The sequence below is a fragment of the Myxocyprinus asiaticus genome, chromosome 29 (assembly GCF_019703515.2).
Source record: "Myxocyprinus asiaticus isolate MX2 ecotype Aquarium Trade chromosome 29, UBuf_Myxa_2, whole genome shotgun sequence".
In the NCBI taxonomy this organism is placed as follows: domain Eukaryota; kingdom Metazoa; phylum Chordata; class Actinopteri; order Cypriniformes; family Catostomidae; genus Myxocyprinus; species Myxocyprinus asiaticus.
This window is the reverse complement of record NC_059372.1, coordinates 37,697,058-37,802,930: the sequence shown is the minus strand read 5'-3', so window position 1 is coordinate 37,802,930 and position 105,873 is coordinate 37,697,058. Positions and strand designations below refer to the sequence as shown.

General features: G+C 37.8%; 2 protein-coding genes across 2 annotated transcripts; one reads left to right on the top strand and one right to left on the bottom strand.

Moving 5' to 3' along the window:
• Positions 1-1,110: 1,110 nt before the first annotated feature.
• Positions 1,111-7,271, top strand: LOC127420044 (mitochondrial glutamate carrier 1-like). The gene is made up of 9 exons (XM_051661988.1): positions 1,111-1,187; positions 1,443-1,568; positions 2,162-2,217; positions 2,640-2,730; positions 2,835-2,953; positions 3,193-3,385; positions 5,285-5,439; positions 5,545-5,620; positions 5,712-7,271. The coding sequence occupies exons 1-9, from the start codon at positions 1,168-1,170 to the stop codon at positions 5,869-5,871; spliced, it is 996 nt and encodes a 331-aa protein (XP_051517948.1). The 5' UTR covers positions 1,111-1,167; the 3' UTR covers positions 5,872-7,271.
• Positions 7,272-11,012: 3,741 nt separating this feature from the next.
• LOC127420047 (tetraspanin-2-like) lies at positions 11,013-56,999 on the bottom strand. Its single transcript, XM_051661992.1, has 8 exons — positions 56,820-56,999; positions 33,368-33,467; positions 22,795-22,892; positions 21,738-21,812; positions 21,463-21,546; positions 21,082-21,144; positions 20,832-20,915; positions 11,013-15,732 (listed from the first exon to the last, which is right to left on the bottom strand). Exons 1-8 carry the CDS (start codon positions 56,886-56,888, stop codon positions 15,667-15,669), a joined length of 639 nt encoding a protein of 212 aa, XP_051517952.1. The 5' UTR covers positions 56,889-56,999; the 3' UTR covers positions 11,013-15,666.
• Positions 57,000-105,873: the final 48,874 nt, after the last annotated feature.

The window sequence follows — 105,873 nt, the reverse complement described above, 5'->3', positions numbered from 1 at the left end:
TTTTGCCAATTTATTATTATTAGCATTTTTAGTATTAGTATTAGTCTGAAACAATAATAATAATAATAATAATAGTCACAATCACGGTCATCTGAACTAAACTGTCAAGTCTGCAACAAAAAGATAGCAATAAAAAGAACAAGGGAAAACCATGAAAGAAATCAATTTAAATATATTAACATTTCAACATTGCAGCCAAATAAAAGCAGAATTTATTATTATTATTATTATTATTATTTAAAATTAGCCTGATAAACGAACAAATGCATAAATCTATTGCAGCATCTGGAAAGGTTTTGCTATTTGTGTTGTGCCATTTCTAAGACTGCGCAAACATTACACCTTGGATTGACCCCAGAAACTGCATGTAAACCCATACACAACATATACAATACTGCACTTCTCAAAGTTATAGAATGGTACAGGTACTTTCAAAGGTCTATAAAATGCATTACTAATAGAAAGGGACCCGTTATTGTATTCAAGTACATGAACCCTTTTTTCCTTAGTGTGAAAGAAATCGTTTGAAAATTACAATTAGAAAATATCCTCCAAATGCCAAATAATTTTAAATCTAAGTGTGACAAAAAAATTTAAGATAATACTTTGGAGGAAACCCAGCATGCCTAAAGAACTTTAATTGAAATTTTATTTCAGATCTTTACTCTGGATGTTTTGCATATATTCCAATACTTGACTTGCCCTAAACTTTTAGATATGTGTGTGTATGTGCAAGAATGTATGTGTCTCTTTGCATGTTTGCTGTACACTGAACAAATGTTAACTTAAAAAATGTGCTTCATGTGGTAACATCTAAATTAACTGGATTGATTCAAGTAGAAAATGTTATTTAACATCACTGAATAAACCTGAATAAATTAGGTTACACCAACAAAACTAATTTTAAGGGTTAAATCATGTAGAAATAAATAGCCCCTTAAGAAAACAATTGCATGTTACCACTTGTTACAGTGTAAGAGGATCCTCCTCTTCTGATTGGCCGTTCAGTCAGTCACTACGAAGACATACAGTGAGGGAGTGACAGCAACTGTGTTGCCTGGGGCTCCAGGGAGGGGTAAGTGTATATAAGCCCTCTCCACTCATTTGCTCAGTGACTGCTCCTCTGTTTTCCCTTAGTCCTTCAGATCAAACTACCAACTTCTTACCATGACTCAACAACCAATCAGGTATGGAACCAGCACTCTATTTTGGAATGCATTCACTACAAACCCTTTCAATGCTGCCAATGCCAATGACAAGATCCTAATTACATCACTAGTGCAATGATGTTTACTTCTTTTGACGTTTCCTTCTTTACCTTCTATAAAACAAAGAAATATTTTTAAAGCAGTGCCTTGAATTTGTGAAGTCATGATTTTAAAATGAAAGAATGGATTAGGACTCACTGAATGGGTTAGGACTTTTTTTCTGTTTCTTTCTAGCCTCCCTGCCAAGCTCATCAATGGTGGAGTTGCTGGATTAGTGGGTGTAACATGTGTGTTCCCCATAGATCTAGCCAAGACAAGGCTACAGAACCAAAGAGGCAACCAACGAGTCTACAAAAATATGTATGTTTGGATTCCACATTTGTACTTACTATTTTATTTTCATTCTGACTTTTAAATTATCTGTATTTCTCAGTATTTCTGTATTGTTTTCCAGTAAAAATATCTGAATAAGAGAATTTGTTTTTTTTAGTTTTGTAAATAATAATAATAATTTCCAGAGAATATATCTTGAATTAAGTTTATTTTTATGCAGTTTTGCTTTTCAGGTTATTGTATAATTCTTTAAGGATATGTAGATATTTTTACTAGACATCTAGACCAATATTCCGATTAGGAAAATTATTTCATTCAAAAATTCACAAAAATGTATTAAGCAAACACAAAACAGTCTCTAAACCACACAGAATCCTTTACCGCCAGGAAACAAAAAAGGAAAAAAATAGTAAGTAAGATGAGTGAGATCTGTCATAAAAAAAATAAAAAATAAAAATAGTTTGTCATTCTTTGAATACTATGAATGAGTGAACGGAAAGGGGCCTATTCAGTCTCTTTATTTTATCTTAGTGCCATTTTTGGTGTGTGTGTATGTGTGTGTCAACCGCATTCATTTAGCACAGTAGAGAACAATAATACATTCTTGTAACTTTCATTAGGATGGACTGTCTGATAAAAACTGTTCGTTCTGAGGGCTACTTTGGGATGTACAGAGGTAAGCTGTTTAAGTTAATATGATAAAAAAATAAAAATAATAATAATCACAATTAACTTAATCTCCTGATGAATCATTCACATTTAATTTAACTTAAAATTTAAAAACCCAGAGGACATCTCACTTCATAAAGTGACATAACTTGCATGTCAGCACTTTATACCAGTTGCAGTTCATAAACTTGTGAGAGGCATTTATTCAAAGCAAAGTGACTGATATGGGTGTTTCCTTGACTATATGCCTTGACTTGTTACTTTTTTGTTATTTGATACAGTTGGCAAAGATTGACTCGTCGTATTGATTCACTGTCAGAAGTAATAAGGGGGTCCAAAGTAGAAATCTAAGACTTAATACAAAACATATTTGTAGTGGTGAATACAATCTTTTATTGATTAACAACTCAGTTCTTTTGCTTCCTATAGGTGCAGCAGTCAACCTGACACTAGTGACCCCTGAGAAGGCCATCAAACTGGCTGCCAACGACTTCTTCCGTCAACGGCTCAGCAGAGGAGAGTAAGTTCCATCAGCTACTATTAAGACATTTACTGTACACTACTCACACTTTAATGAAAAAACAACCTGTTGATTGAAAGTAAATAATACACACCTTGTTGCAGACTCAAGCTGAGCGTGTTTCAGGAGATGCTGGCTGGCTGTGGGGCAGGGATGTGTCAGGTTATTATCACAACCCCTATGGAAATGCTCAAGATCCAGCTTCAGGATGCGGGTCGACTTGGTGAGGAACACATGACTCAACTGATGTCCTTTAAGTGAGATGAATCCAGAATTTTCAATACCCTTACATAATGTTTGGGCTATGTTTTATTCAGTTATCAAATTAGCAGATACGCTCCTTTATGTCATGTACCAAAAACTTGTTGAAAGCTTCCAACAAGCTTTCTTAGATTTGGTAAAATTTTAAGACTTTTGTTGTAAAACAAGTTTTTTCAAAGGCTGTGCCTTCTTTTTGCTTAGTGGCCCAGCAGAGGAAGCTAGCCATGCTCCACACTGTTAAACTTGGAGGGGCCAGCCCAGTCCTGAATTGCTCGTACAGTGTGGGTCCTGTGTCTTCAAACAGGAAAGTGTCGGCCATTCAGATTACCCAGGAACTACTTCGCACAAAGGGCATCCAAGGACTTTATAAAGGACTAGGTGCAACTCTCATGAGGTATGACTCCATCCTGTAACACTAAAGGCCTTTTCACACCAAATGCGCTAAAGCATAGAAATGTATTTTAACCACCGTCATTAAACACCAAAGAAGAAAGTATCCAGAACCTATATTGAAGATGGAAACACAAAATATAAATATACATACCACAACACTGAGGACTTAAATGTCACCGAATTGTAGGTGTGACCCACATATAAGCCTATAAAAGATGTAAACAAACACACCGTAAACACACGGCCAAACACTGTTCAGGGTCAATGGGTTTGCGGTAGTTCATTCGTGAATGGATCAACAAGGGTGCCACCAGCTGAAGCAAAGTCTCAAATTTATCAACCTTTTCTTCTCCTTTTCCTCATTGAGCAAAATAACAATAAACTCATCATCACTGCTGCTTGAAGAGAAATCCATCTTTTTTCAGCTTGCTAGAGAACTCGCTTACTTGCTAGACCCTCATACTGTGATTCCATGGTTGTTTTGCAAACTTTTAAGTAGTTCTTTCTCTCCTCCGTCATAGGCAGGGGGCGGACCAGCTCAAAGGTGTGATGAGCCACCTACTATACCAGGGTAAAATTACTTGTCAATTAGCATCACCTATTGTAAAGCGGTGAATGTGCTAACAGTCAATATTCACATAGCTTTCTATGTAAAAGGACCATTCATCTGGGAATCACTTTGCATATTGCGTCGCCTCTGGTGTGAAAAGGCCTTAATATAAATACTGTGGCTCTAATGCAAAGGTATTCCATTCCAACCCAATCCAGTTCCCACATTCCAAACTGCAGTCTTGGCTTGGGGCAATTTAAACTCTAAATACAACATATAGTATAAAATAGCCCAAATACCAGATTAATTAAAATTAGCATAAAGAAATGGATCTTGAATATAACAATGCTAGACATGACATACTGTATTGTCTTAACTTGAGTTACCCAAGTAAGACGTGCTCCTGGGGACATCAGTGACTTTGTTGGTCCTGGAAACAACACTGCAATTAAACAATCAGAATTTAGGAATATGTTTTGGATTAGGTTGAAGCTGGTGTTTGAGCTTGAACAACATTCTAATTAAACAATAATTCTCTAAAATTATAGGGGTAGGTTAGGGTTAGGTTTTGCGATATGGTTAGGGTTTGGGCATTAATTGCTTGATTGGAGCACTGTTGACCCATCATTTCTCTCTTATTTTAATAGTTGGACCTGTTGTGTACCTTTAAAGGTACATTTATATGTTTTGTCCCTCTGGGAACAAAAATGTAACTGCACAGTATTACTTTTTTTTCTTCTTAAGGGTACAAATATGTACCCCAAAACTCTAACTAGGGGTGCATAAAAGAACCCCTTGAGAGGCACCACCCCAGTGACGGCCCTCATACCTTATAAGTACATTTTTATAGAGAGTGTAGGGTTATGGATAGGGTTAGGCTATAATTGTTTGATTGGAACATTGTTGGCCTTTTACAGAACCTCTCTCTGATTCTTCATTGTAAAAATTCAACAATACCTGTAGCACCATTTGGGGATCTTCACATATCACACCGGCGGAGCCCTTTAGACACAGTTTAAAGGAGTCTCAAATATCCTATTTAGTCAAGGAAGGTCAATATATATTTCATGTGCCTCGAAGCCTTTCCCTTATGATGGGGTTACTGTAGGGACCAATTACAGTCCTTAAAGTTCTTTAGAGTTCTTGCAGGAACTAAGAGTAGGTTTCTCAGAGATTTAGACGATCACCAGAGGATTCCTCTGTTTTTGCAGTTTAGGAACCCCAAATGGTGCCCACTGTATCTTTTATTTTTTACAGTTGTAAGGTTAGGTTATGGTTATAGTATAAATTACTTTGGTAAATTTTGTGCAACATAGTTGGTAGTAACCCAGTCCTTGGGTCTTCTTACAGGGACATCCCTTTCTCTGTGGTTTACTTTCCACTCTTTGCCCACCTCAACCAACTGGGAAAGTCATCTGAGGATGAGAATGTGCCATTTTATTGGTCCTTTATTTCAGGCTGTGTAGCTGGATGTACAGCGGCTGTGGCAGTCAGCCCTTGTGACGGTGAGTGTGGGTTTCAGGTTTTTCTAAACATACACGTGTTTGAGCAGAAAGTGTTTGTGGATGTGCAAAGACTTAGACTAAATGGTTGATTCCATCTCTATCCAGTGGTGAAAACCAGGCTGCAGTTGCTCAATAAAAGTGCAAACGAAGACACCTACAATGGTGTGACAGACTGTATCAGGTATAGTAACCATCAGGTATTAATAACAATCATTAATCCACTGTTGGTTCCTCTTATGAAATATAAATTATGTTGCTTTTTCTTCATTTAGAAAGATCATGCGGAAAGAAGGGCCAACTGCTTTCCTGAAGGGTGCCAGCTGCAGGGCGCTGGTCATTGCTCCACTTTTTGGAATTGCTCAAGTGGTTTACTTTGTTGGTGTTGGAGAGTTCCTCTTGGGACAAACCCCATTCAACCTTTACTCTGTCTAAACACCTTCACAGTATGAAACCATCTGAATTAAACTTAAAAGTCCAAGGCAGCCATGATGTGACTAAGTATCTGAGAACAAGCGTGTTTTGGAGAAGACTGTGAATAGCTTTGAGTTTAAGTGGGAAAACATTACAATAAGGCTATATTTGTTAACAGTAGTTAATTATATTAGTTAACAATGAACAATACTTTTCAGCACTTGGTAAATGTTAATTTCAACATATACTAAATACATTTTTTTTATTAAAATTGTATACTGTATGTTATCAGTAGTAAATACATGATAAACTACATGAATTACAACCAAACAATTGTTTTCTTATAAATTAACATTAACCAAGATTAATAAATGCTGTAAAATAATATTGTTCATTGTAAGTTCATGATACTATTGCATTTACTAATGTTAACTAATGGAACCTTATTGTAAAGTATTACTGTTGAAGTTTAATGTTTTTACATGCAAATTTTAGCATGTTCTACTGGCTTATTCAGGAAGCTATAACAACATTGCACATGGTTACGTTTCTTTTTCTGTTGAAAATGTATGTCCAGAGAAGATCAGGTTTATCCTCAGTGAGGGTTGATTTGTAAACATACAGTCATGATTCATGTGCTCAGAGAGCCAGAAAATCTTCAATATTTTTGACATTTTCACACTCATGTCCTTCATTAACTGTTCTGTGCAATCATTCTTGTGACATTTTGTAAATGTATGAGCCACATTATGAGGAAAGCCCTGCTAAAAATCAGCTTTAAGTCAGCATATAATGGTTTGCTGGTCTTAGCTGATTTAGGCTGTTCAAGCTGGTTTCCTTGCTTGGCCAAGCTGGTGGTCAGCTGGTTTATCTTGGTGGCCAGAAGATCTCCCAGCCAGACTGAAAAGTGGCAAAACCCCCTCTAAAACCATCCAACAGACCATCCTGGCCAGGCATAGAGACCGGCTAAGATTGTTATACAATATCAAGACTCTTAAAAAGACACAAATAGAGACACTATGTTTGACGTCCTGTTGAAGTGGATGAACGATTGACTAGTTGGTCAATGTGAGTGTGAATTTATTACGTTCAGAATTAAAACAAAAACTCTGTCTCACGTAAACGTGCTGAATTGTCATACTCAGATCTTGAAACAGGTGTGTACACATTTTATACCATTCCAAGCAGCCAAGAAGTAGTTTTGGTTTAAGTGTTGTTCACACTTCATGCAAAGTAATAAATAAATAAAAAAAATATATGTGAACAATGGTTTTGATGTTTGCCACAAGGACCATTACAACCTAAAATCAATGTATCAATTTAAAGTCAATTTGTGTTTTGTTCTTATTAAAGGTGAAGTATGTAATTTCTGCTCATAGTAGCAGCAAATGGAATTACAAATATAAAACAACCTGTGCCAACACCCCTTAGATTCGTCACATCCTTTTGCACTCTCTGATTCCCTATGAACAAATAGGACATACTAAATAAAAGGTGATAAATGTTTAACTGTCACTATAACATTTATTCACCGGACAGAAAGTGTGGCAGAGGAATCGGGTTGTCCGATAACATCACCGGATTGAATGGCAGCTGGGTGTAAGGGGTTATCCAGCACATGAGGTAGGATGTGTAAAGATACATATTCCAAAAATCTTACGAATTTATCTGGAGCACGACATTAATGAGCTAACATGCCTGGCAATACCTTGAGTGTAGCTTACCTTACCTTCTCTTACCTGAGAAGAAATTTGGCAAGTTCGGCGTCTCCATCGAACCCCAAAAATTCCAGCAAAGGCCTCCACCTCATAAATGTGACGCCAATGTTCACTCTGGTTTTACTCCATTCTCTGTCTCTGTGTCTTTAAGTAAGTCTTTGAATTTTGCCGAAGCTAAATTTATTTTCCTGTGTATACGTCTGCCATGGATGTTCATATTCCCCCAGCTAAACAAGTAGCCATGCCCCAAACTCACGCTATAGGTTGAGCTAGAAATAGGGTGGCCAGACAGTCCCATATTTAAGCACTTTTTCTAGTGTCCTGACTTATTCTGAAAAAAATCATGTTTTGTCCCATATTTCCAAATTTCTCAGGTGACGTGAGTATTCTAATCAAAGGTAGCCAAGGATACAGCTTGTAAAACCAATAAAATCACCGTGTTATTTGAAGTACATGATTGGATTAAACTATCTAATCACAATCCCCTATCAATAGATGTCCAGTTAGTGAACTGACTGAAGAGTCAGTTTGAAAGAGCACACAGATGAAATTGCAGCTGGAAAATGTCAAGGAAGTGTGCATGTACATTTAATGAGGATCTTCAAAAAGAGTTTACATTTCTAAAGAAGGAGTCACAGACAGAGCCTAGTAAAGTGAGTGTTCGCCAGTCGCCAATGGAGGCTGTACCAACATCGCACAGCATGTTCATACAAAAAAGCATGTAGATGCTGCTAAATTTAAGTGTGCCACACCAAGTGTTAGTGATTTTTTTTTTGGTGAAGCAAAGTTCAGAATTTGACATGGTGCACGCAAGTGAAGGACTTTTTGCTTATCATTCTGCTGTGCACAGCCATAGCTTTGCACATTCATAACCTGAGAAAAGTCTTGCAGGCAAGGCTGGAGGAATCATTCATACCCTCTGACATTAAAAAGCAGCTGGATGCCCTGGTTGAAGCTGGTGACATGCGAGCAGATGATTTCTTTTGTGCAGTGAGACTCTTTTATTCAGCATCGGTGGATTAACTCCAAAATTGGAGCTGCGCATTGGAGAACACAGAAAAACTTGAGTGGGCCCTACTGAGAGACATCACAGAGTGGAAAGACATTCAGAGCAGCCTTGAACACTTCTACTCTAGAATCCCCGCTCTCAGTTTGATTGACGAAACCACACTCTTTGATGAGTGGGCTTGTGCAAAAAACATTGTCACTCGTCGCATCACTGAGTGAAACATGAAGACGGCCATGTCTGAGAGATGGACAGATGTTTTTCGTGAGCTGGAGAGCAAGACCATCAACTTCGGAGTCTTAGCCAAGGTCGTGGAGTTTGTTTTATGCCTGCCTGGGACATCTGCATCTGTGGAGCGCGTGTTCTCATTAATGAACGCATAAATGATAAATCTTGACTCAGTGTAACAGTCATGAAGGCAATGCTTTTCGTATGTCTTAATTTTGGACTGGACTACTCTGCATTTTACGATAAACTCTTGAAAGACAAGTGCACACTGAGAAAATTGCTGCTAGCGAAAAGTACAAGGTGACAACAGTTACAGATGTGGATGCACCCTCTACTTTGCATTGATCTACGCCTAGGTAAGGATATGGCAATTTAGTTTTTGCTAGGAGGGGCTGTCCCGTTTTCCACAAGCAGGAATCTGGTCACCCTAGTTTTACTGCAGTTCATTTTTGTAAGGGTCTGCTTATTTAAATCCAAATGGTGACCTTATTTTATTTATTTATTTTTTGGCCAGGCATTGTATGGTTGAATTATTTAAATTACACAGTGACACAGTACGTTAAGAAAACCCACAAATATACAGACACTTCAAGTGTTTGGAGAGTATTAACTAAGAAGGCATCTGTGTCTGTGAAAAGTGCATACTATGCAATGTAGCTGAAACATTAGCCTGTGTGGTTCTGCCCGGGTGCTTCCTGCGTAGCATCAACTTGCAGCTGACACACACATTTCATGCAAGAGTAAAGTCCTGCTGTAAAGTGAAAACCATGTGCCCAACATGACTGTTATGTTCAATGAAAATACTTAAAAGTGATGTATATTTAAATGATAAAAAATAAAATAAATAAAAATGATGTTTATTCTTTAACCTATATTTAAAGACATCATGCTTATTAAGAAAATACTAATGATATCATGGCATTTTTCTGGAGCTCATGTGGTAAGAAATAGAAATATTAACAAAATAACTTTTTCAGTAAATACATACGTTTCACATACAAACTCCTAAATTAGCCTAGGTTTAGGATAGTAAAATGCATTTAAGATCTACATTTTCACAGTATATGTGTTCTCTGGGAATGGAACCCATAACCTTGGAGTTGCTCCAACATTAAGCTATAGGAACTTAAAACAAAAACTCTGATTACTTTCTAAAAGTGAGGTTTTCGAATGTGAATTAATTTTTTTCTATTTATTTTAAATTTAAAGCTTACACTCAAGTTAAAATCATTCCATTTCTATACTCCACATTCCATTTTTTTTATAGTAAATGGCTTCGCAAACTGTTGGTCTAAATAATGTTACAAAACTAATAAATTATCATTATTTATAATAACTGGGGTAGTGGAAGCACTGCTTTGCCCCTTAAAGGGATAGTTTACCCTAAAATGAAAATTCCCTCATCATTTACTCACCCTCATGCCATCCCAAATGTGTCTGACTTTCTTCTGCTGAACACAAACGAAGATTTTTTCAAGAACATTTCAGCTCTGTAGGTCCATACAATGCAAGTGAATGGCTGCCAAAGATTTGACGCTCCAAAAAGCACATAAAGGCAGCATAAAAGTAATTCATTCAACTCCAGTGGTTAAATCCATGTCTACAGATCAATATTTAAGTCCATTTTTGCTAGAAATTATTCTTCCTTCCCAGTAGGGGGCGTATGCATGAAGAATGTGAATTACCAAAAACACAAAAAGAAGAGTGTGAAAGTTAAAATGGAGATTATCTAAGCAGGGAGGAGAATTTATAGTAAAAATGGACTTAAATATTGATCTGTTTCTCACCCACACATATCATATCACATCACTTCTGAAGATGTCATCATCTGGAGTCATATGGATTACTTTTATGCTGCCTTTACGTGCTTTTTGCAGTGTCAAAACTTTGAGAAAAAGCATCATTTCTGCATTAGAAATCATTCAGAACAGAATGAAACCGTTATTAATCAGGTAAATGCATCAACTGTTTTAAATGTTAAGGTATTGAACATTTAATCAATCTCTTTGATTGTAAATACAATAAAATCAACCGATTAATTCCATGAATTCAACATACAGTATGGATTCCAAAAAAAAAAAAAAAACTAAAATATTATTTACTTTTTTATGCTATCAATACGTATATGCAAATGTAAATACAAAAAACGTGTGCAAAAAACATATTTTACAGTTTTATAAAAATGAACATCTGAAAAACACAACAATCAGCAACTTCAAACAAGTTTATTTGTTCTCATGCAGCAATATTCCTGAGAAACTTGAATGTTGTTTTAACTTGACTTGTTCTCCAAAAAATAAATTAAACACACAATTTATAAACACCAACATCAAAAAAAGCTGCAGTGTTATTTATGTTTGCAGTACAAAAACATCTCTACATTGTTTACACAAACTGTAGGAATTAAATAAAAAAAATGTTTACAACAGAGCCACACTACACATTCCATACTAATTATTTTACAGTCTGAACAACCACAATTTAATTGGGTTGCTTTTAGGTAAAAGGATAATACAGATTTACATCAACATTGAATGTGAACTGAACACTTTGAAGAAGGTTGTAACTGTTTCATGTGTTACGCTACTTTAGCAGTGACTACGGTTCAAGAACAGTACTAGGATGAGATCTTTGGGGGGTCATTTTACCTGTAGGGTGGGTAACAGGTTCTCTTGTTTCTCTGTCTGACCAGGAAAAGGGTGGAATTGGTATTGGTCGCTATCCAACCAGGGCATCAAAATCCACCCCCCCCCTTAGACTTGCTCATGCTACATTTTACTCTAATCACTACTCTATTGCCACTTCAACTTCAGCAGTAATGCACCAGCAGAAATATAACACACCAACCAACCAACGCCAGCCAAAAAAATACAGATTTTGTCCCTCATCAAAATCTTTTGTAATAGATCATTCAGTAAAATATTAAAAAGTATAGTTCATCCAAAAAATTTTAATCCTGTCATTTACTCACCATCATATCATTTCAAACCCATATGACTTTCTTTCTTATGTGGAACACAAAGGGAGATATTACAGTAAGCAGGATGTTCAGTCAGTCACCATTCACTGTCATTGCATCTTTTTTTTTTTTTTTTTTTTTTATATACATAAAAATAAAATTGAAACTTCACAATAAAAGTCAAATGTGACTCAGGCTGTCATTCTGCCTAACATCTCCATTTGTGTTCCACAGAAGAAAGTCATACAGTATGTGTTTGGAACAACATTATGGGGAGTAAATGACAGAATTTTCATTTTTTGGGTGAATTATCCATCTACGCTGTCTTTTCGAATAAACAAAAATAAAAAATGCACCCTGCAAAATATTATAAAACAACATTTACACTGACCACAAGCTGGACAATACAGATCTTCATGATCACTATACTTATAATGAGAATCAAAAACTCAAATAGATATGTACAGAGTGTGTTCTGTGAAAACACTGACCTTTTATGTCTGTTTAAAGAAGTACGTCATGACTGAGCCAAGATCAAATCATTTCAGTAAAGTTACGTGGTAATATTGATTCATTCAAAATCTGAAGTTAAAGGGTAATTGACATAAAGTGTCCATAAAAATGAATTCAACATCTGAACTTTAGGCAGTAGGCGCTGTGATTGGTTACTATGTCTTTTAGATTTTTCACCATTTTTAATCACCCTTTTTTTATTTATTTTTTTATTTTGCAGTTCCCTATAAAGTCCTGCCATGTGAAAAATGACTTTTTTTTAAAGCACAAATAATCCATGCAGTTTCTCAGTCAGGAGGTCATAAAAACTGCATGTACAGTATATTACACAATATTTATCAAAAAATGCAAGACACTACTGAAACAGCTTGAAATGTGAACCAGGAGTGTAAAGTAATTGAGTAATTGTACTTAATGTATTATTTTGGGGAATTTCATAGAAAATGAATACTTGTAATCTTACACAATGATATTTCTAAGGTAAAAACCATACTTTTTATTCCTTACAATTTCATTAGGCATTTGAGGTACAAAGAATAGGGGAGACCGGGGCTAGTTGTCAAAGGAATATGTTATTTTTCAATAACATATATTTCAGTTTTGTCTAGCAGAGGTTTTTATGTTGGTTTCAAACACACTGCTCAAAACCCTCTTCAATTATAATAATTTTAGTGAATTCTACTCCAATGTAAATTTCACCTATCATCATATTTTTGTTATAGCTCTTGAGTAAATAAGTGAACATAATTGCACCACACTGGAATACATTCAGGAAAGGTTAAAAATATAATGAAGACAGGTTTTTACTGAAAGGTTTTAAGACAAAGGTATTTTTCATGAAAGTCAAGTCAGGGCATGTTGTCACTTTTCTATTGGAGCAGGTTGTCACATGCACTGAAAAAATGAGTAGTAAGATTTGCTTAATTTTTTTTTTTCCGCAAGATTTTGCACACAGTTTTTCTAAGTAAATCGTAATGGTATAATACTAAGTAAAATCTACTTAACTTCATGACATAATATTGATTAAAGTGAGTGAGTAAACTTAACTTTTATTAACATTTCACTTAACATTTTATTATGTTTTATGTTTAATATTTGATATGTCTCGTTTTGAACATATGGAAGCCTCACACAGGGAAACTTAATGCATGCTACATTGTCTATGAGACGACATCACCCTGCATTACTGGCGACAGGAACAAGATATAGAGTTGCACACACATACCTCAATACTTGGTGCACAAAACTCCATGATGTAAAAAATAAAAAATAAATCAACGGATTATTTTGTTTTGGATCATAAACGGGTAATTCTGAGTAGAAAATGAACAAAAAAACTGCACAAAACAAGAAGTTACCAAATGTAACAAGAAAATTAACAATAAAAACGGTGTAAATTAACTTGCAGATATTATTCAAGCCCAGCGCATGCTGCAAACACCAACTTCGAAAAGTTAAGTAAAATTTACTTATTTTATTTACCAGTGAAATTTGACCAAATTACCAAATAAATATGACAATGTTTTCTACTTTAGGATTAATACATGATGACACATTGTAAAAATAACAAACAATCATAAATAATATTTACTTATAAGCTAGAGTATGTTTGAATGTTGAATTTACTTAATATTTTCAAGTTCATGCTTAAACTAACATATTCAATTTAGAAAGTACTTCGTGAATGTATAAACATTTTTTCAAGTACAATATTTGTTGGTTAAAACGCTAAGATGTTACCTTTTCCATTTTTTTTGTTTCATGAATCGTTTCGTGCCTTATAATTGTTTTACTTTTTACATTTTGCTGAAAAGACTATAATAGGCTGTTTAATGCAGGTGCACATTTAAAGAGAGGTACAGATTTTATTTTGGTGGTTGTGATGGGATGTGACCCACATGTGACAATTAGCCCCGGTCTCCCTTATATATGTATATCTATTTTTTTCCCCAACAGTTGGGAGACGAGACTGTGTTTGGAAATCATGTTTAAACATTCATTATTTTTGTTTGGTTGCCAGTTGTGAAGAAATTACACTCTCCAGCTTTAAGTAAAATTCAATGTGGAAACGTGGGCATATTTTTGGCTAGATACTTTGAGTAAAATTTGGACAAACTACACATCATTTAACTTCAGTATAATTTCTCTGTACTTTTTACACCTCTGATGTCAACTATCCTAGATCAGTTGTTGAATGAATCAAGGACTGAATGCTTTAAAACATGTAAATGCATGCATAATCCATTGCATTTACTGTCAGCTTTATTTTGACAGTGTAGATGGTTGGATGCAGAGAGGGGGTTGCGTCAGGAAGGGCATCCAGTGTAAAACCTGTGCCAAGACAAATATGCGGATCATAGATGGTCTGCTGTGGCGGAGCAGCCGAAAGAAGATGATGGTTGGATGCAAACACAGAGAGACGGTAGAAGGCAAAAGGCACTGAAATAACCTTGCAACTCTACACCCAAAGATCCACCATGTGAATGAGAAGATTTGGCTCCATCAAGCTCTAGGATAACTTGGTGCACCACTATCAGTGGGGGCTGCAGATGAGCTCAGCTGTTGCATAACAGAAACCTGATCATCTTGCCGGTGAGGTTTAAGCATTCCAATGCAAAACAAAGCCAAGCTGGGAATGTGTGTAAAAGTGATCGGTGTCCTTCAATTCGTCTGGATTATGAATAAATTCAGAGGTGAAACAATACTTAGAGATTCACCCTTACTTTTAGATCTTACTGGACATAAGGTCTTCAGATAAAAATGATACAAAGATTCTTCTAAAGACCTCCAATGTTTGAGTTTAGAGTTTTGCGAGCATGTTTTTTTGAACCTTCGTAAACTAATTTATTTGCATGCTGAAAGTGACTTAGTAAACTATTTAATGTAAACTAATTTGTGTACAAAAGCACATTGAAAGGTGTCTCCGAGTCAGAGCTGTCTTTTTATCACCGATCTCACTGGCCATGGGTATGCCACAGAAACCCTGGCTTCACATTACATAATATTTTTATCTAGCAAGTGAAGCCACACAGCAACAGCTAAGAATAGCACTGCAAAGTTCTTGGTTTGGAGACCGAGATGATCAGTGTGTATGAAATATAAATCAAAACCTAAATTATATTAATGATTTCAGGAATAACACAAAGGTGCCTTATTTATGTTGCATTTGAAAGATTCAGCTATGCACCTAACAAGCAGGCAAATAAATAAAGACAATCCAGCAATGCGATTAAGTAAAAGAAATGAGGGCTGGACTATCTATTGGGAGTTATTGAGAATTCTGAAAGTGGAGTAAGTTTTCTGAGTTTACACCTTGTACTTGGTCGGAATGTTATTGTTGTATATGAAAGTCTAGCAGAGGTTAAGTGTCAAAGGAGAGGATGAGGAGTGTGTTATATGATCTCCCTGCTGTTTCGGATTGCACAGCACAGAACCATACTGGAGATCATGCCAATAATCTGTCAAAAGAGAAGATGTGCATTTTTAAAGAGGACAAAAAAACAAAATTGATCCCATTTGCTTAATACATATTGCTGGTCTTATGCTGCAGACACACTAGTCTTTAAAGGGCTAGTTCACCCAAAAATGAAAATTCTCTCATCATTTACTCACTATCATGTCATGGCAAACAAATTCAGTCCTTTCATGCACTTTCATGAGAGAAGCTCGTTCACACGCACTTGACGCAAGCGCGTTTGCATGTTCTTGCTAGAACATCTTGTTATATTGCGTACGCGTCGAGCACGAGGAATTGTGAATGAGCTTCTCTTGTGAAACTGCATAGGAGAGCTGGGCGGCAGTGAAGATTTCTGGTGATAAGGACTGAATTTCTGCTTTGTTTCTCACTCAAAGCTATCATCTTGCTTCAGAAGACATGAAATAAACCACCAGAGTCGCATGGATTAGGGCTGTCAACAGGGCTGAAAAACTAAATTTGAATTTTTCATTTAAATATTACCAAAATTCTATTTTTATTCTAATTTTCAAGACCCTTATTCCAGTAAAAGGGATAGTTCACCCAAAAATGAATATTCTCTCATCATTTATTCACCCTCATGCCATCCCAGATGTGTATGACATCAAACGAAGGTTTTTAGAAGAATATTTCAGCTCTGTTGGTCCTCACAATGCAAGTGAATGGTGACCAGAACTTTGAAGGTCCATAAATCACATAAAGGCAGCATAAAAATGAGCATAAATCTCAACTTTCACTTTCACATTCTTACACATTTTGAAAGTGAAAGTGAAGTTGAGATTTATAGTACAAAAGGATTGAAATATTGATCTGTTTCTCACCCACACCTATCATATCACTTAAGGTATGGATTTAACAACTGGAGTCATATGGATTACTTTTATGTGATTTTTGGAGCTTCAAATGTCTGGTCACCATTCGCTTGCATTGTAAGGACCAACAGAACTGAAATATTCTTCTAAAATCTTAATTTGTGTTCAGCAGAAGAAAGAAAGTTATACACATCTGGGATGCCATTAAGCATGTGAAATAACTTCGCACCCTGTCTCTTTTAAGTTTGTTTTCTTTCTAATTCAGCCAAACGGTTAAAGGATTAGTTTACCCAAAAATAAAAATTCAGTCATTGTTTACTCACCCCTGTGTTGTTATTATCCCATATGACTTTCTTTCTTTTTCTTAACACAAATAGAGAAATTGTAAAAAAAAAAATTGGTGCTCAGTGATGTCACACTATGGCAGTTTATGGTGATCACCTCTTCAAACTTCAAAAGAACACAAAAGTATAATTCAGAAGTCTTATAAATTATGATTGTTATGAAAGCATATGATAAGGTTTGGTGTGAAACAAACTGAAATTAAATGTATTATTTGGTAAAAATGTTCACTGACAGTTCTCACATTCATGAGTCTGCACGCAAGCTTTCTTTGCACGAGAGCAACAGTAGTTATGCAGCACACGCCAGATGGGGTGTTCAATCGAAAACTTGTTTTGTTTCGCTTCAACAGGACCACCAGCAATATTAGCAACAGAATACAAAACATAGCTGCACACAAACCAGAGAACAGAACTTACAAACATGTCTGAAGAGTTTGTAGTGGAAGAATAGATGCATTTCAATGTCCAGCCATATTTGTTTGAACAGGAGTCCTCCATCAAACAGAGAGATGGAGTTGAAGGTAGCTGCCAGTAACGCCGCTCCGTACTCGCATATTTCACAGTCTGCGATGAGCTCCAACACCCTAGGGGGGGCACCATCTTACCCGAGGGGGGCACCAGAAACTCCACCAGCTGTCGCACATTATATGTTATTCAACGACCCAAAAGCAGTCGCTGAACACAGACGATCGCCTCGCGTTCGCAGCCTCGCACAACACATCGCATTTTTGACCTGTGCCGATTCATAGCGGACGGAGTTACCGGGACCGACGCCAAATATAGAAAACAAGGGATCGACAGAATGTCCCATCACTCGTTGCAGCTGCTTAGGACAAAAAACTTGTTTGGCGTCTGAGTAGGACATGGTGTGACTGTAGCTACCTTCAGCCCCTTCTCTCTGTTTAAAGGAGGACTCAAACAAATAAGGCTGGGCATAGAAATGCATCTATTTTTTGACTAGAGACATGTTTGTAAGTTCTGTTCTCTGGTTTGTATGCAGCTATGTTGTATTTTCTGTTGTTATTATCGCTGGTGGTCTGTTGAAGTGAAACAAAACATGTTTGAATGCCCCATCTCGTGTGTGCTGTGTAACTACTGTTGCTCTCGTGCAAAGAGTTCTAAAGCTCGTGTGCAGACTCATGAATGTGCACAGGATATCAACTGTCAGTGAACATTTTCACTAAATAATACATTCGATTTCGGTTTGTTTCGCACCAAACCTTATCGTATGCTATCATAACAATCATGAGTCTCATGGAATAATTTATTAGACTTCTGAATTATACTGAACTAATCCTTAAAATGTGACTTTCTATTGGCCAAACTTGATCTTAGGAAGACAAAATTTCTTTGCATGAGCTTGCGTTTCCGGTTTCTAGTGGTCTGACGCAAATGAATGGAAGTTAATAGAGTGCAACCTCTAGTGTGATTGCGACTTTATTGTTGACGATTCATAAGTGCACAATAAATTCATTGCAAATACCGTTTCATGCTGTCTTTAAAGTGATAGACTGTATGAACTAATTGTATGGTTTCTTGTATGGAAAGGAGCTAACTGGTCTTTCTGCTAAGTGCTTAATAATTTTGTTTGTGCTTCACAAATAAATACCCTTATAAAAAATCTAGAGTTCTGACAAACTAAAACACTTGGCAAACTCAGTTAAACTCATTAAACTAAGAAAATAAGAAAAGAGCATTAGTACCATTATCATCAATAAAGTTACTAATGCAATGTAATGAAATCAAAGCTGCAGTGTTTCATTTCTTCACCATTTGCTGCACCAAACAGAACTGAAAAAAAGAAATGACAGTTTTCAAATAAAATGTAAACACTCCCCCGTATACCATTGTTCAAACCAAGGAGTTCTAATATATCAGTGGTGAATTCTCAGGACCAGCAAAGCATTCTCTGCTGGCCTAACATGCCAAATCAATAAATATTTTTCATCCATTCATTCTCAATCACCTTTTTGCCTATGCATTTTTTATCGCTTTCCACTCTTAATTAATCTACAAACAAATAGAGAAAAATGAAAAGTTTATCCAGTCAGAAATTATTCCTTGATGCTTACAAGCAAAGAGTGACAACTGTTTCACAAAATCGCATGCCCGAAGCAGCATGTGAGTTTGAGCTCCACCCCCTCAAGCCTTCAGAATTTCTACAGAAGCCCTCAACAGTGCAAATGAATGAGCAACTAAAGTCAGATTGTCAGATTCATCAGCCAATCTGATTGATTTATTGATTTGTTCTTGGTGGGTGTGATCTTTAGGATATGTCCTGGTCGAGGACTTCTAGCTGGCCTTGAGTGACACAATCACGCTTTAAGTGACACAATTTGAAAGCGAAGAGCGTGAGATCTTGCTGACGAGTCGGCTGTCACTTCCACATCACCACTGAGAAAGAGATCCTTATGGATTTAAAAACACGAGCTGTTCTGCATGACCGTGTGATTGCTTAATTTATTAAACAGGAAAGGAAGACTGATTTTCACTTCAAGCAAATTGATAAGTGCTGTTTGCATTGTTATAGCAACACCAGGAGTTTTCTGAGTGTACAGTAGGCTTATTGAGCATTCAGTGTCGGATCAAGTTTTCAAAAGTAATGCTGCGTTCCATTCAACTCGGAAAGTCAGATATTACAACTTCCTACTAGGAAAAGTGCAATGCAATGCATCTTGAAGTCAGAATTACAACTTGTAGGCTCGTGCAGAAATTCTCAACTTTTTTTTGCCGAGATGCAGGGGCATGATGTCACACAAACATGTCGACACTCAGGGAGATATACAAAGTAGGTGATAAACATTCACTGTATTAAGTAATATCAATAAATGAGTTCGTTTCCACATAACATGATATTAAAGCATGTTTAACAAACGCCTGCAGAAACAGGTGTATAAAATGTTATAATCTCTTTTGATAATCGTACACTCGAAGCACAAATGCTAGCGCTGCAGCAATGTTTATCAGTTGGGTTGCTAGGTGACATCTCTAATGAGAGTCAAACCACTGCTAAGCTAACGGGAGCATTGCAGTTTTGTTTCTTAAACGTCATCTTCAGAATATCGGTGAATGGAATGCATTTTTGGTCGGAGATATCAAGTAGGAATATCCCTCATCCAACTTGAATGGAACGCAGCATAACCGTGTACCCTGACGAAACTAAATTTATTGCAAGCAACATTTAAATCACAAATATTATTAGATAGATTTTTCCAGGTATTATAGACCTCCTTGGTAGATTCATATGAAAAATTATGATTTCTGAATGTCTGTTTGGGAGACGTTCATTTCACAAAACAGTCATGCTGCAGTTAAAATTAGGCTTGCTTGAGCATTAAGTGTTGTTTCAAGTTCTGGTTTCATGCGTGGACGTGTTTTTAAAATGTAAATTGGTATTACTAGTTAGCTGTGACATAATGTATGATGCCCAAAGGCATAGGGTGTCTTATTCATTGTGAAACTGTGTTTTCTTAATGGCATGAATCACACTGAAGTGCACGGCCCACCACTGTAATATATACTGTAGAACTAATATATAGAGAGCATTTCCATACATTTCAATGGCAGTTGATTTGCTGCTGCATACAGCCCAGGAAGTACGCGACCAGTATGCTGCCATCTTTGCTCATGGGCACTTAGTTCCAGTAAAACATTTTTTTAGCCAATTGCCTAAGCTGTAAATGTCATGTCTGCATGAATGTGTATTCACGGCATCTACCAGGGTCTAACTGCTGAAGCTTCACAGCCAAATATTGAGCCCTTGGTTCACTCAAGCAGGAAGTCCTGCCTCAAACTCACACCAACGGTGAAGCCAGTGTTGCTATGTCAGGCCGCTCAAACAGATAATAATTCTGTTTTGTGCCCCTGGTGGTGAAGAAATTACACACTGCAGCTTTAACGAATTTAGAGATTTTAATGAAATGTACCATGACTCCTGCTATTCCAATTCCCACGTATCCCACGATGAAGAGCTTACTGTTGAAAAACTCCTCAATAGCCACATCACATGTCTGCAGACAATGAAAAACAGGGATTATATGCATGTCAATACCACAAAGGCTTTGTACCAAAGTCTGTACCAATGCATGACTAATGGTCACTACACTATTTAAAATGCAACTAATGTCATAAATAAGGCTCATTATCTGTGCTTCATTTTGGACAGGAGAATCTTACCTGGTTTGATGCAACGTTTTGGCACAAAGTGGGGTTTACTGAAGGTGAGCCACAGCAGTTCAGCTACAGACAAGGTGGATTTGAACAAATTCTAATTAAATAATTTATCAGGTTAGTCAAATATAGAACCAAAATGCACAGTCCAGTCAAAATGGACTGAATCATCTGGTTTATTATCTTCTCATCTCTCTGGATGTGAATGTAATTGTGTCCAATTGTTTTCTCTCATGCATAGAGATCAAATCCTTTTCAGCAAGAATAGCTTTAACTCAGCTGTCACAGCACTGACGTCGCAACACAATTTTCTTGGCATTTCACACTTTGTCTTTACTCTTTCGAATTTAATCTGATATGAATAAAATGGATAAAACTAAAACTCACAATGGTGTGGTAGGATTGGACTGTTGTATTGTTGCTGTTGTTTCTTGCTTCCTCATTATAGAACGTTTTTATTTCTTCAATGATCTAAAATGACAAATCAACTTGTATCACATTATTATTTTAAAACACTATTGTATTACTGATTTCCAATAACTGGAAAACTGTCTCTACAATTAGGTTATATTTTAAGTTTAGCAGGTAGGCAAGGATTAACACATTTATGTAGGCTGACATCATTCCACATTTAATGTGAATCAGAATAGCAAACTCAATACCTTGTCTTTGTTGAGGAAACCAAACACTCCTGCTGCAACTTCTGATCCAAAGATGATCAGAAGAGAGGTGAAAAACTGTCAAGAAATAGATGAAACTTCACATCACATTGCTTGTTGTTTTATACAAATTTGCCTCTATACACCAGTTTAATATGCCTACACAATTATTTCCTCACTATTTACCACAGTACATTTCCTAAAGTCCAGATATGTACAACAAAGTTGTAATTTGCAATTTAGCTCAACATTTAGTGGAGGGTGATTATACTGTAGCTTTATACTATAGTTTATAGCTTTAGGGGGATTAGCCCCTTACTTCATCATGAGATATTGTGGCTCATATGAGTATTTCTGAATGAAGTGACAAAAGTTGTGTTCAAATCTTGCTGACAACTTTTATTTTTTTAAATAAGCCAATCGAATCTGCATCTGTTCATTGGCAGATGTATAACAGTAACGGTGGCATATTTGGTTCCACTTTATTTTGTGTTTTCACGGAAGACCCACTAAAGAGGGTCTAAACACTGCCTAAGGAGAGGTTTAGAATTTAACTTTATATTTAGACAGTGTTCAAATCGTGTCAGAGCTCTTGGGGGGTCCCCTAAACCCTTTCGAATTTTTGGCCGAGAATTATAGTTTTCTGTTTCTAGTATTCTAGTTTTGATGAAACACCAGGGGCCCCTCCAAGTCCAGTTTATTTGGCCTGATGGGGGGTCCTTAAAGCCAACCTAACCTAGATTTAAGGTTTAGATTTTTTTTTTATTTTTTTTTATGCTCATCTGTAACATATTAACCAAAATGTATAAAAATAAGACATTTGAAAACTGTATTATTATTTAAATGCCTATTTAGGTAAATCTCCTAAAACTGGGCAGTGTTTGTTGCTAAATCTGACATAATTTGGAGCGCTTTATTTTACATTCAGCACCCCATACTGTATATGTAAAGCAATGATCAGACACTTCTATATTTAACAATGTTCTACAATGAGACGTTAAGTCTTTTATTGTCTTGTATTGCCTCATGTAACTTATTTTGAAGGCGCTTTCTAACTCACCAATCCAAGAAGACACTGGGACTCTCTCATGGCACCACAGCAGCCAAAGAAGCCCACCAGCATCACCAGACCACCGGCCACGATGAGGATATAGACACCTGTTAAGCACACACACACTCAAGATTCAACAATCAGTCAACTTACAGTATCACATCACAGTTGAGAATAATGTAATTACCAGGTCCACATTTTCTGATAGTGGTGGAAAATCTGTGAAATTTAGCAAAATTGATTTAAAAATGGTAAAATACGCTATACGGAGCAGAGAGTATGAGAGTAATGCAATTGAAAGTATTGAAATTATTCAGATATTTAATAAACAAACAACAGGGGCAACACAGATGATGTATATCTGCCTCACATTTTTAATTATTTAATGAACAATTATATCACTATACTTTGTGTTATATTACCTATTACCCTGATATTAAGGCTGAAGTGTGTAACTCTTGTAATGTTGAAATACTTTCTCCTATCCCAACTTACAATGTAGCGACAACTATAAGTAAGCCATTTGTTGGTTTATTTCTTTGAAAACCATAAACAATATGTTTCTATGGCACTATAAAAATTGCTCTGTTTGTTTGAGCATCCCGTACAGCACAGAAACATTGGCTCGACCAATGGCGTGAGTTTGGGGCAGGACTCTCTGTTTGTTTGATCAAATGGCAGACAAAAAGCACTTTATTTTTGCAGTTTCTGTTTTGAGAATTGGGTCGATGTCAGAGCACTGGAACATTTGTTAGCAACATGTCGAGTTCCCGTGTTATTATGTTATCAACTAAATAGTGGATTTTGTTTTTCTTTTACTGTTGGAGCAAATAATATTTGCAGTTCTCACCCATTTACGGCTATAAAAGTTTACTCTGCTATAGATTACTTCTGTGCTCTAAGCCTGGAAATGTGAAAAAGTTCCATGTTTACAACTTTAATTGAAAATTATCTCATCATTTACTCACCCTCATGCCATCCCAGATGTGTATGACTTTCTTTCTACTGCTGGACACAAACGAAGATTTTTAGAAGAATATTTCAGCTCTGTATGTCCATACAATGCAAGTGAATGGGTGCCAAAACTTTTGAAAGTCCAAAAAGCACTCCAGTGGTTAAATGCCTTTTCTTCAGAAGTGATATGATAGATGTGGGTGAGAAACAGATAAATATTTAAGTTCTTTTTAAAAATAAATTCTCCTCCCTGCCCAGTAGGTGGCAATATGCTCAAAGAATGTGAATTGTCAAAAACCAAAAAAGAAGAATGTAAAAGTGAAAATGGAGATTTATAGTAAAAAAGGACTTAAATATCGATCTGTTTCTCACCCACACCTATCATATTGCTTCTGAAGACATGGATTTAGTCGTGTGGATTACTTTTATGCTGCCTTTACGTGCTTTTTGGACCTTCAAAGTTCTGGCCACTATTTACTTGCATTGTGAGGACCTACAGAGCTGAGATATTTTTCTAAAAATCTTTGTTTGTGTTCAGTAGAAAGGTGAGTAAATGATGAGAGAATTTTCATTTTTGGGTGAACTATCCCTTTAAGAATGTCAGTGGAATTCCAGCAGTGCACATTCAGTGCAGGCCTGTTCTACCTTCTTGAAAAACTAGTGAAGTAGATGTTTAATACTTCTGTAATCCAGGTGACACAAGTCAGGTCTGCCATGAAAGTTAACATAGTTTCAGAAAGATGCAATTTGTCATAATCACCAGCAGAGTGCAGCACAAGCGTAATGTGAGTCTCTCAGGGTGACGTGTTTGTGAACAGCCAGACTGCACAGGACACTTAAAGATGATGTAATTATCTTTAACTTCAGCCATTCTCTCACCTCATTATCCTCCTCAGAGCAAGTGAGAGAGAAAGAGTGAATTAACTCTTTTCTGTCACAGCAACTGAGCAAGGCCACTGGTCTAATTCCCTGCAGAATCTAGAGTGTAGATACATAATTGCATGGGGAGTTAGTTTCCTGTTATAGTAGGGAAGCTACACACTGAACTAGGATCAGCATCCTCAAATGAAAATCTAGCCTCGATCTACAATACAGATGGTAACACTGTGCTCAGGTCAGAGAGAGAGAGCGAAATTAGCTTTTTAGTTTGGCATGGGGAGGTTTCTTAAGCAGGTATAATGATGCCACAGGAAACCTGCAACAGGTGGGACATCTGGAATTGAGATCTAAAGTCTCCTGAGAGCAAGAGAGACAGAGAAAGACAAAGGGAGATATACTGTGTTGCATCCCTTTATCTTTCTACATCTTTATGTAGGGTGAAAAACAGGATATTGAGTAATTAAACTTGCAATCTCATTCTACCCGCTCCGTACGGGACTCGAACTGGCGTCTCCAGCATGCGAGGCGGGTGCACTAACAAGGAGGCTAAAGGCTACAGCCTCTAGTGTCAGTCGCTAGTGCACCTCTTGAGGTCAGGAGAGTGAGGTTTATACACACTGCACAGCTATTTATCAGCTGGCTCCCATTACACTCAACCCCCTAAATCTCACTCCCATCCGGGTCACGGCACCATTGCGAAGCTCCTGATCTACCCGCTCCATACGGGACTTGAACCGGCATCTCCGGCATGGGAGGCGGGCGCGCTAACAAGGAGGCTAAAGGCTACAGCTGCTAACGTCAGTCGCTAGTGCACCTCTTGAGGTCAGGAGAGTGAGGTTTATACACATTGCACAGCTATCTATCAGCTGGCTCCCATTACACAAGCTTTCTGTATTTACCTATTTTTTGACTGTTTGGTGTTTCAGTTATAAGACCATTGTTGTCCCATTTGTATTTACGTTATAAATCAGGACCCTGATTTTAGATTGGACAATGAACACAGGACAAATATTTTAGCGTACAAAAGTAGACAACGAGTATGTTTGCATGCACGATATTACACTGATTACGTTTAATAAGCCGACAACGTGTGTGGTAATGTAAACGGGTTAAATGGTTTTCCTTTATTGAAGTGAGACCGTAAACAGTTTAAGCAAAAACCGATCGAGACCATAGATTTTTGCCCATTACCCCAATTTCCCTCTGCATGTAAACACCTTAAAGGGATAGTTCACACAAAAATGAAAATTCTCTCATCATTTACTCACCCTCATGCCATCCCAGATGTGTATGACTTCCTTCTACTAAATGCAAACAAACACTTTTAGAAGAATATTTAGAGCTTTGTAGGTCCATACAATGCAAGTGAATAGTGGCCAGAACCTTTAAGTTCCAAAAAACACATAAAGGCAGCATTAAAGTAATCCACATAACTTCAGTGGTCAAATCCATGTCTTCAGTAGCAATATGATAGGTGTGGGTGAGAAACAGTTCAATATTTAAGTCCTTTTTACTATAAATTCTCCTCCCTGCCCAGTAGGTGGCGATATGCACAAAGAATGTGAATCACCAAAAACAAAAGAAGAATTTGAAAGTGAAAGTGGAGATTGATAGTAAAAAAGGACTTAAATATTGATCTGTTTCTCACCCACACCTATCATATCACTTCTGAAGACATGGATTTAACCACTGGAGTTGTATGGATTACTTTTATGTTGCCTTTATGTGATTTATGGACCTTCAAAGTTCTGGCCATCATTCACTTGCATTGTATGAGATATTCTTCTAAAAATCTTTGTTTGTGTTCAGCAGAAGAAAGAAAATCATACACATCTGGGATGACAGTAAATGATGAGAGAATTTTCATTTTTGGGTGAACTATTCCTTTAACCGGCATTCTTACCAGCTTATCCAATGTGTGCATGCCTGTTTACTGTATGTTTTGACGTCAGAAGCAGAGAATAATACAATGATTTCAAATCTCATGTAAACGCTGTTTTCTTGCGTTGTGTGATTTTTGGTAATCACCAATGTATTGTTGTGCATGTAAATGTATGCAATGTCTTTAAAATCAGACAATGAAATGTATTAATATTACCATGAACTGCATAGGCCCAACAATATGCAAAATTATTAACACAACATATGCCTAATAAATTTCAATGGTTTTAATGCTCTGAGCAGCCAATTACCATTTAAAACACATTGTGGTTAGCACAAGTTCATCTTCATTGCAAGTGAACCTGTAATTAATTTAGTCTAGGTAATACATTGCCTGGGATTAAGGTCAAGACTCTGTGGTGACCAATTCATGGCTGAAAATGATTCCTCATGCTCCCTGAACCACTCTTTCACAATTTGAGCCCGATGAATCTTGGCATTGTCGTCCTGGAATATGCCGTGATGTCAGGGAAGAAAAAATCCATTGATGGGATAACCTTTGACTTTATTTTATTTCTGCATAACATTGCTGAGCCTAGACCTGACCAATTGAAGCAACCTCAGATCATAACACTGCCTCCAGAGACTTGTACAGTGGGCACTATGCATGATGGTGCATCACTTCATGTGCTTCCCTTCTTACCCTGATGCCCCCATTGCTTTGGAATAGGCCTGCATCAAGCAAAGAAAACAACTAAGGAGATTGCTGAAATCACTGGAATTGGGTTAAGAACTGTCCAACGAATTATTAAAACCTGGAAGGATAGTGGTGAACCGTCAGCTTCGTGGAAGAAATGTGGTCAGAAAAAAAACCTGAATGATTGTGATCGGAGATCACTAAAACGCTCGAAGTCACATCGTAAAACATCGACAGTAGAACTCACGGCTATGTTTAACAGTGAAAGTAAGATTAAGAGACGAGAACTTACAGGATTGGGACTAAACAGCTGTGTGGCCACAAGAAAGCCATTTGTTAGTGAGGCTAATCAGAAAAAAACGACTTCAATTTGCTAGGAAACATAAAGATTGGACTGTGGAGCAATGGAAAAAGGTCATGTGGTCTGATGAGTCCAGATTTACCCAATAATTTGCCCTTTCTGAAACACAGTAACATCTTTTCCCCAACCACAGGATACGTCTTCCAACATGGTTGTTTAAGAAATGAGAAGCAACACACTGCATCAGTTAAATTTTTGCCAGCTGAAACATCTTAAATCACTGCAGTAATGATCCAATCATAGACTCTTAAGTATCTGCTTATTTAAATCCAAATGGCGACTTTTTTTTTTTTGGCCAGGCAGTGTATTTTCTATTGCCTTGCATAGTTTCGATCGTAAATTTCAAGGATGAGAGCATGTCATACAACTTGTCTATGTTGGCATTAACCTAGTTTTTGGTAAATTTGCACCAAAAAAACATAAGAGTTCAATTGGAATCAAGGCAGACGTCAACAACGTAAAAAATACAGTATAAGAAGCATCTTGTCCTTGCTTTTAAAAGTTGATAAGCCTATTTATTTTGCTATACAAATATGCTATATTAATATGCATGAATATATGGTTTGGTTTTTTATTGTTGGTTGTGTTTTTTTGTTTTGTTTTAAAGGCTCTTCTAGGGACTTGAGGTGCAAATTAGCAAGTGCTATAATCTATATGCGCAATGCATCTTTTTTAGTCTTTTAACTAAAATTATGTCTTTTTGTACAGTCCCTATACAAATAAACTCATACATACATACATACATGGTTAGTTGCATTTTATTACTTGCATAGTTTTTTGTATTGTTCTATCAATCCTATCAGAATAGACCTGCGTCCCACTAATTCTGAACCACTGAAATAGATCGGGGACTTCCAATTCCAAGCTACACAAATGCCTGTTATGTACAAGAGAACCTGAAGACCTTGATTAACTGGTTCAGGTGTGTTTGATTAGCTTTAAAACAGAACTGCAGGATAGATTGCGCGCCAATGTTATATAAATTGCAAGAGTATTGGTCTCACAAGATTTTTACATTTTCTGAATAAGGGGTGTTTGCATATGAAGAGTGGTGATTGCCCATGCAAAAGTCACCTCCAAAATGCTAGGCTGTTGCCTGGCAGCTGCAAGGTGTTCGGAATTTATTTTTTTGTGATTTACTATGTGATTGCTAGGGGGTTCTGGGTGGTTGCTCACACGCAAGTCTCTATGATATTGCAACAGTAGATACAGCTCGGTACCATCCTTTAATATTAGTCTGTGGATTTATTTTGCCCCTTTTATCATCCGCAAAAATAAGACAGGCAAAAATCATAGGTCTGATAACTTAGACAAGTGATAACACACCTCTCCTTAACAAGCTACATTTCATATATCATTCATACCCGTAGCACAAGAGGTACAGGTTTGTTTACATGCCAAAGTTTAATGCATAAGCTTAGGGCTTTGTCCAAATCCCCAAAAGTATGGGCAATAGTAATAGTGATGCTTGCCTTAGCAAACACCACTAAATATAGAAGCATACAAAAACAAAACAAAAAAACCCTTTAGTCCTCCAAGAACTGCTAGGCTATATATCTTCTTGACTGAGAGTGTTACTTTCTTCATGCTAAAAAAAGTCCTTTCACCAAATATTTACAAAAACAGTTTAACTAGAGGTTAAACTAAAACAGAGTGTCACAGAGACACTCTTTCCCCAGACCAGAACTCTTGCAACACGCTGATAATATTTACACTGTTGCCACAGTAGCTACAGAGAAGGCCACCCTTTGTCATTGCATATTCTGTCATTCTGAAATTCATCTTTGAAAAAATTTGAGTATGCAGGAAATAAGTTCTGATTGTAGTAAGGGGACGTACGATAACTAAAGACATCTGTGTTGGTCATTGTCATCAAATCTCCACTTATTTAATAAAAGGATAAACAACCATATCCCTCTGCGATGTGGTGGCTTTCTGATTTACACAATATTGAACAGTAATTAGAGGAATGTTCTGGGTTCAAAACAAGCTAAGCAATAAAAGAGCATTGATTTGTACCTCTGTCAAACAAAAATAACATTTACAGTAAAGCACTTACAATGAAAGTCTATGGGGCAAGGCATTCCAAAGTTCATATTAATTGCTAAAGAGTTCAGATTTATTCTTCAATATAAAAATGTGTTTTATTTGAGTTGTCTAGCTGTAGGACTACTGTTCTAGGTGGATGGAATTATACGTTACCTGCGTAATTCCTTTGTAAGTTTGCTCCATTACATCATGTTCCTTTCTGGTATCCTTGCACATATAATTTATTCCCGTGCAATATTTTGTCCCTTAGACTTACATTGTGTAATGTCTTGTCTCATAGACTTCCATTCTTAGGTCATTACAGTAAAGACGTTTGTTGCTTTTTACAAATTGAGGGATGCTTTTAAAGATCAAGGGACTGACACCCTCAGTCACCATTTACTTTCCTTGCATCTTTTTTTCCATACATTGAAAGTAAATGGTGAATAAGGCTGACAATCCCGTACATTCTGCCTAGCATCTCCTTTTTTGTTCAAGTCATACAGGTTTGGAACAACATGAGGGTGAGTAAATGATGACAAAATTTTCATTTTTAGCTGAACTTACACTTGCATCGAACCCCGAAAATATGCCTTTTAAGGTACAGTTCAATCTTTTACAATAATCAATTAACACTGTTAGTGTTTCATGAAAGAAAGTAGTTCAGAATCAGAATGAGCTTTATTGCCAAGTACGCTTACACACACAAGGAAATTGTCAAGGTGACAGAAGCTTCCAGTGCAAAGAGAAAGCAGCCATATATACATCCATACAAACATATATATTTAAACATATACATATAGTGACAAAAAAATAAATAAAAATAAAATAAAATAAGATATAACAGAAAAGAGAAATATACAATAGAGCAATAATGTTGTTCTAATATTTTATATACAGATAAACAGTTTGTGCAGGTGATGTAATGTATTGAAGAAGAGGTAGGGTATGTTAAAATATATAAATTAAATATAGATAAAATCAGGAATGGATGGCTGAATATTGCACTTGGTTGTATTGACAAAAAGGAAATTATTTGGGGGCAGTTTTAACTGTTCATAAGGTGGATGGCCTGAGGGGAAAAAACTGTTCTTGTGCCTGGCTGTTCTGCTGCTCAGTGCTCTGTAGCGCCGGCCAGAAGGCAACAGTTCGAAAAGGAAGTGTGCTGGGTGAATGGGGTCAAGAGTGATTTTACCAGCCCTTTTCCTCACTCTGGATGTATACAGTTCTAGCAGGGTGGGCAGAGGAGCACCAATAATCCTCTCAGCAGTCCAAACTAAACTATATTATAAGTCTTCTGGTTTCTGACTTGGTAGCTGAACCAAACCAGACAGTTATAGAAGTGCAGAGGACAGACTCAATGACTGCTGAGTAGAACTGTATCAGCAGCCCTTGTGGCAGGTTGAACTTCCTCAGCTGGCAAAGGAAGTATAACCTCTGCTGGGCCTTTTTCAAAATTTTGTCTATGTGGGTCTCCCACTTCAGGTCAAGTGAGATGATAGTGCCCAGGAACATGAATGACTCCACTTCAGCCACAGTGCTGTTCAGAATGGTGAGCGGGGTTAATGCTGTGGTATTTCTCCTAAAGCCCACTATCATCTCCACTGTTTTAAGCATGTTCAGCTCCAGGTTGTTTTGACTGCATTTTAGACAAGTGGGTGAAACACCATCTGGGCCCTGTGCTTTTCTTGTCTTCTGTTTTCGGAAGACCCGGCACACATCCTTTTCACAGATCCTAAGTGCAGGCTGAGTAGCAGGAGAGGGGAGGAGGGGAGTTGCAGGAGGCATAAATGTTTGTGTGATGTGAAGGTTGGAGCGGGTATGGGGTGTGAGACTGGGCTTTTCAAATCTACAGTAAAACACATTCAGATCGTCAGCCAGCTGTTGATTCCCTACAGAGTTGGGGGGGTCTTGTAGTTGGTAATGTCCTTCAGGCCTCTCCACACTGATGCAGGGTCGTTAGCTGAGGACTTGTTTTTCAGCTTTTCAGAATAGCTTCTTTTAGCCACTCTAATCTCCTTTGTCAGTCTGTTTTTGGCCTGATTGTAAAAGATTTTATCCCCACTTCTGTAAGCATCCTCTTTGGCCTGGCGAAGTCACCTGAATTTTGCTGTCAACCATGGTGTGGCACACAGGTAGAAGTTATTCACCACTTATCTTCCCGGCCTCATTCTGCCCAGACGACGCTCGGCCCGCCCTGCTTGCCACACATGGTTTGTCATTGTTGTATGTTAAATAAGTCCTTTTATAAATGCACATATCCTCACATATCTTCACTCAGCCAGGTTTCTGTGAAGCACAATGCAGTAGAATTTGCAAAGTCCTTAGTTTTGCGGGTGAGGAAAAGTAACTAATCCGTTTTGTTAGGAAGAGAGCGGTGATTCGCTAGATGGATGCTTGGCAGCTAGATGGAGCTTGACCAGCACGCCGGCTTGCTTCCCACGTTTGCGTCTTTTGCGCGCTTGTACAGCACCGCAGCTCCTCCGACTAAAATGTCCAACAGAATATCCGAATAATCAAAAACTGGTAAAAGATTGTCTGCCATGTGCTGCCAAATATTCAGCAGCTCGTCTGAATTGGATTGGAAATTCAGATTGGAAATAAATGACTAAACACAGGACAAACAAACAAAAACAGCAAAAGAACTGGAGAACTCCATACCAAGCCGGCCATCTGCGATGGCATCTTTAAAAGTTGGATTTTCAAACACCACGACGGTGAGTAAATGATGGCAGAATTTTCATTTTTGGGTAAACTATTCCTTTAAGCAATAAAAACCCACAGATGAGGGTCACCAACTTAACCAAGCTTGAGAGGGTTATTTGAGGTTAAGAATATTTTCAGATGTCAAAGAAGGTTTTGCCCTCATCTGCATCCAGTTTTGGAGAGTAACTAATTAAAAATAGTTATGCTATTAACATAGCTCTCCTAAAATATCACTCTCTCTCAATGGAGCATTGGGAATGGGAAGTCTGGTTAATTTTAGAAAATTGGTTCATTGGGATGGTTAATTTAAATAAAAAAACAAAAACTATTTATTTATATATATATATATATATATATATATATATATATATATATACATACACACACACACACACACAGTATACACTGATGAGCCAAAACTCACAGGTGAAGTGTATGAATAGATGTGCTGGACCAACAAGTCCAATCCACGGCGGCTCCACCTCACAACTTACAGGACTTGAAGGATCACCTGCTAATGTCTTGGAGCCAGATACCGCAGGACACCTTCAGGGGTCTTGTAGAGTCCATGCCGCAGCAGATCAGCACTGTATTGGTGGCACGTGGAGGACCAACAGCATATTAGGCAGGTGGTCATAATGTTTTGGCTCATCATTATGTATGTACATACACACACACACACTGCAGGCTTGTGGTTCACTCTACTATGCATGCTTTGAAATGTTACTTCCTGTTTTCAGAAACACCCAACCACTTAAATGAACATGAACTTACAGCTTCTGTCTCACCAATGCTGGGCAGTAGGACGTGGAAACTTTGCCACCCTAACAACTCAGACTTTTCCATCCTGCACCAATAAACACTGTTTGTCTGTCTTACCTTTATGTCTGCTTTTAGGAACTATATTTGAATAAGCCAAGCAGTTGGACTAAATCAACATTTTGAAGGTGGATATTGACTGCTAAATGTTTAGAGAAAGACACTGCCCTGGGTTCTTTCATTGCAAGAAGGAGCTGTGCATACAGATTATTTGCATGCAGAACTAGTCAATTAAGTAATGTCCACTGACCACTTACCAATAAAGAAGGTTTCAGGACCGTCTTCCCCCAGCAGTGAAACAGTATTTGGATCTAGTCTCAGCCAGAGACCCACAGCCAGAACCAGTGACCCCATAAGCTGCCAGAAAGATAAATTTAAAAAGACAGAAAGATCTTTAGAACAATTCCATCAACAATAAATTTAAAATGTGAAGTGTGTAAATTCTGTACCACTAGTGGCACCAGGCAGTACTATCAGCTCCTTTTGAATGGCCGTCAATGGAGAAAGATGCTTTCTGCTCGCATAATGGTGTAGTTGCGTCATCATACCAGTGGTGGCTAACTGGAATCTAACCAGCCAAAACCTTAACCATTTACTCAAATAATCAGAGCAATGTTTTGCAAGCACCGCAGAATTTACACTGTTCAGGAAGTCAGTCTTCGACTCGCTTACAGTTGTCATTGTCCATTAAACTGGGATAGGAGAAAGTAATTTAACATAAAAAATGAAAACACACTTTACCTTTAACATCAAAATTTTGAACCGAGTGCTATGGAATCATACAGGAGTCAAGATACAAACAACATAATGATTAAGCAATTGTAATGTGCAATATAGCACAATGCCACACTGCATCTTTACTGGTTCTAAAAAATGTTCTAGTACATTTACATCTAATATTGATTTATCTGTCAAAGCTCATTTTAAAGCCCTTTCGTTTGAGTTAAACATTTACATCTAATATTGATTTATAATACCTAGATAAAATGTGAAAAATTACCCTGTAGGAAAGAAAAATCACAAAAGTATTTTAATGTGTCAATTGTTTGTTTCTCCTAAAAGCAACAACATGATAATCGACAAGTTGCTTCTGAAAGTTTATGTACCCTGAAATCAACCCCATTCAACAGAATTACTGACAAGAGCCATCCCCTATCAGACATTTTATATCAATTCAAGCATGAACACATTTTCCTTCTGGATCACGTTCACATAAATACGGAGGTTGCATTTTCACTCTAAAATTACCTTTTTACTCCACTGACAGTTAGGTTTAGGTTTGGGTTAGGGGGTTGAGTAAATAAAATATGAATTCCTGTTGACTGTTTTACATCATTTACAACTAACAATACAACTAGCATTTGGCGCCAATCTGTGGACATTCACAGTGAGATCAGTCTGAAAGCAATGACATTAAATAGAGAGAGCACATGCAGACTTTTGCTGAAATGTCCTGCTTATGATGTGATTCTGTGTATTTAATTTTCAAAGTAATGTTATCCATATTAAATGTGTAGCTCTACACTCTTACTGTACGTCAACAATTGTCTTAAAGCCCCATTCACACCACTAGTGGGAGTTCCTACTGTCTGTCAATGTAAAGTTATTGGAGGACAGCAAGTCTGGCCATAGCTTTTGAAAATGTTATCATGGATGAGACCTAATACCGGTAAAATTAAAATATCATAACAATTTGACAAGGAATAAGTTCTCTTGTCTCTAAAAATTTACATTCTGCAGTGTAGAGTGTTTTATATAACATGCAGCAGTGCTCAGTGCATTAAATCATTAACAAGATTATCATTATATCAATATAAATCATTAACAAGACAAATCAATCTATCATGAATGAATGAATCAACCTCACTTGGAATGCAGACCGTTACTGACATTTCCACGTATCATTGTTTTATTATAACCATGCATGTGGTTACAAACAAATGATATAGAACAGTAAAAATCACTCACGATGCTGAAACTTCTCCTGCATCTTGCCTGCACTCATCTACAGTCTGCAAGAGACATATGATGTGAGCTACGCTGTCTTCACTCTCATTGGTGATTGCTCGCGAATGTTGCGCATCATTTGTATAAAGTTGAAATTTTCTCAACTTGTCTTGTCGCTCTCCACGGTGAGCTCTGTCGCCAATGGCCGTGGCAGCTTGTGTCACTGGAAGTTGCTGTGCTCTCATTGAAAATGAACGGGATCATGTTACTGTCTTGCGTGATGTCACTGGCGGTGTGAAAGGGGCTTAATTGTGTCCATTTTCTTTCTCCTAAGGAGTTATGAAAGAACAATCCCAGAGGAATAATAACAATACCATGTTACTGTGGGACTGCACAAAATAATCTACTTTCTTTCATACTATATTTTATTTTATTTCACAGAAAAACTGACTCGACAAACTTCAGTCTGGCTTCAAAAAAGTCCACTCGACGGAAACTGCCGTCTTGTCAGTAGCTGAAACCCTGTGACTGGTGAGAGCTAACTCCAAATCATCTGTCCTCATCCTCCTTGACTTGTCTGCTGCTTTTGACACTGTGAACCACCAGATTCTCCTGTCTACTCTCTCTGACCTGTGCATCACAAGAACTGCGCTTGGATCGCTTGAGTCATACCTCAAAGGCTGATCCTTCAAGGTCTCTTGGAGAGGAGAGTGTCCAAAACACATCAGCTAATCACTGGTGTTCCTCATGGATCAGTGCTTGGACCCCTCCTCTTCTCGATTTACACTACATCACTCAGAACGTTAATTAAGGCACATAGCTTTTCCTACCACTACTATGCAGATGAGACGCAGCTCTACCTGTCACTCGTATCTTTGCCTGCCTCTCTGAGATCTCGGCCTGGATGAAGAAACGTCACCTTCAGCTAAACCTGGCCAAGACAGAACTCCTCGCGATCCCAGCCAACTTGTCTGTTGACCACAACCTCATTATTCATCTTGGTTCAACTACACTAACAGCAACAAGGACAGCTTGGAACCTGGGAGTGGTGGTGGGTGAACAGCTTAACTTCACTGCCCACATCACATCAACTGCCCGGTCTTGCTGGTTTGCGCTTTACAACATCAGAAAAATCAGACCTTTCCTGTCTGAATATGCTGCACAGCTCCTGGTCCAAGCACTGGTCATCTCAACACTGTACTACTGTGATGCTTTTTGGCCAGCCACCCAGCTAGCAAGATTAAGCCACTGCAGATGGTCTAGAATGCAGCAGTGCGTCTCGTCATCAATCAGCCAAAGAGAGCTCAAATCACCCCACTCTTGATTTCCACTGGTTACCTGTAGTTGCCTACATCAAATTCAAGGTTCTGACTCTGGCCTTCAGGACAGCCAATGGAACAGCAACCTCTTACTTCAATTCAATCCTCCAGGTATTTGTCCCAACTTGTTCTCTGCGGTCAATGAACGAGCGACCCCTAGTGGTCCCGTTGCATAGAGGCACAAAGTCTATTTTACCATTGTGGTGAACAGGGCAGGTCTTAGCGGTGTCTGGGCAGAGCGAGGTCGGGAGTGGCGAATGACTTTCACCTGCATGCCACACCAGTCTCGCTCTGCCCAGAAGCCGCTCAGACCCGCCCTGCTCACCACAACAATCATTCATTCTCTGTTCCTCTGTGGGGGAATAAGCTTCCAACCTCCACACAATCTGCTGAAACCATCTCAACATTCAAGAAACAGCTGAAAACACATCTGTTCAGAGAGCACTTAACTAATCCACACTAAATGCACTAATATCTTGTGTCTTTCTTTTACACTAGCTTCTATACTACTCCAGCCACTTTGAGAACTTGGCAGTGCAATACTGCAGATATTGCTATCTTTTGTACGACAAATGGCTTGCTATGTTCCTCATTTATAAGTCGCTTTGGATAAAACTTCTGCTAAAAGAATAAATGTAAATGTACAATATGATGATATGTGCTAAATGACAATCACCTATTGCCAAATAAAGTTAACTTCCTAAAGACAAACTGATTTGACTAAAACTAAGACTTGTGTCTGACGCCTGACTCTCTCTTTCTCCTCTGTTTTCTCTGTTATGAAGTTATGAAGAGGTGGCACAGATATTTTTCCACTCTGGCAGGATCTTTCAGGTATTAAATCTAAAGCTTCGCTTGTCAAGAGTTAGAAATAATGGCATAAAGCCAGACCATGAAGGGAAAAGCAGGCTGTAGAATTCAGGTTTAATATTTCAGAACCTGCCTCCATCGCTTTTAAATCAGCTCTAATTACTGTTGACAAAGTAAGCAGACCTTCATCTGTCAAAGCTCATTTAAAAGACCTTTCCTTTGAGTTAAACAGAGCTGCAGAGTTTAGCGGTACAAAGAGGGACTCCTGCATGGCCTTAGATTTGGCTCAATAATCAGGCTCAGATGTAATCTGCAGACACATTCTGCATTTTCTGTGCTAATTTTGGGGAGAAAACTGCAGGATTTTTAACCAAACCTACACACGTGGACTTCTTCCACCATTTGAGGTAATAATTTAATTTACTAGAGGTCATTCCAGTAAGACAGAGATAACCCCTCCCCCCTCCCCCTCTTTGTATTAAATTAGAAAATCAAATCAAATCACTTTGTCACACAGCCATATACACAAGTGCAATGGTGTGTGAAATTCTTGATAGTGAAAATGCTAAATAGAAGCACTTTCACTTGTTGTCACACACTTTTGGACCCAATTGTATTGGTTTAAAATAAATCCAGGAGCGTGATGCAAGAAAAGCGACAGTTTCCTCACCCTCTCCAGTCTCCTACAGCTGTCACATGACGCAACCCCCCATGGGAGACGTAACCCCTCAAACACTCAGTAACCCCACTGCACAGTAACATCATCTGGCCTGACATCAGTGCACTGCCCCACCCTGCGTCCCATCCCCTCCCCCCTCAGCGATCTCCTCTGGGCATCAGGGCTTATCTCCCCGCTGGAACAAAAGACCAACTGTCTGCATGTGACACACTCCACTGTACAAGACAATGAGCAAGTGTTCTATTTCAATAATATCCCCTAAAATGTATTAACTTATGTATTTATAGTAATAATAATATTTTTTGTTATGTATGAATTGATAATGTTGCATTATAAAAACTATTATTTTATACATTGTCAATACAGTTTGCAAAATATAGCATGTGAAAATTAAATAACAAAATAAGATTATTTACAGTATAATGTTATATGTAGAATGATGTGTGCATATTATTAAGGTATAAAGGTGTCTTTAACTACTTTAACTTTAACTATATCCATAGAACAAGAAGCATTTTAATGACATAATTTTCTTAATTATTTGTTTTATTTTACAGTGAATATATCTAATTATCAGTAGAACAATAAGCATTTTAATTACATGTTTTCAGAGAAATCTTATGAAGTGTATTTTATCTTGTTGCATTAGCAGATTTTTCCCCCACCTGTTTTAGGTCTAATTCTAATCAAAAGTATGATTTTATTTATTTTTGAACAACAATTTTTGCAGTATTTATTAGTTATATAATTAAAAACATTAACATACAAAATAACAAATAATTATAAATACTTTTTTTTTTTTTTTTTTTTAAATACAGATGAGTTTTTTTTTTTAAGGATATCATTGAAAATGCAAGAATAGTAAAGAAAATTTAAACAACTGGGACAGACAGTTTAACATTAACTGTATGTTATTACAGAGAAGTAAAGATAGAGTTGAGTCCAGTTTCCACTCTTAAAATTGTCTATTGTGTCATTGTTGGGTTGTTTTACATGTATGGAAAGATTTGGCTTTTTCAAGTTTATTGGGAGTTTTATGGTGTCCTTAAAAAAAGACATTTTTCTGTGTAATTCCACTTCAGCAACAAATACAGTTTTCATTTGCATAATAAAGAAATAGGCAATGGTTAAATTGCCAGACACTCATTGGATGTTTTCAGGTTCCAAGTGGCCAGTTGAAATCATTATAAACTTGTCTATTGAGATGTATCATGTGTCATATTCTTTAATGAAGAACTTTCAGTAAACACACACAAAAAATCAATTACATGTTGAGAAAATATTTTAAAAGGTGGAACATTTTAAACAGAGACATTATGAAACAAACAGGAAAAAAAGGAAGAAAGAAACTCAACTGAAACTCAGGAAAAGCTGATTAGATCTCTTATGGAAAACAGAAACGAGTCAGCTCAGGAAAGTTTTCCATGTCAAAAGTGTTCATGTGGTGCACTACTGCAGCATGAAGCATTTACATGTTTCCATTGATCATGGTATAAATATTGAGGGGGTTGTACTTGCTTGTTTTGATTATTGGGGAGGTTACCTCCTCCCATCCCCCCAGAATCTACGCCCCTGCATCTAAAAGTACTGGTTTTTATTCAAGTTTTAATGAAAAATATGATTTGATATGACAGAATAACTTGCCTGACATCAACAAAAGTCATTTCAACCTAATAGAAATATCTACAAGGAACTGCACATTTCCACTTTTACAGTGTACCAAGGTTTTACCATCTGATAATTGATAATCTGACACGTTTGTGTGTGCGTTTGTGTACTTGGCTAAAGTTTGTCTCTAAATCTAAAAGTGAGCTAAATTTGAAAAGGCTTTCCTTTAGGAACATTTGGGGACATCATCATTTGTAAAATCAATTTATAAAACAAGTAAATACTGTTTTTCTAATTCTGACAACACAAAACGACTTCTTTTAGGGTTAAGGTGTGGGTTAGATAAGTGTTAGGTAAAAACTGTAGAAACAACACAAAGAGTTAGAAACACACTAAGTGCACAAATCACACACAGCTGCAAACATCCCTGCAGACATGAACTCATTCAAACCTCTTATGCAGTTTACTGCAAAACCACTCCTGTTAGCATCAATTACAGGAGCATTATCATACATCATGTGTCCACTTCCTTCTCTAATGTGCCATTCTTGTTCAAATGAAGAATTAACAGTCGACATATCTAGCTGGTGGACCAGCAAAGCTGTTCACCAGTCAAAAATATTGGTCAACCAGCATATTCTTTGTGGTGATTCTGGTTGATCAAGGACGTTGTGCTGTTGAAGCTAGTTAAAAAGACTTGTGTGACACTAGCAAACCAGCTATAGGGACCAGCATCCAAAATACATCATCAACACTGACTTCAACAGGTTTATTGGGCACTTTAACTCTGACCTCACACACTTATGTCTTCCTGTTAATTGCCCCCCTGACAGTACCACTGTACAATCTAACAGCAGTATTAATAATTTATGCAGCTCTTAGGTTCAACACACATCATGGGAGTATGGCTCACTCTAAACAGTCAAAGATATTTTCTAACAAACAATATTCTGTTTGATTTAATGGTATAGTAAAGCTCATAATATGCATGAGAGGTTTTTAGCCAAGATGGCACACACTGTATCTTTAACTAGAAACATTTAACATGTCCTTGGCTTTGTTTCAATTTTACTAACAGTATTTCTTTTAGAAATTGGATTTCACAGCAAAACAAAGCAAAAAAAAAAAAAAAAAAAAAGAAAATTAAATAGCAAAATTTTTTTTTTTGTTAATTTATTCTATTTATTAGTGTTTTTTTATTGTAAAATGCAATATACTACGACAGCGTTTTAGTGCCACGTAAAACAAAATAAAAATTCAAAAATAAATTAAATAAAAGGTTTCAAGAATAAAGTCGTAGCATTACGAGATTAAAATCGTAATATTTTGAGAATAAAGTCAAAATTACGAGAATAAAAAAATATTTTAAGAGTAAATCGTGAGGAAAGTAACATCAAACGAGGCGCAAACACGCCTCCTTTCTGCGTAAATTAGGCTGATTGTAGATTGCGCTTCATTCACAAAAATTGCCTGGTGCAATTTAGATCATGCTATTACTATAAATAAAAGCAGTACAAAGTAGTAAATGTGAATTTTATTTAAAAGAGATGTTTGTAAACATTTTCAACACATCATATCAGCAGTAATTTGTCAAATACTGATCAAATGATGGAGAAGAGCGTTATAACCTGGCATATATCCAGATTCACAGTGTAGTCAAGTACACTTTTTTGCGGTTATGTAGGATATTGAATTTATTCAGGGGAAGGCTATAAGTGCACAGTGCCTAGAACTGTAACCAGATGATCTATTCATATTAACATGCACTGTAAAAAAAATATATATATATATATATATATATATTTACAGTTTGACAATAAATTTAACATTTTTCCATATTATTTTTAAATTAACTGTTTATCGAAATGTGTCATGTGATTTAACAAAAAAAATTCTTCATAAATGGAATACATTAAATATCTGTTTTTTAACAGCTTTTAAATGACAATTTTAACAAAATCAACCGTAAAAATAAAGTATTCTTTACAGAAAAAGCAGCATAATTTTCTCTAGTTTTGACAAAAATTGCTTTTGTTATGGTGATATATCACTGTCAAATACATAAAAATACTGCTAATAATACATTTAAAAATGTATAATTGCAATAAAATATATGACTAAAGAAAGAAATATTTTGTCATTTTGCATAACTTAACCACTACTTTACATACATAAACTGAAAAAAAAACAAAACAAAAAAACACACAGGTATTGACTATTCTATGAGACAACTAAAAACTACATTTTATCAGATTTTGACTCACTTTATCACTACATTTGTATTAATTTAAAGATTTTACTGTTAAATAAGTGCATTTCATGTTATAAAAACCTGTGTAAAACCATAGAGTTAATAACTGTGTTTTAGGCTTCCTTACATTTATACAACATGTAAATCAAGCATAAATTACCCATCACTACATTCCCCTATCACTATCATTCCAAAATACAACGTATAACGCCAGTTAAAAAGGATTTGGCCTGAATGAACAAAATGAAATGACTGTATATTGAAAGAATAAATTAACATTTTTATGTGATGTGCAAAGCAAAGCAAGTATATTAAAAATGTTAAAATATTGAGCTGGAACAGACACCTTTATTGTCGTGCATATTAATTTGGACTTAATCAGGGGTGTAGATTCCAGGGGGGTATAATTGTTTTGATTATTGGGGGGGAAGGTATATATACCATGATCAATGGAAACATGTAGATGCTTCATGCTGCAACCCCCCCAATGTTCAAGCCAAATCTACGCCCTTGGACATAATATCTACATATTTACTGAACCATATGTGAAAAAATCGGTTTGCATGTATTTAAGATTTACATGCATGTAGCTTTTAATTACAGGAGTTTTCTTTTGGAGAAGGAATATACTTCTGTTCAAACACATGCCGTCTCTGAGCGTACATTTTTCCTCCATCAAGATGTTCGCTGCTGTCCGAGTGGATTCAAAAGTAATCTCAAGTTCAATCATAACTTCTATTATTATTTTTGTAATACAGGAACTACACATATATTACATTTAGATGTACTTACATAAATATCCCAAACAGTTGTTAATGTTGGAAGGAGACATACAGCAAGTTGCTGGTTTAGGTAACTGAAGTAACCTCTTAATTTAACTTCAGTTTAATGATGATATTTCAGGATGTGTAGAATACAAAACAAACAGCAACAGTTATCTAAAGAGCGTTTTGTCCGTGTACAGGATATTATTTAAAATGATGCAGCACATGCTTATCTAAGCAGCTCCTCAGTGGATTGACAGAGGTACAACTTCTACATTTTACAAGCATTTTAACATTGAGGACATTTTGTTTTATTGGAGTTAGCCTGTGATTCTTTAGATTAAATGACATTTTTTTTTATGGTTACTGTTGTGTAATTTAACTGATAGACTTGTATGCTATTCATTTTTTCTCCCCATTCTAAATAGCTTAAATGACTTGTTTGGACTAGTTTCCCACCCTAGTTTGAACAAGGTGGATGTATTCCAACAAGTTTCCGAGGAAAAAAGTGTGTGTGTTTACTGTAAAATAGCCATATTGCTTTATTTGATCTAAATGGGCTACATAAACTATTGTGTACATGCACAAGTTTGATCATTTGTAGGGATGTCTTTCAGTTTTTTAATTACAATACACATTAGTATTTGCATATTTTGATTGGACCAAAATCATTTATTTTAATTTATATTTTCTGAGAAAAACAAGTTATGCATACTTGAGACTTAAGTTTTGAAACTTGTAAAAGTAAAGGCAATAAGTTGCCTCAAATGTTTTAAGTTAGTAGAACTTATACGGATTTACAGTGCTTTTATACCCTCCAATAATTGGCCCTGTTTACTTCCATTGTAAGTGCCTCACTTAAAGAAAATGAAGGACAAGTCAAAATAGTTTTGTGGTAATCAACACTGACACAATTGCTTTCGAGTGAGCTTAACTTGTATTGAACCTGTATCCCCTTAAGCTTTGAATGTGGTATGTACAACAAACTTCAGAACTTTTTTCCAATAAATGGATTAGTTTCACACCATGTGCTGCCTCTGTAGTCTCGTTTGACAATCACTGAAGAATGAGAAAATAGAATTGACATTTATAACTGGCATTACCTAGTTCTAGTAACTTGACATAATCGACTTCATCTAATGTGATATAAACATAAAGGCTAAACAAGAAAAGAAGGCTTAAATGTAGGAGAAAATAACTGATTCAAGTTAAATGAAAACGATTCATTCATGTTAAACGAACACCATTCATTCAAGTTAAACAAACACCATTCATTCAAGTTAGACAAACACTATTCATTCATGTTAAACAAACACCATGCATTCATGTTAAACAAACACCATGCATTCATGTTAAACAAACACCATGCATTCAAGTTAAACAAACACCATGCATTCAAGTTAAACAAACACCATGCACTCAAGTTAAACAAACACCATGCATTCAAGTTAAACAAACACCATGCATTCAAGTTAGTTTTACATGGTCCGTTTTATGAATTTAAATTGATTCCATTTTGTTAAGATAACTTGTTTCAATCACGTGGAACCACTGTCCATGACTGAATCATGTTCAGCCAAAGTGCTATTTTTTTTATTTATTTATTTTTTCTTTTTTTTTAATTTGTAAAGTTTAAATGTTCAAATGTTCCATTGCAGGTTCATTCTGCTTTTATTATTATTTTAAATATATGTGTGTGTGTGTGTGTGTGTGTGTGTGTGTTTGATATCATGCTTTAATTTATATTATGTTAAGGCAGAAAAGCCATAGTATTTTTTTCAGGGGCAGAAAACAAAAGCTGTTGTTCCCAGAGCAAAAACATTTTTGGTTTGTCAGCTTTAAAAAATGGTGAACCAGTGAAAAAAAAAAAAAAATAAAAAAAATAAAAAACATTTTGTGTGAAAAATTGAAGCCGTTGCTAATGAGTTCTTGTAATATGCTGAACAAATTAATTTGTATGTTGTTTTGTATGATGTTTTTATGAATAATAATAATTGAAAAAAAAGAATAAAAAAAGAATCAATGAGTGATGGTGTATTTTTTAATTAGTATTTTTAACTATTTTCCAAAATGTTGCTACAGGCATAAAGTTTTAATTCTATAGCATAACTTTTACGTACATTTATTTATTTATTTTTTTGGGGCAACTGCTGCAAAAATGCCACTATTTCAGTGATTTTAAAGTATTACGCAGATCTTATCCTGCTTCAATAAGATAATTATTTTTTTGCAGTTTATATTTTTTAAATGAAGAATGACACAATGCAAAAATACAGTTAACCTTTATTTAGAGAAAGAAAATGCATTTATTTTGACAGTTTATTAATGTATTTGAATAATAATAAAACAAATTGACAGATCTTTTTTTTTTTTTTTTGCAACACTTCTGACAGTTAATTTAAACCTGGGCTTTTGCAAAGTAAAATTACATGTATTTTTGTGTGTGTTTTATATATAAATGGTCTTAGATTTACAGCATTTTATTTGTAATAACAATAGTAATTATCTGTACTTAAGCTTTTCTTTATCATTCTTTTAAAGATAATTATTCTGTGTTTTAGAGGTGTATGACTCTATTCTAACAATATATGTTAAAAGTAAAAGATTTCATGGAATTATAGGGAGATTTCTTGTAGAATTACAGTAATACATTTTAATTATGGTAAAGCTAATTACAGTGTTTTTTGTTTTTTTGTTTACTGTTTATCTATGTTTTTAATCTGACAGTACTTTTCTGTTTTCAACAGACATTTTCCAGCACCCCTGCTGTTTTTTTTTTTTGTTTGTTTTTTACAGTGTATGTCTATAGTTAATCCTGTTCTTTGTGCATCTGTTGAAGTCCCAGCCAAAGAAACAAAACTTTAGGCTGCGTGAGGCCCTTTATTATGATGCACATCGCATGCATTCATGTTACATGCATTTCATGCGTCACTTTCATAATCCTCTTTGAAGTTGAGAACCAATACATTTGAAACCCTGTCTTACTAAAGCCATCATTATTTCTGTAATGAAATTCTGTAATAGCTCATACATTTGAGATGGTTACAACTTCCATGTTTATCAGTATTTCCACATTATTTTCATTTTGAGAAGACAAACTCCTGGACAAATTTGACAAAGTTTCAGCACCTTTGGACCGGACAGCTCCTGTAACACTCAAGTTCTACTTTAACGAGCGATCTGCATGCTGGTTTGGGAAACAGCTGTTACTCCATCTTAACCCTTGTGCAGTGTTTGTTTATGAGTCACACTCATGGTGTTTACAGGTCAAAAATGACCCAAACATATATGTGTAATATTTTACTTTTTTTAGTAAAAATATTTTACATTTATTACACCATTCCTTTTCATATAAAATAAGCACATGCATTGAGGGTCTCTGGTGACATCTGCTGGAATATAAAACGTTGGTTACTGGCGTAACCTTGATTCTATGAATAGTGGAAGACCGCTAGAGATGGTTAAAACACAGTGGAGGGAGTCATGCGCTCGTGCATCATATCGAGAACCTCGCATTGATTTTGTCACATGTGACCCTGACTGATGACATATAGGAAGCCATATCTGTTTCCGTCCACATCATGGTCGGTCTCTGTAGTCATTTTCGTAGTCTGAGTGACCAGAGACTCTGGCAGTCTTCCACTATTAATAGAAACAAGGTTACGCCAGTAACCAACATTCTATTTCATAGTTCCAGACTGCCAAAGATGGTTAAAACATGCCGGAAGATGAAAACAGCCAAGTCACAAGGACAATATATATAACCTAGACACAGCCTGGAAGTACAGCAGAGCTGACTGAAGGAACAGAGGCCACATTTAGTTTGTGAAATCTTGTGAATGTACAAGGTGACACCCATGTGGCTACCACACATATCTCAGAGAGGTGCACGCCATGCAGTGCTGCCCATGAAGTAGCCACAACACGAGTTGAATGGCACTTAACAGATGTTGGAACTGTATGGCCTACCGAATGTTATGCACTGGAAATGGTGTCCACCACCCAATGAGCTAGATGTTGCTTGGACAAAGGTGCAACTTTCTGACAGGCACCTAAATCGAATAAACATCTGATCAGTGGTACACCATGAAGCTGTCCTCGACACATATTGTCACAATGTTCGTACTGAACACGGGGCTACACGGGAGGCATTGTCATCATGTCGAAACACAGCAAGATGAATAGGGTGGTTCGCAAACTGAGCTGACAATACCTTGGGTTGAAAAGCTGGGTTCGGACAGAGTGTAACCTGGTTATCCTCGGGCCCCCACCTGAGACATTGTGGACTTACTAAAAGGGCATGTAGCTCGCTGACCCTTCTAGTCGATGTTATATCCAAGAGAAAAGCAGTCTTCATAGAAAGACTCGTAATATCAGCCTGTTCAAGAGACTCAAAAGGTACTGAACACAGGCTATCAAGTACCACCTGCAGGTCCCACTGAGTGTGTGCTATGTGCACCGGTGGATTAAGGCGCATAGCTCCTTTAAGAAATGTCACCACCAGTTTATTTGCACCTACAGGGTTTCGATGAGCTGATATAGCTGTAACAAATACCCTTAGCATGGCTGGGGAATGCCCAGTGTCCAATAAGTGCTGCAGAAATTCCAACACTGAGCTTATAGGACAGTCAACTGGATTAAGAGCCCGATCTGTATACCATGAAACAAAGATTTTCCACTTAGCATCCATGAGATGTATTGATAGAGCTCTGGCATTCATGACAGTGTTCCTCACTCCTGCAGAACATTGTGAGAGCATTTGCTCAACCCCAGGGGCCAGATGCACAGCTTCAACCTGTATGGGGACAATAGACAATGACAATAGGTCCCTCCGAACCGGCAATGGTTGTGGTGGACGAGTCGTGAGAGCTAACAGAAGGCTGAGCCAAGGCATTGTTGGCAAACAGGGGGCTACCAGGATGAGCTTGTGGTGCCTTTCCTGCACACATCTCAGCATTGTCCAGAGAAGCGGTAGGGGAGGAAAGCATATAGAAGGAGATCTGGCCAGTCGTGAGCCAGGGCATCCTGACCTATTGAATAGTGCTCCTCCTGTGCTGCAAACCATAAAGGACAATATGTCGTCGCCCTGCTGGCAAAGAGGTCTACTGACACTGTCCCGTAAATTTCCCAAATTGACTGGACAACCGCTCTGTGTAGACACCACTCCCCCGGCTTCGGACCTAAATGGGAGAGTGAACCTGTCACTCTGTCTGATCGACAGGAAGTGCCTGTTTTCCCACAGCAGCAGTACTCGTGTCAGCCGAAGGCAAGGTGGAGACCTTGCTCCAACCTGGTGATTGATTAGGAACACAACTGTAGTGTTGTCTGTCCGTACCAGTATGTGTCTCCCTGACAGCTCCTGTTTTGAGTGTCTCAGGGTGAGAAATACTGCCCACAGCTCTAAAAGGTTGATGTGAGAGGTCCTTAGCTGTGGAGTCCACCTACCCTGTATGCCCCGATGTTGCCATAGTCCTCCCAATCCCATGAGGGAAGCATCTGTGGTTACCACCTCCGTGCATGCTGGGGGCAGTCTCATCTGTACATCCCTTCGAAGAAACTGCCCTGCCTACAAAGCATCAGGAAAGCAGAACAGCTGGTTGTGACTCGAACCAGGGTAAGCGATTGTGAACTGCTGACAAGCGCCTGGCTATTAGCCAATGCTGGAACAGGTGAAGGTGTAAAAGCCCTAGATGGATAATTGACGAGGCCACTGTGAGAAGGCCAGCCAGCCGTAAGAAGTTGATGTAATGTAGTCTGCGTCAAACCTGGAACTTTGCTATGGCTCTCTGCACAGTCTGCCTCCAGTGCACTGTGAGAGCAGCCTTCATTGATCTGGAGTCCAGATGCATGCCCAGGAAGCACATAGACTGGCAGGGAATAAGGCAACTTTTCTGTAGGTTCACCTTCAGCCCTAAGGCAGTGACATGTTCTAGTAGGCGCCGTGTATTGTTGGCAGCCTGTTGAGGTGATCTGGTGCACAGCAGCCAGTCGTCCAAGTATGTGAGAATCAACATGCCTTCCCACTGCAGGGGGTGCAGTGCTGCCTGATTGGACTGCGTGAATACCCGGGGAGAAAGAGACAGCCCAAATGGGAGAATGTGATACTGGTATGTCTTGCCCTGAAATGTAAAGTGAAGAAACCTTCTGTGATGAGGTGCAATGGGGATGTGAAAGTATGCATCCTTCAAATCCACAGAGGTGAAACACATGCCAGGCTCGACAGCATGTAGAACATCTTTCACATGCAGCATGTGAAAGGGAAGATGTTTGAGGCTCTTGTTTAGGCATCTGAGGTCGAGGATGGGTCTGAACCCTCCATCCTTCTTGCGGATGAGAAAGTATTTTGAATGAAATCCCCCAGGGTGAATCTGGGGTTTTCTGGTTCTATCACACCCTTCTTCAACAGCTTCTGGACCTCCGGAGATAGGGCAAGGACTGACGGGGGTCCTGAACCACTGTGGGTCGAGTACGGGTGCATAGTGGGGGTCTGTGATGGAACTGAAGACAGTAGCCCTGCTTGAGTGTGTCGAGAAGCCACCTGTTGTATGTAATGCCTCTCCAATGCTGTAGTTGAGAGGTTGAGAAATGGCACATCACAGACCCCCCTGAGCTGTCAACGACGGCAGAGAGTATTTTCATTATCTCTGGGAGGGGGGGCAATGGTAAGTAGCTGGAGGATGAGCAGGTGGCCGAAAACGAGAACGGTTCCCCTTATCTCTTGATGAGGGAGCGCCAAGTCGGGCAGTCTGCTGTGAAGGCCTGTAAGACTGCTCCTGTCTGCGCTGTAGTGGGACCGCATGGTGGAGAGGCATCCGTTGTGTTGACTGACCAGGGTAACTCACACCATGCTCAATATGTTGGGAGCGAGACTCGGCTGCACGCGCTCTGCGTTCAAGAGCTTCCTTGATGGCTGGTCCAAAAACCTGTCCAGGCACTAGCGGTAGCTGGCAAAGGCTGTTACGGCATGCTTCCAACAGTTTAGCAACTCTGAGGTAGTGCTGTCAGGTGGGGCAGCAGTCATGGTGGAATGAAGTGCAAGCAACAGGTGGGCCATGGAATTCCCTACCCGACTCAAGCCTGAGACTTTGTTATAAGTCCTGACCAGCAGGTTATCAGTGCGTCTGCATGCTGTGTTGGGGCAGTGGAGATTTTGTCTAAGGGCCTCATCTGGAGACACCAAGGAAGATATACATGGCTCTACTGGAGGCATATTACCAAGGCCCCTTTCCTGGGCTTCAGCCATTGCTGCTAGTGTATGCACCACACGAACAGGCCTCAATGAGGGAGCTGATCAAAAGGCTGAAAAAACTACCTCAGTGAAATCAGGACAGATTGACATTAGGAAATCCTCGTGGTGATGCGGTTACTCACCTCAATCCGGGTGGCGGAGGACAAGTCTCAGTTGCCTCCACTTCTGAGACAGTCAATCCACGCATCTTATCACATGACTCATTGTTCAAGACACTGGAGACTCCCAACACATGGAGGCACATGCTACTCTACGCGATCCACGCACAACTTACAACACGCACCATTGAGAGCGAGAACAACTAATCGTGACCACAAGGAGGTTAAACCATATGACTCTACCCTCCCCAGCAACCAGGCCAATTTGATTGCTTAGGAGACCTGGCTGGAGTCACTCAGCACACCCTGGATTCGAACTTGCGACTCCAGGGGTGGTAGTCAGCATCAATACTCGCTAAGCTACCCAGGCCCTGGCTAGTGCCCTCTTAAGCATATCTTGCAGTGAGAACACTACTGAAGACTCAGTACTGTGTAGGTCTGAGCCGTCATCACTATGGAAATGTTGATACTGGGAATTTGAAGATGGCGTGTCATCCGAAAGGGGATAATGGTCCTGCTCAGCTGTAATCAATGAGTCAGAGGCTGCTATGGACATTGTGTCCAGCTCCTCCCTGGAAAACTAGATGCCGGCTCGCACTGGGGCAAGGGAGAGGCAGATCTACACACCCTTGTCTCCTCAGCCAATAAGTCTTGAATGCCTTGAACGGTGTTTGCAAGCTCAGCCACTTGGTGAGCTAATATAGCAGAGGAGGTCCGTCTTTTATTTGAAGGCCCTTCAGCCTTACTAGCTAGTAGCTTACTGCTAATTTGTTGAGTTGAGGACCTGGTTGGTGGGGGAATATTCTGAAAATAAGGGTCCAATTTAGCAAGTCAATGTTGGCTTACCTCCAAAGGCATTAAACTACACTCAGGGAAGGGATCTATTAAGGGCTCTCTGAGGTGTTCAATGCCTAGACAGGTAGGACATTGAATTTGGGCATCCATAAGATCCACTGGGCCTGAACAGAGGGAGCATGAGGCAGCCATTGCTCACCTATACCAATAAATGGAGAACCTTGGTCAACCAATGGGTTAACAATGAAATGGCAAAATATATAATCCAAAAACCAACAAAGCAGCGCTGTTAGTGATTAAGTGCGTTACCGCAGTTGTCACGGTAACCGCACATTACACTGAATGAAGCTCTGGTCCGCCAGTGAGTGTCCATCAGGCAATATACTGTAACCGTAAAAAAACAACAGCTAACGCTACAGAGCGGTATCAATAAGAACCCTGGTTAACAATGCCAGTCAACGCAACAAATTCGCCTGTCAAAGTTCACCAAACTTGAACTCCATGCGAAATACTCAAGGGGAAATCCTTCGCCGAAAATCGATCTCTCAAAATTCATGATTTCACAAATTTACACGGATTCCAATTGAGATGACTGTATTTTGCCTACGGAATTTAATTTAATTAGTTAATTCCTTCAGTGTTTTCTGTACAGAAAGTCAAGGAGCCACACTGTTGTGCAATTATTTGAATGAGTTTTTTACAAGCCGTTTTTAAAATTCTGCAATGTCAGGTCACTGAAGCAAATTTATTTATATTGATCTTGCGATCAGCACTTTATAAGCACTAAATATACTTCCCCTCTGACACGTGCATTTGCGTGTGGTAAATAAAGTGTAGTTTCACGCAAACCACTGCAGCGCACACCAGCATGTTGCAAAGATAGGACAGCACGGAGCGGATCACTTGCAGGATTTAATCAGGCTTCCCTCGATATTGCGGTGCAGATCACAAAATTTATGCGACCCATTTGATTTCTACACAAATTACATTACCATGCTTTGGAGGATGTCTAACATTTCAAACTGCTAGACAGCCTCGAAATAATAAACAGCACTGATGAGGAAAAGGGGAGACAACACTGTGCCATGCACCAACATCAATTACAAGACATTTCAAATTACACATCATCACACCTAATGTATTACTTTTTTTTCCTGTTTTAACACTAACTGGTATTATGATACTGTGGAAATGTTTTAGATTCACATTATATTTACTGGTATTAGGACAAATTTATTAGACTTAATTTTATTACAACTGTGAAAGTTGTAGTTTAAGTTTTTTTTTTCATAATTAATACAATAGTTTATTTTTTAGAAAGACTATCTACATTGATCTAACCACGGTAATGAGGTGCCATCCATGGTCTTACCTGTGGTTATGGCCTTATTATTACAAATGCCACTTTTAAAAAATGTAAGAAAAATGGTACACTTTCATAAACGGCAAGTACAATATAGACTGGTGGGGTTTAAAGTCTCATATCATTCTAATAAATGTTCAAACAAATCATGCAGTTACAATCTCCAGTTACCTTTATCGCTTTTTGTGGAACAGGGGATTTTGGCTAGTGAAAATGCTGAGTGGCTCATGACTTTGCAACACCAATAGCCACAGTGACCGGTGAGCCAAAATGTTAATGCCAATCCCTGATTTATAAATCAACTATAAAAAATAAAATAATATAAAAAAACTGTTCCTAAACGCAAAAAAATAAAAAAATAAAAATAAAAAAAAGGGTTTGGTCACATTAACTGTCCATCAAACAATCTCTTCTTGTCTAGTGGACATGACTTTATGCTGATAGCCAAAAGTCTGGCTACAAAAGACTATAAAGAGGAAAAACATGCTAGTGTAAACAAACGAATGCGGAGTTCTGCAAATGAATGCTGAATAATGTCAGTCAGATAGAACGAATGATTAAATCTGAGAGATTAGCGGGTTTATAGGCAGGTCAGAGAGCTTTATCCTGTACATTGCCTTCTCCATTTATTTCCTATTCTGTCTAGTCATAACTGCACCCATTTTCCATGGCTAAACGGCTGTATTGTGAGTGAGATGCTTTATGCTGAGAAAAAAAAAGGCTGTTGAAAGACTATTTAAATGTTTTGTGTAAATTCCGATTCTTCTGGTTATATATACCCTAATATATATTTTCCTCTGATTCATCATGTCTTGGCAAGAACATCTCAGCCACATTGAGGAGATGCTGTGCAGATAATCCAGTGTTGATAATCTAAAATCTCAGGACAGAATTACTGGGATTACAGCCGGCCATGATCATTTTCTGCATTTTTACTCTCAAAATAGATGTTGATCAAACAAAAACAACTACTGCAACACTAAAAAAGAAGTTGCATGTGTGTGTATCAACTAACAACGCTCGTGTTCACTGGCTAAATAGGTCATGATCACACCAAATGTCTCTCTTTAGCTCACACACACACACAAGCATCAATCTCTAACTCTTTCTCTATCCGATTGCCCTGTCTGCCCCTAAAAGGGATAGTTCACCCAAAAATGACAATTCTGTCATCATCATTTACTCACCCTGATGTCAACACGAATGACTTTCTTTCTTCTGTACCACCAATAATGTTAGGTAGGATGTTCACACTATTCTTTAAGGAATTTTGAACCTGACAGCTCCTTGTCACCATTCACTTTCATTGTATGGAAAAGAGCAGCATCAGTGAGGAAATGATGACAGAATTTTCATTTTTGAGTGAAATACTTCTTTAATCAGGCTTGATACTGTCCTAGTTTCACTTTTGTATTGTATTAGATCTCATTACCCATAATTAAATGTAGATCCATAAATCCTTAGGCCCAGTCTTTCCACTTGCATTCCTATTTACACTAGCCTCACAGTGGTCTATGTTGATCATATTACATTCAGGAAGTAATATGAATGGAGATTACATTTAAAGCCCAGCAGTGTTCATCTGGATGGCTTAGAAAAGAATTACAGTGCCACCAAAGCCTCAGAGAGGTGGAAGTTATAGTGTGGCAATTTCTTTCACAAGGCCTCTTTCAAAACACTCAACACTGATGCACAATGCAGGTGCTGGAGTGGAAAGAATGAAACTGGGCAAAGGAGGAGCTTTCTTTGAGAAGGTATGACACATTTTGGATAAACTTGGACTCAGGTAAAACAAAACTTCCTATGTTTTGTGCAATGGAGGAAAGAGAGGGAGGGAGGGAGAGAGAGAGAGAGAGAGAGAGAGAGAGCAAGAAAAGAAGAGAAATGTTGTTTACAAGGCTTTCAAGCTCACCCTGGCTATGTTCAGAATGGAATACTAGCATACTACATATGCTTTGCATACTGTTTTAAAAAACAGTACGTAAAACAATATGTGTTATGCAACAATGCATGACCTCATCATTTTGCATGTGTAATTCAGCGAGTTTTATCCAGTTATTATCTTGAAAAATGCATTTTTTTGTCTTTTGGCTGTCAGATCAAGTAATGATATCAAATATGTTCAGTTGTGTTGTTAAAAAATGTAAAAAATAATATAATTAATAATGTTAAAAATCAAGGTCGATATCACTTCCAATCATTTTTTTACTTTGTAAATTGAGCACGTTTTATTGGGGGATACAGTTCCCAACTGACTGTGCCATGTTATGTACATGTTTTGTTTTTTTTGGGTTGCCAGCTTTTAACCACTCGATTATGGGACACTGGTGCACTTTGAGCGCTTACAAAAAAAAGCTTTTTGCCGTTCGTCAGGAGTCAGGACACCCCGGCTAATATGGAACATCACTTGCTTGAAAATGTGCTTGGCATATCCTGATGCAAAAATGGAAGAACATTTTGTGAGAAAAAAAAAAATGTGCTAAAGGGATCAGGTAATGTAATAAAAAAAATATAATAAAGTTTAATGAGAGTTTTGTTATCGTGGAAATAAAAAGCATTCCTTGATTTAATGAGAGACTGAACAGTACTTGGATGCTTAAACACTGCTATATTCACATGAACTGATGTTATATGTGTAACAAGCTAAAAAGAATGACACTTAAAAATATGACCGTCAATTTAGTGTGATTTTAAAGACAGGGTTGCCGCACCATTTGACCAATGAATTTTCATGACATTAAGTCGTATGCAAGGACGCAGTCCAACATTCAAGATTGGGGTTGTAAAATGTACAAGTTTAAAAAATTAAAACAATATTTGGAACGACCTCTAATCTGAACATGGGGGTGGGGTTCTATGGCAGTTATGGCCTTGGTTGTCTGAGATAACAGAATAAGGATTTAAAAAATATATAATTTTATGGAGATTGCATGCACAATCTGCAATCTGATTCCTAAGTTAACAGTAACTGTTATCCATTTAAACTTTAGTCAAAAAGTAGAATAACATACATAACTCAGATTAAAGACTTTCAAAGGTAATTACTTAAAGGTGCTATATGTAATATTTTTACTGTACTAAATCATAAAATGACCATAATATGTCATTAGAAAATTAGGAAACATGCTAAGTTGAGACACTGGCTTCTCCGATAACAATGCTACAGCCAGTATATTCTACTTTGAAGTTTCCATTCCGGGCCAAATTTCTGTTTATGTTTTGGCCTGTGTGAACCCGCCCACTGCCCACTCACCAATAGTATTTCAATACCACCGGGTTGCCAGATTTGAACAAGTTTGCAGGCAAACAACACTGCGTGCTGCAGCCATAAAAGCCAGCAAATGAACTGGATCAGAGATAACAGATTCCACCCTATCTAAAAAGCCTCGCCATCATCTAAAAACCACCATGACCAGAGGCGTAGTAAAACAAGGATAAACATTGGAGACATTTTCAGTTTCGCTCGTTCCTGTTGCGTGTCCTCATTCTGGCAACCCGCATGAGCTTCAAGTGTGGGGCGGGGCAGACAACTCTCCAATATTTTGAATTTGGACTGCAGTACCCATTTCAAACATTTGTTGTCAATCTTACATATAGCATCTTTAAGTTACACATATTTCTAAAATAATATTAATCATTTAAAATTCACTTAAGATATGAATTCATATGTTCACATGTACGTCTGTTTGCGTTTCTGTGACAGCTGAAGGTGTGCGACAATGAAGGAGGAGGAAATGCAGACATTATTTTCAATTTCTTGAGCGTAAAAATAAAAATAAATAAAAAATATGTGAAAAGTGTTTTAGAAAGTAACTTAAAAGGTAATTAGTAATGTGATTATGTTTTAGATGAAGTAATCAGTAAAGTAATACAAGTACAATTTTAAAGAAGTAAATAGTAATTTAGTGGAGCTTTAGGAAATCATTATCTAGCTGAGGAAATATTTCAAAGCTGAGTTTAAGATAATAATAATAATAATAATAATAATAATAATAAAAACATATGCATACTGTATCTATTCATTTATATTCAACAGAGTTTTCCATGACTTTTTAAGAATTTATTCATTTTCATGATCTTTCAAGGCCAGGAAATCACAATTTTAAAATTCCCTGATATTTCAAGGTTTTCAGGACCTTGTGAACCCTGCAAAGATTAACTAGTGTACTAAAGCCCACTGGTTAAAGATCCAGTCTGGTAACCTAAAGGTTGTTGGTTCAAAAACTCCAGAATGAGCTGATCCATGCACTTGGCACTTCGGGGGAAAGTTTATTTTAAATCCGCTTGGATAAAAGCGTCAGCTTAATGAAAAACAGCAACTAAGAAATGGAAAGTGAGTGTTATTGGGGAAAGCCCGTCCGTCATTAAACGGTAGTTCCCGCTGCGTAATTAAATATCCATAAGCTCCAGTGCACCAGACAGAGTCCGGCTGCTCCTCTCCAAACAAACACACGCCATGTGAAGGAAAAAGGGGCGGAATTTCCACAGTGGAAAATCTGATTTAAGTCGTACGAGCAGCAGTGACTCTCATCCTCCCCCAGAGTCTTTCCAAATCCACCATAAAGTGAGTAAACGCGATTTATATTGAATAACGAAAATATGATTTGCTCAGCTTGATGATGCGCGAGTGTAACAGTGACGTATTGTGGATTAACAAAGAAACAACTGCGCTGTTAAAATTAAGTATGCTTTTTAGGCACTTGCAAAGTGCACGTGAATTTATTTTAGCTGTGCATTTAAGATAAGATGATATCAGATTGCACAATATAGTAAAATACCACATATGATGTTGTATAAATAAATTATTAGACTACTTCAATCCTTACCCAGAATATAAAGTTGAATATGAAGAGGAGGTATTTCACGCACTTCATTCCGCCTTCAATTTTCCCCATGATGAATGTAAAATGCGAAGGGGGAATCTTTCAAAAACAGTCCAGGTTGTGGTGTGAATCGCAGAAATGCCGTGTTTCACTAGAAGAGCTCTGTCAACATCTGTACTACTACAAGCACCGGATGAATTCTACAGCTTCTCTGTCCCGCCCATCTGAATAAAGTGTCAGGGGAAACTCAAGGGGGGTTCATGATTGGCAACGGTCCTTCCGCGCAACAGAGGCTTCCATCCCAGCCAAAGCAGGCAAAACTTTTAAAGGCTTTTTTTTGTTTGATGGAGAACCATTGAGCACAAGCAAATAAACAAACAGTTTTCATGCAGTTACCTCTTTAAACAATGTTAAAATTAAACAGATAACAAAATCAATAAACGAAAACATGTAGTAAATATTTGTACATATAATAAATAATTAAATTAAATTAAAAAGTACATTTAATCTTAGAATAAATAAATAAGTACATAAATAAATGACTGTATCACTCAAATGGAATATTAGGACATTACAGACCTTAGTTATATTTAACCTAAAAGTCCATTTTAAATAACTTAAAACAAGAAATACAAATTATAATAAAAAGTAAGACTATTATGGTTTTTAAACATGTCTAATTTTGTTTTAAAGGTCTCATACAATAGATTTACATGCATCCAAGGTCAAAAAACACTTTAATTTGCACATAATTTAAATTGCAGCATTACCTTTTTTTCCCAGTGTCAAAAACGACTGTTCAATGATCCATTCTAAAGGATTCATTCTAAACTCCTCCTTTCAGAGAGCCTACTCTGCTCTGATTGGTCAGATGTCCCAGTCTGTTGTGATTGGTCTACCTATTAGTGTAGTGTTTGAGGGCAGGTCATTTTTGTTACCAAATTACGTAGGTTAGTACAGGAAGTAAGTCTGGAATTACTAACGACTCATTTCAGGTGTTCAGAATCGGTTCTTTCTTTTGGATATCAATAACTCCATTTGACGTGCACTCTGATTTTTTTACATTCACAAATAGCTATATAACACACTACATGAAAGGTAATATTTGAAAAACTATAATAGGTGCTCTTTAAAAATGTTAAACTGAGTTTGGGTGCCGCTTCAGTAGAAACACAGGTGCCCCAGGAGTCCGAAGGTCCATCACCCTGTGATATTGAAACAGCCACTTCTGTGACCAGGGGCGCCTGTAGGATTTAATCTGAGGGTACGCACAGAAATCTGCCTAATAAACCATATATCTAGGGGGGTCTGGGGGCATGCTCCCCTGGGAGATTTTTTTTTTGTGTGTGTGTGTGGCCATTTTGTGTTAGGCCATCTGTATTTTTCTTCTTTGGCCTAGAATGTGAGGGAAATTATGTTTTCTGGTATAACGTCTCCAGTTACAGATTGATGATGGAGACTTCAGAGGTAATTTGATTATATCTGTCATTAGATTACAGTGTGTGTGTGTGTGTGTGTGTGTGTGTGTGTGTGTGTGTGTGTGTGTGTGTGTGTGTGTGTGTGACCCCTCCAAGGCACATGTACTACATGTTATTTTAAATCAAAGCAGCCAGAGGCCTGCACATTGTTTTGGTTAATTTTATTTCATTACAAAAAGAGCCAATAGAAGAGCTACTGTAATTTGTCTTTAAAAGCACAGTTGTCTCAGTCAATCATTCTGTTTACTATTGCAGAATGGCAAATCTCGACTAATATATATATATATATATATATATATATATATATATATATATATATATATATATATATATATATTAGTTTTATACACTGTTGGGTGTAATCTAATTACAAAGTAATTAGTTACTGTAATATAATTACTTTTAGTAAAAAAGTAGATTTCAGTTACTGAATTAATTTTAAATACATTATAAGGTTATGTTATTTTGAATATATTATGTAGAATACATGAATTATGGTCCATAACGAGACATTGTGAAGGAGAAATGTGAGGTGCTGAGTGTATGACTTGTGTGTAACAATGAACAAGAATATAGACATTAATTTGAATTTGTTGAGCGAAAAAGTGTTTTAGAAAGTAATTATTAAAGTGATTACTTTTTTAATGAAGTAATTAATAAAGTAATTTTATTACAATTTTATAGAAATAATGAGTAATTTGTAGTGGATTACTATTTTTAAGTGACTTTTATATGACCAACACTGCTTTTATATTACAGTAAATTATCTTAACAAATTTATGGATGATGTTCTTATTAAAAATGCCAAGGTAGGGTGTTTTACACAGTCAGTTTTGGAGCATTGCGTTTATAGACCGGTGTGTAATACAGGCCACTTTTAAAATCCTCATCCAACCATCTTATTACAGACATAAAGTACGCAAACATTCAGTACATTTTAGGCACATGAGTAGTCTTCTAAATATCGACTATATTGACCAATTGTGGTGGGGTGGTGAACCCTCCTCAGTTAAACCACCACAGTGACACTTGTTGTCTTTCTTGGAATCTTTCTTGTAGTTGGTCCGTAAGTCCCACTGAAGTCTACTTGCATTAACTCTTCAGCTCTTCCTCTGAGAGCTCTCATCCCAGAGTATGATTGGGCCGTATCCTGGCAACGGAGAAGCCATAACCTGGCAACCTCAGTGAGAGGCAGAGGGCAACAGTTCAGCTCCGTCCTTTGAGATTCATGAAATAAAAGACAATTAAAGAGCTCTGCCTTTATTTCCAGTGTACAACCCCAATTCCAAAAAAGTTGGGACAGTATGAAAAATCCTAATAAAAACAAAAAGGAGTGATTTGTAATTATATTCACCCTTTGCTATATTGAAAGCACTACAACTATACATAATATGATGTTTTACCTTGTGAATTTCATTGTTTTTTTAAAAATGTACAGTCATTTCAAATCAGATGATTGCAACACGCTCCAGAAAAGTTGAGACGGGCAATTTAAGACTAATAGCAATTTGACGAGTTGAAATAACAAGGCGATGTGAAACAGGAGATGTTAAACAGGTGAGGCAATTGTGTCATAGTACTGTATACTGTATAATGAGCCTCCGAAAACAGCCTAGTCCTTCAAGAGTAAGGATCGTTCAAGACTTGACAATTTGCAACAGATGCTTCAGCAAATAATCCAGCACTTTGAGAACAATGTTACCCTAAGGCAAATTGGAAGGATTTTGGGCATTTCACCCTCTACAGTGCACAATATAGTTAAAAGATTCAATGAATCTGGTCAAATCTCGGCGCATAAGGGGCAAGACTAAAACCACTTCTGAATGTGCGTGATCTCTGATCCCTCACAATATAGTTAAAAGATTCATTGAATCTGGTCAAATCTCGGAGCATAAGGGGCAAGACTAAAACCACTTCTGAATGTGCGTGATCTCTGATCCCTCAGATGTCACTATCTTAAAAAACATCATTCATCTGTAATGGATATCATAAACATGGACTTGGGATTACTTTAGTAAACCTTTGTTAGTCAACACCACTCGCCGCTGCATCCACAGATGCAAGTTCAGACTTTACTATGCAAAGCAGAAGCCCTACATCAACACTGTTCAGAATCACTGCCAACTTCTCTGGGCTCAGTCTCATCTTAGATGGAAAGCAGAACAGTGGAACTGTGTTTTTTTGGTCTGAAGAGTGCACATTTAAAAAAATGTTTTTTTTTAAAAACACAGCCGTCGTGTTCTCCGGGCTAAAGAGGAAAAGGACCATCTTTTTGGGATAATTGGATGAATAGGAAGTCAATGGGATATCATTGACAAATGACATACTTTTCAGGAAATTTGGATTGAAGTGGATTTGAAGTCTAAATACCAACTGAATGACAAATGCCAATGTAAATCTCAGTGTATCCTGCTCTGTATATTGTTTCCTACTGTGGGCTATTTCAGTCGTGAAATATGTATTTTATTTTATTTTTAAAAACAACGGTTTTTATTTTCAGTGTGGCTTATGAAAGCATGCAGTTTGCATATGTTTCTATAAGTAGGCACTTAACCATTCTGGAACAACAGAAGTATCTGAGCAGATGTGCTGTTAATCCTTAGAGACTTACTTGAAATAAGATAGTCACACAATGATTTGGTGTGTGTGTGTTGTACCAGTTTTTTGGGGTGGAAATCTCTCACAGGTCACTCTCATGGGCCCAGTAACTGTCTACTTGTGCTCCTTTCAATATTACTTTGAAACTAAATTTATCACAGCAGAACATTTTGTTCCCTGCCCCTGAAGTAAATGTAATTTCTACTGTAAAGTTATTTTTAATGGAAGATTCTAAACTGGATAAAACTCAACTAACAAAACATTTTCTTTCCTGCATTCTTCAAGGAAATATAATCTACAGCTAATTTTACACAGACTAAATGCTAGTATTTGTCTTGAATTTGTGTAAGAAATCTGCATTCGACTGTCTTTTTGAACCGTACATGCTTGAAAGTGATGACGTTTTAATTTGCTACACACAATTTAGAATTGAATGCCAAAAGCACACATATTTCAAGCGATCTCAGGATGCAATGTTATTTCCATATAGACATATATAAAGTAAAGTGGAATTTTGTGCAATTCCCTGGTAAAACTAGTTTGGAAATTGTCATAAGTAGGCTAGTCATTCGGGAGATAGAGAGAGACAATCTGGAAACTTTTGGTACGTTCAGGTCCTCCTGGGAAGTCTGTAGTTACGATGTCTGAAATCTTAAATACTATGTGTGTTCAAGTGATTTTAGTCGGAACGAACTGGCCCGTTTTGCAATTTCCTATTTCTTTCTCTCTTTTCACATACTAGCGAAGGCAGTAAGCTTTTTTAGCACTAATGCAACAAAATGAAAAGCAACGCTGTATTAGGTGTGTAATTATGCTGCGTTCCATTCAAGTTGGATGTGGGATATTCCTACTTAATATCTCCGATCTCCGACAATAAATGCATTCCATTGCCCAATATTCAGAAGATGACGTTTAAGGAAACAAAACGTCTCGGGTTACTTGACTGTAACCCTTGTTCCCTGAAAAAGCAGAACAAGATGCTGCGCTTGATTCAGCGCTTATGGGAACGTCTTTAGGAGTGACCAGCTGTGAATATGTGTGCAACACATCAATGAAATTGACTAGGAACTTTATAGCCTCTGTTGGTTACATCATCTGAATGCGCCAGTACCAGGGGCTATAAATAGATGTGCCACAGGTGCATCATCAGGTATATTTGTCTGAAGAGCAGTCCTGGGACATCCTCAGTGCGGCAATGAAGCTCAGCATCTCGTTCCGCTTTTTCAGGGAACAAGGGTTACAGTCAAGTAACCCGAGATGTTCCCTGTCAAAAGCTACACTTAATGCTGTGCTTGATTCAGCGCTTATGGGAACGAGAATACCCACGCCACCGCACTGTGGGTGTCTGGACCCCTTACAGTTGTGTAGTGTGTGCTCACAAGAACGCGAAAGGTCTCAGACATGAGCTTGTGATGTTGACTCAAGGACGTGAGAGCCCGGAGTGGCGTGAACATCCAAACTAAAAAAATCTTATGAATGTGTGCAGAGAAGACCAGCCTGCCGCATTACAAACATGCTGCAGAGGGGCACCCCCCGCCAAAGCTTTAGAAGAAGCGACCCCCCTGGTAGAATGAGCCGTGATGCCTACTGGCGAAGCTTGACCATGCACCTCATAGGCAAGGGCAATAGCATCCCTCACCCAATGTGACATTGTCTGTTTTGTGGCGGCCTCCCCCCTGTTACGGCCCCCATGACAAATGAATAGTTGCCCTGACTTACGCCATCGGCTAGTACGGTAGACGTAGGCCTGAAGAGCACGGACTGGACACAGTCTGTAAAGTTTCTCCTGATCCGGCGTTGTGAACGGCAGAGGACAGAAGGCCTCAAGAGTGACCGGATGTATGGTCGAGAAAGGAACATTAGGCAGGTAATCAGGATGAGGATGCAATATCGCTTTCGCCATTCCTGGGGCAAAGTCTAAGCAAGATGGCAAGACAGACAGAGCCTGCAAATCCCCAATTCTTTTTAAAGAAGTGATAGCCATAAGAAAAACCATCTTTAGAGTCAAGAGCTTGTCAGACACTGACTCTAGAGGTTCAAAGGGGGTCTCAACCAGACCCTCAAGGTCTATAGCTAAGTCCCATGAAGGGATCCTGGTTCTAATGGAAGGCCTCAGTTGCATGGCCCCACGAATGAAGCAAAGGATGTTTCCCCAGTGGCACCCCGTCAATCAAGGCATGGCAAGCCGACAGAGCGGCCACATAAACCCTGAGAGTGGTGGGGCATGTGCCTACTGATAATTTCTCCTGCAGGAAGTCCAGAACTGAAGCAATCTGACAGTTAACTGGATCTGCATTATGTGCAGTGCACCACCTTTCAAAGACACCCCATTTATTGGCATAACTTTTTCTAGTGGAAGGAGCCCTAGCACTCAGAATGGTCTCAATAACTTCAGGTGAAAACCCAGTGTCCCTCAGTTTGTACCCTTCAGTGGCCAAACATAAAAGTTCCACAGCTCGGGCCGGGGAAGAAATATTGTCCCCTGCACTTGAGACAGAAGGTCCCTCCTCTCCGGTATCGCCCAAGGCGAGCCGTCGAGGAGAGATAATATCTCCGAGAACCATACTCTGTTCGGCCAACGTGGCATTATCAGTAAGAGGCAAGATCCTTGTTGACAAACTCTGGCTAGAACTCCCGGGAGCAGAGAAACTGGAGGAAACGCATACAGGCGCATTTTGGGCCATGTATGTGCCATTGCGTCCAGACCCAGGGGGGCTGGGTGACCCAGAGAGAAGTAGAGGGGACATTGCGCTGTCTTTTGGGAGGCGAAGAGGTCCACCTCTGTTTCGTAAAATCTTAACCAGATTTGTTTCACTACCTCAGAATGGAGTTTCCATTCTCCTGTCGGTATTGTCTGTCTGGACAGTAAATCCGCTCCCACATTCAGGCATCCAGGGATATATACTGCTTTGAGTGACAGGAGCTTGCCCTGGGCCAAAAGAAAAATCTGCCGCGCTAGTCTGTTTAGCTGGCGCGACCGTAGACCTCCATAGTGATTTATGTAAGAGACTGCCGCTGAGTTGTCCACCTGCACCAGGACATGGCAGCCTCTCAGATGCTGGAGGAAGTACTTCAGGGCCAGAAATACAGCCATCAACTCGAGACAGTTGATATGCCAATTGAGCTGATGACCCTCCCATTCCCCTTGAGCTGGACGACCACTTAAGACCGCTCCCCAGCCCAACAGGGAGGCGTCTGTCGTTAGCAATCTGCGACGGCAAGACGCACCTAGATTGGGACCCAAGGCGAGGAACCAGGGTCTGAGCCACATAGAGAGGGTACATAGCCCGCGGCGCGTAACTTCTGCCTTCGGGGATTGGCACTTGGATGAAATCCCCTGGCTTTGAGCCACAACTGAAACATATGCAAAAGGCCCATAGGGATCACAGAGGACACAGATGCCATGAGACCTAACATTCGTTGATACTGAAGAACAGTACGATCTTGGCCTAGCCTGACTTTGCTCAGGGTATTCTGAATGGTCTCGATTCGAGCAGGAGACAGCTGTGCCCGCATCAAGATCGAATTCCGTATGATCCCTAAATATGTCGTTCTCTAGGCAGGAGAAAGAACGCTTTTCTTGTCATTGAGTCTAAACCCCAGAGAAACTAGATGAGCTAAGATGACATTTCTGTGCTGTAATGCCAGTTGTTGCGATTGTGCTAATATCAGCCAGTCGTCTACATAATTCAAAATGCGGATGTCCTGGAGTCGCAATGGAGCCAGTGCTGCATCCATGCACTTTGTGTATGTGTGAGGTGATAAGGCTAGGCTGAATGGAAGAACCCAATATTGGTAAGCTTCGCCCCCCGAAAGCAAACCTCAGGAACTTCCTGTGTTGTGGCAGTATTTCTATATGAAAGTATGCGTCCATGAGATCGATCGTGACTAACCAATCATGATGTTGAATTTGTGACATGATCGTCTTGACAGTTAGCATCTTGAACTTGAGTGCCCTGACTGAGCGGTTCAAGCCTCGAAGATCTAAAATCGGACGCAATCCCCGATCCTTCTTGGGAACCAGGAAGTATCTGCTGTAGTAACCTGACTCTCTCTCTGGAAGGAGAACATGTTCTATGGCCCCTTTGACCAGAAGAGACTGCAGCTCTTGTGACAGTAAATGTGTATGTTCTGGTTTCATGTTAGGGGGACCACGCCGTTGAAATGCGGAGGACGGCGAACGAATTTAATTCTGTAGCCCTTTTCAACTGTCTTTAGGACCCACATAGAAATACCCGGCAGTAGCTTCCACGCTGCCAGGTTCTCTGAAATGGGTACCAATTTTGATACTTCCCATTGAGGGGATGTTGGATGTTCCGTATCCTGGGCGACAACAGGAAGCATCGGAACACCCAACATTTAGCTGGAAACCGCTGCCCCCCGAAACACCAAAGGCGGTGGGGATGGAGAGGTTTCGTGGGGGTGTCAGGAAGGAGCGGGTAGATGTTTTGCGCGCCCCGTCCCGAGGGGGGCTACACCCACAAGGCTGGGCGCAAGACCGTCAGCATTTCTTTTTGGAAATAACGGTCCTGAGGTCTTGCTTTGGAGGCTGCTGAGGGCGACGAGCCAGTCCCCAATCTTTACGAGGGGGAGCGCGACTCGCCACACTTTGTTTTTGAGCCTCCCTTCTAGAAGGACCGGGGTGAGGCTGGGTGGCCGGCAGCCCCTCCCCCTGAGTGCGGCGAGGAAGGAATTGCACAAAGGCTTCCTCGTGTTTTTTCACCTCCCGAAACCTGGTGACGACTGTATTCACCGAATCGCCAAACAGGCCGGAAGGTGAGACCGGGGCATCAAGTAGGAATACTCTGTCCTTATCCTTGATGCCCGTGAGGTTTAGCCACAGATAAATCTGTGGCTCGATGAAGCTCTGAGAATGCTTCCTCGTCGATTGTACTAGCCGCACTCAGGTCCTTTAACAGATCAGCCTGTTATGCCTGTAACACCGCCATGGTGCTTGATAAGCTTTCCCCACAAGCGTTGAAATGGTTCTACACGACTTTGTGGGGAGAGTTGGTCTTTTTAATGATGATGTCGAACCAGGCGAGTGATGACCCATGAGCGTCTCTTCTACCTGTGGCATCATCGTATACCCCCGTGCCTTAGCACCCACGATAGTCGAATATGTCGACGTCGAAGGCACAAAGATACGGGAAGTATAAAGTTTCGCCCATGAACGAGTCAACTCATCATGGAGGTCTTCAAAGAAGGGACTGATTTTGTGTTCCCTTCACCTGGCCACCTGACAGAAATCTGTCTTCTAGTTTCGATCATTTGGGTTTCTCTTGTTCACGTGGCCAGTCTAGCTGTAATCTGGCCACCGCAAGAGTAACCACCTTGACATCTCCTAGCAACCCAACTGTTAAACAAGGCTGCAGCGCTAGCATTTGTGCTACAGTTGTACAATTATCAAAAGAGATTATAAAGTTTTATACACCTGTTTCTGCAGGCTTTTGTCAAACAAGCTTTAATATCATGTAATGTGGAAACTTGAACTCATTTATCAATATTACTTAATAAAAGTGAATGTTTATCACTTACTTTGTATATCTTCCTGGGTGCCGACATGTTTGTGTGACGTCATGCACCTGCATCTCAGCGAAATCGGAGTTGAAAATTTCCACATGAGCTTCCAAGTTGGAATTACGACTTCAAGTGGCGTTCCATTGCACTTTTCCTAGTAGGAAGTTGGAAAATCCAAAAGATTTTCCGAGTTGAATGGAATGCATCATTAATTCTTTATCTGTCTATTTTATCATTCTTGTGTGGCCACAAATAATGATGGGAAATAGTTTGTTGCAAATGCTTATCTCTGCATTAACCAGCTAAATGAGTGTTATTTCCTGGCAAATGTTATCGTCATTCTTCATTAACAGTACAAAAATGCGTACAAACTAAAATGCACATCAAAATCGTCAAGTAAAACTGAATTAATACCAATAACAATTTTCTTCCGTCATTTTTCTTAAATCGACATGCCCTCAACTCAGAAAGTTAGAGTTTCCCACTCATAATTATGACTTTACGCGATTCTCCTGTCTCTTCTTTTTCTACTGTTTTCACAGGGCAATTCTCATCTGTTCAATGGACCTTCGGCACGGGGCCCTTAACAGACGTGTCCAAGCGATCATTCCAAACCATTTATTTGTCTTGTTGGCAGGAGTAGCATCAGCGCGTGCAGCACAAAATAGAACGGGGCATCTGTTTACTGTCGGCGCAACAAGGTGCGATGGACGCATACATAGACAGCATCAATGATTATAACGGGAGCGATTTGCTTTTGTTGTGTCACTCCGCTTGCATCTGGTGTAGGCAGGGTGTAACACTACAAAATAGTCCAGAAGTATGTTATTTGGGATGCACCTAATACCCTGTACACCAGACGCAAGCAAAATGTGACAAAAGCAAATCACTCCCATTATAATCATTGATGCTGTCTATGTATGCGTCCATCGCACATTGTTGCGCCAACAAGCGATTTGCTTTTGTCACATTTTGCTCGTGTCTGGTGTACAGGGTATTAGGTGCGTCCCAAATAACATACTTCTGGACTATTTTGTAATGTTACACCCTGCCTACACCAGATGCGAGCGGAGTGATGCAACAAAAGCAAATCACTCCCATTATAATCAATGATGCTGTCTACACTGGATGCGTAAGTCGAGTCGCGCCAAGCCAACAGTAAACGGCCAATTTGCACTGCACACGGTGGTGCTACTCCAGCCAACAGAACAAATGAACAGTTTAGAATGCTCGTTTTGATACGTCCAGTGTAGACAGCCTCAAGCTGATGCGGCCCGGTATAGACAGGATGTAAGTAGTGTGTTCGTACTGAAAATGCAACAACAACAAGAATATTTGAGGACCCAGCTAATGCACTCAATGGTCATGGCTTGTCCTGCGTAGTGGCAGGGGCAGGGTTACTGGCCGTGATGCTGGCCTGACATAAAATTATGGTGAATGTGGCATCTAGCAAAACTTTTGTGAAGACAGCACCACACAAATTTGAATGCTTTACGATGCCCCCACACTATGTGAATATGTACATTATTTGAGATATAAGTGTTGAACAGAGTTTGGCTAACATTAAAGATAATGGCAATTCATCATGTGCATTTGAAATGTCACTTTCGACAGCTGAAACTCAGCCAATGATTATTTATTTATTTTTTGGTAAAAACAAAATGTGACTGTTCCATTTAGCATGATGTAAAACATGTACTTAGAAAATGTATACACTCAGTGGCCGAATACATAGTGTATGTGGTGGTGTGTAGTGTATAATGCATCATTTGGGACAAAGCTCTCTTTTCGATGATAAATAAGGATTCCTTGCTATGTCATTCTTACAATTTCAGGTCATGTTTCAGATTTCACAGGATCATTAAAAAGCCTACCTTAATGACTGGAAATTTTAATTAGGTATGTTTTGCATATTGAAACAAGCAGACCTAAAGGGGAGGTCGGGGCTAGTTCACCACAAAGTAATAGTTCACTGAAAATGAAAATTCTCATAATTTACCTCATGCCGTCTCAAACTCATATGACTTTCTTCTGTGGAACATGAATAAAGATATTTTAATAGATTTTGGGTGAGAAAAATACCACAATTTAACTCCTTATTGACAGAGGTGGGTAGTAACGCACTACATTTACTCCGTTACATTTACTTGAGTAACTTTTTGAAAAAAATTGCTTTTATGAGTATGTTTTATTTTAGGTACATTTCAATCTCAAGTAAATTTCTGATGAAAACAATTTACTTTTACTTTGTTACAATGGATAGCGTTCCTGTCATTACATTACTGGTTTTAATTTAGTGTGTTTTAATAAAAGCAAAATGTATTGAGATTTTGAATGGGACAACGGAACTTAACAGCTGCACACTGTCACTCATGTCATGTTCATTAATACAGCAGCAAGCACGCAAAACAAAAACTTAACTCCAACTTGAGAAAACACGGTGAGGTAAGTTTTAGAGATTGTGATAATGTGGGCTTGTCTGTGTCATGGTGATGCTCATTCATTTTCAGCATGGATCTGTAACTATGGGCTCTTATGACCTCAGTTTCTAAGTTTACATTTTTATATCATAAAGGCAGCATTAAAGGAATTAAAATGACACTGGTTCAGTCTATGTCTTCAGAAGGGATCTGATAAGTGTGGGTGAGAAACTGATCAATATTTAAATCTTTTTTTACTAATAAATCTCCACTTTCACATTCTTCTTCTTGTGTTTTTGGTGATTCAGTTCTTTGTGCATATCACCACCTACTGGGCAGGGAGGAGAATTAATAGTAAAAAAGGACCTTATATATTATAAAGTTATAGATATTTATCTGTTTCTCACCCACACCTATAATATTGCTTCTGAAAATCACTGGAGTCGTATGAATTACTTTTATGCTGCCTCTAAGAGCTTTTTGAACCACCATTCACTTGCATTGTATGGACCAACAGGGCTGAGATATTCTTCTTAAAATCTTCATTTGTGTTCTGCAGAAGAAAGAAAGTCATACACATCTGGGATGGTATGAGGGTGAGAAAATAAGAGCATTTTACATTTTTGGTGAACTTTAATTTGATGCATGGAAGAAAGAAGTCATGGGTTTGGAACAACATGGTGGTGAATGATGACAATTTCCATTATTAACAATAATATTAATAATAGTTTCATTATTATTAATAATAATCAATTCAGTAATGCATGTTAAATGTGTATCATGTACTGGAATATAGAAGAGCAAACATCCATTACGTTATATGTGAAAGTAACTAGTTACTCACTACTTGAGTATTATTTTTATTGGATACTTTCTTACTCTTACTTGAGTAATTTTTTAACATTATTACTTCTACTTGAGTAATTATTTTTTTTAAAGTAATTGTACATTTACTTGAGTAAAGTTTTTGGCTACTGTACCCACCTCTGCTTATTGACTATAAATCCTCCTCCCAGAGGGAATGTGCACATTTTGAATGAAAAACAATAACATGGAAATAAAAAAATATCCTTCTATTCACTTTGATAGCGCTGTTAAAGATAAATGTTACTTTGTAAAACCTTCAAATTGTATTCATTCAAAAGCAATGGGAAGTTTACTCGGAATTGCTGTCCGGTGACAGAAGACGAGGACAATTGCTTTTCAGACCGTACATGGAATGCATATTTTCCGCATGCTCAGTAAGGGGATTTAAGTGTTTTAGCATGGATGAGCAGCTTTTGGAAAACATTTGAAAATGGCAGTGTGGACGGAGAGTGTTTCGAAAACGAAGACGCCACTTTCAAATGGATCCAGATTAATGTGGACAGAGCCTTAAAGTTTTGTGTGAACCCTGCTCTGATACCATCATAACACCCCCTTATTAAAATAATGTACAATTCCATAAAAATAAATAAATAAAGAAAAAACACCTGTCATAATGAATTATCATTATCCTTTTAAGATGTGAACTCTACAAGTACAAGTGTATCCTTTTTTCATTATCACTTTTTCTGATTGATTTTTTTATAGATTTCTTCAGTAAGGGACGATCTTAAATTGTCATCCCTGTTACCATGAATTTGTAGAGTGTGGATATTTGTAAAAATATCACCATTAAAATCTTTTCCTAATAAACACCTTGTAGTGTCATGACCTTGAGCATAAATTGTAATGGCTTATTGAACTGTCAACACTGATTTAACTTTTTTGAAAAGCTAGCTGTATCCCAACATATATTAAACATTTTACATTTAGCTTAGGATGGCACAGTGCAATTAATTAACACAAAGACATTCTTTGTCTGAGACAATGTTTAAAATCTTACAGAAACTTACTTTAAATGTCACCTTTCTGAAATGAAAAAAGGCACTGATTTCACATAAAGACCAGTGTACAAATTACTTCTCGTAAATTCAATCAGATTACACAACTCATTATTTTATGGAAAAAGGTAATCCCACCATTAATTACTTTTAAGTTACTTTCTAAAACATTGTTTACAGAAAAGTCATTGTTGTCGCTCAACAAATTCAAAATAATGCGTATAATCCTTTGTTCAGTGTTGCACTGACAATGACTTGTTAGTGACTCTTCAGCTGTAATAGAAATGTTAACAGACAGGTAAATTTATGTTTTAAATGTATTCTACATGAATAATATTTCAGTAGTTCACAAATTTATGTAATCCTGCACTGAGATAGTGTAAACGTGTGTGGCTCGCTGTCCGGGGCGAAGGGCTCGAGGCTCGAGACTTGACTTGGATTAGTATTGATGGAATATATATAGGAGGAGATGGGGAGTGGAGGGATGCCGGAAGTCTCGATGCCACGTAGAGGTAAGCAGCTGTTTATATACGCTTACTCTGGCAGTGTGATTGGTCGGATTAAATTAACTTCCTCCTCCCGAACCTTATTAATGAAACTCCATTTCAGTAGTTCGCAAGTTAACGTAATCCTGCATTGAGGATAGTGTAAACGTGTGTGGCTTGCTGTCCAGGGCGAAGGGCTCGAGGCTCGAGACTTGACCCGAGCTCGAATACTCCAAAAAGATGCCAGGAAACAGGACAGTGAGACTCTAGTTCAGAGGTAGAGATAGAATTTAGCCTCTTATTTCCCCCCAAAAGAGATGAAACAGAAACGACAAAATAAGGGGGTGGGGTGGGGGGGGTCACTTGCTTGTCCCTGTGTGAGATGGGCAGATGTGCCAAAGATGATAGAATGAACAGAGCCCCTAGCGGAGGCAGCCTCATGCTTGGGTCTGCTCGGGGGATAGGAAACTGGGAGGTGCAGAATAGGTAGAGATTGGAGAGTGAATGTAGGCTGAAGAAATGAAGGGACAGTGGTGGATACGGCCGCATAAATTTCTCCCTCCAGACACAGACGGTTCGATGGATGGGCCCGTGCAGCGAGCGGTTGCATCCCCCTCCAGACGCAATAGGGGTCCCTCACTGCATTCGAAAGGGGAGCCTACGATACAAATAAACCTTAGTTAGCTTGCACACATTAGAACGGGAGAACCCCCTGCTGTGATTCGAATGGGAGAGCCCTAGAGTTCTTGAGGTGGGCCTGTCCAGGAATTTGAATCAGGGGGGCTTCCGGGCTGGCCGGAGGGGCCCCCTCAGCATCCAAATGGTGGGGCCGGCCTAGTGGACTGACGGGAATGAAGCAAGCGTCCCCCTGACCCTAATTATGAATGTCTTGTGATTAGCTGATGAGAAGCTTGTTGTGTCTCTCTGATGTGGGGACGGTTTAATACGGATATAGCTGTGATAAGTACCAGATGACCAACGGCCTACTAAGCATATTTGGTGCTCAGGCAGGCCTTTTTGGGCTGCTGTAGTAGCGGCGCCGATATGGAAGGAATGACTTGAGTATAGTTTTTTTGAGATGCCGGAATTAAGCATTATGGATTTGAGATGTTTTTGGAACCAGAATCAGGAAACTGCTTGATTTTTGTCGTCGACGAAGAGTGGATCGAGAGGGGTTTTGGTTTGGGACCCTCTGTAATGGAGATAGTGTGCTAGCGATCGGAAGGGCTGGATGGGAGTTGACAGACTGAAAATGAAATTGAATGCCCTCTTTTGGTGTGGTCTGTTTTGCTCTGTTTGATGAAGTATCTGATTATATCGTTGTCTATGATATGCCGTAGTAGTCAGTTCTGAACAGCAAAGGAAGCCGAAGAAGGCGAGGATGAACATGGCGTCTAGTGTTTTTGAGGTGTTTGGAGAAATGTTACCCTGGCGGAGAGTATTTAGGCATCGGGTTAGCAGATCAATGGTAAAGGGTAGCCTAGTATCAGTTCTGGTGGGATGGGATTTATGGATACCCTTGATGAGAAGTGAGATTTGGGGGTGGCTTATTGTAGAGGAGTTTTTGCCAAAAATGTATTTATAAAAGAAATGGATGCCGCTTAGGTACCCTTTAATGGTTTCTGGATAGAGATTTTTGGGAAAGGAAGGCGACTGGCCCTGATGATATACCGGCCAAGATCTGGAAGATGTTTGGAGAGCATGGAGCAGCATTTCTTGCTGCACTCTTCAACCACAGCTGAGTCACAACTGAGAATAAGCCTCACTGTGCCTGGACGACCAGCACGACTGTGCTGATTTGGAAAGGAAAGGGGGATGTCAGCGAGTGCACCAACTACCACCCAGTTCGGCTGTTATGCCATGCGATGAAGATATTTGAGCGAGTGCTGGACCAACACCTCCCAAACATCGTCGCCATCACGCCTAACCAGTGCAGTTTCGTCAAAGGATGCGGCACCACGAATGCCATCCATGCCACCCGGATGCTGATGGAGAAGCACTGGGAGAAGAAAAAGATGGGTCTTCTGTGATAAGAAGATGCCCAAATACCTCAAGGCGAAAATGTATAAGACCGTAGTGGATCCAGTAGCCCTCTATGGAGCAGAGTGCTGGCCCAAGACAATGAAGCACGAGCAAGTCCTCCACGCCATGGAGATGAAGAAGCTCCGGTGGACACTCGGTTTGACCCACGCCCCAGAAGATACAAAGGATCGGGCCAAATGGAGAATATATATTAGAACAGCGGACCCTGTGATATCACAGGATAAACACTAGGAAAGAGAGGATAGAGGTTTTTGGTTTGGTTGAAGTGTGAAGTGAAGGAGGATATGGAGAGAAAAATCAGGAAATGGCAGATTGTAAATTAGGTGGAAATTTTTTAAGCATTTCTACGCTGTCCAGTATGCTTGGAGAGTTCGGGGTGAAACGGCTTGAAGGATGGAGTCCAGGGAAGCGTGGTGAAGGAGTTTGAGAGGGTGATTTATAGGAATTTCAGTTCTGAACAGGGAGGAACTGGGGCTGATGTCAGGTTTGCTTCTGGGGCCAAGGCTCTGAATCTCTGAAAGAACAAATGAGAAAGAGAGTCAGCGATCTGGTTTTTTGAGCCTGGAATGTGTTCTGCTTTGATTATGAATTGATTACGGATGGAAATCCAAATCAGATGCCTAAGAAATAGCGACAGTTCTGGTGAATGAGATCTGCCTTTGTTAATGCACTGGACGGTGGCTTGGATGTCGCAGTGAACTAAGATGCTTTTAGATGTCCATTCCAACCTCCAGAGGGAGGCTGCTACCATGATGGGATACAGTTTGAAAAGGGTGGAAGACTCCGAGTGGGAAGAAGGTTTGATTATGTTGGGGGGCCATGAGGATGCAAACCATCGGCCCTGGTAGTAACCTCAAAAACCGATGGATGGGGCTGCATCGCTGTACAATTGGATGTCTTCGGGGGAGGAGATTAAATCGTCATAGAAAAACTAAAGGCTGGTCCAGTGTCTGAGAAAGGTTAGCCATAGTTGTAAGTCTGCCTGGCATGCTTGATCCAAGACTATGATGTTGTTTAAGGAGAGAGTGGTCTAATGTCACAGACACACAGATAGGACAGAGCTTTTTATCAAAGGGTCATGATATGTACAGGTTGTACATCATTAAAAACAGTTATAGCACTCATTATGTGTATTGTTATGGAGAAAGTGGTTATGTTTTCATTTTTGGGGCCATTCCGTTCTTTCGGTTTAAAAATGAAACTTAAAGCAAAGTCATAAAATACAGTATGAGTTATATGTGTAAACTCTTGAGTTTTGGTTGGTAGTAGAGTACACTAATACGTTACACGATTCTGAGGATTTCTCCACATTATTCTTGAGAAGGAACAATTCCATCCAATACCTTTTTGTTGTGCTTGTGCACTATTAGGCCACCGTCATTTACACCACCTAAGTAAATTTAAAAGGTGTCACGCTTAATCTCCTAAGAAGCTCAAATTTGTGCTCATTTACACTAAAGGTACTTAGAGTTTGTGAGAGAACTGAAATCATCTCAGTTCAGTCCTGTGAGATGTCTTCAGCCTCTGGTGATGAGAAAGTTCAGATATCTTTTTACAGACATGCATGCTTAGAACTATTGTATGCGACACTGCACTTGTGGTATGAACGAATCGTAATGACAATATTTATTTCTCATTGTACAAAGTGCTGGGTCTCTTTTTTATGCTCATTTAATTGGAAACTCTTTGGAATCGTAATGCTCCTCCTTTTAGTTCAATGTACAGGAGGTCTGTTTTTTGTGCTCTTCTTATTTGTGGTATGCCACTGAACTGGACTAGACAAGAGGCCCTCCTGAAAGCAGAAATATTAATGTGAGGTTCAAGAGCAAAAACTTGCAGATTAGTGCCTTTACAGAGAGCAAGAAAGAGCATTATCTTCCTGCGAAAACATCTTGTCATTGCATTTCCGTAATGGCTGATGTTCCTGTACCACTTCCTGTTCTGTGGCTCACTGTGAAATGAGTAAAGGCTAATCATCGTGTGTGCTGAAATCAAACTTAATGAAATCTGGTGATAAAATTCAAATTTGGAAACTGGACACCTCGGCTGCCTAAGTCCAGACCTGACTGATGATGAATCTGGCCCTTTGGTTCTGCCCACACTACCTTAACTGCTGGACTGCAGACTGGAAGTCCTAATCTAAGAGAAATGCAAATGCAAGTGTCCTTGCTTGTTTTGATTAATGAAGGGGGTTATGCACAAACTCGCTGTCAAAATCCTGAACCTCGCCATGGTCCAGACTTTCCCTCAAAATTTGGCAGTGTGTTTCTGATTCATCTACACTGAATAATCCAATCTGATGGAGACCTAAACTCATACAAACACAAATAAAAATTTGACACAAAATCCCAATATACATTTTACTCTGTTATAGGAAGAACACTTTCTAAACACTCATACACCTCTCACCATGCTCATCCAAAAAAATCCAGAAACCTTTTCAGTACCAAAGGAACACCTTGTCTCATCTGTGGCATCTTCCTCAGTATCTTTAGTGCTACACCAAATACTGTACACCAGAGGGCTCTGGTTTCAAGGGTGCTTGCTCTGAGTAGACTGAATCGACATAGACTTAGATCTGCAAAGACCTGAGATCAGACTAAACTTAGCAATAGCACATTCTGTAAGTTCAGTATGGAACTGAACTATACAGCACAAAGTTTTTGTAATGAGAAAGTGAGATTTTTTTATATCACGTCAAAAAAAAAAAAAAAAATAAATAAACGCCAGGAAACATATTACATTTATGTTATAGTGTTTTACCATGTTCACAAGTGACAATTTACAGACTGGTTGGATCAATAATAACAATACCTGACAGTTGAAACAGAGAAAAAAAATAGTATACTGATTACTGATAAAAAAATCAAGAACATATCTGGGTCATATTTCATGCTATTCTTTATGCATTTACGCATAATGTCAGAAAGAGAAAATGAAATAGTCTTCTTTTTATATATATATAGAATATATGCTAATATATTTACATATTTCATATTCAGTACACACACACACACACACACATACACACACACACACATATATATATATATATATACAGTACTGTGCAAAAGTTTTAGGCATTTAAGATGTTTCACAAAAACATTACCTTATGTCTTAAGATGGTTAATTATATCTTCAGCTTTAGTTTTAGCACCCAAACATTACTTTTGCAAATAGAAAAGATTAGAATAGAAGAACAGGATGCTCTGCAAGAGACGGCATTGCCCCACAAAGCCCCCCCACTGAACATTGTGTCAGTCTGGTATTACATAAAGAGACAGAAGCAATTGAGACAGCGAAATAGTTAGAAGAGCTGTGGTGAATTCTTCAAGAAGCTTGGAACATCCTATCTGCCAACTACCAAGAAACACTGTGTCCAGGTGTACCTAGGAGAATTGGTTCTGTTTCAAAGGCAAAGGTGGCCGCACCAAATATTGATTTAGCTTTTTTTATGTTTACTGGACTTTATATGATGTTAATTGATAAATGAAAACTATTTATGGCATTATTTCTACTATATAAGACATCCTCACTATGCAACATTTTTCACAAGTGCCTAAAACTTTTGCACAGTACTGTATATGTATGTATATACTGTATATACTGTATATACATATTATGGGTTGGGCCAAACATGAAATAATTATATAAAATCTGAATATATAGTTGTCAGTCCTGAATGTACAGTATACTTGTAATTCTGAATATATAAATCAGAATATATAGTTGTATGTCTGACTGTATAATTCTAAGTCCAAATATATAGTTGTAAATCTGAATATATAAATATAAATCTGAATATAAAGTTATAACTTTATGATCAGGCATGATATCTATTCTCTCATAGCCAGGGTGAGCTTGAAAGCCTTGTAAACAACATTTCTTTTCTTTTCTTTTCTTTTCTTGCTCTCTCTCTCTCTCTCTCTCTCTCTCTCTCTCTCTCTCTCTCTCTCTCTCTCTCTCTCTCTATTCAGATTTACAACTATATATTCAGTTTTATATTTATACTGTATATTCAGACTTACAACTATATATTTGAGATTTACAAGTATATATTCAGATTAATATTTATATATTCAGGATTTATAACTATATATATTCAGATTTATATTTATATATTCAGGATTTATAACTATATATTCAGATTTATAGTTATATATTCAGACTTACAACTATATATTCAGTATTTACAAGTATATATTCAGATTTATATTTATATATTCAGGATTTACAAGTATATATTCAGACTTACAACTATATATTCAGTATTTACAAGTATAGATTCAAATTTATATTTATATATATTCAGGATTTACAAGTATATATTCAGGATTTATATCTATATATTCAGGATTTATAACTATATTCAGTTGTTTATTTATATATTCAGGATTTACAAGTATATATTCAGGATTTATAACTGTATATTCAGATTTATATTTATATATTCAGGATTACAAGTATATATTCAGATTTATATTTATATATTCAGGATTTATAACTATATATTCAGATTTATAGTTATATATTCAGACTTACAACTATATATTCAGTATTTACAAGTATATATTCAGATTTATATTTATCAATTCAGGATTTACAAGTATAGATTCAAATTTATATTTATATATTCAGGATTTACAAGTATATATTCAGGATTTACAAGTATAGATTCAAATTTATATTTATATATTCAGGATTTACAAGTATATATTCAGGATTTATAACTATATTCAGTTGTATATTTATATGTTCAGGATTTATAACTATATATTCAGGATTTATATTTATATATTCAGGATTTACAATATATATTCAGATTTATATTTATATATTCAGGATTTATAACTATATATTCAGATTTATAGTTATATATTCAGACTTACAACTATATATTCAGTATTTACAAGTATATATTCAGGATTTACAAGTATAGATTCAAATTTATATTTATATATTCAGGATTTACAAGTATAGATTCAAATTTATATTTTATATATTCAGGATTTACAAGTATATATTCAGGATTTATATTTATCAATTCAGGATTTACAAGTATAGATTCAAATTTATATTTATATATTCAGGATTTACAAGTATATATTCAGGATTTATAACTATATATTCAGGATTTATAACTATATTCAGTTGTATATTTATATATTCAGGATTTACAAGTATATATTCAGGATTTAAAACTATATATTCAGGATTTATAACTATATATTCAGATTTATATTTATAAATTCAGGATTTACAATATATATTCAGATTTATATTTATATATTCAGGATTTATAACTATATATTCAGATTTATAGTTATATATTCAGACTTACAACTATATATTCAGTATTTACAAGTATATATTCAGATTTATATTTATCATATTCAGGATTTACAAGTATATATTCAGACTTACAACTATATATTCAGTATTTACAAGTATAGATTCAAATTTATATTTATATATATTCAGGATTTACAAGTATATATTCAGGATTTATAACTATATATTCAGGATTTATAACTATATTCAGTTGTATATTTATATATTCAGGATTTACAAGTAAATATTCAGGGTTTATAACTATATATTCAGGATTTATAACTATATATTCAAGTTTATATTTATATATTCAGGATTTACAAGTATATATTCAGGATTTATAACTGTATTCAGTTGTATATTTATATATTCAGGATTTACAAATATATATTCGGATTTATATTTATATATTCAGGATTTATAACTATATATTCAGATTCATAGTTATATATTCAGACTTACATCTATATATTCAGGATTTACAAGTATATATTAAGATTTATATTTATATATTCAGGATTTATAACTATATTCAGTTGAATATTTATATATTCAGATTTAAAACTATTTATTCAGGATTTACAAGTATATATTCAGATTTATAAGTATATATTCTGATTTATATTTATATATTCAGAATTGATATAACTATTTTCTGTATGGCCCCCATGATATGTATGTGTGTATGTATGTATGTATGTATGTATATATATATATATATATATATATATATATATATATATATATATATATATATATATATATATATATATATGTATGGAATAATTGATGATGGACCATTGAATTATTGAAAAATAATGCACATTAGAGGTGGTAATTCGGTCACGACGTGAAGTGACCATTGCACCTGGGTTATGCATTATTTTTTCTAAATTCAACAGGCCAGAGTAAATTATTCTGCTTATACCACGGTTACCACACCTTAATACACTGTTCAGGGTTTTATCTCAAAACATTTTCTGGTTTTCATCCCTAAAACGCTCTTGTGAGTGGAACTAATTTCTTTTGCCACAGATTCAGCGTCTTGCTCTGATACAGCTCAAGCCTTTGTTGCTAGTTCGAAAACGTCACTTTAGAACTAGCAACGGAGGATAGCGAAGCTTGCGGTGCTTTACTGGAGCACTTACCGGAGTAACAATTTAATGCATTTGCACATGAGAGTTTGTGTGTGAGTTTGTTTTTGAGGGATCGAAAGAGGGAAGCTCAGAAACTGAGAGAGATCGGGTGTGGGATTACCTTTATTTGTTGCAGCTCTTGTCAGAAGTAACATCGCTTCAAAATCACCAAGATGTATGTTTAAGCACTTCTCAGCAGCAGTGAGTGTTGCCATATTTCATATTTCCATATGTAAACCTTAACAACTGTTTTTACAACTACTGAGATGCCGGTGACTGACATGACAGCTCTACTTCTCGCTCTCAATTAAGTGTGTGCGTAATGCGCATATGTATGTGTGTCCACGTATGTGAGAGCTTAAGGAAACGTTTACACGAAAATGATGTACTAAAAATGGAAAAGTTTTTCCTTAGCATTTTGGAAAATTTCGCATACAGACGACAACGTTGTCAAAACGATCCGCATTCACACGGATCCGCGAAAGCGACTAAAAATGCTGTATTCTGGCCAGTAGTTGGCGATGTCACTTTGTAAAGAAACACTACGCACCTGCACACATAAGCATTCTTCCACAGAGCGGTGAATACCAACAATGAAGATGGCGAAAGCATCGAGCAATTTTGTCTGGACGGACGATGAGGTTGCTTTATTACTACAATTACTTTGCTGGAGAAGCATCAATAAACTCAAAATCTTGAGCAGCAGAAACACAGTCCTGTAGTCCACCATTGTAGTTTTGAATGTCTCGTGCATTGTTTTGAAGTACTCGCGCGCATGCCTATAGACTGAACACATAATACGTGTGCGCATGACGTCATCATTTTCACATATTCACATTTTTTTATGTTTACACAGAGACGATAACGGCATCGTTTTCAAAAACTTGCACTTTGAAACCCGTTTTCAAAAGTTTGCGTTTTCAGGCCCCAAAACGGCTTTGTCGTGTAAACGAACAGCATAAACGCATAAAAAGTTTTCTGTTTTTAGTTGAAAACATTGTCGTGTAAATGGCCCCTAAGAGAGGGGGAGGGGGAGCACGAGGGTGTTTCCCACAGATATTTCAGATAATATAGAAACTGTTGTACTTATCAAGTGTATCTAGCTTTTATACAGCTCAAGCCTTCCTTGCTAGTTCGAAAACATCACATTAAAATAGCAACGGAGGATGCGCTGCTTTTCGGCATTGGAGTAACAAGGTAGTGTGTGCATGTGTGTGCGAGAGAGAGGGGAGGGGTAGCGCGGTGCTTTCCATTATACAGTTGCAATCGTTGGACTCAAGATGACGCCAAGTATGGCTGCTGCGTTGCGAGCTCCGAAACAACATTGTCGTTTTTTGTTTGTTTTGTTTACAATTCTTATGTTTTTTGTCTTGGATGTTGTCTGCCTTATTGTCTACAACAGACAAACACTTTTGGACCTTGGTTCTGCAATTACACACCGTAAACCGGACTTCAAATTCCTCAATGCCGACCCGCTGTTTTCAAACACACCAGCGGAGCCTTTTGTCTGGGCTGCCCGGCCATGAAAATGCAGAAGGAAAAGGGGAAACAGAGCCGGCATTCTCATCAGAGTAAGACGTCGCGCAAATCGACCCCTGCTACCCAGTATTCTACTGGCAAATTTTCAGTCTCTGGACAACAAGCTTTGCGATCTGAAAGCGCAGATCTCTTTCCAACGAGAGATGAGGGACTGCTGCATTATCTGCCTTACAGAAACTTGGATGTCTGCAGAGATTCCAGACTCAGCCATCAAACCCGCGGGGTTATCCATGCACCGAGCGGACAGAGCGAAAGACCTCTCAGGTAAAAGCAGAGGTGGTGGTGTATGTTTTATGATCAACAAATCCTGGTGTGATCAGAGGAATATACATTCTATCAAGTCTTTCTGCTCTCCTGATCTAGAATTTCTCATGCTTCTGTGTCGACCATTCTGGCTACTGAGGGAATTCACAGGGGTCATTATCACAGCTGTGTACATCCCCCCACAAGCTGACACAGACCGGGCACTCAAGGAACTGTACGGGATTATTAGCAAGCAGGAAACCGCGCATCTTGAGGCCGCGTTCATTGTGACCGGGGACTTTAACAAAGCCAATTTTAAATCAATTGCACCAAAATACCACCAACACATCAGTTTTAACACACGAGAGGACCGGGTTTTGGACCATTGCTACTCTCCCTTCCGGGATGGCTACACATCCCTCTCCCGCCCACCATTTGGCAAGTCGGACCACTCTTCCATTCTGCTTCTGCCCGCTTACAGGCAGAAACTGAAACAGGAAGCACCCACCCTCAGAACGATCCAGTGTTGGTCAGACCAGTCAGACTCTATGCTACAAGACTGTTAGATGTTCCGGTCCGCCTCTGATGACGACATCGAGGTGTACGCTGATAGCGTAACGTGTTTCATCAGAAAGTGCGTAGAGGATGTTGTTCCGTCCAAAACAATATGGCTCTACCCGAACCAGAAACCTTGGATTAATAGCGATGTTCGCGCGGCACTTATGCGCGAACCTCCGCTTTTAATTCCAGGAATGCAGAGGAGCATAAACAAGCCAGTTATGCCCTCTGAAATACTATCAGAGCAGCAAAATGCCAGTACAGGAACAAGATTGAAGGACAGTTTAACACCACCAACTCTAGAAGCATGTGGCAGGGAATTAATATCATCACGGACTTTAAAGGGAATAAAAACTCCACCGTGAACACCGCTGCCTCTCTCCTGGATGAGCTAAATACTTTTTATGCACGGTTCGAGGGAAATAACACAACCCTTGCAGAGAAAGCTCTCGCGGCCGAACTTACAGAGGTTAGTTCACTCTCCGTCTCTGTAGCGGATGTAATCCGATTCTTCCAACGGGTGAATATCCGTAAAGCCGTGGGTCCAGCCGACATTCCGGGCCACATCATCAGATGTGTGCGAACCAACTGGCTGGTGTTTTTAGGGACATTTTCAACCTTTCCCTCTCTTTGTCTGTAGTCCACACATGCTTTAAAACGTCCACCATTGTGCCTGTACCAAAGCAATCCAAAATCACTTGCTTAAATGACTGGCGCCCTGTTGCTCTGACCCCCATCATCAGCAAATGCTTTGAGAGACTAATCAGAGATTACATCTGCTCTGTGCTGCCTCCATCACTGGACCCATTGCAGTTTGCTTACCGCAACAACCACTCCACTGATGATGCCATTGCATCTACAATACACACTGCTCTCTCCCACTTGGAAAAAAGGAACACTTATGTGAGAATGGTGTTTGTAGACTACAGCTCAGCATTCAACACCATAGTGCCCTCCAAGCTTGATGAGAAACTCCGGGCTCTGGGCTTAAACAGCTCGCTGTGCAGCTGGATCCTGGACTTCCTGTCAAGCAGACGCCAGGTGGTTAGAATGGGCAGTAACATCTCCTCATCACTGACCCTCAAAACTGGAGCCCCACAGGGCTGTGTTCTTAGCCCACTCCTGTATTCCCTGTACACACATGACTGTGTGGCAACATATAGCTCCAATGCCATCATTAAGCTTGCTGATGATATGACGGTGGTAGGTCTGATCACTGACAATGATGAAACAGCCTACAGAGAGGAGGTGCACACTCTGACACACTGGTGTCAGGAGCACAACCTCTCCCTCAACGTCAGTAAGACAAAGGAGCTTGTGGTGGACTTCAGGAGAAGAGAAAGAGAACACAGCCCCATCACCATCAATGGAGCACCAGTGGAGAGTCAGCAGCTTCAAGTACCTGGGTGTTCACATCACTGAGGAACTCACATGGTCCGTCCACACTGAGGCCATTGTGAAGAAGGCTCATCAGCGCATCTTCTTCCTGAGACGGCTGAGGAAGTTTGGAATGAACCGCCACATCCTCACAAGGTTATACACCAGCACTGTAGAGAGCACCCTGACTGGTTGCATCTCCGCCTGGTACGGCAATAGCACCGCCCACAACCGCAAAGCCCTGCAAAGGGTGGTGTGAACTGCCAGACACATCATCGGAGGTGAGCTTCCCTCCCTCCAGGACATATACACCAGGCAGTGTGTGAAAAAAGCTCGGAGGATCATCAGAGACTCCAGCCACCTGAGCCATGGGCTGCTCTCACTGCTACCATCAGGCAGGCGTTATCGCAGCATCAGGACCCGCACCAGCCGACTTCATGACAGCTTCTTCCCCCAACCAATCAGACTTTTGAACTCTTGATCTCTCACGATCAATATACAGCAGCACTGCACTTTATTAATCTTATTATCTCACACTGGACTGTCATAAATTATATTCTCTTAACAACACACTTGCAACTGACTATCAACCGACAGCCTGAATGTCAATACAGTACAATACAACCTACTGTATATTTTATATATACTATATATACTATTTTTTTTTTTATTGTATAATGTGTATTCTATATTGTGTGTACTGTATAATGTACATTGTATGTTATTATTTGGATATTGTGTTGTGTGTATATTAGATTTTAAATTGTGTTGTGTAAATTTGATGTTTATTGTAGATTGGTATATGTCTCATCACTGTCACGACTGCTATGTTGCTTGGAACTGCACCCAAGAAGTTCACACACTATTGCACTTGTGTATCTGGTTGTGTGACAATAAAAGTGATTTGACTGAATTTGAATTGAAATTATTCAACCCCCCAAGACAGTAAGGATTTACAAAGGTAAGCTTTTCTGATGACCCAGAATTTTTAAACTTTACATCTATATCAGTTGAGTGACACATACAAAGTCATAGTGTGAATATATAACCTAATATTTGTAAATAGCAGGATTTTAAAAAAAATACAGCCATGTCATAATTATACAACCCCTATTGCATGTAGCTGTTTCTTAAATATGTAAGGCTACACAAGTAATTGTTTTAAAACAAAATTAAGTCATCAATCTGCAATGGCACTTATTTAAGTTTTAAAATTTAAGTTTAGCGTTGTAAGCAAAAATGTATTTCTATGCAAAAAATGCAATTAAAAATAAGCTGTCTCAAAAGCTAATAGAAGAGATTATTTCGTTACACAAGAAAGGTCATGGCTAAAAGTACATTTCCAAGGCACTTCAATTTCCAATAGACAAAGTTGGCAGCACCATTCATAAATTTTTTTAAATATGGTACAACAGCAACCTTCTTGGGGTGTGGAAGAAAGCAAAACTTCACCAAGGGAAATGTTGACTTGAATATTCAAGAAGTTATAGGAAAGAAGTAGGAAAGACCTGTGGAGTCCTGGAAGAAGGTTTTATAGACGTATGACACTAAACTGAAAATGAGTTTTAGACCCATGGGTCAGCAGTACGTCTGGAGTAAGATGTACACCATCCTCACAGTCAAGCATAGAGGTGGGTCAGTCCTGTTATGGGGGTGTTTTGTGGCTGCAGGAAACAAATGATTGACTTTGGGGATAGAATATTTTTGACATGACATTTGTGGAGAGAATTAGTTATTTTTTTATTTTAAAAATTGGGTAAACTGAACTCTTTGTTCTCAAAATCACTCAAATGTGTATTAAAAACTTACTTTGACTGTTTACTGAGGTTTTAGTTGATGTGTTTTAATTCACATCACAAGAATGTTTTGCTGGTCAGGGGGGTTGAATAATTTTGATTGCAACTGTAGCTATGTGAGGCTGATTAGGGCGAAATACATTGAAACATAAAAAGTTTCACATATTAAAAGTTATTTCGGATCATAGAAATGGTTGTATTGATCAAGTCGCTGGGGGTGCGGCTCTATTTGTTAGTCGTGAAACGAGCCTTAGTGTGTGCGTATGTGTGTGTGCATGTGCGTGTGTATGTATGTGTGTGAACTTTGGCTGCCATGAAAATATGTGCACTTCTGGCGCACTCATTAAAAGTAGTTTAATGTAAATATCGCCTGATTAGAACAGCTCCTTGAAATCAGTACCTTCCCATTGTTGATAGACAATTATGAACTCACTTATGATTTACACCAGCAATCAATGGGTCAAATTTCAGCTAAACTAAACAGGATCACACCAAACTCAAAGGAAAACTAATCTCACCTAGGGTAACTAAAAATTAAACCCATGTCATAACATAAAACAACATAACAGAACTTGAAACAAACATAAATGTTAATAAATAACACCCCCAAACAGTCCCCAAAACCTGCATGTACCTCATTAATTATGCAGTGACAACAACCAATAGCAAGTCCTCAAGAATAAACAACAAAAGAGGCTACAGTATATTGCTGGTAAGGACTATAATTCAATGTAGTTTAAGCACCTGATATTCATTTAAATAGGTAAACGGTCAATTTTGTCCTTTGCACTAAAAAAAGTGATAAAAAAAGCAGACATCTGATCAGTCCATCTGATCTACAAAGCCCCGAAATAAAGCCAGAAATGAATGATGGTGCCAGATGGGTTGGTTTGAGTATTTCTGTAACTACTGATCTCCTGGGATTTTCACACACAACAGTCTCTAGAATTTACTTTGAATGGTGCCAAAACCAAAAAACATTCAGTGAGCAGCAGTTCTTTGAATGGAAATGCCTTGTTGATGAGAGAGGTCAACAGAGATTGGCCAGACTGGTTTGAACTGACAAAGTCTACAGTAACTCAGATAACTGCTCTGTACAATTGCGGTGAGAAGAATATCATCTCAGAATGCTATTCTGAGATGCGGGTTGGCGCCGTTTTGGCGGCACGAGGGAGATCTACACAATATTAGGCAGGTGAAATGATCAAGAGAAGGGAAATAATACATAACAGTTTTAAAACACTTATTTTTAAATTACACAATCATGTGTCTGTCTGAAACCTTGGCTATACAGTAAGGGAAGTCACATATGCAAGTTTCAGATAATGACATAGATGTAGGCTATTTTGCATTTGTGCAATAGGAGTAGCCTATTTAAATGTCAAAGGGATATTGGCAGAGCTGCAAGTGGACAGGGAAAGAAAGGTGGTGTAAGAGGTTACCAGACAAAATATATTTCAGATTATATTTGAATATAATTTCAGCTTTTTAACATGTCCTTTTAACTTAAATGGGTTAGGTGAAGTAATACAATTTTACAATTAAGCCAGCCAAAAGTAACCCAGTATAATATAAGGGTAAATCTCATGAAGAAATGTGCAGAGTTTCACTCTGAAATCAAAAGAAGAAAGCTCTCCTCTCCTGTGGAGACTCTCTCAATTCTTCCTGCACTTTCCCATGACAAAGAGAGAGAGATGGCCATCTCAGTGTGGTTTTATTGTGTTCATTTGTTTACTCAACAGCTATTACAAAAATATGATAATTGAATTTCTGTTTGTAGATAACCATAGCTAGAGAAAACATTTGTGCAATTGGGAATGGTCTGGTCTGCTTAAATTACATGATGTGTGCTATTTTATTGAAAATTCTCCTCATATCCCTATAAGCAACTATGAGTCAACTATGTGGAAGCCATCTGTATGGCATTATTTTCATCACTGTATTACATTACTACTATAACTGTAGTAATGAGAATCTAATAAAAATGACAATTTATAATAATCAGAATTACAAACTAAATTAAAATGAAAACATCTGGACACATTAATTGAGAATGTGGGATGGGTGCTTATTGTCATGAATATAATGTCACAATACAAAAATCAAACAAACAAAAAATGTAGGCTTTATTAAAAATATAATTGTCTAAATTATGGGATAATTATGACCCTGCATGTTTTTGTAAGATTCAACATTAGATTTATCTACTTGTTCCACACTTTGGAGCCTGCATGCGTATTTCTGACCACAAGATGGCACACTTACATTACTAACATGAGCTATACAACTACACTTTCTAGACAGTAATTAATTTATTCAGTTTATTAATGTTAATTTGGGCTAGTTATTTTAGTGCTGTACATCCCCTGTAATGTTTCCAAGTAAAAAAAAAAAAAAAAGCACATGTATGGTTTATATATATACATAAATACAGGGTTGGGAAGGTTACTTTTGAAATGTATTCCACTACAGATAACAGAATGTAAAATGCTGTAAAATGTAATTTGTAACATATTCCATTAGATTACTCAAGGTCAGTAACATATTCTAAATACTTTGGATTACTTCTTCAGCACTGGTCGATTTTTTCACTTGTTTTGACTCTGTAACAAATGTTTTTTATTTTATTTTTTTTGTTTCTGGGTAGTGTGTTATTTCCTAATTGCTTATGCCTCAAAAGTATAGAAAATGGCTATTATTCCCCACAAACTTTGCTTTTGTGACCAGGACAGTGATATTTTTAAATTTGCCTATTTCCAATGAGGAAATGGGCGAATCTGTGTCTTTTCGGTCACACAGAGTCAGAAAAAAACAACATATGAATCCAAATTAACATGTATTTATACTAAAGTAATATTCAAAGCCGTGCTGGTCCATAATGGTAACAAGTACCCGTCTCTTCCCCTGGCTCACTCTGTGCACCTCAAAGAGGATTACAACAGCATCAAGACCTTGCTGAAATCCTTGAAATATGATGAGTACGGCTGGGAGGTCATAGGAGACTTCAAAATGGTGGCATTCCTGATGGGTCTCCAAGGCGGTTTTACCAAGTTTCCCTGCTATCTTTGCCTTTTGGACAACAGGGACACCAAGGCGCACTACCACAGGCGGGACTGGCCACAGCGGACCGAGTTCTCTGTGGGGAAGAACAACGTCAAGTGGGAGCCACTGGTCGACCCCCAGAAGGTGCTGATGCCACCACTGCACATCAAATTGGGTCTTATGAAACAATTTGTCAGAGCTCTACACTGTAAAACAAACAAACAAACAACAACAAAAAAAAAAAAACAGTAAAATGTCCAGCAGCAAAAGTTGCCAGTTACCATAAAATTACAGTAAAATGCTATACTTAATTCAACAATGAATTACTGTAAAATTACAGCTTTTCCCTGTATATATTCTTTGTAATTTTACGACCAAATTTTAGTAGAATTACACATTTTTATTGTTAGAAAACATCTCTAAAATGTAATAAAATCAAGGAAATACTGCATAAATACAATTAAAGCCCACAATTTGAAGGTTGCTATCTTTTAAATAACAGCAGAATTATGTTGTTTCATAGAATTATTCAATCAATCTACAACATGCGCCTGTCAAAGTACACATTTTTAAAAGTAAAATAAAGAACAGTTATTTAAATTAACAGTTTTTTAAAATCTTATTTAAAAATTTTCAACAGAGGTAATGTCAATAAATGTTCTTAACCTATAAATTTACAGTAGATAACCGTTAAATATTGGTTGACCTGCCTACAAACTATTACGATGTACTGTTTATCCATGAGATCTCACTGTTACAGCACTGGATTCTATTGGTTAAATACAGAAACATTATGTAAAATTACATGTAATTAACCCTATATAAATGTTTATGTTTAGTGTGTTCACAGATCTAAGCTTTTATTTTATGTGATCATTCAATATATTCACAGAAATTCATAGAACATTTAAAATTTCTAAAATCAAATAATCCATTAAATATGCAACACTTTCCAGTTCATTTACAGTGCTTGGGATGTAATAACATTTTAAATTTGTTAAAACCACCTTAAGGTCTACCAATTTTACAATATATTCCTATAAGTATACATATTTTTGTGGTTCTATTGTTCTTTAAATTACAGGTTTTATACAGGAATCAATATGCTTAATTATGTGAACATTTTACTTTAGCAGATAAAAGAATGGTGTACTTTAATTTTACATAAATACATACCAACCAATATACTATTGCTCTTTTAAAACAATGTGAAGCTATTGGCCAGAACAATAAAAGCACAACAACAATACATGCTTTCAATCTTTTATTCTGACAGTTGAAATTCAACAATCATGACAACTGAACCTACCATTCAAAATAAACACCAGATGGAAGCAAATAAATGGTTACTGTGGATCTTTACAATAATGCTTCTAAGGTTTTAAAGATTTATAATAATGTGTATCTAAAATATAAACAATAATGTGAATAACGGCACTAATTACATTCTATATAATTCTCAATTTATCTGTAGTATGGACTGTATCAGTATACATTTATTAAAAGATTCAGATTAGGACTGCATGGGGAAAATATTATTTGGACAAGGTGGTACTGCCATGTAGGGGTGGGAATTTGGGGCAATCTCACTATTCAGTTTGATTCCGATTCTTGGTGTTACAATTAGATTTATATCGATTCTTAATTCACGACTCAAAACAATTCGATTCAATAAAGAGCACTGTGTGTCAAACCCGACTCCCTCTGCCCACTGAGCTGCAAATTAAGCATTAAACTGCTCTTGATGAGAGACTTCGTCTGACTAACAGAAAAAATAGCATAGTTACATATATATATATATATATATATATATATATATATATATATATATATATATATATATATATATATATGTATATGTATTTATTATACAGTTGTGCTCAAAAGTTTGCATACCCTGGCAGAAGTTGTGAAATTTTGGCATTGATTTTGAAAATATGACTGATCATGCAAAAATCCTTTTATTTAAGGATAGTGATCATATGAAGCCATTTATTATCACATACTTGTTTGGCTCCTTTTTAAATCATAATGATAACAGAAATCACCCAAATGGCCCTGATCAAAAGTTTACATACCCTTGAATGTTTGGCCTTGTTACAGACACACAAGGTGACACGCACGGGTTTAAATGGCATTTAAAGGTTATTTTCCCACACCTGTGGCTTTTTAAATTGCAATTAGTGTCTGTGTATAAATAGTCAGTGAGTTTGTTAGCTCTCACATGGATGCACTGAGCAGGCTAGATACTGAGCCATGAGGAGCAGAAAAGAACTGTCAAAAGACCTGTGTAACAAGGTAATGGAACTTTATAAAGATGGAAAAGCCTTGAAAATGCCAGTCAGTACTGTTCAATCACTTATTAAGAAGTGGAAAATTCAAGGATCTCTTGATACCAAGCCAAGGTCAGGTAGACCAAGAAAGATTTCAGCCACAACTGCCAGAAGAATTGTTCGGGATACAAAATAAAACCCACAGGTAACCTCAGGAGAAATACAGGCTGCTCTGGAAAAAGACGGTGTGGTTGTTTAAAGGAGCACAATACGACAATACTTGTACAAAAATGAGCTGCATGGTCGAGTTGCCAGAAAGAAGCCTTTACTGCGCCAATGCCACAAAAAAGCCCGGTTACAATATGCCTGACAACAACTTGACACGCCTCACAGCTTCTGGCACACTGTAATTTGGAGTGACAAGACCAAAATAGAGCTTTATGGTCACAACCATAAGCACTATGTTTGGAGAGGGGTCAACAAGGCCTATAGTGAAAAGAATACCATCTCCACTGTGAAGCATGGTGGTGGCTCACTGATGTTTTGGGGGGGGTGTGAGCTCTAAAGGCATGAGGAATCTTGTGAAAACTGATGGCAAGATGAATGCAGCATGTTATCAAAAAATACTGGCAGACAATTTGCATTCTTCTGCACGAAAGCTGCGCATGGGACGCTCTTGGACTTTCCAGCATGACAACGACCCTAAGCACAAGGCCAAGTTGACCCTCCAGTGGTTACAGCAGAAAAAGGTGAAGGTTCTGGAATGGCCATCACAGTCTCCTGACCTTAATATCATCGAGCCACTCTGGGGAGATCTCAAATGTGCGGTTCATGCAAGACGACCAAAGACTTTGCATGACCTGGAGGCATTTTGTCAAGACGAATGGGCAGCTATACCACCTGCAAGAATTTGGGGCTTCATAGACAGATATTACAAAAGACTGCACGCTGTGATTGATGCTAAAGTGGGCAATACACAGTATTAAGAACTAAGGGTATGCAGTCTTTTGAACAGGGGTCATTTCATTTTTTTCCTTTGTTGCCATGTTATATATATATATATATATATAGCCCTGGTTCTGTAAATGGGAAATAAACAAAGTGGCAGATTCAAACAGCTGATTCTCGGGCATTCATTGGCTGAACAGTTCCGGCAACAACAATTTTGTCCAATCACGACACAGAACTGTTTGCTGACCTCATTTTCTGTGGTTCACAATAAAGTTGTATTCTGCCAAATAGAAGATGATATTACAATTTAGCACATTTTTAAAGAGCGGGGTAATGAATTACTTAAACTAGGGTGTGTAATCCAGAGAGGCTAGCAGTTAGCAAGCTAGCTTTGAAAGCATAGAGCCCGCCTTCACTTCAGAGGTGTCTCCACAGCCACGCCTCCTCTATCACACGAACACACACACAGAGTCTAAGCACCAGGACGAGAGACATGTTGGTGGAATTGATCGCAACGGTTTCAGGTTACCTCATGTAAAAAAAAAAAAAATTCATTTTACACCATAGCTGCTGTTAGCGTTGAGATAATTCGTAAACGTACACAAACTAAATGAGCTAAAGAACAAGTTGCGCGGTGGTATGCAAATATAGATTGACAGACAGGAAGGACATCCAATCATTACATTCGGACCGAATGCAATGATTGGTCGATCATTTACGGGATTACGTATTTAAAATACAAAATATAAGTAACTGTATTTCAATACAGTTACAGTTTAAATCATTGGTAATTAGAATACAGTTACATTCAAAAAGTATTTTGATTACTGAAGAGATTACTTTGCATTTTATTGTCATTTGTTTCATTTAATATTTAGTCCTTTCAGATGGAAAACATTTATACATATAAATGATGCGATCCAAAGTGCATTTGAACAGCGGTGAAATACTTTTTTATGATGTGTTACATTCATACGAGCAGACAGAGAAGTAAGTTTGAAGTAAGTTTGGAGCAGAATAAATAGAAATAAACCTTGTGTAAATTGTCAGCTTTATGCTAAGCTAAAATGCTATTTCTAGCCATTTTACTTGCACGTTGCCAGGCATGATCATATTTTTTTATCAAGAAAATTCATGTTGGATCATAATAATTTTTTTTTTTTTTAGTAAGACCTTTGATATTAGGGCAAAATCATATTCTTGATAATAATTTTTGTATTGTTTTCCTGTAAAAATATCAAAAAATCCTTAAAACAAGATCAATTAGATTTATCTTGTTTAGAAACAACACTGCATAAGATATTTAGGTTTTTCAGAGAATGTATTTTTAACATGTGTATTTTGTCTTACTGTACTGGCAGAGTGAAAAAATCTACCAGTGCTGAAGAAGTAATCCAAAGTATTTAGAATACGTTACTGACCTTGAGTAATCTAACAGAGTACATTACAAATTACATTTTACAGCATCTATTCTGTAATCTGTAGTGGAATACATTTCAGAAGTAACTCTCCCAACCATGGTTACCAGTGCCATTGTAGAAATTCACTATGCACAGTAAACCAGGATTAATTCAAGCCATGAATAAAAGTGTCAAGTAACATGGCAGTTACTGAGATTAAGCGAGTAGGATTCAGCTGGTCATGTGTTCATACAATGAATGCCCCTATGAGGTGCCCCTGGTCCATGTAGAATAAAAGAGCTTTTATAAGGTTACTGATATGACTGAACTCTTCATCTCACATGAGTGATCATGGTTTTATACATATGTTTTAAAATAACAATTCATTTAATTAAAAGTAAAATTTTAAAATGTGAAAAAAGAAAGAAAGAAAGAAATGACTAATTGCATCACAAAAACATGTAACCAATTCAGTTTAAGAGTGCACAAATCTTGTAAGTCTTCAGACATATCACGGAATGTCTATCAGATTTGTATTTGTTTTTTTCGTTTTTTTTCTTTCTTTTATCAAAGACAAGTCTTGGCATGGCATTATTTTGCTCTCAGAATATTCATAGAAAAAGAGCGAGCATGCACAGGAGAGAGAGCGAGAGAGAGAGAGAGAGAGAGAGAGAGAGAGCACATTTGTTTTTGACAGCCTTTATGTTATTTAATACCTGCTATTGTTGAGGCTAACAATGAAACTCTTAGCTGCCAGTGTAGCTGCAACAAGTCTTTCCAGTTCTTCCACCCACTGTGTTTTTGTACCTTTCATTTTATTTTCAACTCACAGGTTAACAGTATGTCTCAGGTGCACTTCAGTTTGTTGCCTTTAATATTTGAGCGACATTGAGACTATAATTACAACATAATAATCTGTTGAAGGTGCTTTGTACTTACTTGAGTACTTAGTAACTGTGTGCCAGAGGATACTTTGCCAATATGCCATTCCCATGTGTAGACCTATTCTTCGATCTCACAGACCCACATGAATTAATATAATCAGTAGCTAAAAAAAATTTTAGCTACTGCAATTCCCTGCATTCTGTTACACACACATTTATCAGTTGATACACTTATTAATCTCAGTAACTGTACTGTTTTCAGTCAAAAGTCCAATTTCACCAATTGTTTCAATTTGTTTTTATGTTGGATTCAAACACCTCAAAATCTTAAATATTTTTTTAAGAAATCTGTCCTCCAAAATAAAATTCAAATATCATCATAGTTTTGCTATGATAAAACATACTTTACCCAAACATTGTTTGGGTAAACAAGTTAACATTCAGGCAAGGGTCAACTTTATAATGAAGGTAGATTTCAACCAAAAAGTTGAACTGTGTTCTCAGGACAAGGGTATTATTCATAAATGTCTGGTTGGGTCAATTTATCACGTGTTTTAAAAATGATCAATTTATAATTGTAATTAATTACAATATTTGCTGGCCAAAACAATGGTGTAACATAGCTGCTGGCACTGGCAATGACGAAGACGAAGAAGACATGATAAAGATGAACCCAAGCGCAATTTATTTACATAAGTGAAATCCAAAACGTGAATCCAAAACATAATAAAAATAAACAACTTGACATGACATGATGCATTACTAAACACATACACAATACTTGACCAAGGACAATGGAAAACATGAGGGTTTAAATACATGGACATGGGAGAACAAACCAATGAAAAACAGAACTCTAAACAAGATAATTAAACAGTAAACCAATGAAAACAAGACACATGAACATGGAGGGAAAACATGAAATCACATGACAAGGGAACCACATGACACAAAACAGGAACTAAAAATTTCAAAATAAAAGACATGAAATACAAGAATCAACAAAATACACATGACAAATGGTTAGATATTTTTGTATGTTACGATTTATATATATATAAAAATGTAATAACACTAATTTCACAAAAGTAGAAACACTGAAAGTGTGTGTGTGTGTGTTCTGCATTCTGGATGTGTTATGGTCTCACACCTTCATTTCTGTGTGTGTGTGTGTGTGTGTGTGTATGTATGTGTGTGTATGTTTGTGTGTGTGTTCTGCATTGCAGATGATTTATTGATTTTATTTGACAAATTCCACACACAAAAAAGCTCTGTGTTATAGTTTCACCCATTCATTCCTTTGTGTGTGTGTGGGCGCATGTGTTCTGCATTGTGGATGTGTTATGGTCTCACCTGTTCATTTCTCTGTGTGTGTGTTCTGCATTGTGGCTGATTGTTTTATTTTATTTGAAAAAAAAAAAAAATCACAAATCTCTGTGTTATAGTCATGCCCATTAATTTCCTATGGTGGGTCAAATTTGACCCAGAACAACACGAGTATTACTTTTTTAGTCACATAACCTCAACTCATCGTATCCAGTCCAAATATTTTTTTGTGTGTTCACATGTAAATGTAGGAAAAGTAACCATGACTTGGACCACTTAGATGAAGGATACCATTTTTCTTAAAGAAACAAAATTAAAATGGGTCAAAAATGACCCGAACAATACATGAGGGTTAAATTGTGTTTTGCTTCACAAGTGTTTGCTTCACAAGCAGTTTCCTATCATTGGCGCAATTTAAGCTTCAAGTACATGTAACTTTGTGTTTTTTCGAGCCACATCAGCAGGGGGTTTTCAGCACCTCAAAAAACCTCACAAGCAGAACGAGAGCTTGTCAGAACGAAGCACAACAGAATGCAGGAATCTCGAGACGTGATTTTTATAGTTTCAACTACTTTTAACTTGATACAATTAAAAATGTGGTGTTTATAACAGTGAAAACCAGAGAGATTCTCCAAAATCATCTGTCTGACTTATAAGTACATAGACCACCAATTAAAAAATAGTGCAGATGGAACACAAGGTGGCCTGTGAGAACCAGACAAACTGACAAATCAGTTTTAAAATGGATTGCTGTCGACTGTAGGCTTATGTTCAATGATAGGAGAATAAAACAAACAACATATTGACTTCAAAAGTCACTTTTGAAGTGGACAGTTATTGTATGAACATGCACTACACAGATGGCTTTCACTTGCGTACAGTCTCCGTGTTTATATCAGCATCTCCCACTGAACGCATTTAGCGAATGTCGACGGGGTGAATACGGTGGTGGACGCTGCTAATGGGGCCCCCCTGGGAGTTTTGGGCCCCTAGGTTTCAGCACGTGTAAGCCCGTGCATTAATGCGCCCCTGACCATATAGTAGGTAATTACATCCGTGCTTATAAACAGACAAAACAGCATGATTGCGAGTGTGATATTGCTTTTATACAACAGTACAATGAAAACATAAATAATTAAGAAAAGAAAAACTATGGACTGTCCCAAAAAACACACATGTGTGTGGAACTACTTTCTTACATCAAGGATCAGGATCTGCCATTGATAATTTGAAAGATGCGTCCAAGCCTTCCTTACTAATTCAAAAATGTCACTTTATAAGTAGTAACGACGGCTAGGCTTATTTTTTAACAAGTTATTGAAGTAACGAGGATGTGTGTGTGTGTGTGTGTAACAGAGAGAGAGAGAGAGAGAGAGAGAGAGAGAGAGAGAGAGAGAGAGTTCCGATGATAGTTGGCAGCAAAAAATATGAGCTCCTGCTGTAACTTCAATTTTTGCCAGAGAATGCATGTTTTTATGACTCAACACTTAAATGATTGGAAACTAAACTAAGATCAAAAGAGGCAGAATATTTTTAAGGTAAGACATCTAAGAAACTTAAAGATCACATAAAAAATAACATATAATCAATACATCAAGCTAACTGCTAGCCAGGCTAACATTCCATGGCAGTTAAAACTGTTGATCACAGCTTGGGCCTGCCTAAGGCAGTAGCATCTTTCAAAAATGAAGAGGAGCTGGAGATAATATATCCAGCAGAAGTTAAATCAAACAATGATACGAAGAAGATGAAAGAAATGATCCTGAGAGATAACCCAGAGATACTACTGTCTGATTACTGTGGACCAGATCCCAAAAGAGTACGGTGTAACCTGCTCTTCTTCACTGATCAGCCGGCACAGAACTCTCATAACTGCCATGAACTGCTGCAGAAAAGGTGGCATCAGTAAAGGCAGACAAATCACACTAGAAGGTGAAAAAGAGATAAAACTGACTGTGAACTTGTATCACAATGGTACGGTCTTGGTTCAGGGGTCAGAACCCAGCCTCTATGAATTCCAGAAGAATTTCATGAACTTTAAAATGGAGGTTCAGAAGTTAAAGAATGATCCCGAGGTGAAGAGCAGTGTAGAGTCCTACAACATAGCAGTCACAAACACTGACCCCAGCTCGAGCACCCCTGTAGCACACAGACACCCTGTTTCTCCTGCATCTCCAAAGATCAAGTCCTTGAGGGACAATTTCACTGAGCTGGAGCAGGACTAACTTTCTGTTTAAAGAGGAAACTACCAACAGCCTTTGCCAGCTCCAAAACCAGACCAGCCACCTCAGCATACAACAACTTCAACAGCTCTGCTCTGCTGTCAGACAGCTGGAGAACAACCAGGAGCTGTGAGAGATGCTAAGGAGGGTGAGAGAGGAGCTTATCAAGAGAGAGCAACACAGCAATGTGCTAGAGAAACAACTGGAGGAGATGAGACAACAGCTACACACAAGCACTGAACACATCACAACCACAGAACAACAGCAACAGTGTACCAGCACAGAAACACTAAACACCTCTACTCCTGAACACAGCAACCACCTGGACCAGAGACGACTGTTCCCTGGGAAAACTGTGAGGAAACTCTGGTGTCCCACCTCTCACTCTACTTTGAAGCTGCTAAGGGGGAATGTTTTGGGAACACCATCACACATCATACTGCACACTGGGACAAACGACCTCAGCACCAGGAGAGTGGATGTCGCCAAAGCTCTCATCAACGTGGCGAAATCAGCAAGTGGAAACTACCCCAGTGCCAAAGTCATCATCTCTACACTGCTGCCACAGAAGATGTTCCACAGAATATCATCAATGCAGAGATAGCTGATGTGTGTGCACTCATGCTGAATGTACACATAGCAAATCATCAGCGCATCACTCATAAGCACGTATATGACTGTCTGCACAGTCATCGAAAGGGCATGAGAATATTTGCTAAAACAATCAACGATGTAACACTGAAGAGCTGTGAGAACACACCCCCTGACTATGAGGAAAGTTTGAGACAGCATGTTTCATAACATGATTGGGTCAGGAATCATACATTCTTATTTCTGGTAAAAATCACAATGTCATCACTTAAAATCACAAGCTACAACATTCAAGGAACATTTTCTATATTTGCTTTTGGAGAAAAAATCAACAACCCTGATTCTGTAAATACTGCATATAGTTCAGATATCATAATATTACTTGAAACATGGAGTCGATTAGAGTCTAAAACCTACACTCCTTCAAACTACAGACTATTATAAATAGCATCAGTGAAACTTTACAAATGGAAGAGATTCAGGAGGAATTATTGTTTGGTTTAAAGAACATCTTTTCCATTACATTCAGCCTGTTAAAAAAGGGAGAACACATATTTGGATGAAAATGATAAAGGAAATTATTTGTTCAGATGAGGATACTTACCTGTGTGCCACCTACATCCCCCCACATGAGTCACCCTATTATAATGAGGAGCTCTTCTCTACATTACAATCTGAGATCATTCAGATTTAGTCTCTAGGTTCAGTTCTGATAATAGGGGATCTGAATGCAAGAACTGGGAAAGAACTGGATTATATTAGTTCATTTGGTGATAAGTGTATTATTAATAATACAAATATACATCAAATCAAATGTCCTACTAAACCATGTCTGAGCTATGTCAACACGATAAACAAAAATGGAAAGCAAATTCTGCAGCGCTGTAAAAGTATGGTTCTCTGTATAGTTAATGGCAGAACAAAAGGTGATTCACTGGGCCGATTTACCTACTGCTCCTCTCTAGGCAGCAGCACAGTCGACTATGCCATCACAGATCTAGTCCAAAACAAGATAAATAATAACTTCACAGTGATGCCACAGCTACCTTTCTCGGACCACTGTCACATTGTCATTAGTCTGAATTGAAGTCAGCCAGTCTCCTACCATCTTCAAATCAGAAGTCTAAACTGTATCCCCTCCCAAACAGATTCTTCTGGAGAAAAGATAGTCCAGCCTTGTATGAAGCTGAACTCTACAGCAATCATGCTGAGAACATGATAGATGCATTTCTCTTTACTACATTTGGAGAAGAGCATCAATATGGCAACAAAACAATTAAATAAAATATTTTTCAGAATTGCCAGCAAATCATTGAAAAAAATCTAAATGAACAGGAGTAAAAAGAAAATTGCTAAAACTGACTGGTTTGACAAAGAAAGTCGAATGTCCAGAAAAGAACTACGATTGTTATCAAATAAAAAACACAGAACCCCGCAAACCAACAAACACATGCCACCTATCAGCAAATGTTTAAAAACTACAAGTCACTGCTAAAAAGAAAAATAGCCGAACATATGACAACAAAGCTCAACAAGATTGAGGAAGCAGTTGATTTATGGAATTATGGAACAATATAAATAAGTCCAAAAAAGAAGAACATTACCATCTGTGACACAAAAACCTGGACAGAACTTTTTGGAAACCTTTATACACAAAGTGAACTAAACCCCACCCCCCCAAAAATTATATGACCAGCCAACTATATCAACTAGAATACACAATAAAGGGTCAATTCAATCATTTGGACAACCCCATATCACTAATGGAACTCGGTGAAAAAATCAAATCCCTCAACAACAACAACAAAAAAAAAGATCTTGTGGCTCAGATGGAATTTGCAATGAGATGTTGAAACATGGCAGCCCCAAACTGAATGAGGCCATTCTCAAATTATTCAATTTGCTCTTAAAATCAGGACACTTTCCTGAGAATTGGAAAGAAAATCAAATCACCCCAATCTTCAAACAAGGTTACAAATTAATTACTGTTACTCATTGTTCTCTGTAGTTACTTTTCTTTACATATTGTGCACTTACCTGTATGGTTCTTATTATTTTTATTATTATTATTATTATTATTATATTATTTTACTTTTTTATGTACTGAATGTAATACATGTTTTTTTTTATATTTATTTATTTTTGTTAATGAATGCTTTGGCAACATTGTACATTGTATACGACCATGCCAATAATGCTCATTTGAATTGAATTTAATTGAGTGAGAGAGAGAGAGAGAGAGAGAGAGAGAGAGCTGAGCGTGTGTGATTACCTGCTTCTGTCGCAACTTCCAAGCAGTGATGAACACTGATGCTGAAGCTGTTAGTTTAACTCTATTCCTCAGATGTAGTGTGGTAGTAATTTGCTCCGAGCAATCATGGAGTGATGCTGCATAGCGGATGTGCTGTGGGAAATATCCTACAAGTATTTCACTCACATTCAAGTGTTTTGTTGTCGGAGAGAAAACATGGTTTCATTCTTTAGATTTCTTGGAAAACTCTTATTTTGACACCGACACAGAAAGTGTTCTCTTCTCCGCCATGTTGAAAGTTTACATTATCTCACAACTTGGAAACTTGTATCAGGTAGATGCCCTGAGCATGTTTAATCACTCAGTTTGTCACGACTCTCAATTGTCATTGGCAGCAATGCTAAAGTTAGCATTAGCAAAGCTAGTTTTGATAGAAGTCGATGATGTCAATGAAACCGTGAAGCATCCCTTTCCATATATAATATTATATATAATTTATATGTTATATATAATGTTATATATAACATAAAAATACAAAATTATATATAAATAACATTTTTAATTATTTTAACATCCTATCCCTATTATATAGCTCTTCATTTCTTTGAATGGTGTGATTGTAAGAAAACACATTTCATTGTCAACAAGAACTGCTGTGTGTTGTGTTGTAAAGCATTTAACCAATACATTATGGACTTTTATACACACACATTTGGGACTCCCCATTGACTTCTGTTATTGCTGTATAATGCAAATTATTTGCTATACCTTAACCCTAGACCCACACCAAATCCTTACCCTTAGTCACACAGTCAGGGTTGGGGAGTACCAAATACAAGTAACGGGAATACATATTTATAATACAAAATATAAGTAACTGTATTCAATGCAGTTACAGTTTAAATCAATTAGAATAATTGGTAATTAGAATACAGTTACATTCAAAAAGTATTTTGATTACTGAAGAGATTATTTTGCATTTTATTGTCATTTGTTTCATTTAATATTTAGTCCTTTCAGATGGAAAACATTTATACATATAAATGATGCGATCCAAAGTGCATTTGAACAGCAGTGAAACACTTTCTTATGATGTGTTACATTCATACGAGCAGACAGAGAAGTAAGTCTGAAGTAAGTTTGGAGCAGAAGAAATAGAAATAAACCTTGTGTAAATTGTCAGCTTTATGCTAAGCTAAAATGCTATTTCTAGCCATTTTACATGCACACGTTACCAGGCACCATCATATTTTTTTATCAAGAAAATTCACGTTGGATCATAATTTATTTTTTTCTAGTAAGACCTTTGATATTAGGGCAAAAATCATAATCTTGATTATAATTTTTTTTTATTGTTTTCCTGTAAAAATATCTAAAAATCCTTAAAACAATCTTGTTTTAGAATCAACACTACATAAGATATTTAGGTTTTTCATAGAATGTATTTTTAACATGTGTATTTTGTCTTACTGTACTGGCAGAGTGAAAAAATCTACCAGTGCTGAAGAAGTAATCCAAAGTATTTAGAATACGTTACTGACCTTGAGTAATCTAACAGAATACGTTACAAATTACATTTTACAGCATGTATTCTGTAATCCGTAGTGGAATACATTTCAAAAGTAACCCTCCCAACCCTGCCCACAGTGTAGGTGATTTCAGGTTTTACTATCGATGTGGCAACATTTGGTCCCCACTAGAGTTGCTCCGATAACAAAATTTTGGCTTCGGAACGATACCTTCCCTGGTACCTCGGTCTCAATACTAAATCGGTACTTCGGCAACAAATAATTAGACTCAGATTACTGATGAAATCACACAGAAAATGACTTGATTTAAAGAACTGCATAAAGTCTTGCAGTTGCAAATCCTGCATTTTCAATTTTAATTTTTATGGATTCCATGTTTTATGTTTTAATTAAACGTTATCATCAAAACAGTGTTTAATCAAATGAATATATAAAGCTTTAGTCAAATAAAATATAATACATTTTCAACAACAAAAATTGCGTTTTTTTGTGGGGGGGGGTCAAATAAAATGTTGCACAACAGAGCTTCAAAGTATAAATGAGAACATTATAGAAAACAATCTGATTACATTTGGCACAATGTTGCTATGGCTAAATTATAATGTGCTGATTTTCAGTACACTTGTTTTTTTATATTTCTTACATGTAATAGTAATAACAATAATAAAACCATTTATTATTAAATAATTGTAATTAGAAGTATTATTGCTATTACTTTGAATATTATATTTTTCTATACAATAGTAATATTTTTATGTCATAATGTCTTTGATTCCAATCATCCAGTTAAAGGTACAATATGTAACTTTTTTCATGTAATATTCACCTTTTTTTTTGCCAATGTATGAATGGCTTGTAACGCAACTTAAAAAATTAGCCCTTCCCGGACTTCCTAGGTTGCCTATTAAAGCCTGTAGACTGATTTTCATGCGAAGGGAGCGGGTCGCTTTTGCCGGGAAAATCCAAAGGATGTGACGTTTATGCGTGCTCCCGAGAGCCTTGCCTCAGTAATAGCTTCTCTTCTGCTATTCAACAGTGTTAACAGACATTCTGCAACACTAGGTAATGTTATCTTAGAGATGGTATCCAGCAAACGTCTGGCTCCCAGCACAACACCTTCGTTTGGTTTTGGGGATCAAAACCGACCCTGAATTGGCATTCTTCTTATAGGACAGGTAAGCTTACATAACTGCAAAGCATGTGAAATATACTTTAAAAAAAAAAAAAACTAACTTGATCTTGCCTGCTGACGCTGACGAACTGCAAGCTACCTTGCTTCGTAACTTTCAAAACGATCTTCTCTTTATACTAAAGTCAGGTTAATGTCAATGTTAATCTGCAATTATTCCACAAGGTAAACTACAATAACACATGAAATGAATGCTAGACAATGTTCAAGATAATGCAAAAAGCTCCATTCATTAGTGTAACGTAACTTGGTTATATAGAAAATATATACATTCTACTATTATAAAACAATAGCACATCGATATATCAAAATGACAGTTGTGATGGAATCACATCAATACTGAATTGTGTCAACATATTTGTAATGTACAGTCTATTTTATAAACAGTTACTGTCATCATCCACCAAATTTAGCTAACAGCTACTTATAAAGCTGGCTAGCTAGCTAACGCCGACATAGGCTCTCATATAAATGCAGTCAATGTATCATGCAGAGAAAAGTGATTACTTCAAACTACAGTCTTGCATAACCAGACCTTTATCCACACTTTGTTTTAGCCCTGTTCCAGCACTGGAGACTCAAATATAATATACAGTCTCAAAGTTTGTAGTAAAACAATCATAACTGTGTAATTTTAATTATGCTACCTCATCTGTCAGCATGATGTCGGTGAATCACATTCAGCCTCTTTGTACGTTACGTCATTATTTTGGTCGATGCTCGCTCGCGTCCCTATGGAGTGTGTGCGCGAGCATGAGCAACAGGCTGCAGTTCACTTAAAGGCCGCAGGTGTCATTAATAACAAGGGTTTCTGAATCTTACATACTGCACCTTTAAACAGAGCTTTTATTTTGTCAGACCTTTGAGTTTCTCCTGTGTGGTAGTTTTTAATAAGGTCCGCATTCTAAATGAAATGCTTAAATGCTTGCGAGCTCACCACATTATGTGCTTCACGAGCAATCTGTTTGTGTGAAGTATGACAGACAGCAGAGCACCACCTCTCATTGATTCCGAAGCATGCAGCGCATGTAGACTGCATATTATTGAATTAAATTACATCCTTCTGCTGTTTAATGATCACACTTGGCCATATCAATATTTTAATTTGATCAATTGTCATTGATTTCATCCTAAAAATGTCATATCCCATAAAATTTTGCTAATAGCACCACATGGTAGTATGGTACCGAAATTAGCAACAAGATAATATCGTACCATTTTACATTTTTGGTATTGCAATATTTTGTTAGTACCAGTATACCACGCAACCCTAGTCCCCACAATGTAGGCACAGACTAATCACACACTCTTTCACTGTTTTCGCTCCCACCCTGAACCTTGTAATTAGAATACATAAACATCTCGAACAGTCTCTGGAGAACTGCCAACAGGACATTCAATTCATAATGTCTGCTCTCAAATCCAGAAGCCACGTGGCGCGCACCTCACCACCGGCAAGACAGCTGCTTTGGGTTCACATGTCATTTCCTCAGTGGCTGAAGTTGCACTCACTAATGGCACTCTATCTTTCCCATTGTATATTTTCTCAAGTTGACCCAAGCACCCAGAGCGAGATTCTAGCCTGAACATAGTCTGCTAGACATTCCAGGTCGCCTTGGAAGGCTGAGCATGCTATGAGTGAAAGATTTGACTCAATCATTTGAGATCTCTCTTTTTGCTATGATCCAATGTAAACTGGAAAGGAAAGAACATGAGGGATCCCAGCAAGTCCCTAAGCAACTTATTCCAGACAGTATATTCATCTCTGAGCTGGAAACTCATAGGAAAATGCTTTTTTGTGTGCCAACTCTACGTCAGTGGATGAAGTTATGATACACACTTGCACATCTGTCTGCACTGTAATAGAAAAACAGTTGTTGCTATGCTTTGTAAACAAGGACTCATGTAAATTTTTGCTGGGATCAAACACTAAAATACATGAGATGTCTATTCATATGTTTATCGTTATTTGGCAGCTTTAAAAAAGAACACTGCCAAAGGTCAGAATGTGTTGCAAGGCATCTGTAATAGATTTTCCAATACTAGGGTTGCATTTTTCAAGGAAATACCAAGCTTGCAAAGCTGAAAGAGAATGTTAACTCATTAAGCAAGGAATGTAATGTAAAACAAAATTCGCAAATTAGTTTGCAAATATTGCAACATTACAATAAAATTTCCCTAATGGCAGTGGTTCTCAAAGTGTGGGGTGCACCTCCTAGGGGTGGTGTAGCAGGAAGCAAGAAGACTGCCGTCATTCTCAAATTTCGTTCACTTTCACTCATTCAAATTTGCCATGTTGACAATACACGGCAATACAGCTTTAAAGAAACTATAGTTTGTGCACAATTTCTTTTTCTCCGCTGCCTTCTCCATATCTGGTGGCAGTTGTGCTCACTGCACTGCACTTACAGTATGCAAACAAAGACTCTGTTGCATGAACGCCAGATGCAAATGGGGGTAGGGGAAGATTTTTAGTGAATTTAGACTCAAATTTTGGTCTGTTCCTCACGCAAAGCAATCATATAGCTTCAGAAGACTTGAAATTTAGTGCACAAGTTTTTTCTAGTTTCAAAGAGGAAACCAAAAACAACTGAGAACCACTGGTTAATGGTTATATTTTTATTGGCAAACATGATATATATAACCTGTTGATGTGCATGCCCCCCCTCCCCCCACCTCCCAGAACTGATGTCACTTTTTTAAATTAGTTCACATATACTATATAGTCTAGTCAAAAAAGAGTTAATGATGTTGACATATTATAAAGATGTATAATTTGTCAACATTATGACAATTTTGAACAGCACACATTTATAGTAAATGTGAACTCATTTAAGCAAAGTAAAGTCAAACCCATGGGTGGGGTCAATGAGCATCAACAGGTTAAGGGCTCAGGTTTTGGCTGGTAAGCATGGGATAGTTAGCCCCTGATTGTAGATGCTGTAACTAGAGGTCTGCTACCTGACTTGGCCCGACGGGACCCAAGAACCCGTTGGGTTTTGGGCCAGGT

Coding starts and splice junctions, on each gene's coding strand:
- LOC127420044 (XM_051661988.1), top strand. CDS start 1,168: ATGACTCAACAACCAATCAG. Junction 2,731..2,834: donor CAACGGCTCAGCAGAGGAGA/GTAAGTTCCATC, acceptor ACCTTGTTGCAG/ACTCAAGCTGAGCGTGTTTC. Junction 5,440..5,544: donor GGCAGTCAGCCCTTGTGACG/GTGAGTGTGGGT, acceptor ATCTCTATCCAG/TGGTGAAAACCAGGCTGCAG.
- LOC127420047 (XM_051661992.1), bottom strand. CDS start 56,888: ATGGGGAAAATTGAAGGCGGAATGAAGTGCGTGAAATACCTCCTCTTC. Junction 33,468..56,819: donor TATTCAACTTTATATTCTGG/GTAAGGATTGAA, acceptor TCTTTCTGGCAG/CTTATGGGGTCACTGGTTCT. Junction 15,733..20,831: donor TTGGAATAGCAGGAGTCATG/GTACATTTCATT, acceptor CTCTTTTGACAG/ATTATTGGCATGATCTCCAG.